Genomic DNA, 144,179 nt, shown 5'->3' with positions numbered 1-144,179 from the left:
TGCTTTTGCAGGCCAGATAGATTTCTACTGCCTCATGTTAGGCAGATTCACACTTCTTGAGGATCTGCTGGTGCAAGAAGTATGATTTCCTGTCCTTGTCCAATAATAAAAGAGTTCACTATTAACTTAACCTGTATATTTACATCAGAGTCACTCTCCCTGACTTTTTGGTTTTTTTAATTATTCCATAAGTTCCAAATATAGTTAATTATGTCAAAGAGTGATCATAGAATCCTAGAATCATAGAATGGTTAGGGTTGGAAGGGACCTTCAAAGGTCATCTAGTCCAACCCCCTTGCAAGGAGCAGGGACATCCCTGACTAGATCAGGTTGCTCAGAGCCTCATCCAGCCTGGCCTTGAACGTTTCCAGGGATGGGGCTTCCACCACCTTTCTGGGCAACCTGTTCCAGTGTTCTATAACTCGCATCGTAAAAAATTTTTTCCTAATTTCTAATCTAAATCTACCCCCCTCTATTTTAAAACCATTACCTCTCGTCCTATCGCAACAGGCCCTACTGAACAGCCTCTCCCCATCTTTCTTGTAGGCCCCCTTGAGGTACTGGAAGACCACTATCAGGTCTCCCCGGAGCCTCCTCTTCTCCAGGCTGAAAAGCCCCAACTCTCTCAGCCTGTCCTCACAGGAGAGGTGCTCCAGCCCTTTTATCATCTTTGTGGCCCTCCTCTGGACCTTCTCCAACTGGTCCATGTCCTTCTTGTGTTGGGGGCTCCAGAACTGGACACAGTACTCCAGGTGGGGTCTCACCAGGGCAGAGTAGAGGGGGAGAATCGCCTCCCTCGACCTGCTGGCCACACTCCTCTTGATGCAGCCCAGGATGCGGTTGGCCTTCTGGGCTGCAAGGGCGCATTGCCTGCTCATGTTGAGCTTCTTGTCCACCAGCACTCCCAAGTCCTTCTGCTCAGGGCTGCTCTCAATCCATTCCCCGCCCAGCCTGTATTTGTGCTTGGGATTGCCATGACCCAGGTGCAGGACCTTGCAGTTGGCCTGGTTGAACTTCATGAGGTTGGCACGGGCCCACCTCTCCAGCCTGTCAAGGTCCCTCTGGATGGCCTCCCTCCCTTCCAGCGTGTCGACAGCACCACACAGCTTGGTGTCGTCAGCGAACTTGCTGAGGGTGCACTCTATCCCACTGTCCATATTGCCGACAAAGATGTTGAACAGGGCCGGGCCCAACACGGACCCCTGAGGGACACCACTCGTGACTGGTCTCCACATGGACATTGAGCCGTTGACCACCACTCTCTGAGTGCGGCCATCCAGCCAACTCCTTATCCACCGAGTGGTCCGTCCATCAAACCCATGTCTCTCTCTACTTTAGAGAGAAGGATGTCGTGCGGGACAGTGTCAAAAGCTTTGCACAAGTCCAGGTAGATGATGGCAGTTGCTCGTCCCTTGTCCACCGATGCCGTCACCCCGTCATAGAAGGCCACCAAGTTGGTCAGGCACGATGTGCCCTTGGTGAAGCCATGTTGGCTGTCACCAACCACCTCCTTGCTCTCCATGTGCCTTAGCATGGTTTCCAGGAGAATCTGCTCCAAACCCCAAACAGACTCCCATGAAGGTTTTACTGGAGGAACTAGCTATTAAGCTGAGACTTTGCTCTTCATTTGAGCCAGCATCTGATTATCAATTCTTCTTCCAAGGATGCTTCTGCCAGCTTCCTTGTCATCTGTGTAACTATGTAAGGAATTTACATAGAAGCTCCTTCTGTAGCTAACAAAAAAGACAGACCCTCCAGACTCTAGGATTGTCAACACAGATATAGGCATAGGGCCAGGAAGGAAGTTTACAAACTGAACCTTTGAGCATCTATAACTTTCCTTACTCCTGGATATGTTTTTGATTGCTTCAACTAAGATTTCACCCATGTCCAGCCCAGATGACAGCAGAATAGCTCCCTCAAACAGATGTCTCACTTTAGGATATGTATCTTCCATCTCACTCTACGGAAACACCACTTTGATGGTCTAAAACACAGCCTTCCTGTTATCTTAGGCATGGAACTGGAAGCACACACAGAAGACCTTTGGGGCAGAGGAGCACCCACACGGGCACAGCAGGGCCGAGTGCTGTGCAGCTTACAGATCACCAATCTGCACTGACAGTGGGAGCAATACTGACAGGAGCCAGTCCACACCAGCTGGCCATGCAGCCAGGGAAAATCCTTGCCTGGCCTTGTAATTGGAAGGTTGTCTCCCCTTCTAGAGGCATCTTAGGACAATGAAGTCTTTAGTTTATGCACTGTGCACCCCACTGTGCACCCCAAAAAAAAGCTAATTGAAACCTGTATGTTGCTGGGTAATAGTGACTCCAGCAGATTTGTCAATCCCATCCAAAGCAGTGACAGGGAAGTTACAGACCTCATGGATTTTCCCTTTCCTGCTCCTGTTCTTATAAAAATGAGTCACAGAGAATTACTCCAGGCAGGCGAAGGGCGAGAAAATCCTCATTACACGTGTAACGGGAAGTCCCACTAACCAACCCTTTGAGATACCTCAGTGTAAACTGTAAGGAGAACAAGGGGGGATAATTTATCTCAGTGTTCCTTAGCAGTTACATGTTCTTTCATATCAAAGGAAAAGCATATAATTTCTCTCAGCACATAACCCAAAATATTTTTTATAATCTGTATGGTGAAAAAATACTTATTAACATGCAGAAATTGCCATGTATAAAAATTACAGCTTTTAATTGAAAACTGGCATTAATACAAGTATATTGCTGGAAAGGGAAATATGGTTTGTGACACTGGTAGTGTTGAGCCCCATAGTGGGGTGTTATTTACTGATGTTTTTATACATACAAAGCATACACCCACTAGCAAGCCACTTCTGTAAATAAGTAGGGCACAACTGTAGTTAAAACAACTATTGCAACTGAGCAAGTACTGAATAAAAGCTCTTCTCATCTACGCTCAGACATACAGGCTTTCCCCTTTAAGCTTGCTGCTTATGCTTACATGTGAAAAAAATGAGCTTTCTTTTTTATATGATTTGCCTTCCTACATTATCTGCAGAATACAAGAATAGTAGCAGGGCTGAAACCCTCCAGCATGACTCAGAAAGCTAAGAAAAGCCACCAGCCACCCTGCTAATGTGATGGGAACGCGCACGCAGAGCTGCTAACTGCTTCCCTGCAAAAAGCCTCCCCATGCTAATACATCTCTGCTCGCTGTCTTCATATCATCGCTTCCGTACATACATATATATACACACGGTGGGGGCGAGCATGGCGCAAAAAAAGTGGCCTCAGTGAAGTCAATCATAACACTCCTGGTGAGTTCAGCAGTTTGCCTCAAGTCTTGAAGTCAATGTGCCTGTGTAAAATTACATCTAAACTGCAGGCCTGAGCATAGCATGGGCCCTTTGCATTTTGGTTTACCCCAGGGGGAACCCCAGTTAGTGTGTCAAAAGTTTGACATAATCTCTATACATCACCAGTGCCCTGGCTGAGGCATGACAAAAGTGCCCCCACTGCTGTGATCCGTGGTCAGCCCGCATTCCCCAACTACTGCAACCCAGCCTTTAACCAGATTCGCTGTTCCAGTAGGCACAGGATACCCCAGCATCAGCTTCACCTTTTAACCCTGTTTGTTGCTAGACCCATCTTAAGGGAAAAGCAAAATCATGTTTATTGTCACGGAAGATAGGGGCAATGTAATTTATTTATGCAATTGGGAACAAAAAAAAATAAAAAAAAAGAAAAAAAGACAAGAAAACCTAATGATGACAGCCACCTGAAGTATTTCTCTGTCCTCATCTGCTCTGCAAGGACTTGCTTGCAGGTGTTGCTGAGCATATGCCACAGAGAAATTCTCACAATTCTCACCCATTGGAGTGTTATTTTTGAGACCCTGCATCTTCCTCTGCTCACAGTCCTCTGTTTATATGCTTTCTTAAAAAAAAAATAATAAATAAATCTGTAAATAGTAGCAAACTTTCAAAATTTGAGCCGTCTCCCCAGTATTCCCTTTTTCACCTATTAACGTCAGAGTTTGCAGTGCATTTCAGCTTAATTTCTTTTTTCCCTCTGTCAGTCTGTGCAGACAGATCTCTCAAGGTGGGTTTGGTGTGTGGCTAGTGCTGCTGTGCCTGCTGCCCGGAGCAGCTAGCCAGGTCCCAGCTGATGTTTAACCACTAAGGTATATGCTGCAAAGCAGGTCATTTTACTGAACATTTTCACCACTGGTTCAGCCAGTCTTATTGTAAAACTTCAAAAGTTATATATTTGCTGTTCCATAAATGCAGTAGCACTTCACTAACACCCAGTTCAGTGGGTTTCCCCCCCCAGATAACAGCACCCAAACATGCTCCATAACAGGGACAAACAGCAGAGCGGAAGCAAGAGCTACAAGTCTGTCGTCTCGGGCTCGGTGCGATCTGCTCTGGGTAAGCACTTTGCTCGGGGTGAGGCTGAAGAGGCTCAGAGCAGTGGAAACAAGGCCAGAAAAACCAGGCTGGCACTCAGCTTTGTGCATTCATGTTCACTGCCAGGGATGCTTGTGCCCTGCAGACCCCTGCATGCCCCCTGCAAAATCCAGCCCTGAAAATGGAGAGCTTTAGTGCAGAGAGGTTTAATCCCCGCTTCTTGGTGTGCTGGGTGAGATCTTGGCCTTAAGCATCCAGTGGAACCATGTGAGGTTGCATTGCCCCTCCATGCCCAGGGATAAATCACGGTGATTCTGATTCAGCAACCCTTCAGAGATGCTCGTGCAGCCCAGCCATGCAGCGGTACCCAGTGCCCTCCCCTCCACACTGGTTTTCTCTTCACAGCATGAAAACAAAAACCACTACTGCGCAGCAAAACACAGCAGATCAAAAGCCAACCCCTACTGCATGGAGCATGTGTTTCTCTAATTAGGACACCTTCCCAATATCTCTGCTTTTAACTGCTATGGCAACAGGCTGCATGAACATTAACAAATTGAATGGAATGGGAGGGGAGGCTCTGAAATAAACAGAAAGACCAGATCACACGAGTGAACTGTGCGAAATGATGCAAAAGCCAGCGAGTCTAGAATTGATTTAATAAGTGATATGCAACAGGTACAAATTTCTAGTGCCTAGCAAACAGGGTAAGAGGTATAAAGACTTAGCAGCTGAATCCTGCTAGGTTGTATCTCTTATAATTATCTTCGCATCTTGAAGTGCAGATGCATTGGTTGAAGTAACTGGCATTTGTTATCTAAAACAAACCCGAGCAATTACTCTTCAGTGTAAAAATGTCTTTAAAGCAAATTCAGAGCAGTGCAGCAGTGCTAAAGCGGCTTCTGTTTCTCACGGCCGCAGTGCTTTCCTGAAGGAGCTGCAATGTCGGGCTGTACTCATCCACCAGGACCAGCACCTCCTGCCCTCCAAAGACCAGGAAAGCCCTTCTAGAGCAGGAGTGGCGAGCAGAATCATAGAATCATAGAATGGTTAGGGTTGGAAGGGACCTTCAAAGGTCATCTAGTCCAACCCCCTTGCAAGGAGCAGGGACATCCCTGACTAGGTCAGGTTGCTCAGAGCCTCATCCAGCCTGGCCTTGAACGTTTCCAGGGATGGGGCCTCCACCACCTCTCTGGGCAACCTGTTCCAGTGTTCTATAACCCGCATCGTAAAAAATTTTTTCCTAATTTCTAATCTAAATCTACCCCCCTCTATTTTAAAACCATTACCTCTCGTCCTATCGCAACAGGCCCTACTAAACAGCGTCTTCCCATCTTTCTTGTAGGCCCCCTTGAGGTACTGGAAGACTGCTATCAGGTCTCCCCGGAGCCTCCTCTTCTGCAAGCTGAACAGCCCCAACTCTCTCAGCCTGTCCTCATAAGAGAGGTGCTCTAGCCCTTTTATCATCTTTGTGGCCCTCCTCTGGACCTTCTCCAACTGGTCCATGTCCTTCTTGTGTTGGGGGCTCCAGAATTTGACACAGTACTCCAGGTGGGGTCTCACCAGGGCAGAGTAGAGGGGGAGAATCACCTCCCTTGACCTGCTGGCCACACTTCTCTTGATGCAACCCAGGATGCAATTGGCCTTCTGGGCTGCAAGGACGCATTGCCTGCTCATGTTAAGCTTCTCATCCACCAGCACTCCCAAGTCCTTCTCCTCAGGGCTGCTCTCAATCCATTCCCCGCCCAGCCTGTATTTGTGCTTGGGATTGCCATGACCCAGGTGCAGGACCTTGCAGTTGGCCTGGTTGAACTTCATGAGGTTGGCACGGGCCCACCTCTCCAGCCTGTCAAGGTCCCTCTGGATGGCATCCCTCCCTTCCAGCGTGTCGACGGCACCACACAACTTGGTGTCGTCAGCGAACTTGCTGAGGGTGCACTCTATCCCACTGTCCATGTCGCCGACAAAGATGTTGAACAGGGCCGGGCCCAGCACGGACCCCTGAGGGACGCCACTCATGACCGGTCTCCACGTGGACATTGAGCCGTTGACCACCTCTGAGTGCGGCCATCCAGCCAACTCCTTATCCACCGAGTGGTCCGTCCATCAAACCCATGTCTCTCTAGTTTAGAGAGAAGGACGTCGTGCGGGACAGTGTCAAAAGCTTTGCACAAGTCCAGGTAGATGATGTCAGTTGCTCGTCCCTTGTCCACCGATGCCGTCACCCCGTCATAGAAGGCCACCAAATTGGTCAGGTATGAAGGAAATGAAACACAGCTTTTATTCTGCAGTTACAGATGAATGTAGATACAAAAATCAAAAGAATGCAAGGCAAGTGTATATCAGGAAAAAGGGACTACAATATGAGATAATATACTCAAACAATATACTTAAGGAATGACATGTGATTCTTATTCTGCTTACTTTTTCACATTTCTAGATGGGAATCCAGTTCACATCTATCCCTCTTTACAGGCAAGCCCCTATTTTTGCACGGTGTTGGGACTATGACAACACACACAGAAATAGGAGTTTGTGAGGTGACAAACCCAGTTATTTCTTACCTCACCCCACTGACTGCAGAGCCATTATTCTGACTTTCTCTTCTTAAGTTCTTTTTAACATATATGTACATTAAATTCATATGTATACAAAGCATGATGCAACCAAATAAAGAAAAGACAAAGTTGCTTTCTCCTGGAAAATCATCAAGAAAATAAACACAGAGTGATTACTACTGAGGAATCTTTAATGCTGGAGTGCTGCTCATTCACTATGGTTAGTTGCTATGTAGCTATTTAAAGTCACAGAAATATAGCTAACTAGTTGCACTAGTTACTAGAAGCCATAAAAACAGTCATTGTGTGAAATGGTATCAAACACCATCAGACTGTCTTTCCATCAAGCAATCTTCTAGGAAAACCTTCAGGGGTCAGACCACACTTATTCCTCAATAGGTGATATTCCTTCCTCTCAAACCTCGAAAAGAAAATACAGGCTCGCAAGGTCTCTGACACCAGTCTGTGTGCTCCTGAAGGAAACATCCCAAACCTGTGGGAAGAAACGGGACCAGTCTGTGGGAAAGGACTGCCCACAGCTCTGGGGTGGGGAGGAAGCTCTGGCACAGCACGGTGCCCCACGGGAGGGAAGCACAGGAACAAGAGCATCTGAGAACCAATGGGTTTGCTAAGTTTTCTTCCGGGTATGAAAAACCTTCATAAAATAGGCCTTTCACTGGAAGGAAGCTAAAAGGGACCTAGAGAATATTTTTTCCACTCTGTTAAATTCTGTATGCTTTATAGCAATTTCTGTTTAATTTTATTTTCCCTAGAGCTTTAAAAGTTATCCCCCTGAATTCTATAGTTAAAGCTTGTCTTTCTTTTAAAGAGATAAATTGGCTTGAAAATCCTTTTCATATATTATAATTTCCTATGAAGTTTATTTAGGGGCCACCCAGAAAATCCATATGCACAGGAACCTCAATTACATAAACAGCAGATATGGATGTTTTACAGGTGTCTATCCATAGTAACTCATATAATGCAAGTTTCCGAAATCAAACAATCCATAGGCATGAATGAAGATGTTAATTTCTTTTCCAACTGTATTTTTTTTCATTCCTTCTGGCAAATGGAAAGTGAACATCTTAACACACACCATTTGTTCTAACTAAATACAGAAATTGACTTATTTGCTACATCTTCAAAATACCATTCATTATCATCAAATCCTGTCACCTCATGCCAGTTTATTTATTTATTTATAAGCAGCCACGAGGAATGAGTTTAGTTAATAACTTACTGTATAATTGATCAGCTCAGTGTTGCAGATGCCTTTGAGTCAAACAGCTGGACCACGCTACTCCAGCCTGACTGAAGAGATATTCAGTGAAATGCCATGTTGTCACACACTGTATGTTTATTGGTCCACTAACTGAACAATGATGCATTGCCTGCAGCTGCTGCAAGTCCTCCTTAATTCCAGCTTTTAACATGGTGCAGTTTCTACAGGTGCTGATTTTCAATAGCTTACAGCGAATTACATTGTCCCAGCTCAGAAGTTTATGAAATCACAAAAAAAAATAATCTCTTGTTTCCATTATTAAGAAAGAGGTTGGGCTTTGTTACATTCATTGAATTTGTTGCCCAGCCTCATACCTAATGTTTTTTCCAAACTTTGTTTTCAAAAAATCCTAAAGGCCCTGACATTTTCTTGCACTCTTTAAAGGTATGAAGTCTCCCAGGTTTTTATTCTCAAAAGGAGAGCAAAGGGAAAGAACAGAGGAAAGAAAGCTTCTCTTCCTACCCCTTCCTCCCATTCCCCCAAGCCCTACCCATCTCCCCTGAAGTCTGAAAACCAAATGCAGCTGCTGCAGTGCTGGAGGTGGGTAGGGGCAGAGATGGTGTCTGAGGAGGCTTTGATGTCTTCTGACTCTTTATTCCACCAATACCTTTCAATATCCAGTAGAAGAGGGTGCTCATGCTCTGGCTTCTCCAGTGCAGCCAAGGAATGGCTCAGCATTCGCAGGTCCAGTTCGTGGCTCCTGCACCCTGTGGTGCTGTCTCTGAGGCAGCAGGACAGGGTAGAGATGCTCAGAGTTGCCAGCATGCTGGTCTTCACATGCGCGGAGGAATTCAGCGGCTTGCCTACTGGTCAAGATTTCCCCATCCTCTCCATTTCTGGGAGAAGGAAGAGAGAACTAACCCACCTGAGACATTTCTGATGTCACTGGCCAAGACTGTAAAGGGAATTATTTGCCCACTGGCAAATCCTGACTGCCTTTGTTACTACATAGCATGGCACAGAATAAAAAGTGTACTCCTAGATGGCCTTGAAGGGAAAATAAGGTGAAATTTCTGTGCGTGCTGCAATATATCTCTTGTGAAAATCAAGGCCATGACTGTGGATTCAAGTTGCACTGAAAAGACCTTTAGCTAGTACATTCAGAACATTTTCCTAACATCAGCAACCTCCTTTTCAATTCCTCTGCCCGTTTCTCTCCTATGGAACCTAAAATTTAGCTACTACAGTGCAACACAGAGGGTATCCCTCACAGCTACAAACTGGGAGGTTTTTTTATTTATACTTAGGCCTTACTGTCAGTAGTCATACAGAGAAAAAGGCAGATTTTCTGTTTCCAGGACAAGGACGCACTGCTGGCTGTGACACAGACCAGGCGCAGTCCCTTCATAGAGAAACAGATTCAGGCTGAATCAAATGGGATGAGGGAAAAATCGCGAGACACTCCACACCACTTAAGATTTGGTCACTTTTCTTGGGTAGGCTGAAGAGGGCACCAAGGGGAAGAGAAAGCTCTACCTTACCCCTGTTGGCTCAGTTTGTCTTGACTAGTGCCATCGAAAGCAATTGCTCCCTTTTAGCACAAGGAAAGTCCATTAAGGTCACCAGGAAATGGTGATTTCACAGTGTCATGGATCAGATCCACATTCATCAAGTTTCTGTGGTCTCCACTTACTCTGTCCTTTCCAAGCAATGTTTGCTCTCACCCTGCTCTGACTCCTAGCCTCCTGTGGTTACCCATCTTTAGGATGATGTTACATTTCTTTCACTTACACTGGCAGAATAAAATATCTGGGAGTTGTTTGCACTAATATCAGCGTGAAAAATGTGAATACATTTTGTCTGCAGCAGCATAGGAACAAACTCTGGCAATGACCTGGCTTTGATTTAGGGCAACGATGATGGTATCAGTAAGAGTAAGTAGATGTTTTAATTTTCATCTGTAGCAAGATTTATTCTGAAGAGTTACGATACATTCTGACATACGCACACACATACACGTGCATGTACACCCCTGCCCACAAAATTTGGTCAGCTTAATTGAAACCATATTTTGCTCTTGGGTCTATGAACAGTTCGTCCCTGAGGACATCAATATGCAGGATGTTGTATAGAGAATTAAGTGTAAAAATACCTGTACTGGCATTACACAAGAACAGGCACTGATACTGTAAACAGCTGAGCAAGAAACTAACTCTTCTTGTAGGAGCAGATAGGGATGTGATTTTTCTCTTGATGCCGTATCAGCCTCTTTTTAGGATCCTATACCTTCGATTCACTTGGAGCTGTTTCATTCCAGCACTGGGTGTCACACAACTTGCCACACAGCTGTTGTCAATTAATAACAATGGGATATTATGATAAAATGAATAGCCTATTAGTTCACATCCTGGTTTATTTGCACGCCTCACTCTCAAGAAAATCAACAGGCAGCTGCTCTGTGACTTTAAACTAGTCCCTATTCATTTCCTACAGATTGTGCCTGGACACCGAAATGTATGATGCATTATGCACAGCAAAACAAAGGAGCCTCGTTCTTGCTTCGAGCATGAGAAAATAATATATTGTATCTGATGGTTATATAAATAGTCGTAATTACGCAGAAAACAGCCCATGTTCCCTTGGTAATGGCACCTCATTAATTGTGCTGAAACCTCCCTAAATTACGGCAATAAATTCTGCTGTTAGGTTTTGGTTTGGGTTTGTTTGTTTGTTTGTTTTTCCCTTTCATGAGCAAATTGTGCCACAGAAGAATAAGATGGGAACGTTTCTGTTGGGTTGCAGTGGACAAATTGCCCATCAGTTAAAACAGTGATGGGAGCGAGGAAGAGCTGTGATGGATAGTATACACAAAAAATGTGCTTGCTAACAGCTGCAGAGAAAGTATTACTTTGACAAAAAAATTCAATAAGTAGTTCCGGAAGTGGTGGAGCCCAGTTTCCAATGGATTTGTGTCTTGCGGGTAGCTGAATTGCATGAAGGCTGCAGCATGAACTCATTATGCCCATAGATGTGAGAGACCCCTCTGGGGAGAAAGAAATAATATTAATTTTTAGAAAAATTGCAATTAGCCAGAGCGGAGTGGGGTGGGGCGAGGGGGTGGGTTATTAGTAAATGCCAGATGATCTCCTTAGGAGCCAATCGTTGACAGAAGAGAAGACTCTTCACTTGTTACTGACTCTGCATTGTGCAACTGAAAGTCAGCCATGAAACACAAATCACTGGAGGCCTTGAAGACAGCCAGAGCATCCCTTCAGTCTCTGTATGGATCCTCTGGCAACCAGTACCATTTGAGCTCAGGCTGGAATATCTTTCCCTTGGTAAGGAAATGAGTGGAAATGCAGTGTCATTAAGGTCTTCAGCAGTCTGTCAGATCTGGTCAGAACTGAACTGCAACTTTGAAAGTTACTGAGAAGGGAGCTGATGGTGGGCATATCTGTGCAGTAATGAAGAATGAGCTTAGTTTCTTCAGAAACCAGGCTAATAAAGAGATATGCTTTCATTATTGTTCCCTTTCTGGTTCCCAGGGCTAGCTGATAATAGTGTCACCAAGCTGATGGCCTCTACATAAAAGTCTAAATGTACTCCTCTCAACCTCTCTGTCTTTGGAGGTCCAGGCCTTTAATACATGTATCTCTTTTCAGTTGACAAACACTAGAGAAGTATCCTTCTGCTCTCTAAAATTAAGTATCACATAACTTTTCACCTGGAAAACTGCTCCAGCTCAATGGGTAAAAGGAGTGACTGATATCTGAACAAGACCTCGTTGGCAGATACATTGTTAGGGAACGATTTGCTTGTGTGCTGAAATAGTCAATGAAGTTGTAGCTCCATAGATGTGGCCAGTGTTCACGGTGCAGCCTGGGAGCAGGAGGTCGCAGAGACTCTTTTCTCCTCCTAGATGGAGTAAGCAGCTACTGCTCCAGTGATGTTGAAGTCAAAACAACATCAGCATTTTTCAAAACAAAATTATTTCAGAATATAAACATAATTATTTCAATCTTTATTCCCACTTTCAATAGACTATGAAGAGGCTTCTTCAAAGACTGAGAAGATACTCAAAGCTATTTTGATTCTGTTTACAATACATCAGCTAGATAACTAACTGCTAATAAATACTGCAGGAATCGCAAGACTGTGTGAAATGTTGTCCCTTATTGCTCTTCGTGAAGTCCTCAAAATAATTTCCTTTGGTTTGCATTTGGAAGTAGGGGAATTGTTATTGCAGACCCTCCTATGTAAACTAACATTGGTTGTAAAGTAAGGTGTTTTTAAGGCATTTAATTTTATTCTCTGTACTACCAGATGCAGTAGTAGGAATAACTAATTAGATTTATTTACCATTGTTGCCCTGCTGTACACATAGAAGCATACAGATTCAACTGCCATTTCTCAAGCTTACAACTTCAGTTAGATATCAATGTGTTTCTGATTGTTTTTTTTTTTCCCAGTCCTTTGCTAATTTTACCTCATCTAACCTTGTAACTGCCGGTGAGGAAAGTTCCCAAAGAGTCCCAAGAATCAGTTATTTCACGAGTTTCCCTCACTCCCAACTACGTCCCAGCTTTTACCCTGTCTGGTTCTCATAACTGAAAGCGTTGATGAATGCTTTTGTATGCATGTATGCCATGCCTTTCTGTTTCTTGTGGTCTGCAAGCTGCAGCTATACACTGTCACTGTTTTATTTCATCCTGGCTTATTCATTTATTTCACAAATTGCAGTCCTGTGGTATGTTTTCCCAAACACTTCTCAACAAATATGACTAAAGAATCTTGATACAGCAAACAGTTAATAAAAGTGTAAAAGCAAATATTAAAATATAATCTGAAAAAAAATGAAAACAAAATTTGTGTAGATGAAGTAATTAACATGAGTATGTGATATTTCTAAAAAGGCCAGTGAAAAGGTTGGAGAACACTAGGGAAATCCCTGGGCCAATTCTCCTTTCTATTGCACTGCTAGAAGTGTACTGGTTTTTATATCTGGCACACCTTTAGAGTCAGATCATTTCTTTCAAACTTAGTTAGTCTGACATTGAGAAATATTGAGTATATACAGACTGTTAACTAGAGGTAGGAGTTCTTAGTGACTGTAAAAAATAGTGTTTTCTAAATTAAATCCCCAAATGGGAAAAATATCAGTCAATGCCTTTCTTACTTGTTTCAAATTATTCTCCAATTTCATTGTGTTGGGTTTACGTGGCAAGGTGTTGTCAGGAGGCGGGCTGCAGGGGTGGCTCCTATAAGAAGACACCAGAAGCTGCCCCTATGTTGAACAGAGCCACTTTCAGCTGGCTCTAAAACAGACCTGCTGCTGGCCAAAGATGAGCCCATCAGCGACATTGGTGGTACCTCTGTGATAACATATTCAAGAAAGAGGAAAAAACACTCCAGGCATTGGAGCAGAGATTCCCCTGTAGCCCATGGTGAAGGCCGTGGTGATACAGATTGTCTCTGTGCAGCCTGTGGAGGTCCACAGTGGAGCAGATATCCACACGCAGCCCATGCTGAAGACCATGGTGACACAGGTTTTCTCCCTGCATTGCATGGAGGACCATGGAGGAGCAGATATTCACCCTGCAGCCCATGGAGGATCCCACATCAGAGCAGACAGAATCATAGAATCATAGAATGGTTAGAGTTGGAAGGGACCTTCAAAGGTCATCTAGTCCAACCCCCCTGCAAGGAGCAGGGACATCCCCAGCTAGATCAGGTTGCTCAGAGCCCCATCCAGCCTGGCCGTGAACATCTACAGGGATGGGGCATCCACCACCTCTCTGGGCAACCTGTTCCAGTGTTCTACAACTCGCATTGTAAAAATTTTTTCCTAATATCCAATCTAAATCTACCTCCCTCTGTTTTAAAACCATTACCCCCGGTCCTATCACAACAGGCCCTGCTAAAAAGCTTCTCCCCATCTTTCTTATAGGCCCCCTACTGGAAGACCACTATAATGTCTCCCCAGAGCCTCCTCTTCTCCAGGCTGAACAGCCCCAACTCTCTCAGCCTGACCTCATACGAGAGGTGCTCCAGCCCTCTCATCATCTTTGTGGCCCTCCTCTGGACCTACTCTGACTGGTCCATGTCCTTCTTATGTTGGGGGCTCCAGAATTTGACACAGTACTCCAGGTGGGGTCTCACCAGGGCAGAGTAGAGGGGGAGAATCACTTCCCTCGACCTGCTGGCCACGCTTCTCTTGATGCAGCCCAGGATGCGGTTGGCCTTCTGGGTCACAAGGGCGCATTGCCTGCTCATGTTAAGCTTCTCGTCCACCAGCACTCCCAAGTCCTTCTCCTCAGGGCTGCTCTCAATCCATTCCCCGCCCAGCCTGTATTTGTGCCTGGGATTGCCATGACCCAGGTGCAGGACCTTGCAGTTGGCCTGGTTGAACTTCATGAGGTTGGCACGGGCCCACCTCTCCAGCCTGTCAAGGTCCCTCTGGATGGCATCCCTCCCTTCCAGCGTGTCGACGGCACCACACAACTTGGTGTCGTCAGCGAACTTGCTGAGGGTGCACTCTATCCCACTGTCCATGTCGCTGACAAAGATGTTGAACAGGGCCGGGCCCAACACGGACCCCTGAGGGACGCCACTTGTGACCGGTCTCCACATGGACATTGAGCCGTTGACCACCACTCTCTGAGTGCGGCCATCCAGCCAACTCCTTATCCACCGAGTGGTCCGTCCATCAAACCCATGTCTCTCTAGTTTAGAGAGAAGGATGTCGTGCAGGACAGTGTCAAAAGCTTTGCACAAGTCCAGGTAGATGATGGCAGTTGCTCGTCCCTTATCCACCGATGCTGTCACCCCGTCATAGAAGGCCACCAAGTTGGTCAGGCACGATGTGCCCTTGGTGAAGCCATGTTGGCTGTCACCAACCACCTCCTTGCTCTCCGTGTGCCTTAGCATGGTTTCCAGGAGAATCTGCTCCATGACCTTGCCAGGCACAGAGGTGAGACTGACTGGCCTGTAGTTGCCCGCGTCCTCCTTGTTCCCCTTTTTAAAAATTGGGGTTATGTTCCCTCTCTTCCAGTCATCGGGGACCTCATCAGACTGCCAAAATTTCTCAAATATGAATGGCCAGTGGCTTGGCAACTTCATCCGCCAGTTCCCTCAGGACCCACGGATGGATCTCATCAGGTCCCATGGACTTGTGCACCTTCAAGTTCCTCAGATGTTCCCGAACCTGCTCTTCGAGTAGAGTGGACGTGCCCTGAAGGAAGCTCCAGCCTGTGGAGAAGAGCCCATGCAGGAGCAGGTTTTCTGGCAGGACCTGTGAGTCTATGGTAGGCACAGGTGACCCATGCTGGAGCAGTTCATTCCTGAAGGACTGCATCCCGTGGAAAGGACCTATACTGGAGAAGTTAGTGAAGGCTTGTATCCAATGGGAGGGACCCCACACTGGAGCCAAGGAAGAGCATTGGTTCATCACACGTTGCCTCTGCCACAACCCCCATTTCCTGTCCCGCTACCATTGCTCAGGAGCCAGGAGAATGAGGAGTGAAGCTGAACCTGGGAAGAAGGTTAGAGGGGGCAGAAAGTGGTTTTATTTTTTCTTTTATTTCTCAGTATGCTAGTCTGTTACAATTAATTGGCAATAAATTAAATTAATTTCCACAAGTTGAGTCTGTTTTGCCCATGACGTCAATTGGTAAGTGACCTCCCTTGTCCTTATCTCTACCCATGAGTTTTCTTCATATTTTCTCCCCCTGTCCTGTTGATGGAGGGGCTTGGTGGGCACCTTGCAGCCAGCCAAAATAAGACCACCACATTCATTTATATAATGTTTACTCTTTTTCAAAAGTCCTTCTGTGTCTATTTGTCTATTTACTCTGTTAATCTCCCTACCTGACACATCTTATTTTCTCTCTCTTCTGTTACAGTGTTTCTTATGTAAATACCTAATCACTCATGTTTTCACTAAGCTTTAGTTACAAAAATTACTTCATTTTTATTCACAAGTTATGCTACTTAATGATTTTATTTCATTTTACTTGACCTTTCCAAGTTCATATTTAGTCTTTACTAGTGCAACACATTATTCATTCAATTCCTGAGGTACGCATAGTACTTTTGACAAATGCAACAATAGTCTCTCCTCTAACAAGCTAACAGCTGAAATAGTAGATGACAGAAGAGGCCTGAGCTGGGGGACAATCAGGGAATGATAAGATTTGCATGGTATACACTTGAGAAAGAATTGACCACAGGGTATCTATAGATCATCACATCCTTGACAGCATTTAGCCGTGTAATCAGGGTCCAATAAAGGCTTCAAGACATCAAAGCAATGAGGTTTTAGAACAATCTTCTTGTTAGAGTTGTGGGGACAGAAAAACAAGTCATCCTTAAGCTGGAGCCTGGTGTGGTGCTGTTGCCTGCAGCAGTGGGAGAGTGGCTCCTTTTTATTATTATTTTACTTTTTTTCATAGTATTTTTGTATTTGCTGGTAGAGAAAAAAGAGGGAAAGGGCCTTGTTAGACTGTAGGTTTGCAGAAGGTGAATGTCAAAGCTGTATGCACAAGGGACAGCAGTCAGGGAACAGCATCTTCTGAAAGGATGAAGAAGTGGTAGCACAAGATCTAGCGAGAAAGCAGGTGCATTAAATGGCTTTCCAGTGGCTTTTCCATCTGCTCCTGTGCTAGCTCCTTTCCATGCTCAAGAGGTGAAAGTGTTGGGTTTATTGCACCTGAGATGGACATTGTGCATTAGACCAAGTATTGCTGCAGACCAGCTGATCGCGAACTAACCCAGCAGTGGCTGCCAGCGTGCCATGCAGAGCTGTTGGCACATGGCACCAACCCCGTTAACTTGCCAAACCACGTTAAAATAAACCATAAACTACTTTCCAAGTAAGCACTTGCTCTATCTTTTGGAGAAGGCAAGGAAGGAGAAGGAAGGTAGTCTGGTGGGTGGGGAAGAGAAGGGGGAGCATGGCCAGACAACGATCCTGCAATAGACTGCAATCTGTTTTTCAAAAATAGTTTGTACTCCATCTGCAAACAGTGTGTTTCATAGTAAGTGGCACTGCTGGTAGAGTGGCTAGACGTTTTAAGAAAAAATTAAATGGTTTATTTGATTATATGGGAATAAAGCATTTGCACAGGCAAAGCATAATTAAATGCCAAGTCCTTTACAGCCCTCAGAACATTGCTGCAAGGTTAAGGTTGTGTCTTTTTCCCTTGTGCACTGATTGCTTTTTGACTACACACATACACACACACACACACATCTTCCCCCAGATGTGTCAGCTTGCTGGATTTGCCATTTGTTTCCTGGTTTGAAAGTCTTTTCCTAGTGGGCAAAATACCTTTATACCACTACTAGTAGCTTCCCGATGCTGGTAGCATTCAGGAAGGAATGACAGGGAATGTCTTATCCAGCCTGTGTGTTTCTGTCCCTGATCATACCTAGAGACTGAATCCTGATTAAAATCCAGCTTTATTTCCTAACTGACTCTTTGCCTAGAAAAGCAGGTGCCTGAATGAAAAAGACTAACTTAAATGGAAGGTGGAGTGTGATTGCAGTCTTCTAATTTTTCTATCAGATTTCAAAGTAGGAAGAATTTCTCTATGATGCCCATGAGAGGGAAATCCAGGAGTTCCCGCACAGCACCTGCGTGGTGGCTCCAAAGCCCCCGGTGCCAGGAGCCACGCTGGCACGCAGTCAGGCTGCTTTGTTCCCAGTTTCTACCGTAGCCAGGCTATCTTCACTGAATGTTTCATTTTCTGTCACTCTGCAGAAGCCAGGCAACACTGTTTTGTTGGATTTTTTTTTTCAAGCACCTCTAGGCGCTCCAGCACATCATTATTTCTACAAAAACCTTCTTCAGCTCCTTCATTCGCTGCCTACTTCACCCTCCTCCGCAAGTCCCCTTTTGCTGGGTGACTGCTGAAACCTTGACACCGCAAAGGCACCTGCTGCTTCTGCAATCACTGCCTACCGCCCCACTCATCTGTCCGTGTCTACCCATGGGAGCTCGTCAGCTAATTATCTTGTCTGGTGGGGGGCAAGGATGGGCTTTGGCCTGCACACAGCACGCAGGGATCCCGCTCTATGCGAGCACTCCGACAGCAACACAAACATATCAACAAAACAGTGCTTGAAATAGAAGCGGTACTCTGCTGCAAAACACTCTCAAGAGCTCCTTTCCCCTCTGTGTTGTTGTGAGAACAGGAGTTTGATCTCTGTCCATGCACTGCCTTCTCCAGATGTCTTTTCCAGCACATCCAGAGAGTCAGAGGGCCTGGGTTATTTCAAACCAAAGCAGCTGTCTTTAAGAGCATTCCTCTCTGAATGTGTATTTAGCATGAATGCAGACACAAAAGTAACAGCTTCCCCTTTATTTTCTTGGAGAGTTTTGTTACTGCGTTTCATCCTGTTTTGACTTGCTCTCTGTTAGCTATTCTTACGTGTCTTTCTGGCACCAAAGATGTATTTTCCTCCATGAGACAGTGGAGAGTGTTTATTCCTCAGCTCTATAGATCTGCTTCACCTTACTCCATCTCTTTCAGGATAAGCCATCACCAGCAGGGATGGGAAAATATTGAACTTTCTGAAGCTACGCAGGAGCAAAAATATCTTGGGTGTGACGACTCAAGCACAGGGTGTCACAACACTTGTGCCATGGTCTTGGTGAGGGAAAGGAGAAGACTTCAGCAGTCCTCACTGCTGAGGCCTGCAGGGACACTTCTCACTCAAATCTGGGGGTGGCATCCACAACCTGTTCTCTGGAAGATGACTGATGGTTGCAGGCAGGGCAAGCTATGGCATATGCCACTTAATTCTTGAGGAAAAACATCCAAAAGCTCTTGTGTAGAGATGTAACACTCCAAATTCCCTGAAGGGGAGGAGACATGGGTCAAAACGCAGGAGAGGAAATTAAAGGACTGGATGGGACAGCCACCCTGCCAGCAAGAAGTATGGTCAGTGAAAGGCTCTCCAGAACATAGAGCTACACCATTGCCCTGGGCATCAAATGTCACCTTGCTGTTGACCAGATTTTTTGGTAGTCAATTCTGTGGGGAGGTTTTGCCCTGAGAGCTGTTTCCTCATTGCCTCACATCTGGAATAAAAGCAGAGAACTTGAGAGAAGTTTCAGGTTATAACCTGATGTCCTCAAAAGGCTTCTCAGAAAACACGATCATAGGTGCCATGAAACAAAGTTCTTCTTGTGCAGGTTTTGTCTGGAGATTCAGCTTCTCTCTTGGCATTCCAGTCAACTTCGTTTCAGTCCCCTAAGATAGATAATGCATTATTCCTTCATGGTCATATACAGATAATGGCCTAGAAGGTGCAGGCACTGTAATAGCTTAGATTTGTTTCCAGCTCAGCTTTGTTTTAAAAATAATTGCAGTTTCAGAGTAAGCCAAACTTTGCTCTTATCCTGAGCTGGGACTTCAAACCAAAGTTACCTGTAAGCTATTTGTAAGGCTGGTTTTGAAATTTCCTGTAAGAACAAGGCCTGTTTGGATACAGACATGCGTCACTGTATCTACCCTGATATGAACTGGAATGATCATCAGTATCTTGAATATAAAACATATTTTATGCTTCTTCAATTTAAAAACAACGGAACAAACAAAAGGTTTATTGATAGCTGTTGTTAGGCCAGAAGACACCAAAGCATGTGCTAAAACAGAGTTTCTTTAGCACTCTCCCAGAGCCTTTGAATCTATTTTCACTTAGTAAAAATTTGGGATATTAGAAAAAATTTATTCACACTATTACTGTAGGCAATTTAAGAAGTACTATCATGTTTTCACACTTTTAAAATTCCTGGCTTTCAGTTACTGAGTTACTACAGCATCTTAAACCACATGTCATTCACTGTCATTCTAACAACATCTGTAGTTGCCTTGGGAATGCTTCAGTTGTCAGAAATTAAAATTCATTATCACTAATGAGATATTCTGATATCAGATTGTCATTTCCGATTCTAAATAAAAAAGTAATTACCAGCACATACGACCCCCCCTAATGAAACAATTTTATCATCATTCCTGGAAGTAACATCAATACTTCTGTTGTTTCTTGTAAATGAAAAGCCTTTACCATAATGACCCCCTGATAGTCGGGTAGAAGACATTACACAGATACAAAGGAAAGAAATAATTCCATCAGTGATTTTGCAATATTTTCTTCTTACAAGAGCAAGAAATAAATACAAAAGTGCAGTTATTTAAGTTATTATGTACAGTTATATAATGTAGCTTTTGGTTTTGTTTCCAAATTCATGGGGAAAACTATCCAAAATATGCAGCAATGCCAGGCAGTGAAGAGAAGTTGGTGCTACTTGTAAATTGCAATAAATAAAATTTAATTTCATCATACCAATATCTCACTTTGTAAACTGTACAGGAGGCCTTTTAAAATACAAGCAGCAGACTCATAAACTAGCTGGATTTCAGGGATAATTTTGTCAAGTGCAAACCTGACGTCTATGTCTTGCAGCACCTCTCCTTTTTCAGCATACATTTTGTAGCAGGCAAATGTTTCTGTTAGCATCACCATCCCTCTCACAGTTTGGTTCTATCAGCCCTCCGTGCTCCACATTGGATTTCCTGTGTTTGATATAGAGTATCACAAGATGTCTAAAAAGGCAGTCACACAAATAAACAGACATTTACAGACTCTCCCTTTACTTAGCACTCATGGTTAAGGCAATATTATCTAATAATTGCTGCATTCTTATACAACCTGTTCCTATTCTGTAATTGCATTTAATATCCCTGTGCATGGCTATATATTATAATACACCTCTATACAGCCTCATCCATGCTTTACAAGTTAGATCTTTAGAATAGTAATACTGAATATATTAAGAACAGTGAATGACTACGTAAGGACATAACGAGCATTTCTTCATTACTTACTATTTGTTACTGAGGAACAGTATTCTGTACACACTGTTCTGGTTTATTTTAATTTGAATGTTTTTGGAAATAAAGAACCATACTGGATATTTGTTGAGATCAATACTTACACCGACATTAACTACATCCCCTTTTCTATTCCCGTTTCATGCCCATTTGAAAGACATGAGAACCTGGTGGATTTTTACCCAAATTCTTCTGCATCTCCTGAACAAAAGACCATGAGAAGAGATAGATGAAAAAAAAGAAGACTGTAAAGATCTTCTTGGATTTTCAGATTGAGTCTTCTGTCATCTCTATCAGTCATGTATACACATTTTTTCATAAAGAGACAAATCATAACTTTTTTTTTTTTTTTTACTCCCATTGTAAATCAGCTACTGGTTAGGAGCATTGGGTTCATTTCCACTTTTAAATTATTCTTGTCTGTGTTTATTTCTAGTCATTCCTGTATCAGCATTTAGGTCAGTTAAATACAGCACTGTGCTTCAGTTAACTGCCAGAAAACGGGCTTTCCTTTCTTCTGATCCTCTTTTCCCTCTTGCCCCATTCTTACTCCTCTTCAGAAAGGATGGATGATCACAACTGTGCAGGATGGTTTGGATGGGAACTTACCGGTGGTTCACACAGGGTAAATAAGACCTTTTTGGTCTCTGCTGGAAGTACTCCGTCTGATCCAGCCAAAGGCCCCTTGTTGGCATTCCCGCAGTTGCATCTCAACCTGTTCACCCAGCAGCTGCTCAGTGTAACAAGGCCTGTTCCTTCCTGCTTTGTTTCCAGCTGATGAATTCCAGGTTAAAGCAGGAATTTTTGCTACTTAGCAACCTTGTAATTTTGACTTTCACAATTTCATTATTTCTTTATGATGTCAAGATTTAAGGTCATCCTGTTGTTCCTGTACTGTTCCTACCTCCCAGCTGTTACTATCAGGAGTTCATCAGCACGTGCCTACTTTTCAGGTCAAACCTAGGACATTTCTGAATCCCACATCCAATCCTCGAGGAATTCAGGTCTTCTCTTTCCTCCTATTGATTAGCTCCCCTTCACTGCAAATCTCTTGCAGTCTGCTTATTGGCCATTTCCTTAGATATCATATACTAACTGACAAACAAAACTGCAGACTGATTAATCATTTCCAGTGAGGAAATGTTGTACTGAAGCCCACATGGACTGGAGCTATTTCACTTCCCCTGTATCAAAAATTAATTGACTCATGAGAGATAAGCATTAGGTTAGACTGGCACAATCTACTGTTGGGAGATCGTAAATCTATATTGTGTTTTATCCCATTCCCCATCTAGTTCATGCTATTAATTATCTTTTCAGACATCTGGGATGAATATTAGCTAACTTTCTAGTTTGACTGCATTTAACATTTTGAATTCAGATTTGGTTATGGGAATCAAGCATATTTTATCATCAAGCTCAGAATTACTGCGTTCAGTTGAAGATAAGGTAACATTTAATTATTTGTAAAAGGCTATCTTTCAATTACTTAATATGTCTATTTGGGCATCTATACTGCTGAAGAAACTTTTCTTTTTTTTGCTTTAAAGTGCATTACAAAGTCTAAATGGGTGTAATTTTTCTGCAGTTCTAACTTCAGCCATAATCTTCTTGATTTCCAAATTGTCTTTTTTTGTTGTTGATCTAACACTACTTTTTTGCTGATCAGCCTGACAAGTACCTTTCTCTCTGTACAAATTCTAAAGAGACTTTCAGTGGCTCAAATGCAGCAAGTCTTCATCAGCATTGCAGATGCCTGAAGCCAGGAAAAATGAAAACCAGCCTCGGAGTCTTTCAGATAAACTGTAACTAATTCAAACGTTACAGACATGATGTATAATCTAAGGCTCTGAGGCCTGTATTACAAAAATCACATATATGATGCTAATGGTCCTATTGGATTTTTTGTAGGTAATTAATGAGGAAGTTTGTCACTAACCACACCCAGGAAAATTGTGCCTCACTGTTACTACCATGGTTCTTCATCGTGCTCCTGAGAAGGTAGTTTCCTCATTCGTATTGCAATTCTTAATATTTTTTTAACTTGGAGAAGTACTCAAGTGTTAATGTACTGAAATGCATTCACACAAGCAAGCATGGAGATAACACTGGGGAAAAAAGTCCAAGACGTGTGTGAAATAATTCTGCAGCAGACAGTACCGTAGTACATTTGCTTTAGTAAAACTAGTAGAAAAAGCCCTTCTCATTGCCATTCTTACCAGCATCTCTGTAAGCACCTGAAGCGTTCGGCTTCACAGGTATTTCTAGTGTAGTATGAGAACTAGAGAATTTGACCTAGTTGCTAGGTTTGAGAGAAACAAGACAGACAAAGGCAGAAGCTGGAGGTTTTCAAGGCAGGATGTTGCCAGGGTTACAGGCATTTGCTCATGCAATGCTCTCCACCATACTCAAACAATCCCAGGGCTATTTCCTGGGCCCACACACTGAAATAAGTGCATATGCACAAGTGATGAGAATGTCATTTATAGACAGTGGGAAATGCAAGATGCTGTGTTCAGCATTGCTTTCAGCTCATTTTGTTCCTTATTCCTTACCAAATCAAATATTCTGTTCTCAAGTGAAGAGAATAAGGTGATCTTGGTTTGAGGAAGTTAATTGGATTGTCAAGATGTTTCAATACTATTCCCAGAACGGCATCATTTGAGTAGACTCTTAATATTTAATAATGGACTTTATGGTAGTGCTGAAGAGTTTCAGGGGAAAAAAAAATCTACTTTAAAAGTCTGTATTGACATGTATTTCACCTTACCAGCATCTGACCAAAATGTTTGTTACAAAACAGTATGCTATAAACACCCCGCCCCAGAAAAAGTCAAGTGTTAAGATTGAAAAATGTAAACCAGGAGCTTCCCCAGCCCCTGTCTCTGCCTGGGCTATGCCACAGATCCCTGTCCCCTGCGGCATTCCTTACCAACTGGGCATCCTGCTCATCATTGTATCCCCAGTCCTGCCTGGTCCTGCCTCCTGTATGAACCTCAAACTCACATCTGTCAGCTGGACTCCAGACCTGACTCACTACCTTGCTTCATCTGGGGCCATCAGTGTGTCCTGCCACTGTCACCAACCTGCCCCTACTCAGATCCTGTGGGGCAACACCTCATCAGAGAGGGCAAAGTAAACCCGAGCTCCAAAGGCAGCAGGGCTGACAACTCAGCGCATAGAAAGCACAAGCCCTGCGGGACTTCTGATGAGAATGAGCCTTCCTTACTCTTTGGTTCTTCTAGACTGCTCTGACTTTCCAGGCTGAGGATCAGTCCAATCAGGCACAGCCTGCCTACACTTCTGCTACAGGTCTTCTTTGGACTATCCTCTGTGCCAGAAGGATTACGGTAGCGTATGCAGTATTTAGCTTTGCATGCCAGTGGAGAGTTTTCTTCTGCCTGGGAAGGTCCTCCTCTCGCCGGATTGCACCCACCATCACATAGCAGCTACCAGCCACACTCTCCAAGGTCCCCTTCACATGCCAGCAGTAGGTGAAGCTGGATTTCATCTCAGAAATATCCAGGTAACTCTCTGAATGCAGACTGCTACAGATTCTTGCCACACCACAGGGTGTTAGAAACTAATCTCAGTTTCCATGAGTGCTCTATAAAGTGCTCCTTTCCTTCTCAGATTGTGTCACTCATTCTAGTCCTTGCTTTCTTTTTCATAGCTAGTCACTAATTATCCCATTGATTCATGCAGAAAGCTGTGAGAACAGTTTGCTTTTGACATCAAACTTTTTTTTTAAATCTTCATTAAGGAAAGCTGGAGATGTGGGTTTTTTTGAGGCCCATGTGGATAGAGCCAAAAGACCTATTAGACCCAGAAGTAAAGTTGAGACCAGAATGATTTCATGGGCTTTATTTTCATTAATAAAATGCACCTCAGCAAAGGGTTAGCATTACTTCAGCATGTCTTATCTGTCTTTTTGTGAGAACACTTTGCATACTTCCCAGCACATCTTAGGCTTTGAAGTACTCTGCTTTCACATGGAATGGGGGCAGGAATGGGTTCAGCCTGCTTAGCGGGCTGGTCTGCCATCCTGAGCGTGTTACGGTGTTACAGAAAAGTAATGCCAATAGTCCCAACGCTGTTCCGACACACACGCACACACAAAATGCAGTGTGTTCAGAACAGAGGCATTACGCCCTGCATTGCATCACAGTGCCCAGCACAGCCCAGCCCAGCCCAGCCCAGCTGCCTTTTGCGCAACCCAGCCCCAGAGCCTCTTAATTCCCAGCTCCACAAGCAACTCCGAACGCTCAGCAGCAGAGAAGAAGGGCAGAAGGCCAGCTGTGCTTCCCCCTCCTGCCCCTAAAGGCAGCTCTCCTGGCTCCCAGCTCTGCCTGAGGGAGGAGCAGCGTTCCAGTGGGGCGTAGAGGAGGGTCTCTCAATCTCAGGAGGACGTGGAGGAGGAGATGAGGGAAAAGATTTTGCTGGAGTGAAGAGCTGGGGCAGGAGAATAGAACTCGTCATATGACCTTGAATAGCAATATTCATTGTGGAGACGCATCCCAGGCTCGTCACCTCTCCTTTGTTCCTGTTCCAGCCGAGCACTCAGTGTACTGATTCTCCCCTAATCAGCATCACCCTTTGTGAGTAACACAGGAAGTTTCCCATTTTCTAGACACAGCAAAATAACGCCTTGATTGAATTTCATCCCTGGAGAGAGGCAGAGGGAGAAAGACCTTCTTCCATCTCTGCCCTTACACTAAGAGCCCCTTAGTGCAGCATTATCTACAATACTCAGAAACAAATTTAGCTCGCTGCCTCCAGAACTGAAAAACAGGGCAATCAAGGATAGTATAAAATCTCTGCTGGCGCTGATTTAAAACACCCTTTGACTGACTGACAGCTCTTAAACCCAGCATCAGAAAGGAGGCATGTCCAGGCAGTGAATGACTTAAGATATAGTGTGACAAGGTTACAAAACCTAGACTCCTCCATCTCATTTGTTCTAAAGCTTATCTCCATAGCCTTTGACTCACTAAGTCACTCTAAACACCCACTGCAGCTGGTTTGTCTTTTTAAAGTGAGAACCTAGCACCGTGTGAGCCTCAGCACTGGTAGTACCATGGCTCAAACACCCTAATTGGATAGGGGTGGTATACACCTGCAAAACAATAAATATATCTTTGCAAGCGGATCCCGTCAAGAGCCTTGGAAATGACGCAACGTGGTTACTTAAACAAATATTTGGCTTTGCTACCGCAAAGAGGTAGCATTCAGATGTAAAAAGACAATATCAGTTTGTGGGAACTTTATTCCGTGGTTTAATGGTCCTTGGGGCAGCATTAGTGAAGCTGTGCACAAAAAAAAAAAGAAAACAGGCAAGCAGGCAGTGGTCCTGGCAAATGGCATAGTCATTTATTCTAATTAACTGAATTAAATTACAGGAGTCAGACAAACTGTCTTTCTAAAACCAGCCAACAAAATCAATACCAAGGATTAGTCATAGCAAATTTAGCAGTGTTGCTTGTTACGAAGGTGGCTGGACATTTCCTATTAGAAGAACCACTTTTAAGCTAATTACTCCTTGCAAAACTTCATGTCTCTGGACTGAAATTTTCCATCTGCGATATCTAACTTTGACTGATCCTTCTGGAAAATCTTAGCAAGAAGAGTCCAACCATTTCCAAGAATGAAAATAGTGACTAGGATACTGCTTGGCCTTGCTGTTTCCAAGGCTCTTCTTTCCACCTTCTTGCCCGTTGCTTTGGAGGAGGGATTTGAAATGCAGTAGAAAGTGGAACCTAGCACCAGGAACCAGACTTGCACCTTCACACAGGGTCCAGCCACACAGATTAGCCAAGCTTCACAGTCCTCAGACATGCCACAGATGCCCTAGAGAGTTTGATAGTTGTGATGCCCAGAGGTCCATCCCTCCCTGAGGGCACTGCGCCCAGCTCCCTCCCGGACAAAATCCAGAAGACTGATCAACATAGAGGAGCAATGGGAAGCTCTCCTGAACAGCTGCTCTCAGCCTCTCAGCCACTCTGGACTGGAGAATTTGTATTTAATTGTACCTTTGGTGGCACTCAAGCAACCCAGAGGAGGGACCAGCCCCACTTCGAATAAGGAAGGGATGCAAATCAAAATAACAAGAAAGGAAAAGCCTGGCCAGGTACAGCGAAGTCAGACCTAGGCTTGGGACAGGAAGAGAAGGCGGGTGTGGCAAGAGGAATGAAAGGACCATGTTGAGGCAAGAACCCAGGTGATGGCCCAAGTCCATACTCTGTGGAGGCCCTGGCACCTATCAGCATCCTTTCCAAGGTGGTTTCCATGGGGAGAAAGATCCCTGGGTACAAGCTAGGCAGAAACTCCACTGCAGTCCAAGAGCTGCTGACTCAGTGTGGTGAGGAAAGCCAGGACAAGGGGAGGAAGGAGGACTGAAAGGAAGCAGAGGATATGGCATGTCACCAGGCAGGAGAGAATACTACTGTGAGTGAGAGAAAAAAAGATTAATGTTTCTTATAAAATCAAAGTTCTAATCAATAAATATTAAAAAGACAGAAAGGCAAAATTAACACATTAATTTTTATTAATCCTCTTGCTCTTCTAGCAGATGTGCTGACTATTCCTGGCCCAAAACACATGAGGTAACCAAGCATTTCCCAGCAATGCAACGGAGCCATCAATAACTCTGTCGCCAGGATGCCTAAGGGAATTCTCTTCTAACCTGTTTATGTCCCAATGAGCTTGGGAGTAGCTGTCAGAGCAGACTTTGATGATCTGTTCTAATCATCTTTTCAGGCCACTGGGGAAGAAATAAAACTGAACATTTTATTATCTGACTTGCCGTGGGTTTGAGCTTGGGCATTTTCCATTTCTTATCTGAGAAATTCAGCCTCCGAAAACTTTCTACTCACTTCCTCGGGTTGGGGCTTCAGAGGCTAATCTGGCTAATCTAACCGTGGTCAGATGTGCTCTACAGAACAACTGTCGATCCGTACGTTATCGCTTCCCTGCTGGAGGTGAGCACTTCTCCATACAAATCAGGAGAACCAGTTGCTGGAGTTCTTCTTAATCGGTCCTGTGCCAGCTGCTGGGATGATTTGACATTCACTAGAAGACAGTTTAAACTACCCCAGCTTACTTTGCCCTGAGGCAGACCATGAGACCTCAGGTTTCCTCCAGCTGGGGGAGCAATCACCTCTGAAATCATCACAGGTATTCCAGCAGGAATCATCTGCCTCCAACCCAAATGTATGCTGTGTAAATGCTTAGCACAAAGTTTATGTCCCAGAGCATCTGTTTGCTGCCACAAGTTAGCCCAAATGGATGCTGAAAAAAAAGAAAAGTGAGGACAACCCAGATGCTGCTGTATTTCAGCAGTTGACAAACATTTGGGTTGGAGATGTTGGCAGAGTGGCATATAAACATCTGAGATGAGCAAAGTAATCTCCACTCTTTATTCATATTAGGGTTTCCTGCGGTGTCTATCTGTCACAGGAGAAGGCTAGCCTATTCCCCATATCTCCTCTTCTGTGAATGTGAATTCTGCAAATTCATGAAGGAAAAAAAAGGGCAGTTCAAATATGCATTAGGTCACGTTTTGTTAAAAATGACATAAATTTGCATGGTTTTGACAAAAAAAAAAAGGCTGGACACAGGAAAAGCATCTGAATGTGGCACGCATGGCAAATCTCTCTCTAATTTTAATCTCAAAATAATCTGACTTCATTATTCTTAACAAGCAGATGTCATTGCATAATACTGAATCAGACATGCAGAGTTGTGACTGATGAGAAGATCAGCCAGCAGTCCAACCAGGCATTACAGTTCTGCTATTTCGCTTCATCAGACAGAGCTACTGATGCAACTGGTACCTGGTTGTAGCAGTGATGGAGACAGGCAGGGTGGCCGTGTAAGCATTAGGTCCTCTCCCTTCAGCTTCCCTATCTGCAGTGGTGGGAAAGAAGCTATGAAACTGGAAACACTCTTAACTCTCAGGATTGCAATTCTTTCTTCACAAAACAGGTTGAAAACCTGAAATCTTGTTTCAATCTACGCTAGCTATCAGGTATTCTGATTTTTTTTCAGGGCAGCTTTTGAACTGACCCACGTTTCATGGGAAAACCACAGTGCAAGGACCATTCCCCAGCTGCCTTTAGAAAGCTGTGGCTGTGGTTCCAGGCACAGGAAAGGACTAATCCCATTTCAGGAAAGGATAAGGAGAGGGAGAGAAGAACAGAAACACACTTTCCTCTCTTCATCTCAAGTCGCAGCATTTAACGGTGTCAGCAGTGCAGTGGTCAAGTCCGGCTGGGAACCCCTCCCATATGTTATTCCACAGAGAAGGAAACTCAGGAGGCAAAATCTCGGGCAGGCATCACAGCTGTGATCCTCTTCCCTCGGCAGGCACACCTGGCTTTAGAGAGTGTATGGGCCTCCCTAAGGAGACTATAGCAAGCAGTTTTAACTATTAATAACTCTTCTTCCTCTGCACTAATTCATTAGAGAATTGCTGCCAATTTTTTATTTGGGACATTGCCATAATACTTTGAGATAAGACTAATCACTGAAAGGAGCTGACAATTACCTGTTGCAGAGACAACAAGAAGAAAAGAAATAAAGAATAAAATGCTGGCTATGGTGCAGCCCATTAACTTTATACCTTCTGGTGCTCAAATTTTCCTCAGCCTTCATTTCTTTTTATTCTAGTTGCAGCAACTTATCTCTGTGCGGCCTTCTATGGTTCCTACTCCTTTGCATCCAAAAGGCAAATATTAAACCTCTGCACTGTGTTAGACTTTTGTCCCCATGAACAATTGCCAAAAAAGAGAAATAAAACACATCATTGCCAATTTTTTTAAGTCAGTGCATAACCTTAGCCGCCTCTCATACTTCCAGCCCCAAACTTCTATTCACATAAGGATCAAATAGATAATATTCTTGTATTCATACAACGTGTCTTCTGGTTTCATTCCAACATGTGTTTATTGTCATCCTTGCAGAAATAAAACATGCAGCTGTTCATAACAACAAGAACATGACATTTTAGCAGAAAAACAGCTCAGGGGGCTCAAATATCTCTGTTCCCTCCAGTCCTAGCCTCCTCCTTTCATCCTTAGTATGACAATACAGACAATTTGAACATTTGAAGGACATTACAACCATCTCTTTTCAAACCCCAGGTTGTTAAACTGCTTCCCAGTTGACATCTAAGAAGTTCTTCCTTGCAGCTGTCTCTACACTGACTCTCTCCATAGGACCGGTTCACTGGTGACAAAACAGTCCTGTGCTCTTCACCACCCCCTGGAAGCCAGCAAACAAAACCAGTGTGAGGATTTGGATATTTAAGCAGCACGTGCTATCTAACTCTGAACCCTGTGAACAATGAGGAAGCTTACATGCCAAAGCTCTCACAGCCTCATACCTACGGCATCACGAACTATTTCACTTTGATAAGCTGCATTCGTGCTTCTGCATCTCTCACGGCCAAAGCCAGATTTGATCTAAAGACCCAGCAACTGTTTTGGTGACACCCCTGCCCGGATTTTCACAGTGTGCTGAACTCTTTGAAATATCTGTCTCTATTTACATCAAAGAGGAGATCTGGCTGCTTAATGGGTGCATCATAGTGAGACTAGAGAAAGGCTAATGAAATCCATGCTGGGTTATTTCATTATCTTGCAGGCAATAAAGCCATCAAAACAAAGCCATTCATTATCTTTCTATTAGGGAAGAAAACAAGTGATCTATATCATTTAGATTCTCTTGTCCTCCCTTGTCAAAAACGATAGTGGCATAACAAACACTAAAGAAAGCAACATCTATTATTCACATGTTTGTTTCCACAGTAAGAAAGCAGTGCCTTAGAAGTAAGAATAAGCTTGAGGGCTCAGCTGCATAAAAATTATCTATTTCACAGCTCATTGCATTGTTAAGTAGCATTGCAGTGTAATTTGGGCTTTCGGATATAGTTTTACATAGAGTAGAGTAGCACTTGCAGATTTTTTTTTAATGTCCCATTCCCCCAAATACGTTACACATAAACAAATTCAATATTTGGATTTTTAAATCTGCACTAAATGGAAATTACTATAAGCATACATGACAGCAGGCAGCTTCTGGACTCCGATCCTGAAAACATAATTGTTTCTAAACTGATATATTAAGCACTTCAGAATTGTTTGTCTCTGTTGTCTATCTTGTTAAAACAGATTATAAGTTCTTTATGGTCTTTATGGTAAGAGCTCTGTCACATCAACATGCCAGAAGGCTGTGATTGTAATAAAGAGATTTGGAATATTAAAAAATACAATGATAATAATAATTTTTGTCCTATTTCATAAGAAAAAGAGACTTCTGTGACTGCACCATTTTTTTCTCCATCTCTTCCTCAGTCTCTCAGTGAGCTTCTCGCAACTTTTGGGAAATTTTCAATCAAGTGCAACAAAGAAACAGGGGTGTCAGAAATGTTAAGTTCCTCCAAACTTTGTGGAAACAGCCTAGAAATAGCCAGGTAAAAGGCAGTTATTACTGATTAAAAGCACCAGGGAGCTGGGCCAGTGCATCAGCCAGGTGCAGGCTGGGCTGGCCTGCACTACTACCAAGAGAAGTGGTAGCAGGAGATCTTCTGGCCAGGAGTCACCGGCAACTGCTCTGCAGCTAACTCCCTCATCTCTGACAGTAACAAGAATGCTCTCATACGGGCTCACACAGGGCACAGCTTGCTCCAAAATACACATTTTCCACAGCTGTCTAGAACACTCGGAAGAAATAAAATTAGTACCTCAGCTGTTGCAAAGTGTATTAGACGTGTTTTGCTTGAGCAGCAGAAGAAAATAAACCAGTGAAATATTCTCACAGGTTATACCTTCCTGCTTCTTTGCTTTCCTTGGTACTTACTGCAAGAAAAAAAAAAGATATATATGCAACTTTTATTCTTGCTTTATTCTTCCATATAAATACCTGATTAGATAACACTGTATTGTACCAATCAGCCATACCAGCATTACAAGGACTTGGTTTTTTCAGGTCACCCTCTACAAAGGCCTAGCCATGTCCAAGGGAGTACCTGTAGCCAACCATCAGATCTTAACATGCGAAATGTGTCCAGTCTGAGATAGATAGCTCTCAGCTTTCTAAGCCTAAAATGGAGGAGATGGTGATCTTTATCATGGCAGAATCCCCATACAGTTTCATATGGAAGAGACTCATTATAGACACTGTATTTAATGATTACACCAGAAGTAGACCAAGGCAATTGTGGAGTAGTTTTATCCAGTATTTGGATTCAGCAAGGCTAGGATTTTACATCTAGGAAATGCCTTTTCACAGTTTCCATGGCATTTTTATTTCAATTAAGCCAGAATGAGATTCTAGTCTCCGTGGCTCTGGGAAGTAATGTGAAGCCAAAATATATAGCTTAGAGGTACCAATTGAAATCAAATGAAAATTCAGAAGAATGTGTCATTATGACTAAAGAAAGCAGCATCTAAGAGAGAAGCAGTATATATTTTACTGTCTCACTAGAGTCTCCAACATATACAAATGGCAAAGAAAAACAACATTGGTAGTAAAGACAGTCAGACTGTGAAAGCAAGACTGTTCCAGGTGCCTCCTAATAAGGAATTTCCCTAAAAAAATGACTAGCACACATAGTTTTTAAAAAGATAATAGGATTTTTCTTTGTTTAGTAAAAGAAATTAAGACTAGGAAGAAAATAGTGAAATTTAATTTCATGAGAGTAGGGAAATTCTGGAATTTGCTTTGGAATTGGATTATTAATAAACAAACTCATTATTGAATAGCTATTCATTCAAGCAACTAAAATGGTTATCCTGTGGCAGCACTTCAGTCCTGTATTATTAAATATATGGAATAAGAAGACAGAAGGTCATTCTCCAAAGTTGGACTTTCATTTTCAGATTCACTGTAATGCACAAATCTTCAATTGCAGGTTGGCAGTAGAAGATCCTTTGTGGTAATTTAGCTTTAAAGCAATTAAGTTCTTAATGCCAATGTAACATAAATTTTCCCTACCATTTTCAGCTTAGCTGAAAGAAGAGGGCAAAATTAATGTAAATTACGCAGACAGATGAATGAACTTCATTTGGTATTTGAAGTTATAAATTCTCATTAGAATCCAGAATAGCTATATCTGACTCTGGATCTGTTATCTAAAATGTATCTCAGCTTAGGTCATAATGTATGCAAACATAATCCTTCTCAAATGAATTTTTCATTTCGACAAATACTTACACAGTACTTTTCATCCATGATGCTTTCCAAAGGACATCCATCTGGGTAAACTGAGGCATGCACTAACAAACTCATTCTCCTAAGGTCGTGCTGTGAGGAATAAAAATTCATCTCTCAATCTTCACTTTTGGACTCTAGCAAGAAGGTATCTTCTCCAGATCCTAAACCAGATATGATCATATAAGATCATATATCTATCCTAACTAACTACAACTTGGGTCAGAGATACTAAACCTACCTTTAAAAAAGGTATTTCAGAAACCATATAGTCATGGCAATAAGGAGCGAGACATACAGTGATACTGGGAAAGAATTACCAGTTAACTGGTACTTCTTTAAAGTATAAAAACAAGGTAACAGAACATCACAGACCACCCCAGACTAGAGAGAGGAAAATACAGCTGAAAAGTACTGCTAAGTTGTTACGGGATCCTTGTCACAGCAATGATGGACAAAGGGTAAAGTGAGGCATGATTCACGGAGAGAAGTTGTATATTTAATAGATCAAGTTATATATTTGGGAAAAATAAACTAAGTATCAGGTACACAAGCTCTCCTTCAGATGACCCAAAAGCTTGTCAAAACTCTTCCAGATAAATCTTCTCATTTCACAAAGATTGTTATATCTGCGTTCAAGTTTAAAGCTGGTGTGAAACTGAAAGAAGATGCTCACAAGAGTATTATCCTTGTGAGTCTGTATACACAGGTCTGGCAATAATAATGATGTTATCAGTAAGATAGTGCACACAGAAATAACTCTAAATTAGCAACCTGATCTGGTTGGCGATGTCCCTGCTCTTTGCAGGGCGGTTGGACTAGATGACCCTTGAGGTTCCCTTCCAACCCTAACCATTCTATGATTCTATAAATTGGGAACCTGCTTTATGCTCAACTATAAACTAGCACTGACCAAACTTTGGAGAAGATGTCAACGTCACATTATGCTGCCAAGACTAAACACAGGGAAAATACAGTAGCCAGCCACAAGCCTTAGAAGTTAATGTTTTGACTGTTCAAAATGTTGGATGCCTATTCTATTTCTCAAACCTTGAGACTCAACCAAGGCATATTATTAGGCAGGTATGTTAACAGGAGTTCAAGCTTTTCCAGGTAGTGCATGCATCGGAACTATGCTGAGAACAGTTTTCTTTTATGTTTACAAGCTTCCTTCTACCCTTTTTGGAATAAACTATATTCAAATCCTGGGTAGGACAGATGAATGAGTAGCACATCCAGCAGAGGAAAAGACAATAAGCACTCCCCAGCCGGAGGCTGGCACCAGGAGAAGCAGAAGCTGGCACAGGCTCTTATGAATCGGCAGGGATAATAACTGGATGGACAAAGCAGCGATGCAGCAAGTTCCAGCCATTAGAGAGAAAAAAGAGGTGCTGTCACTTCTCCCTGCTGAATCTGTGCCATGCCAAAGAATAGGGTTCAAGACTTATTTGGTCAAAAAGAGAAAGCAAGAGGGGTTCCTTAACCTATTTATTATGGCACTAGTTTAGCAAATGGGAGTCCTGTGCTGTGGCTCCTTTGCCAACGACTGTTTCTGTCTTTTGTTCAATAACTACTTAAAATACGCACACAGCCGAAAGACTTGGGCTCAGGCACTCTCCCTGCCTCCCTCCTTCCCAAAGAACCTCCTGTTGCCTCACCTACAGAATCATATACTTGCTGTTTCTCCAACACAGGACCACTGGGTTTTTTTGCAGATTGCCCTAAAGTTGTTAAGACAGCAATGAACATGGGCACTGAGATTGATTTTAACCTTGTTGAGCAGGCAGCCCCCAAAGGAGAGGGGGCCTGGCTGTCTCCGAAAATGAAGAGGAAATTGGCCATGTCTCCTATGTGCCGGAGGGGCACTCTAGGAAAGGGATTATTTTTTGGCAAGGGAAGGAAGTGTATAACACTATGTAGTAACACACAATGGCAGATGCTGCTGCTGTGTCTTGCATGGAGCTGGACCCCACAAGGACATTCTGGGAACACTTACCTGAGCACCCACGCTGGGGAGACACTGGCATAGGGTCCTGTCTGGGCTTAGGCAAGACAGAGTTGCTAAATTCGAGGCCTTGACTAACACAGAGATGGTTTGAGGCCCATGGGAAGGATGAATGTTGCACTTTTGGGAAGCTTAGGCTACCCAGGGGTGAGTCTGCTTACGTAATCCCCCAAAACAATGGAGCCAGTTAAATCCAGCTGATTAGAAAGCATGAGCCAATCTCCATTTGAGCACCTACACATCAGGAGTAGGATCATCCGACCAAACACAGATATCCGAGGCATTTGGGCCAGGCTCTTCTTTAAGGTTCATGACAAAAACAAAGCGATATCCATGGGTGATTCATCTGATCTGTGAAGGACAACTGAAAAGCACCTGGTTGTCTCAGCTGTTTATAAAAGGAGCCCGTGGTGAATAGCTCACACGTAGGCATCAATATTTAGCTAAACCAATACCGTGCAAGTGCTTAGATGAGCATGGTTCACCTATTTTAAAACAAGGAGTGTGGTGCTGCATTTTTCATAATGTCCCATCACTCAGGTAGGACAACTTACCAAGCTCAAAGAGGACCCAGATCAGGGCAGCCGGGGTGATTCAGGCACTGTGCTGCCTGGTTTCTGGTCTCACGTGGGAATACAGCCCCAGCAACTCAGAGCAGGATGTCTGTGTGGAAGTCTAAGGAAACTTTCAGCAAAAAAAAATGGCCAATAGGACGGTGAACACAACACTAATACAGGAGAGGAACCATTTTTAGGTGTCATGGGAACACTCAATGGTTTGAGAGCCTTTCTGTTGGCACACGCATGTTGGAGGCCCCCAGAGCAGTGTGCTTCCCCAGGGGAGTTCAGAAATTAATCACGCCAGCATTTGGAGTGGATCTTGAGTTTTATTTCTCCCAAAAAGAACAGAGGCCTGGTGCACAACAACTGCTGTGAGAAACCAATCACGAGTAGCAAATTGAGAGGGTTTGTTTCAGATTGGACTATTTCTCCAAATTGCTAATTAAGACTTGGACAACGGAGGGGTGTGTTCCAAAGCTAGCAAAAGTGATATTCAAACTAAAAGACACTTGATGTGATACTTTTAATTCCCAAATTGACTCTGTGAAATCAGGAATTTATTGAAGCTGTTATAGGGTGAGTTTATGTTATGCAGGAGCTCAGAGCAGACCATCCTAAATATTCCTTTAAATAGAGGGAGTTTGGGATTACGCTTTAATCCAAAATTTGAGTCAGTTCTTAGGTCATCCAAACTATGCTACTGTTAACTTCACTAGCAGCTTCCAACTGTCAAGTTTCTTAAATTATTAACCATACAGCCTACAGAGGTAGAAAAGATAGACACACCTTCCCAGGAGCACTCCTGAAACACAAAATGCTCTCTACATTTCAGGCAAAGCTGGATTTCTAGGCTCTGACCCAAATCTGTGAGAGCACGTTACCAGGAATCCAGTAAGGCAACCAATTTCCTCAACTGAACTAGGATGTTATGAGCAGAGAAAATATTTCATATACAAACAAACCATCAAAGTGTAAAGATTAAAGTTTTTACAAGATGAAAGACAGTTTAACAGCCATTATTCTAGCAGCAGGTCAGCTAGGTCAGACCAGGATGTTAGATCCTGCAATCCATGAGGAATTTTAAGGAGCAAGGAACTAGGCAGTACTGAAGATTACTCACCTGTATACGAATAAAGAACAACAGAACTGGTTCACCTCTGTGCTCCATGAAAATTAATTCACATTTTTTTTAAAAAAAAATAAAACTTACAGATAAAACCAAGAGTATCAACCAGAGATTGGAAAATCAGCATTTCTGGAATTGTTATTAAGAATGAACTTCCAACTAAGGCCACATAGATATTTTCTTTGGATATTTGATAGATGCTTATGTAAATATTCTAACTCATTTATGGGGAATTACACAAATATGAACCCCCTACATAATAGAAAATACGTAGACTACTTTCATATCCTTATTTTAAATGAGTCCTTAATTCATTTCATTCTGTCAGCACATGGTGGTTAACAATCCAGACACAGTTGAATACCTGCAAAATCTAGATAGCCTTGAGAACTTGGTAAGGGAGAAATATCTAAGACACTAAGCTCATTACCATCAAAAACATAAAGGCTGCTAATTGGGAAAATGAGTGAAATCCTTGAGCAAAGCACCGACCACGTCCACAGTGGGGACAGGGTGAACTGGTAAGAGGAAGAGTTTGTCTGGAAGTTATCACAGCTAACAGCTACCAACTCACTAGGATAGCAGGGAAAAACTAAGCACTATGTGGGATGAAATGCTGACGCACAGAAATTTATTACAGCCTTCATGCAGATCCCAAGTGAAGGAGTCTCCTCCTGCTTATACGCAAGGATGAGGTGTTACTCAGTCCCTGGTACAGAAAGAATTACATTGTTTGATTTCTCCCCTGTCCTGTTGGAATGAGTGAGCTTCCCCAGGATGCTGGAGGAGGCCATGTGTTCTGCCAAGGGCAACATTATTCTGATTCCCCCCTTGATCCACCTTACACCCTTTCTCAGCAAATTTTAGTCACCTCACATATGCAAACAGTGAAGTTGGAGGAAATGAGCTTCAGCCAGCCCCACACAGGTTTCCACAACCCCTGTTCACTTCTGTGCTGATCTGGCTTCACCGCCAGCTGTAGCCAAGCTGACTCAGAAGTCCTACATGCTGTAATTCCACTCCCTGCTGTCATCAAGACATGCAGAGTTTGGGCAGAACCTTTCATTTGCATTGCTATGGTAACTGTAACATCACTCCCATGCGGAGGTTAGCTCAGGTTTGTAAGTCACTTGTTGCTCTTACACTTGACTCTCCCTTAGCCTCCTCCACACTCTTTTGGGCAGCAAGCCCCTGCCTTTGCGGCCATTGCCAATCTGCCTTTTCTTTCCTGAAAAGGTCCTTTAACTTAGGGCTGCAATTCCTGCTTGCACAGGTTCTTGCAGAGAACTCAATCTTTACTTTCAAGCTGTTGCTCAAAACCTTCACTGTCCTCCTGGCAAGCTAGGAGGTAGATGCCTGCAGAGGAATTTAGCAGAACCACAAATCCCAGGTGACAGAAAGCCCTCTTTGGTGCCACTCTGTGATCAACAAAGTCACACTTTGTGTGATATGAATATGGCACCACTTCAGTGGCTTCAGAAAAACAGCAAGCTAGTGCAGGATCCGACCCTGCCTTCCAGAAGCACTCCTTACTGAGGAATAGGCCGGTTGGCCAAGCAAATCCTCCTCGGTGCCTCAGGAAAACTTAGACATATGTCTCTCCGTTAGATTCAACCTCTGCAGGCATCACGTTAGCACACGAAGACTTTCTCTCCAAGCTGCTAAATAAACTAGGAAAGAAACATCAGCTTCAAGGTAGCACACGTTAAAGTATGTCAAGCAGATGCTGAAGGAGTTCACACGTAAAGATCCCAGTGAAACGGGAACTCATGCTGCTGAGATGCAATACCTGACTACAGGTATTCAGTAAGATACAGCTCTGTCCACAGGATCAGTTAAATGCAATACCTACCCCACAGATCCAAACTTGGATGCTGTCCCCCTTGTTTACAAACAAGCACAGCCTCTGGTCTAACTGAATCAAGCTACTAAACTTTCTGTGAGGGAAAGCTTAAGTGTAGCTGGCATACCAGCACAGGACCACTTTCTGGATGAGCAGGCATAGATTTTAAGTGTCACCCTCCAACACACCCAACACATCTTCCCAACACCATCTTCAGCCTCCAACACCCATACCCAACAGTTCTTCAGTCAGGTTTCCCCAGAGAGCAGTTTAGCTGTCTCCAGGCTAGTAAACCACACAGGCTTACAGAACACGTACATCCATCTGGCAAAATGCAGCACAGCTGTGCCCCAGAATATCTAGCACTCTCCCCTAGGCATCTTTCTGACAGTTAGCATGCACCAGGAACCGTTCCTAGCAGGCAGCCCGAATGTGGCCCGCTTCTTTGGAGGTAAGCAACTTTCATGGAATCACACGATAGTTGAGGTCAGCAGGGACCTCTGGAGATTGTCCAGTCCAACTCCTGGCTCAGAGCAGGGTCCACTCCAGCAAGCTGTTCAGTGCAGTGTCCAACTGGGTTTTGAGTGTCCCCAGTGATGCAGACTCTATCACCTCTCTGGGCAATTTGTTCTAGTGTTCAACCACCTGCTCCATAAAAAAGTTCTCTAAGTAGAATTTCCTGTGTTTCAGTTCCTGTCCATTGCCTCTTCTTCTGTCACTGGGCATCACTAAGAAGAGTCTGGCTCCATCTTCTTTATTCCCCTTACATTAGGTATTTATAAACATTTATAAGATCCCCCTTAAGCCACCTCTTCTCCAGGCTAAACAAGGCTAGTTCTTTCAAAGCTAGTTGTCTCAGCCTCTCCTCATAAGATGGATGTTCCATCTCCCTGGTCCTTCACTGGACTCACTCCAGTATGACCATGGAAGTTTAGCTGTATGGAAGCAACCTCAGCCACTACAGTTGGGCTCAAAAGAGACTACTGTCACTGCCCTAATTTACTATTACAAATAGAGCCCTTAAGCCTACACATCAGTCAACTGAGCCTACACAGGATGGAAAACAGAGCTTGCTGTGCTCCAAGCATAAGCTAAAGAAGAGTTATAACCAGTGGTACTGACCTAGACAGTTTAGTGTATCAGATCATCTGTTCAACAGTTCATGCTTTCCAAAGAGGAAGAAAGGATCCAAGTCTATCAAGACATGATCACGCAACGTACAGATGCAGATCAATGCTCTCAGAGTAAATACATCTTTCTTTCTACATCTCTCTCAATACATACCCCATTGCTCTCTGCTAGATTGCTGTGTTAGGTGTAAACACAAAAATGGAAATAAATACATCTGAACTTAAGGTCCTTACTGGAACAGGATAAGAGGTCCAAAATAATGCAAAAAGCACACTTCACAAACATTTTGCTTCAGAAGGATGAGTCAGCCTTCAAACTTTGCACTCTATCAATGCTTAGGAATTATTTCTTCAGACTTTGGACTGTGTGTGTAAGGTTTGGCTTTTTCACATCCTCTGTCTTTAGGGAGAGAAGCGTAGCTATAGTTTGCTTGTGACAACCATGCTTCATTTCACAGAATGGTCAAGGTTGGAAGAGACCTCTATAGGTCATCTAGAACACCCCTGCTGTTCAAGCAGGGTCATCTAGAGCCAGTTGGCCAGGATCATTATCCAGGCAGCTTCTGGGTATCTCCAAGGATGGAAACTCCACAACTTCCCTGAGCAACCTGTGCTAGGTACATGGTCACCCCCACAGCGGAAAAAGTGTTTCCTGATGTTCAGATGGAGCCTTCTCTTTCAGTTTGTGCCCATGGCCTCTGGTCCTGTCACTGGGCACCTCTGAAAAAAGCCTGGCTCCATCCTCTTTGCACCCTCCCTTCAGGTATTCATACACATGGATGAGATTTCCCCCCTTCCCTCTCAAGCCTTCTCTTCTCTAGGCTGAACAGTCCCCAGCTCTGGCAGCCATCTCCAGGAAAGCAGGGCTTCACCATGTATAACAGTGAGCTGGGAAGACAAATGCTGAATCTTTAAACGTCCCCCCTTTCCTCCTGCTTCCTCCAGCTTTATATGCTGAGCATGACGTCGTATGGTATGGAACATCCCTTGGTCAGCTGGGGTCAGCTGTCCCAGCTGTATCCCCTCCCAGCTTCTTGTGCACCCTCAGTCTGCTTGCTGGTGGGGCAGCATGAGAAGCAGAAAAGGCCTTGACTCTGTGTGAGCACTGCTCAGCAGTAACTAAAACATCCCTGTGTTACCAAGGCTGTTTTCAGCACAAATCCAAAACACAGCCCCGTATAAGCTACTATGAAGAAAATTAACTCATCTCAGCCAAAAGCAGTACATTCTCAGCCTTTCCACACAGGAAGGATGCTCCAGTCCCTTAATCACTTTACTGGCCCTATGCTGGACTCCCTCCAGTATGCCCATGTCCCTCTTGTACTAGGCAGCCCAGAATGGGACACAACACTCCAGATGTGACCTCCTTCCACCTGTTGGTGACACTCCTAATGCAGGCCAGGATTTAGCTGGAAAAGGATCATTTGCCTTCTTCCATTTTGGAAATGGCATACTGCTGCTTCTGTCAGCTCAAGAGGGAGATAGATCCCTGTGACAGTGACACGTTTGACTCCAGCATACTGCTTTGTGCAATCCAAGAGGATTGGTAAGGGCACTAGAAGATCAAAGTGCTGTTTCCAGCTTCACTCCAGGTTGCGCATCTTTTTGTCCCCTCAGTTTTTTTTGCGTAAATCACACAGACAATACAACTGGGACATGACTAAATGGAAGATTCCTTCCTTGACACCACCTTTCACAGTTGACATCATGATTATTTAACACAGTAGCTAAGCACTTCTGAACAACACTATTTAATATATTTGAAAATACATTTGCACATTACAGACAATCTTAGGAAATGCTTCACCTTTGACAAACCAGTGACCAGTCTCTCACTGGGGAAGACATACAGTGACACCTCTTCTGTCAATACCTGCTATTTCTAAGGCACACATTTGCAAACCGCTTCAGAAAAACTGCCATAGGAACACATTTTATATTTCATGACCATTAAAGCCTCTCTTAGTGGAGATAAATTGGCTGTGTGACCTAAGATTTTCTAAAGCAATGCAAAGTTCTCAAACTTACTGTTTTACAAAGCTGCAATGGTGATTTTTGGTTTTGTACAGATATTTACCTTTTGATGAATTTTAAAAGTTACTTTGCCCAAAGCCGAAGTGAAACACTAAGGTCAAAATTCAGAGGTTTTCTTTATAGGAAAGGGTGCCTCAGGCATTTGCAGCCCAGCAGTTACATAGCTCAGGTCCAGCTTCTGTGACAGATCTGATGATGCCCCAGTGCTAACAGGATCTGGCCTTAAAAACAGTACAGCACCTCTCACCTTCCCCTTCCACCTCAGTGATTCAGGCTGCAGTCCAGGCTTTGCAGGGCTGCCTGCAACTGTCATGCAGTGGAGTAACTTGTGATTTCTAAATTAAAATACACTGTTCTATCCTGTTGGGGAATGAGCGACATGACCATGGAGCAGTCACTGGACGAGGGAAAACAAGGGTGAACCTTAATTCACCTTTATACTCATTTATAGAAATTAACCGAGTGTTGCACGGCTGGAACCCAGATAACGCTCCAGGTTTATGCCTGGTCCTTCTACAACTCTCATACAAGCATACAAATTACATTTTAACACATGGATGTATTTACCTTCTCTCTTACAAAATACAAATATAACACCACCTCCTAATATCACTTCTCTAATTTTGTCGGTCAGAATTATGTTTGGTATTGTCAGCCTTTCAGGAGAAATACAGCAAATGAACTTTTGTAAAGTGAAATCACTTGCTTACAAAAGCAAAGTGAAGAGATGTGTATCCAGCATCAATTACTATAATCACAAAGAGCTGAAATACAGTAACAAATTCTCATTTGTACATATTGAACAGGAGAAGAGTAAAAAAATATATATATACAATGAGCTTAAGAGGAAAACTAATCTGTAATAGTTCTCTACTGCTCATGGATAAGACAACTTTCCCTTAAATTTTTTAGTGCATTCCCTCTATCTTCCTGTTCTATGGCAAACTGAGAACAATCAAATCTTCCTTCAAATCAAGAACAGTTGTGAACTAGTGAATGAATATGTATTCACCTGAGATCATTCTGAAATATAGGACAAGATCAATAATGATTAACAGCTAAGGTGCACAATCATTTTGTAATTTTTAAAGAGAAACAGCATTTATACAAAACAGTTTTTGCTACAGGACAGTAAATCTGCCTTCTGTAAAGAGAATTCTTGAAAACAGTGTAGGAGGAGACACTATGAGGACCATAAGCAGTTTACTCTTCTAATTTCTTCTATTCAATATTGTCCTGTTCCCAGCTTTCTGTAAAAACAAAAGAAGAGAGAGGGGAAGGAAGAATAGTAAGAAAAAAAAATATTAAAAGTATTTCTTCTCTAAGTCATTTTATTTCATGCTTATGTCAGTTTGTCTCAAACCAGCTGACTGACTTCAAAGTACTCCTATGGTAAATACTCCAAGTAGATGCATTTCATCTAGGTCAAACAGCACAAAGCAAACCCACGAAGCTACACACAGTCTACATGTGTACCCAGCTCTGATTAATGGGGAGAATTAACCCTGAGATAAAAACAAACGAGCCAATACTTCCAGCCTTCTTTTATACCTGGAATTAGTTATTTAACCCTTTCTAGAGTAATTCTGTTGAATACAATTAGTATCCACTAGTGACATGTTCAAACAAAATCAGCGTGACTACTGACATCTGCTTAAAAGCATCACAAAAGTACCTTCATCCAAGCACTGAAAAAATCAGCTCTGCAATGGTAAACAGAGAATTACCATTCATAAATTCAACTGAGGAAAGCAAGGCCAAAGCTAAAGGGGCTGTCCTGTACCATGTGTTGGTCTCAAGAAGCCATAGTGGTATTTGGAGGTGGGAAAGATCTGGGCAAGAGTGAAAAGGAGCACTTTGTCACTCTAGGAGATCCATCAGTACTGTACCTGCATGCACCAGATCATGGAATCATATAGCATTCTGTTCTCCACTCTCATGATTTGGAGTTGTATTATTTATTACACGTGGTACAAGAGAGGGAAAAAGAAATAAAAGAAAAAATAAATTAAAAATCACAGAAGAAACTCATGCTGCAGCTAAGGACAAAACTCCAATTTCTAGCATCTCATGCCAGTATTTTAATCATGAAAGCATCAAGCAAAAATGCATCATTCATATGCAGCCTTAATCATCTGTTTGGCACAGCTGCTTAATGACTGCACCATGTGAGGGGAATAAAATCAGATGGGAAAGTTGTGTCCTGCTTACAGAAATGCTCAGAAATACTGAAAAGCATAAATGTACATACGTATCAGAGTACCACACCAGCCACAACTCCGATTAATCTGGCTAGGGAAAACAAAGACTAAGATTCAAGCCTAAATCCTGCAGAAGTCAGGTGGCACACAGGAAACACAAACTCCAAACTGAAAGGAAATCTATGGCTACCATGTTTACAAGTGAAAAACCAACCAACTCAACATCACTTTGGCAAAGTCTACAGCAAACAAAGCTGTGACTTTGTAAGACTTGTTTCTATCTCTATCACTCTGCAGATTAAATCAGAGTATTTATTGTGGGATGTCGTCGTATCAATATATTAAATGCAATTACAGATAAATATTAATGCAAAATAAAAAGTCACGTCAACATGGTGTACTCGTATTTTCATTGTATCTTCAAACACTAACAGAACTTGATTTTGTACAGCATCCTACATCTCAGTTGTACCCAAAACAGTTAGCAGACTTTAATAACTCAGAGTTAAGCAGCAGAAGAGGAAAACAAAGTGCTGTAGGCAAGAAAGAAAACATCAGCTCTCAGATGGGATTTGAAACAAAAGGGAGAATCAAGATAACTTTGTCTCCTGTTTTAAGTCTAAAGAGAAATAAATGTCATAAAGCGGTATCAAAATGATTCAGTTTACCTCAATAGCATTATCCGTTTCTGTGACCTCATACAATCATTTCAGCTTGTGTCTGAATTAGGAAACTCTTTCTCTGGAGAGCTGTCATCGCTGAGGTCACTGTAGCTGTCACTGTTAAAAGCAAAACAGAGTCAGAAGGATTTAAAGCAAAAATTTTATTTCAAACCCTTCCAACCCAGATGATGCATATGACAAACACTTTCCTCAAATGCAACCCATTTCCAGAAAACTACTTTAAGCTCATGCTCAGCTTTGGTATTTTAGAATGCCTTCCTCTACAGGAATGGGCTTGAATTTGGAGTCTAAGAACTGATGAGAAAAGATATTCTGCCATAAAAACAGAATGTTAAATTTCCTTTTCCTTGGCTCCTGTAGTACATTCATTCTGTAGTTTGCTGGTGCTCCGTGCAGCCATGAATAATTTAATATAGAGAAGAAGAGGTATTCAGAGCAAGACTAAAAGGAATTTCTCCTTTATGATAAAGAAAATTATTGTTTTGACCAAGGAAAAAGTTAAGACAACTTTATTTACTCAGAATGCTTCAATTTATACTTAAATTACAATTCTTGCTCTTCCAGACAGAACATAAGTCATTTCCATTGCACCAAGCACTATCCTGACAGTTTTTCCTGAGGTTTTATCCCCTTCTGCTATTTCCTGAGAGAAGTAGACTGGTTTTCACAGAACAGCCATGCAAGTGATCATTTTATAAGAGGCCAGAACAAGAAGATAGTGAAGGACAGGCATCACCACAGCAACTGAGAGAAAAGAGTGCCCACAAACCACATTTTCAGTCAGCTGTGATGTCTATCGGGTCTCCAGGTTTATCTTAACTCTACGGGCATAAACTGCACCTCTTCAGAAGAACCTCCAGCCTCACCCTCTCCCTACTACACTTCACTTCTACAGTCTGTTTTCCAGATACCTAAATTTCCCAAGAGAAGCAGCCCAGGGAACTAACAAGTACATTCGGGCAGCAATAATTCTGCTCAGTTCTGTGATACTTCAGAGAGCAGGTTACGGCTAACACAGTACAGGTGGGGATCTCAGACCCTGTTTGTGTGGGTACACCAGTGCCAGCCTTGGGCACCAACTCTGCTCCAGCCACTGCACACCTGTCTTGCCACATCTCACTTTTATCACGTACACCTTCGTCCGCCAGGCAACAGGACCTCAGTCACGTCACGCTCCCCACCTCTGGGCATGAACTCCCACTGAGACATCAAGCACATCATCAGCCCACCTAGACACAGCCTCACCAGCCGATCCGCGGTGACTGCCTGCTGTGTAATGTTTCAAGGGGAACTATGTAACCCCGCAGCTGGGGATCTTTGATCTAGACTGCAGCGCGGAACAGTGAACAAATTGCGCTCAGTTATACCGGTGCTTGTTACTGAGCACTGCTTTGTAACCTGAATTTCACCCCCTCCTCTTTGGAAAAAAAAAATAAAAATAAAAAATCAAAGATTAAGTAAAACCACAGCCATTTTAACAGAGCAGGCCAGGAGGAGTGGCACCAACAGGCATCTCATTTAATTTCTGCCTCTGACAGCTAGGAAAGCCTCCCACAGTCACAGCAAATCACGGTACCAAATTCCATACAAAACAGAGTCGATACTCTGACTGTTCTAAAAATTATTAAGACTTTGCCTAGAGCATTCTGCCCTTTCTTCGCACGACAAGCATGTTGTTGATGCCATTCTTGTAAAGAGTGTGTCACATCAGGCTAGCGAGAAATGCTCAATTGATCACTCCACCAGCTGGCAAACAATTACACAGTTCAAGTGAGGAAAGTGTTGTGAACAATGTGATCAAGCATGCCAGATGCACACAGACAAACACAACATCACCGACGCTGTACTTACTTCTTTCTGAAAGTACCCATGGAAACATGGAATAAAAATTCAGTATTAATAAAACAGTTTTGCATTTTCACATCACAGCAAAATAGCGAAAATTGTCCATAGAACAGAGGGTAAAACTGTGATTGCAGAGAGCTGCGTAACCTCATGACAGCCTTGGTTTAAGCCCAAAGTCTTCAGAGAACTTTTTTTTTTTTTAATGGGCTCTGCTACCCATTTTTTTAATGGGCAGTCACAGCCCAGAAACACACACCAGAGCTCCATATATGACACAGTCTGGGAGACAGATGCTTAAGTCAAGTGAGTGGAGAACCGTCCAGCCTGATCTCTTGAAGACAGTTAGGTGCTGATCCCCACCCAGCACTCTCATCATCGGTCCTCCCCCACTCAATGACATCGCCTTTAGAGGCATTTGCCCACAACGCTGAATGCTTCCATCATTTCATTGCTTACCACTCCAACTTCTCAAGCTTCTTTCCAGTTTGCAGATGCTAAGGGTCACTTGGCTAGCCACTAGCCCAGAGTCTCAAACACTTACTCAGCCAATGACAATTTTGTTCCTGTTCTCACACTTCCCAATTCAGTACAAGATTTTATTCCACATCCCAGAGAAGGGCTCTGGACATCACATTCTTGACTTTTGCAGTAGCGCCTCATGGTCTCCCCTGCTTTAGGGTTGTTCTGTTGGGTGTAAGTCAGTTTTATCTCTAACAGGCAGGCCACAGTAGCAAGAAAACAGGGGAAATACCCAGGTAAGGGTCAGTCCTTGGGCTTCAGACTCAGGTAACTGTCAGTCTCACAGTTTCAGCTGCTTGAATGACATCCCTAAGCACCCCCAGAAGCTGTGGTATCATGTTAAGAAGAATAACTTGGGCTCCAAGGAAACCTGAACATCTTCAACAGTTAAGCTGCCAGTGGACTTGAAAGCAAACAAGAACACATGAATCTTTGCACATCTGCACCTGGGTGCTACAGCTTCAAACCAACGCTGATATCTGGTTTGTAAGACTTACCGCAATACGAACTGTGTTCAACTGATAAGTAAACTGAAGAAAAATTCCAGGTGGTATTTACCACAAATAAGTCATCACCTCTCTTAGGAATAAGTATGTACTTCCTTCCAAATTACACTGAGTTGCTACACAGATATTAAACACGAAATCCAAATGGATATTTTGTGATCACAGTTGCTAATATTATGTAATCTTACTTAAATGTGCTGGCTATGAAAGTGGTGGCGGTGGGGAATCAAATAAACCAGATAAGCCCCACTTTTCCTTTACGAAATTCTTTTTCACACTGAGCCCTCAACTGAAAAAATACGCTTATATTTTCTTCAGCAAGTTTTCTCTCGTTTTGTGTACAAATTAATTAGTAATTATCTTGGGCAGGAACCTGACACTCACTTCATCTTGTTTGTAACCATTTCCACAACAGTGTACTCCAACAAAAAGAAGCCAGTGAGCAGATCTAAGGCCATGACAGCAGTTCTATTCCATCTTTTTTTTTTTTTTTAGCATGGGATTTGGAGTATAAAGATGTGGCCAAGAGAAAAATAGAATAAAACTCAGAGCATGCAATGTCACTGCATCTGGTCAGTCACTTCAGTCTTCAAGATGAATAACTTTAGTCACTTTGATCCTTACACCTAATCTACCTGTAGTTAATGGAAATACATTCATTACAAAGTGAAATTTCAACCAATACCTAGCTGGCATTTCAGTTTGAAGTTAATTGCAACATAAAATATCTACTAATACCTTGTGGGCATTTCACTTTGCAGTGAACTGCAACGTATTTCCCAACTAGAGCAAGGAAAATACCCTCTGTTGAGAAATTACATTACTGGGTTTTGTTTTGTTTTAAAGTTCACTCATCCTCAGACCTGCATCTTCTCAAGACGTACGCAATAAAAAGAGCTCCCAATGTCTGTGTTCAATTATAACCAAGTTCCTGCCCGTTTCAGATCTCTCTGATCTACTGACAGAGGTATCATCGTACCTCCGCTATGCACCAGTGAAAAACACAGAACCATGAGGCAAGATGAGAAAATTCCCTATCAGTATGGCACGGAAGGCAGCCGATAGCTGGGGCCACATAGCATTAAGCTGGAATGCATCACCTCAGCTGCTAAACCACTACAATTAAGACTCAAGACCAATTTTAAACATATAGTTCTGGAACAGCTGCTTAAAAGCATGAAACTGCCTGCTTTCAGTGCTTTTATTAAGAAACTCAGGCAACTGTAAAACAGGTATTCTTTGAACATTCCATTTGTTTCATTTGGAAAATCCAGATCTACATTCTTTAAAAATTAAGTATTTGACACAGTTTCAGAGGGGCTTTTTTTCATCTTTTTTAATGTTTAATTGATAAAAAAAAGTCCTTTTCCAGAAACGTAAGCAATTCAAACAATTGCTACAGTAATGTTATTCCCTGCAAAGGCAGGAGCCCAGCTAAGTGCATTTCTTCCTCAATGCAAATGAAAGATAAATGTAATTACATTTAGTACAGGCTGTGGCTGTTTAAAAAAAAAAACAATTGTTATAGCTTTAGAGAAGCTAGTGAAAAGAATGTGTCAATTATTATTACTTATTCCCCCCACAAAAAGCTGAACGACTAAAATTGTTACAGTCATCAAAATATTATTTGAAATAAATGTAGATATTATTGTGCAATGGTTATAATTGCAGTCACCCATATTTCTCAGTGTATATTTTTATGATCATTACATGATCATAAAAATCATTATGTATCATTTCTTATGATCACTATCATTATATGATCCTATGCTTCCATGAAACACCATTTCATTAAAGAATCCTCAGCACATACCAAAGTCTTCCCAGTTCCAACCTTCCAGACATCTGCACTCACACAACTGGACCGAGCATAACGGTTTTATTAGCACCTAGTATTTAAAAAATTACAGCCAAGATATCAGAACATATCTGGGTGTTACAAAAACTCTTAGTTGAGTCTCATGCATGGGATTCAATTAATTCAGCTTTAGACATCTTCATCTACGATAGTTACCAACAGGTTCTTACAGCCAATGGAGAGAAACAGGCACTTCTAGGGTATAATGCTTCTGACCCACTTAACCATTACGATGAGCTATTTGGCTCCTTTAAATTGGATGTTCACTCAGCAGCTACAGAAAAAGACTGAAGGTGACTAGCTCAGAAGTGTCTTGACTGTAAACATCTAACATTAAAATGACAAAGTAGTGGCCATAACCAACCATTACTAAGTCCATCACTAAGTACCACTATGGTTGAGAAGGGATTTCCTTTAAAACTTCTTCTATAGTTTTCTGTAAGAGCTCTGAGGATACCAACCCATCTTAGCTGCCCTGGCCATCCTCACCTGGGGCCTCCACCCATGGGCCCAGGAGCCTTGGCCCCCAATCCTTGCCTGAGCTATGTCACAGGTATGCCTGTACCCATTTCTGTAGTTCTGCAGTCATTTGTTGACTGGACTTCCTGGATTGACTTCAGATCTAACTCATCACTTTGCACTTCTGCACTGGACTGTCTGTAGGACATGGTGACTGTCACTGGAGCTAGTCCACTTGCCTTCTTTGGCGACTGTGGTACTGACTCCTGCTGGTGAGGACACTACCCCTACCAGTATAGCTGCAGCCCCCAGCTTCTGGATTGTCTTCTTTTACAGAGCAGCCCATCTCTTGCTGCTCTCTTGCCAGTCTTCAAGCCACAGAATTTCCTTAATTTTCCTAAGAAATGTCTGAATTTGGTCAATAGCAGAAACACAATGCTGTGCCAGATGAGATACTGGTTGGGGACAATGTAGAGGGGATATCAGAGACAACCTCGCCCATACCTCCTTCTCCTTCATACACCAGAACATGTCACGCAGGTTGTTGCCTGCTCTGTTTATAGGTGCTTGCCCAAACCTCCCCACACAGCTGGTTTGGGAGGCAGCTGCACCTGGCGAATGAAGTTGCCAAGCCACTGGCCATCATATTTGAGAAATCATGGCGGTCTGGTGAGGTCCTCAATGACTGGAAGAGAGGGAACATAACCCCAATTTTTAAAAAGGGGAATAAGGAAGACCCCGGTAACTACAGGCCGGTCAGCCTCACTTCTGTGCCTGGCAAGGTCATGGAGCAGATTCTCCTGGAAACCATGCTAAGGCACATGGAGAGCAAGGAGGTGGTTGGTGACAGCCAACATGGCTTCACCAAGGGCACATCGTGCCTGACCAACTTGGTGGCCTTCTATGACGGGGTGACGGCATCGGTGGACAAGGGACGAGCAACTGACATCATCTACCTGGACTTGTGCAAAGCTTTTGACACTGTCCCGCACGACATCCTTCTCTCTAAACTAGAGAGACATGGGTTTGATGGACAGACCACTCGGTGGATAAGGAGTTGGCTGGATGGCCGCACTCAGAGAGTGGTGGTCAACGGCTCAATGTCCATGTGGAGACCGGTCACAAGTGGCGTCCCTCAGGGGTCCGTGTTGGGCCCAGCCCTGTTCAACATCTTTGTCGGCGATATGGACAGTGGGATAGAGTGCACGCTCAGCAAGTTCGCCGATGACACCAAGTTGTGTGGTGCTGTCGACACGCTGGAAGGGAGGGATGCCATCCAGAGGGACCTTGACAGGCTGGAGAGGTGGGCCCATGCCAACCTCATGAAGTTCAACCAGGCCAAGTGCAAGGTCCTGCACCTGGGTCATGGCAATCCCAGGCACAAATACAGGCTGGGCGGGGAATGGATTGAGAGCAGCCCTGAGGAGAAGGACTTGGGAGTGCTGGTGGATGAGAAGCTTAACATGAGCAGGCAATGCGCCCTTGCAGCCCAGAAGGCCAACCGCATCCTGGGCTGCATCAAGAGGAGTGTGGCCAGCAGGTCGAGGGAGGCGATTCTCCCCCTCTACTCTGCCCTGGTGAGACCCCACCTGGAGTACTGTGTCCAGTTCTGGAGCCCCCAACATAAGAAGGACATGGACCAGTTGGAGAAGGTCCAGAGGAGGGCCACGAAGATGATAAAAGGGCTGGAGCACCTCTCTTATGAGGACAGGCTGAGAGAGTTGGGGCTGTTCAGCCTGGAGAAGAGGAGGCTCTGGGGAGACCTGATAGCAGTCTTCCAGTACCTCAAGGGGGCCTACAAGAAAGATGGGGAGAGGCTGTTTAGTAGGGCCTGTTGCGATAGGACGAGAGGTAATGGTTTTAAAATAGAGGGGGGTAGATTTAGATTGGAAATTAGGAAAAAATTTTTTACGATGCGAGTTATAGAACACTGGAACAGGTTGCCCAGAAAAGTGGTGGAGGCCCCATCCCTGGAAACGTTCAAGGCCAGGCTGGATGAGGCTCTGAGCAACCTGACCTAGTCAGGGATGTCCCTGCTCCTTGTAGGGGGGTTGGACTAGATGACCTTTGAAGGTCCCTTCCAACTCTAACCATTCTATGATTCTATGATTCTATGTTAGTGTAGTAAGCACCATACCAACAAGTCTTCTGAGGTTTTTTCTTTATGCATCACTTCTTCTGTCCTCTGGCCACTTTTGTTACTTGTCTCTGAATGCAACTCATAAGTCATCTTTTATTAATAACCTGGCTAGAATGTAACAGATCACTCTGTGACTAAATGACATTGGATTGGTGCCTCCCATTAGCATAATCACTGATGACTTGCATTAATTTATTTTGGTGGCAGTTCTAGTTGCCCACATTTTCTCACCTAGGAACATTTCTCACTTCCTACATTTCCTCCCATTCACTGGACGTTTGTGTTTAATTTTTTTATCTTTAGCCTGTTACTCTCTTCCTCCAAAGAAACACATAATTTCATTATTTTCAGCCCAGGTTTCTAAGTTCTTTATATCTTTTAATGTTATTTCTTTGTTCTGAATAGTGCTTTCTCCATGTTACAGCAGATTAACAGAATCATTTAGGTTGGAAAAGATCTTTAAGATCATCAAGTCCAACCACAACCTAACACTGCCAAGGCACTTATCCATGTCCCTAAGCACCACATCTACACATCTTTTGAATACCTCCAGGGATGGTGACTCCACCACTTCCCTGGGCAGCCTGTTCCAATGCTTGACAACCCTTTCAGCAAAGATTTTTTTCCTAATATTCAATCTAAACCTCCTCTGGCACAACTTGAGGCCTGATCTACTTGGGGACGTCCCTGCTCCTTGCAGGGGGGTTGGACTAGATGACCTTTGATGACCTTCCAACCCTAACCATTCTATGATTCTATGACTTCCTTTCGTCCTATCACTTGTTACTTGGGAGAACAGACTGACACCCACCTCACTACAACCTCCTTTCAGGTCGCTCTAGAGAGCAATAAGGTCTCCCCTCAGCCTCCTCTTCTCCAGACTAAACAACCGTATTTCCCTCAGCTGCTCCTCATAAGACTTGTTCTCCAGACCCTTTGCCAGCTTTGTTTGCCCTTCTCTGGATGCGCTCCAGCAACTCAATGTCCTTCTTGTACTAAGGGGCCCAAACTGAACACAGTAATCAAGGTGCGGTCTCACCAGTGCCAAGCACAAGGGCACAATAACTTCCCAACTCCTGCTGGCCACACTGTTCCTGATGTAAGCCAGAATGCTGCTGGCCTTCTTGGCCCCCTGCGCACACTGCTGGCTCACGTTCAGCTGGCTGTCAACCAGCATCCCCAGGTCCTTTTCTGCTGGGCAGCTCTCCAGCAACTTTTTCCCAAGCCTGTAGCATTGCATGGGGTTGTTGTGACCCAAGTGCAGGACCCAGCACTTGGCCTTATTAAATCTCATACAGTTCACCTCAGCCCATCAATCCAGCCTGTCCAGATACCTCTGCAGAGCCTTCCTACCCGCAAGCAGATCAATGCTCCCGCCCAACCTGGTGTCATCTGCAAATTTACTGAGGGAGGACTCAATCCCCTCATCCAGATCGTTGATAAAGATATTAAACAGAACTGGCCCCAGTACTGAGCCCCAGGGAACACCACTTGTGACCACCTGCCAAGTGGATTTAACTCCATTCACCAAAACTCTTTGGGCCCAGCCATCCAGCTACCTTTTTACCCAGCAAAGAGTACATCTGTCCAAGCCATGAACAGCCAGTTTCTCCAGGAGAATGCTGTGGGAAACGGCGTCAAACACTTAACTGAAGTCTAGGTAGACAACAGCCACAGCCTCTCCCTCATCCGCTAAGCGGGTCACCTTATCATAGAAGGAGATCAGGTTGGTCAAGCAGAACCTGCCTTTCATAAATCCACGCTGACTGGGCCTGATCACCTGGTTGTCCTGTACATGCCTGGTGAGCGTACTCAAGACGAACCGCTCCATAATCTTCCCCAGCATCATCAAGGTCAGGCTGACAGGCTTGTAGTTCCCCAGATCCTCCTTCTGGCCCTTCTTGTAGATGGACATCACATTTGCTAACCTCCAGTCAACTGGGACCTCTCCAGACAGCCAGAACTGCTGATAAATCATTGAAAATGCCTTGGCGAGAACTTCCGCCAGCTCCCTCAGTACCCTTGGGTGGATCCCTCTTTAAATTATATTATTTGCAAATATCATTAATGCACTGTGGCCTACTCTTGCAGGCCACTAATAAATACATTGGTTCAGAGGAAAAAATAAATAAAGCCTGCTGATGCTAAAAGTGCTATGGGAAAAAAAAAAGCAACGTAGCTTTACTGCACATCAGTGGTTTTGCAATCCGTATGACACTGTTCCTAATGGTAAGCCAGTTTTTATTACTTTTCCAAGTACAATTCTGTAAGACTCAATAAAAGCCAACATTACATCTGAAGTTCCACTCTTCATCCACTAGTTCTCTATTAAAAGCTTTTGGTTTCTCTTAAAAAAGCAGTATATTTGTGGGTATCGTACACTTTCTGAGTGTCTCCTGTGGTTCTAGTGCTCTCTGTCCTTTATAATGAAACATGTAGAACACTGGAACAGGTTGCCCAGAAAGGTGGTGGAGGCCCCATCCCTGGAAACATTCAAGGCCAGGCTGGATGAAGCTCTGAGCAACCTGATCTAGTCAGGGATGTCCCTGCTCCTTGCAGGGGGGTTGGACTAGACGACCTTTGAAGGTCCCTTCCAACCCTAACCATTCTATGATTCTATGTAAACTGGCAGCCTCTCAACTGCCTCAGCTCCTTATGAAATGGTGACTTCAGTATTTCCATGGAAAGATTTTTGAAAGGGTCATGATTTAAAAGCATTCACAAGGAAATGAAGTGCATGGCTTTGTCTGACGGTTAGGCACTCATGCCATAAAGCACGAGGCTGAAACCACAAAGGCAACTCAGATACCAAACTGCCACTTCAGGTAACTAAGCAGTAACTCATCACTGAGTTACTCCAATCCTTTGCTCAGTTCTTGACTGTCTCTGCACACACCAAAGCTCCTGGGAACTAAGTTTACCCCACAGGATGCATTCCAGTCTCAAACTTGGTATGCTCATGCCTATGTGTAAGCATTACTGTCTGCCAGACTAGAGCTGAGAAAAATTTAAGAGAAAGTTTATTCACTTTTATGTATTTAGGACACTCGCGTAGGAGTTGTGATGCATCTTTAAATTTATTATTTGCTTTGCAGAGAAACTAGGGCTTCTGTGCAGGTGTTAGACGTTCTAAAATAACGTACTAATTATGGGGCTGTTAAATGTTCTGGGGTAATGACTTCATGTTAAGAACCTCATGCTGAAATATGTAGTTCCTTTTCTTTCAGGACTTCACCATTAACTCTCTTTTTAGTGTTTTTAATAGCCTAGTTTAGGTAATCTGCTCAATTCGCTGGCCCCCACAAGTTCTCTTTCAGGTTACATCTTTGCTCTAGTCAACAGAATGACTATAATTCATGTACGTAGTGCTGGATGAAGAGTGCAGAAAATCCCCTCCTGAAATTACTTTCAGTCTTGTTACGACGTGCCTTAGCTTTAGTATTCAATGAAACCACTAGCGTTCTGGGGCTTAAAGGTTTAAACTGGAAATACTTTCCACTCAGCAGATAGATATGTTAATTAATATGAGTGGGTGTACTGTAATTAGCACTGAGATTCCCTCATGAATGTTGTTCCCTGCAAAATGCTCATCTTCTAGCTTCAAAATGTTTTTTCTATTCCAATGTTCTTTCTTGAGACAGAGGAGTTAGCTTGATTGCTCATTACTAGGTGAATGGTAAAATTTGTTTTAGGGTATGAATTTTTGTCTTTCCTAAGTGTTTAACTGTTGGTTGGAGTTTATTGTACAAACATGAAGTAAAAGAGTTGGGTATACTTTTTTATTGATTATATATTAATTCAAATAAATGTAAATATGGCACATTCGGTAACTGCTGAAACTTAAATTCAAGGTTAGAAAACATATTTGCTATATTGCTAAATGATTTAAATTTAAATTATATGAGGACATGCAGATCACTCATTCAAAACCAGTATTATTTTTTTTTCATCTCAGAGAGACTAATAGGTATACTTATGGGAGGAAGCAGTAAAAGAAAGGATATTGGGACGTGGGAAACAAGATGAACTGTCAGGCAGAAAGTGTCAACAAGAGGAAAAGCCTGAAGATCATTTGGCTTGAAGACTCCCCTCCTGCCAAGCACTACAAAAATGTGACCTGTGTAATGCACTAGCACAAATTTTTAAAGGTAAATAATGTTACGACTGCTAATAACAATGACAGGATAAGGTAACAGGAGTATTTCAATCAAACTGTAGTTCGCAGATCAGAAAGAAATTCTCTCCATATGTACATCATTGCACAATTGGCCAGGGTAAGAAAATACGAAGTGCATTTATGAAAGACAACTGATACTCAGAAGGAGCAGGGTACCAAAACAAATTGATCTGGACTGGCTTGGCTATTTTCCATTACTACTGAAACTTGAATAAAATTTCTATTTCTCGCTTAAGAAAAGGACCTCATTTTAAAACCAGGAAGTAACGCTCAAAAAAAAAAACCAAAAAAAAAAAAAAACCCCAACAAACCAACACCATAACCAAAAACTAGTAAGCTTGGTGCCTTGTTTAGAGAAAAAGCCAGTTATCCAAGGCTGAATCTGTTCTGTGTTATTGTTCAGTCATTTTGCGATTTCTTTTTTTTCATTTTTGTTATTGCACCCTAGGCTTCCCTCTGACCTCTTTATTATTGTTATTGTAATGAAATTGTAACTGTTATTAATATCATTCAAATAAACAAGAATGAATTAACATTGGCTAAAATCTATTGCTACATTCAACAAACCAAAAACTCTGTGTCCAAGGCAACTGGGACAAAGGATTTTCATTTATCTGAATCATATAGTTTTGATTTAGATCCATCTAGATCCATAAGTCTAAAGATATCCCAACTGTTCTGTTTCAGGCCTGTCTCTGTTTGATGGTATTAATTATTTAGCTACTGCAAAATAAAATTAGTGTTTTCTTTTTTGTTACTATCATCATTCAAATACAACTAGGTAAGAATTTCACTTAATTGCTTGGTCCTCTAGCAAATACCTTTCCCTGTGAAACTACCGTTAATGAAAGTTAACACAGGAGGCCATCAACTTCACAGGATTTTACTAAAGGTTTTTTACTTCTTTCTGGTTATAATGCATGGATCTGGCTTTAACCCTAATAGCCTCTGAAAAAGAGGAAGTCAGGAACTGCGATTACTGCTTACGGATACTCTTACACCAGAGTTTATGTCAGGCATGCACAGGAACAAGTAAATCAATACATGAAGAACTCCTTTTCCTCTTCTGGACTTTTGAACTGAAGGGCAAGATAGTCCCTCCAAAAATGTGGCTGTTAAACTGCAGGCAAGTACCTGAGAAAGATTACCTTGGAGACAATTTACATCCACGCTGCAAGTATGCATTGAGTGTCCCAGTTGCTGCTAGCAACAGTCCAAGGTATGGAGGTGAAGGTTTCATAGGTCTTGAGGAAAACTCTGGGTGGAACTGAACTCCCACAAAATACGGGTGATCTACAAAATAGATGCAAAAGAAAATTATAAGATGTAGGAAGAAGACAGTAGAACACCTGTTAGGAAAAAAGTTTATTGAAGATTTCACACAGGAGTCCAGAAGCCAGATCAGCATGTGTGAATTTAAGGGTAGGGCAGCAGGAACTTTAACGTCTTCCACGAAAAGCAACTGACAACAGAGGCAGAAAGTTTGTAAGGCAAATTAAGGAAAAATCACCCTGTGATTCAATCTTAACCTGCACAATGATGCAATTAAAAGTTGAATAATAAACCTGTGCCAACATGTAAGGGGCGGGGTGGAGAGAACAACCACAAAGTCTATATTTATCATGTTATTTTCATAGTATTTTGGTTTTCAACATATATTTCTGCATGTATATTCAGAACATGCGCCCATACATATCTGAGGGAAAAATAAAACAGTTCCTAAAAGACCAAGCATTACCATACAGCAACTATTTACACAGTAAGAGACAGATAAGAAAGCAATGTGCAGAGAAAACTGGGGAAAACAAGCTTAAAATAATTAGGCCTGGAAGGGATCTTCTGGGACATGAAGTCCAGCCTCCTGTTACTGAATGCAGCTACATCATGTAGTCTGACGAAGGGACAAAGGGTCAAGGCTCTGCCGTAACATCCCTAGGCTGTTTTGTTCCCACTAGAAAGCTGTTCCAATACTCTCTCTTTTTGCTCAGAAACCTTTTCCTAATTCACAGGCCATCTTTGTTACAGTCAACTTATATCCATTTCTTATGGTGCTGCTCTTTCCTACTGTTTGTCCTGAGTGATTACAGATGACAATATTACCATCATTCAACTCTGTCTGCTAAGCTAAACAAGGCATGCTGCTTCATCTTCTCTTAAATTGTCAGCTCTCCGTTTCCCAATCAAAGCACCTCTTTACTAGTGCTTCAGCTTCCCTTCTGTCTTCTTCAAAAGGATATGGAAGGAACAGTATTTTCGTACTCTTCCATGCTGTGCTCCTGTTCCTTCCTTCAATATTCTTTTAAAGGAGCTAACGTTAACCACTTCTAGTACCAGGACACTGGATGACATTAACCATAGATCTCTTCTGGTTCAACAATTTCCAGAACAATCTGAAACATTCAAGAAATTTCTCTGCAGTAGAGAATAAGTGATAACAAGAAAGCTGAGTTTTTCTTCTATGAAGATAAACTATATGGTCTAGTATACTGCTCTCCTCTCTGCTGCTATGTCTTAAAGAGAATTTGGATCCTAAATTTATCCCATAACCTCTTTTTCTCTACCATGCAATTTAGTTCCTTAAAGCTGTAAAACAAGACAATGACAAAGCATCAAATATTTCCAGTGGAATATTTTGTTTAAAAGCTTTGCCTAAGCTATCTAGTGTTACTGTTATTTCTGTGCTTCCGCTCCAACCCACCCTCCTCCCTGTGATGATTGTTTTTCTTTAGTAATCAGAGTCTCCTTGCAGCCCATTGTGAAATAATTCCAAGTTTTACTGCTGCTTTTATTCTTTTCACAGTAACATGCAATTTAAAAATCCTGCCTGATTTATTTCACAATGCTTTCTATAGTGGTTGTTTCATGCAGGGCAGACAAAATACCCTCCCCAACACCAGCATGTGTAAGAGAGGTAATCTATCAAGAACAAACTAAGCAAAGAACACCATGACAATTAGTAGTTTATGAATTTACATGTATTCTTTGCTCTCAGATTACTCTCCACGGTGCAATTGCTTGACGTTATAAGTAGATGTTTATATTCAAACACTGGTTCAAAATTACAGCACTGTTCTTCAACATATTGTGGAGTATAAAATGAATTCTCAGGAGCATCATGTCAAAAATAGCACTCACAGGATGACAATATATTCTTACGGTATATTTATGGTTCTGGGTACGGAGTTTATCTTAACAAGTGGCAATTAGTGGCCATATAAGAAAATAAAAAAAAAAAAAAAATCCTGTAAGGTAGCCTGCATCTTCAGGTACCTAATACTCATCTAGCTAACAGTGACTTAAGAGCAAGGAGTTAATCAAGCAATCAAGCAAAATCAAGGAGATTGTTTCTAAGAACTGCTCAGTGTAGCATTCAACAAACATACGCAGCATAACTCCTTTTTATTCCAGAACTTTTTCAAAAAGACATCAAGTCTTGGTAAAGGAGTCCAAATCTACCAGATTTCCACAGTATCAAACCTTCACCTATCTGAATCACTTCTGTGAAAGAAAGGAGCTTGCTTTCTATTTCATTTTCATACTTCTTTTCTATGATTCTAAACAGCGGGTAACACAAGGAGACACACATCGGCTTGAAGGCACTTTGAGAGGTCTCTAGTCCCACATCGTGCTCAAAGCAGGGTGGAGCTCCAAGTTAAATCAGGTTGCTGACAGCTTTGTCTGGTCTAGTTTTGAAGGTCTCTGTCTGCAAGGATGGAGATTTCAGTCCCTCTAGGTAATATACTCTAGTATGATGTTTCATACTTTGGCTACATTGCATGTATACATTTCATATGCTCAAGCAAACTGAACATATATTAGTTATTGGGACCTGAGGAAGAATATTTGAAGGTGCTTAGGGAGCAGGCCAATGTCATTGTGAAGCTGGTTTTTATCTTTAAAAGGCCCAGGTGATCATGAGAGGTGCCTAATGAGAGGAAAAAGGCAGTGAACATGCCCTTCTTCAAGAGAAACAAAAAGGACCAAGGAACTACAGGATGGTCAGCCTGACCTCAGTTTATGGCGAGATTATGAAACAAATCCTCCTTCAAGGCATTTTCAGACACATGAGGGACAGGAAGACAATTGGGCACAACAAGCTTGGGAACAATCAGTCTTTGGATGCCAGGAAAGCAGTAGCCTTCCTTTATCCTAACTTTAGCAAGGCTTTTGATACAGTTTCGTAGCATCCAAGTTGGGAGATATGGACTGTGGGTAGACTACAAAGTGTGTTAAAAACCGCTGGACTTCTGGGTTCAAAGAGTAGTGGTGAGTGGTTTGAAGTCCAACCTATAGCATACTTGGAGATACTCAAAACTTGACTGATATGACTCGCAACAACCTGATCTATATTAGAAGGTAGCCCTGTGTTGAAGAAGAGGGTTGGTCTAGATGATCCCACAAATCATTCTATGATTCTACATTGCCAAATGCCACTGAGCTAGAATTATGACCTTTTGGAAAAGAAGCATGTCTCCCCCTGATAATCAGATACACGCACAGTCCTCGAGAAGTGTAAGATACTGGCTCCTAATATCCTCTGAATCTTCACCCACTGTAATACACAGGTGGAATAAACAATATCCCCCAACATGACCTTGGCTGTTATGATAGATAAGTATTGTGCTTACATGCCATTTAACAACTATCGTTTACACAGTTTTAATAGTTGCAGAAAGTACTACAGACAAGTCAGACACTCACTCTCCAGTTCAATAATTTCCATTCTGTTTCCTTCTGTATCATGGCCAACAAATTTCAAACCTTTCTCTTCAAAGCAGTGAGTCAATTCTGGGTTCACCTGAAATATTGAAAGTAAAAATAATTGTAGTTCTATTTATTTTTGTATTTAACAAACAATAGTACTTAATTATAATGTTTTCAGTATGCATACAAGAATGAAAAGAATTGAGAAAAGAGTTGGGAACTTTTGCTTTCTTGTTTTAACAACTCTCTGGTATAAATTTGTAAAACTGAGCATGCTTATTTAGTAACAGATGAATCAGTAATTCTAAAACTTCCTACATAACATTCAAAAGACTAAAGCTAAGGTCCCTTCTGCTTGCTGTCCTCCTAATTCTGAGCAGCTTGCATTCCTAGTTTTTTCAAATGGCTCACTACAGCAGACTGACATCCTCTTTGAACACTGCCTTCCAGTGGTTATGACATAAGCTGTGGTTCAGCTCCTCCTTCAAAGTAAGGAGCTCTGCAGGGAACTGTTTCATTTCCTTGGTAGATGTTTTAACCACTCAGTTAATATTCAAACTCTGAGCATCTTTACCAACGTCATATTCTCCTCCCAGCTTTTTAAGGAAACTTAACGTTGTTTGAATCAGTTTGCAGCATGCACACATCTCATAGCTCAGGACCCTCTGGAGGTATTGATGGAGTCAGATCCTTTCTGAACTATGTCAGAGATAACTCTAGGAGTCCAGCTCTTGCCTGTCTCCTTGAATGTACACAGACACCTTTGCTCAGATGTTCTCAAACAGAGGACTGGACCTATACGAGGGGCCTACAGAGTTGGATGGTAGGAAGCAAGTGATCTGAATTAGCCTCTCAGTTGTAGATGCCTGAAGTCTGCCTACATTTAGACTATGAAAGAATGTGCACTACCTGAACATAATCTAAGCCTTTAAATAAGCCAAATCAAGCAAGGAGCAATGAATTTAAGGATTATAAGCCTTTACCTTTCAAATACTTCACAGGAAGTGAAGTCAGATAATCTCTCACATTACTCTCCAAGACCATTTTGCTAAGACCCTGCACCACCTCTGCCACAGAAACAGTAAACTATATTATTCTCCTCCATTGAACACTTGGAAGAACAGCTCTGCAATACTGCATCTAGTTTCAGGCTCCTCAGCACAAGAAACAGATTGACAAAACATTGCGAGTCCCTAGGAGGTCCAACCAGGATGGTTAGGGGAGTGGACAACATGCAGTATAGGAAGAGAGACTGGATGAGCTGGATTTGTTCAGCCTGGAGAAGAGAAGGCACAGGGTGGATCTCGTTGCTGACTTCAACTATCTAATGGGATGGTATAAAGACTGAGCCAGGCTCTTCTCAGAGATGCACAGCACAAGACTGACAGATAAAAGACAGACTGCCCAAAGAAATCTCCTATTAGATGTAAGGGAAAAAAGGGTTCACAGTGAAGTGGTTAATCATTGGAACAGATTGTTGAAAGACGTTGTGGAATCTCTCTCTTCAGAGAGATTCAAAACTAGATGGGACAAAACTCTGAATAGCCTGATCTGATTTTGAAGTTGGCTCAGCTTCAAACAAGGAGCTGGACTGGAAGACTGGCAAGGCTCTTTTCAATCTAAGTTATACTATCTAAGCATTATTAAATTTTGGTTTATGTTTGAAATTTTGGTTATGTAAGAAATCTCCCACTGGATTTAACGAGAATTGTGCCTACCAAGAAAAACACAATCTGCTTCAGCTTTAACTTTTGAGCACAAAATACGTTAGCAGTGCTTACCTCATATCGATGCCTATGTCGCTCCTCTACAAATGCTGCATCACCATAAAGTTTCCCTGAATATACAACAAAAAAGAAGTTAATGCTAATGTGTTGCTTTAATAGTTGTTAGAACTATTTCTTGTAATTTAAACTTCAAAAAAAAATTTCACACATAAACATAACAGGACACTATTCATCTCACTCCAGCTTTCTGTTTTTCTGAGTGATGACTAGTTTCTTTGAATTTACTGTTACTTGAGTTTATTCAGGATTTCTATTCAACATTCCTTGACCAGAAATAGCTTAGGTAGACTAGAGTCTGAAGGTCATGCTTAAACTAATTTAAATTGTAAAGCCCAAAATAAAATAAAAAATGCTTGAGTGAACAAGCAACACAAAATCCCTTCAGGGTTTTATAACAGTTGTACGCAAAAGGTGCAGTGAAGGAAGCTCCATAGCCTTTCAGTAGCATCTGTTCCTCTTTAATAGATTATGCATGGCAGCTGGCATAATACCTCAAACGACAAAAAGAGAATATTGTTTTTCTCTGTTTTCCTGATCTCATTACCCAAACGACTCTTGCAGTTCTCTTAGCCTAATCTAGACCACTCTACATTGCAGAGGAACACAGAGGGAGTTAGAGGTATGCAGTAAACCAGAATTTAATCATATCTCTCACTTACAGTCACGGCTCAAATTTTGCTCTCAATTTATCCTAGTATCATTAGGATTGCTAGCTCTTTTAGGGGTTGATACAAGAACTAGACTGCCAAGATCATCTCCAAAAACTGTAGAGTGATAGTATTGCAATTTTACAAAAAGTGGTATTATGTGTTAATTTTAAGGAACCACCTTTCAAAATCATTATTTCTATTCAAGTTGTAAAGCATTAGAAGCAGGAATCAGATTTCCTGAGTAAACTATGGTCATCTAAATGATAAATACGGTCATCTAAACAACTCATAACACTAGTCAAGAGTTACAACACATGTTAATTTTGAACTTTTCCAAGAAGTTTTTAGGCCACAGAACAACTTGTACATTGTGATATGCATATTTATAGCACACCTAGGCAAAGTATCACCCAAATCAGTCAGATCACTAGCACATGTATTCTCTAGAAAGGCAGATTTTTCATTAAATGTGCATATGTATTACACTTGGGTGTCCTGCTGAAGTAGATGTAATTTTTAAAAGCTCAGAAGGACACGTTCCGTAAGTTCAACATACCTAAATACAGTAATAGCTCAGATAAATGTCAGAGGCAGGGCAATACAAGAAATATTTATCGATGGACAAGAAACCACTTTTTACACATTTTCAGCATCACTTACATTACTACTGTATAATAGGTTGATTAATAGGAGACTTAAGTATTACATCAATTTAAAATACATATAGATCAAACTCAACAATTTGTTCTATATTCCGGTTGTTTTTATTCTGCCTTTTGAAGTATCTTGTTACCTGTAATTAGGACGCAAACTAGCAAACATTGTCAACACAAAGTAAGAACTAAGACAGCGAGGCCAGATGACATTTAAGGCTGAGATGTACTGGCAACTGGTGTAATGACAAGTAGTGGTTAGGCTTGGCAAGAGCCAGGTAGGAGTTTGGGTTAGTTCTACCAAAAAGCTTCAGTGGTAGAACAAGAAGTCCTGGTTGACACTCCATCATTTATAAGTCCTATCAACTCATAAAGAGATAGGAAGAAAACTTGAAAAGGGACATATTCCTTGCACTCTGATCTTCCCCCAAAAATAATGAATTAAACTACCATAAAATGCATTTCAATTATCTCAACAGTGTCCTCACTGTTTATTTAAAGCAGTGTAAAACATTGAACCCTAACTGACCTCTTCACTGGGACTTCTAGACGTCTGTCATTTTTTCCTTTTCATTCTGATCCTGGGCAAATGTTTATGGAAACAGGATCAGAGTGAATGAGCTGGGGGAAGCTGTCACTTAACTGCTTCCTTGAGACTGTAGTCCGTTAACCAAATGTACTTTGGCATTTTTGCTTTGCCATGTTACGAAGTTCCCATTCAAAAGGCAAGTCATAAGAGCAGAAATGTAACTTACTTAAAACAGAATTTTGTGTTTTGAAAACAGTTCTCCTCTTCCCCAGTCTCATTGTTCCACCCATATCCCCAGGATTGTGTTCTGGCATGTCAATAACCTGTAGAGAAAAAATGTTTAAATACTGTTTCATCCAACAAAGAAAAAAAAAATGCAACAATTGCATAATAGGTTGCACAGCTTTAGAAATGGTAACATTATCTATTTTTCCTCCAAGCATTCCCAGTTATGACTTCTCTTTGGTTTTCCTAACGCTTTGTTATCAGTATTGGGACTGTTAGCAACAGGATAATTCTGCCAAAATGTATTCTTTCTGCTACAAGAGTACATGTATTTTTAAAAACTGATAAATTCATAGACAAAAAAAAAATCCACCAAGTAATAAAGGCATCATCTCTGAAAAAGTGAGGCCCTGAACCACACCATGATAGAGGCTAAAAGATTATCCTGGGTAAATATTCCTGTACTCTAGGCTCTTTCTTACACTGTTCTTTATACACAAGGTTTGTTTTTATACTAAGAGGCAGAAATAGCTGTCTTAACAGGACAGCAGAAATCCTCTTTTTCAGGAAGTAGGGAGAAGAGGAGGGTATGGAGCAGCAGAGGGAAGAGAAAAGAGGGGACTTTTGTTACAAGACTGTAATATAACATTATAAAAGTGGTGTACTATAAGAGTGTGTGCTATTTCAGATTATATATGTAACTAATTTATCACAGGGAAAAAATGGAAAAACCTTCCCCCCTCTAATTCACCTTTACTAAAGGGTTTCTCGGATTGCCTAAGAATCCACAGAATACTGGGTTGTCTTGTATGAAGAATATGCTATTTAACATAACAGTTAAAGAACAGGATATACAAATACAGGTTTTGAGGACTGAAGTGCATGGATCAAATGTGTGGGTTCAGTGGAATCCAGGATGGTGAGATTCAGAGCATGTGAGAAACCATGGCTTAAGGGGAAGGGGTGCGTTTAGTTTTCCTCAGTTTGAAAAATCCAGCTGGGTCTCACAATCATGTTCAGAGGCACTCTGTCTCAGAGAGGTAAAACAGTTCAAAACTGCAGAAACTATGACTTATGTACTCAGATTCACATATATAGAGCCAGTGAGGAATGTAATTGACAAAGAAAGGTTCTAAAAATACAAATATTCACACATTTGGGTAATCCGGAATTGGATTTTTATTAACCTTAATTTGCCCTCTGGGAGTAATGAAAACAATTTCTGATTATACACTTCATAAAGTGAAGTTATTCAATTTAGAAGGGATGGTGGAAAGTGCTTAGCCTTTGGCCTTGTGCCAACGCATTTCAGCTGTGCAATTATCTCTGTCTAACCTTATACCTTCAGAATGTTATTTATAAGCTATACACTCATAATAAAATGTCACGAGGAGGAGTTGTGATCAAACAAGTAGGATATTACAAATTCTCTAATTACCCCTCAAATCATGAAAGTGAGGACTATGCAGCACATTCAGCTAAAAAAAAAAACAAACACAAACTCAAAAAAAAATTTCATTTAATCCTTAGTACTTAAAAAACCATGAGATTGTCTACTTTTACTTTATTTCCTTCCATTTACTTCCACTTTTTTTTCTGAAGTAGTGACCACAAAAAACCACAGGACATCAGAAGTGGTGAGAATGTATAAAGCAGACTGTGTCTATACGTCAAACACTCTGACCCTCTGAAATCAAACACAAGTTCTCCACAATGTATTATTTACTTAGCTACACCCATACTACAGAGAACTTCAAAGTTGTGCTCCTGACTCTTGTCAAATTGAGATGAAGTGGTAACAAGTATCAAGTACTTCAAGTATATGCTTCTCTTCCAATTAAAAAAAAAAAAAATCACTTTAATGACTGTTTAATGAATATTTGTAGTTGACAAAAAAAAACAGAGAGGGTATGTTTGTTTGATTGGATTTTTTTAAGCTTGGAGGCTAAAGTCAAGATTAGACATTCCTTCACTCTCAAAAGTGTATCAAGTACCTAAATACTGTCCCCTAACCTTAGCTTTAGATTTTTCTTCCTAAAAATTTGAGGCAAGATGTTTTGGTCTAACTTTGCTAACTGGATCACAGTAATACCCAGGTGTTTGAGATTCCACCTCGCTCCTGCTGCCCCAGAAAAATTAGATTTCTCTATTTTCACCTTTCAGTATTTGCTCTACTAAGATATTCTCTCTATCAAAACATTTCGAGCATAATGCCATAAATAGAAGGAAGCATGGGGAGGCAATGAGTAGAATGGCAACTTCTTGAAGAATATTGCTCATCTCAAACTCCTCAATTGAAACACTAGCTCCAAACAAAGCAGACCTGTCTACACAGACCATAGTAGATTTCACTAATTTACTGTGCCTACATGTGTTCTCCAGGAAGACTTAAAAATATCAGTTAGCAAATATAAGGTCTCCCATTCATTACACAGAGTATATCAGTTCAAACAGGTTATGGCCACACTCTCAGCTCTTCCTTCTTTCAGTAGACAAAAACCAAACACCAGATGCTCATAAGTCCCACTAAAGCTCTAGAGAACAGCCCGGACTGGAGCCAGGCTGTGAAAGGACAGCTTCATCTGCTCTGCTGAGGGCTTCTGCTGTCCTTTGGGTCAGAATCCAACATGGGGCTGCAAGCCCAACAAACATGCCACCAAAGAAATGGCCTCTCAGGAAAGATTCAGGCATTTTTCCACAACTAATCTTAGTCTTCTAAAAGGCCTCCTTCCGTGTCTCAACAGTTACATTAGTGTGGTAAGGGGCACATGTTCAGAAGAGGATGCAGCCCTTAAAACTTTCATTAATGTCTGCTAAGCCTTAATTGAGGTGTCTTTTAAGAAACACTGCATGATACAGCTGTTCAATTTTATTTCTATCTGTGGCAGCTTTTCCGCCAACCTGACAGCTGTATTGAGTTGCAACACAAAGCAGCTTCCTGTGTGTGTTCATGAACACTGGCACTGGTTGCCCAGAGAGGTGGTGGATGCCCCATCCCTGGAAACATTCAAGGCCAGGTTGGATGAGGCTCTGAGCAACCTGACCTGGTTGGAGATGTCCCTGCTCCTTGCAGGTGGGGGTTGGACTAGATGGCCTTTACAGGTCCCTTCCAACCCTAACCATTCTATGACTCTATGTTTTGTTATTGATATGAGCATTATAAACCACCTCTCCTCCTTCCCCAAGATTTTTTGCTTTATGATAGTAAGAAAATAGACAAGGCTTCAAATATACTAATTTTTGTAAAGGTGAGGAAAGGAGCAAGTATGAAGTAATACATGCAATTATGAGCAATTATGAAGTAATACATTAGAGCTACTCTGACTCTGGATCTTCCTTTTTGAGATGCTCTGTGGCTCTAATCAACTTTAGCAACTATCACAGCGCAACTCTCAATGTTTATATATTACATGAGTTTCTCTGCAACAAAGTTTGTGCAAGAAGCTTTCGAAAGCAAAGTGGCACTGCTGCCCTACCGCCCAACAACAGTAATAAGCACCAGAAAAGTAACTCATTTCATGAAAAATTTGGCCATATTTTACAGAATTTATTTGATCAAATACAAGACAAACCTTTGAGTGGTGGTTATTTTGAACAACTACACAACTGAATAAATTCCTGTTCTGGTTTTGTTAGTGAGGGGGGGCCTAAGGTGGTATCTTCTGTAGGAAACTGCTAGAAGTCGCTCCCCTTTGTTCAGTGGACTCGGCCGGGCCTAGGGCGGACCCGCTGCTGGCCAAGGCCGAGCCAATTGGTAGCAGAATGTCCCGTGATAATGCCTCCGCGATAACGTATTTAAGTAGGGGAAAACAGGAAAAAAGAGAGGAGAAGATGTGAAGCAGCTGAGCGGGGGGCAGAGAGGGGGAGGCGCGAGCCTCATGGGCCTTGCAGGCCTCACCCTCTGGCCTCCCGCCGGGCAGCCGACTGGGCCCAACTCGGCCTGGCCCGGCTGCAAGAAGTGGAGAGGAGATGAGAAGTGAATAAGTTGTAAAAAGGATCCTGAGAGACGTCTGCCAGCCTGTTGTGAGGAACGGCTGCAGACGCCAAGGTCAGTTCAGAAGGAGGGGGAGGAGTAATATGGCTCCTGGCCAAGATTCCTCTGCAACTCGTGGTGAAGACCATGGTGGAGCGGGTTGTCCCCCTGCAGCCCATGGAGGTCCACGGAGGGGCAGAGATCCACCTGCAGCCCGTGGAGGACCCACGCCAGAGCAGGTGGAGGCCTGAAGGAGGCTGTGGCCCGTGGAGGGCCCGCTGGGACAGCTGTTCTAGAGGGACTGCACCCCGTGGAAGAGATGACCCACGCCGGAGCAGTTTCACGAAGGACTGTGGCCCGTGGGAGGGACCCCATGCTGGAGCAGAGGAGGAATGCAAGGAGTTCTTCCCCCGACGATGATACAGCGGCGTAAAACAACGCGTGATTAACTGACCGCGACCCCCATTCCCTTTTCCCCCCCCGTGCCGCTCGGGAGGGGAAGGTAGTAGAGATAATGTTAAGCCCGGGAAGAGGGAGGGGTGGGGGGAGGTTATCTTGTTCCCTGTCTCATTCTCCTGCTAATTTTAGAAATAAATGAATAGTTTTCCCCAAGTCGAGTCTGTTTTGCCCGTGACGGTAACTTTAAGGATTTCTCCCTGTCCTTATCTCAAACCTTGAGCCGTTTTTCCTTATATCATCTCCCCCTATTCTCTCGGAGGGTGGGGGGAGCGAGAGAGAGACTGCGTAGTCTGGTCCCGATCGGGGCTGAACTACGACAATTCCTCAAAGAGCTCATGCTTCCTGCTACAGAATAAATCAGCTCTTACTATGCATTAGTTCTTTGAAGAGCGGAGAACAGCATCAAGCAACAGGCACCACAAGCTACAAGAAAGCATCAGTAGGGAGGGTGCAAGAAGAGATAAGGCATTAATTAAGTCTGTTTTACCCAAATCCCTGAAAACTGCCAACACTACAGGGGTTTTACAGAGATCACGTATTACATACCAGACAGTCAACATTAAATAAACAATGAATGACCCTGACATCACACAAAGCACATTCTAGATATAAAACAGTCTGATCATTATTACATCATGCTACTGATGAACAGTGACTTTAACTACCCATGAACTGCAATTTTCTTTCAGAAATCTACTGCTTGGATCGTTCCATTGTTGTTACGAAACATATAAAAGCTAATGAGAAAATCTCTCAAGCCCAGACACTCAACACAGAGCAACCAAGGCTCTGAAAACCGAACACCAATTGTTTTAGTAATCACCACAGGACCATAAAGTTTTGTTTTTGTTTTGTAACTTCGTTTTGAGAAATACACCTACCTTGGTTACCTTGGGGAGGTGGGGGTAGTGTCTGGGTTTTGCCTGAAGGGTTGGTTTTTTGGGGTGAAAGAGGGGAAAAGGTGGGGAGGGAGAGAGGGGAGCTTTATTTGATTTGAACACTCATTGGTAAGTCACTTTTGGAAGCAGGTTTTTAGATTTTTTTGCCTTTTTAGTCTGCCCTTGTCTGTTGAGCAAATTATTTGTCGCTGCTGAAATAAATTGCTTTACATGTAAGCACTGATCAAAGCACCAGGAGAAGCCCCGACCCTAAAGATTAACTGAACACCGAAAAGAGGCTCTAAGACACTCAGCACACAAGAGATGCGCAGAGGGAAAGCTGACTGGAGCAGGGAATACAGCAACAGGTACTGATTATATTAATCCCTGCTGAACACAGCTGTGAAAAACACCTAGCAACACAAACTGACAAGGACTCAACCGAAACCAGAGGAACCCATTCTTTTATTGACTCTTGCATCATTTCTCTACAGGATTAGTCAGTACTTGCCAGATTCAGTCTGATCTGTTTCAATCACAAGTTCACCACTAAACAGGCCTAGTCACCTACAAATGGGATGTTTATACCAGCATTTTAAAAGCAATAATACAGATATTTTAAAGAAAAAAAAAATGACAAATGCAACACTAAGATTGGTACTGACAGCTTCCAACTTGGCAAGTAAACCAAAAACACTCTTTCCTCATTCATTCAAAACAAGGGATTTAACATTTGCAATTACTGAAAGAAGGTGTAAGGATCATACATACACCAAAATCCTTTACTCCCTCGTCCCCCAAAGATATTCAAGTTAAAAGCAAACTCCATCATTGCTCACCTATCTAAAGCACTCAATCCTTTAGGATGTGACTAGCTGCCACAAAGCTGCTTGCAGATTTCAGACTACTCAGTGCTCCCTTACTCTGACTGAAGTAATGTGTTTTCAAAAAGATGACTGCCGTTATGTACAACATCAAAGCAGAAATCATCAACATAGTGATAAGAGTAACCATCTTGAAAAATCCTATCCTCTACTCTCTTCACTAAACTACAGCTCATCAGCCATACATTCCAACAAGTAATAGCTTAAATTTCTTAAACTCTTAAAATCCTGTGTATGTTACTGTCAGTCATTTTCCAGTTTGGGCAATCCTGTTTTCCAGGGATTTGCTGTTTCTTATTTTAGAATTAAGTAATAGCCCTAGAGGATTTATTTAATTAAAGCCTAAAAATTATCTAAGAAGGATTCTACCTGAATAAGTAGGAATTCTGGTACAGAATGTTTTGTAACTTTTTCTTCAGAAAAAGTCATAAAAGGTGTAACTCCTTTTTCAAACAGTGCTTACTCACTCATAAGTACAGTGTGGTGAACTAAGAAAGTTAATGGAGATGTTGGTATCAAAAATCCACATAGATATTGCTTAACTGTGTTTTAGAACTCGTTCTATTTATTCCAACCACATGTCCCAGAGTCAGTCTAAAGACTTAATCAAGCAGAAATTTTCAGACTGATAGTGTTAGGGAAAGGAGCAGGGTCAGAGAGTGCTGGCTATACAAATACACTGGAGTACCAGTCATGTCATGGCAGGAAGTACAGGTCTTGCCACAGACTTGAATAACTAAAAGAAAGTGGAAGAGTGTTCTCAGGCTTTGGACTGGTCCAGCTCACATTACAGTTAATGATCAAATACTAATTTAATTTCAGAAAGATTAGCATGTCTGTAGCTAGAAGAAATCCTTCCCTTCCTACTACATACAGCTATTAAAAAAAAATCAGAACTCTGTCACTGACTCTGAGGGAGACTTCTCCAACTGAAGTTGCTAGTAGGTGAAATTTTGCCCTTACCAAATTCACTTAAATCCACGTGCGATATATCAGAATGAAGAAGGTATGAACAAGTCTGAGCATTCTAAAGCAGAGGGAAGAACCTAGAGAGGGAGACAGAGCCTGATGCTCTCTTCATCAAACAACCCAGCCACAAAGATGAGACAGTGATAATCAAACAATTACAGCCCAAGATTGTTTAAATGATAGTATGCTTGATGGTCTCTGACTCAGAGAACTATAATATTTTACTGGCAACTGCCATGGAAGATGGGGCCACACACAAGCCCCCCTGGCTAAGCTATGCAAAGTAGCCAAGAAGATGGGAGATTGTCATGTTGTGGTTTTGCTTAGTGAGGGGGGCCCTAAGGTGGTAGCTTCTGTAGGAAACTACTAGAAGTCGCTTCCCCTTTGTTCAGTGGACTCGGCCGGGCCTAGGGCGGACCTGCTGCTGGCCAAGGCCGAGCCGATTGGTAGCAGAATCTTCCCTGATAATGCCTCTGCGATAACGTATTTAAGTAGGGGAAAACAGAAAAAAAAAAAAAAAAAAGAAGAGAAGATGTGAAGAAGCTGGGGGGGGGAAGGGGGGGGGCAGAGGCGCAGAGGGGGAGGCACAGGCCTCATGGGCCTTGCAGGCCTCACCCTCTGGCCTCTCGCCAGGCAGCCAACTGGGCCCAACTCGGCCCGGCCCGGCTGCAAGAAGTGGAGAGGAGATGAGCTGGATGATGTGAAGAGATCCTGAGAGGCATCTGCCAGCCTGTTGTGATGAACTTTTCTTGTGAGAGGAATGGCTGCAGACGCCAAGTCAGTGGAAAAGGAGGGGGAGGAGTAATGCGGCTCCTGGCCAAGATTCCCCTGCTGCCTGTGGTGACGACCATGGTGGAGCAGGTTGTCCCCCTGCAGCCCATGGAGGTCACAGAGGAGCAGAGATCCACCTGCAGCCTGTGGAGGACCCCACACCGGGGGAGGTGGATGCCTGAAGGCAGCTGTGGCCCGTGGAAGGCCCGCTGGGGCAGCCATTCTGGAAAGACTGCACTCCGTGGAAGAGATGACCCACGCCGGAGCAGTTTCACGAAGGACTGTGGCGTATGGGAGGGACCCCACAACAGAGCAGGGGAGGAATGTGAGGAGTTCTTCCCCTGACCATGAAGCACCGGCATAAAACAATGTGTGATGAACTGACTGCAACTCCCATTCCCTCTCACCTCTGTGCCGCTCAGGGGTAGGGAAGGTAGTAGAGATAATGTTAAGCTTGGGAAGAGGGAGGGGTGGAGGGAGGTTATCTTGTTCTCTGTCTCATTCTCCTGCTGTTTGTAGTAATAAATGAATCGTTTTCCCCAAGTCAAGTCTGCTTTGCCCGTAAAGGTAACTTTAAGGATTTTCTCCCTGTCCTCATCTCAAACCTCGAGCTGTTTTTTCTTATATTACCTCTTCCTATTCTCTCGAAGGGTGGGGCGAGTGAGAGAGAGGCTGTGTAGTCTGGTCCCGATTGGGGCTGAACTACGACATGTCCTTAGCAGGGACAAATCACAGCACAAGTTTTACTCTCAAAACTGTCCACTGTCTTCTGTGCTTCCTCTACCCTGAGTTATCATTCATGAGCAAGCATCCTTGCCACCTCTCATTCATTAACAAGCTAGCATTAATTAGGATCACTTCATTATCAGTTATCTCTGCCTTCAGCAAGCAACGCAGAGGGAAAACTGCTTACTTCAAGGAAAGGAAGCAAGAAAATTGCTTACTTCAAGTGCTCACTACTCCAGACCTTCACTGAGAGAAGAATTTCTGGTATCAGCTTCCAGGTAACGGTCAGTACTGTGATGTGCACTATCCTAGTATTTCTTGAAGAAATTCCATTCATCTGTTATAAAAATCAGTATCCTCACAGAGAACATGAGGAGAACTAGCAATTGTTTTACATCCTATTTCCCTAACGTAATCAGACCACATCCAGATTTGCAAGTAAGACTGCGTGGATTCCATCCACTGATTCTTCTTACAGAATGGTGTCACCAATCATCCTGATACTCTGTGCATCTTCCAGGTTTGCCCAGTGGTGATTTGCTACTCGACAATCACGGACACAGAAAATGAGTCATTTATTTTAGAAAGGAAGTGAGTAGGCAGCAAATAGAAAATTATAGATTGTCCTATTTTAATTTTTATTGTAGTGAGAAACTACTTCTGTTGTGGTATAAAACTTTCTAGCTAACTTCAGAGCTGAGAAGAAATCCCTGGAAAGGTCCAGCTTATAGATTTCTTTTGAGTAATCTCTCTCAAATGCTAATTAGAACAGCAAGCCACAGCCATCTGTTTCTAACTGGTTTTTGTAAGCCCTTATCCTTTTTCAGGCCTGCCAAGACAGGTGCAGATGCACATTTGCCACAAATACATTGAAATTGTGTGTCCACATGCTAAAATATAACAGTTGTTGCAATGGAAATAAAATATATCTGTGGACTACTTATTTTATTTATTGGAGATGGAAAAGTGTCCTATTGAAAGGATAGCTATTTGAATAGAAAAAAAAAAGTGAGGTAATAGTACAATACTGTACTTTGACACTGAAAAAGAGACTGGAAGTTTTCAAGTAAAAGCTCTGTTCCCAGAAGAAAGAAAGGAGTACAAATGCAATCTAGACTTTGAAATCCATGTCAATTATAAGAATACAAACCTAAACATATCTATATTTTTTTTTTGTGGTTTAACTTCTGTTTCAAGAGAAAAGACTTTATTCTGTCTGTGATTCAGCCTATTAAATCATTTTTATGTTACCTGACAACATATGCTTAACTAAGAGTAACAACTTAATGCAGTTTACAATTATTTCACCAACTAGCTTTAGTTACTGTGCATTTGATTAATATAACATTAAATTGATGATTTAAACTGAAGGGAAAAAACACACTATCACATTGCTTGATACTGCCATAAGAAAATGTCTTATTTAGAATTTGGAGTAAATGAATGAAAGAGAAATAAAGGATTCTAGCTCCATAAGGATTTCTGTCAGACAGATATGTAGGAAGTAGCCCAGTACCACTCCTTCCAATTAGGATATCATGCCCAAAGATCAGTGGCAGACCATGAGCTTTAATGATTAATCACCTTTCAAAATGGACACCAGAGTTTAAAACTTGATATTTCTACATTAAAAAAAAGAATTCTTTACTAGCTGAGCTAAATTAGTATCTCTGATAGGTAAGCATTTTATGAAGATCAGCTGAACAGAAGGAAATACACTTACTCAGAAAAAAATCCCTAATGTTTCATTCTTAACTTCTAAGAACCAAAAAAACACAATAACATCCAAGATCCCAAGTAGAAGTGAAGTAGCGAGAAAATACCTTGAAATGTTTTAAAGACACTGCTGAGCAAAAATGTCAAACTGCTAGAAGGTATTTTGCAGGTTATGTATCTTTGAAAAAAAAAAATCCCACTAAAGTTGAGACAAGTGCAGACAGTTGTGAAAATAAACATTAGTCTACTCCAGTGCCAAAATCCTGTGCCAATCTAATTCATTTAACAAGCAGCTCAGCTCAGTCCACTCTGCAAAACCACACAAACCAACCAGCTCATGCCAACCACGTAACCTTTAATTGACACAATTTGTTCTGATGAGCAACTCTATTTTCTTTTCAACTCTTCTTTTACATTTAAGCTGTAACTTTGTAGAAATAAAGACAGATGGAGATAATGAAGAAATGTAGATAATGAAGGGTAGAGCAGTAGTTCTCATACTAACTTACAATATAGTCATGCTTCTTCCTACCTTCCATTCCCTTCTTTTCTTTATTTTCATTTTTGCATTTTGAAATGGCATCTCACAAAGGATCACAACAGGAACAACACTGTGCAAGCTAACGTAACTATTTTTGGAAGGCAAACAGGATCACTTTTACTGTTTAAAGAGAGATTCGTATTTATTATGTAGATAGCTTGGAATATTCTAAATGCATTTTTTTTATTGCTCTCCTTCTCTCTTCCTCTTAGGAAGCTTTCAGTTTGGTTTAACTCCTATTTAAAATGTCATGCCACTTCCCTCACCTCTACTAGCCAGTAACATTCTGTTCCATGTAACAAAAGCATACAAAATGAAAGATGAAGTTGGCTACCTCATTACTTAGTGGTCCTCCCGCTTAATTTACTCGTTTTAGACATTCTAGTAATGATAATCTTAAGAACTAACAGCTGAACAGACACGCTACAACAGGGAATTTCTAGGCAGAAAGCCTCTGGCACAATCACCATAATTTTAACTACTACTACTTGCCTTCCATGGCATGCCCAAGACAATAAAAGTACCTTGGCCCATCTGGTCTTTCATGCCCATAACTCTTCCTAAATTACAGAGAACAATTTGAATGCTGGGTATCTCACTAGGCATACAGAATGGACACCTAGTCCTCTGGAAAGCTCTCCAGCAACAAATAATGGGATTTTTATTTCCTCCATGAAGCAAATAGCAGTAGTGGAGATCACTTCCGTAAGTTGTTATCCTCCCTCCCACACATACATCATAACATTTCTCATTCCAGCTGGAGAACTGGAAAAACTAAAGCAAGTGCTGGATATCATATAACGGTAATCAAGGCATTGACTTTTAATTCTAGGATTTCCTAACAACACTGTAAACTATATTAGAAATAATTACAATTATACAATTTTAACCACTTAGATTATCTTGCAAAAAGTACCTTGGAATTTTCATTACTGTCTATCCAACAACAGTAAACATCTCATCAGCTTCAGAAAATCCAAAATGAATGATATACATTAATATCATAGCAGAGATTAATTACCTTAATTACCTCTGCCAGCCATTTCAGGGATGCTTTGAGTCACATGCTCTACGTTACATTTAATAGCTTCCTGCTTCCACTTAGAAAAGCTTCAGCTGGCCTCACCTTGCCTGGAAGAATCTTAATTCTGGTAGAAGATTTATGACCTACACTCCAAATCCTTTTTATTTCAAGCAGAAACCATGATGTCTTCCTTCTGAGCAGGATCCTTCCTGTCTCGCTTTCCCTGTTCTCCGTTCTCCAAAAACCTGATAAATATCACTGTCCAGATTTTAATTTAATTCTGCACTCCTTGTCATCTTCCCCCTGGCACATTAACTCTATCCCCCTCAACATCAAACGACAAGAACTCTTTGGAATTTCCTTTCCTTAAGTGTGTTTACACAGGTATCAGGGGTCAAGTTCAGACTGTGCTTAAAAAGACAATGGCTTGACCAGTTGCATCTATGCCACCTACACCAGCAGAGCTCAAATGTTAATCGCTTCCTCCCCCAACAAGGCACCAGTGAGCACCACCAGGATGCTTGGATTCAACTACGAGGTTCAGAGTGAACACGACAGGGTACAGACATACCTGCTCTTGTTTGCTAACAGATCACAAAACCAGAATTTCAAATCTACCTATTCATTTTCAGAAATGAACATGGTATGCACTTTTAAAATACAACCAGACAGGAGGAGATATGTATGAGAAAGTAAGAAGAGTGAAGCAGAGATGTGTGCCTGCATGTGGAGAACCATTAGAAAAAAGGCCAGAGAGGAGGAGAAATGGATCTTCAGATCATTTCTCATTTAGCAACAAGATGGTGAAAACCTAGAGGAAGTATTTTACCAATACTGTTTGTAAGAAACTAACATCTATAGAACAATGTCATCTTTATAATACCACAAATCAAGTACACATTTAATTAGCATGACATCAGGTGAACACACCTAGCACAATTCAGACATCCTCTGTGAAAAGTGTGGGTGGCCGGGTACAGATCAATTCAACAGATAATGCAGCGATGCGCTCAAATGCTACAAATGTTTACCAAGCAACCAGCAAAAGATATTGCCACATAGCAAAATTTCTAGGCTGTGTCACCAGCCAGCACAGTATCACACAGCATGCAGCTAGCACAGCAGCCAGCTCTCATGCAAAGCAACACAGAACTGCTCCAACCTCACAAAGGCAAAGTATTCTGTTATTTAATGGTGCCCACACAAAAATCATTTTTATCCTTCACCTGCACCTCTAGTAGTTTGTGTCTCCAATGGCAGAATGAAGAGTCAGAGAGCACGAGAAATAACTTTTAGTTAAAAAGCACAGGTCTACAGTGAAACACTATCAAATCCATTGCAAATCCGCTTCTGTTGTTCAGTGCCTAGCTGCACAGTATTGAATACCTAATCACATACAAGTCAAGGATGGGAGGCAAATGAACACAGAATTAAGATAATAGAAAACTTCATTTAGTAAAAGAGTCTTCCTGTGGGGGGAATCTTTGTATTATTCTTCTATCTCATCTCCAACAGATAATTTGATGGAGGGGGACAGAGTATTTATTAAAAATAAAACTTTGGCTAACAGTTTTTCTTTATTTTTAACTAAAATTACATAGTTCAGAATATAATGAACAGACCACTCACATCTCATTAAATCCACCTCGTAATACAACTATGCAACTGATTTGAATTCTTCAGGTTTTTCTTGCCCATGCACACGTTCTATTCCAGTTCTCACTCCTGGATGTCTACAAGGCTGTTATGAAAGGAGTGGAAGTCCTCAGCTGCTGCACAGACCTTTTACTTGGACATATCAAGCCACTTTACACAGGGAAGTATGTTTCATTGCCTCCACTTGGTACAGGAAACATAAAACAGATTAAGCCATCTGTTTAACCTAGCAGAACCAGGCCTTCTGTGACACCTAATCCTGTTCCCAGACTTTAGACAGAAGACAGCTAATGATACAGAAACTCACATATTCCCAGGTGAGCTTCTAACAAGGCCAGTGTCTTAATGTAACTTGGTCAGTTATCTAGGTAGGAGAGACTTCCATGGAAGAGGTATTCGTAATATTGGAGGTGATTTCATGTAGTTTTCAACACAGGAACTGCAGCATACAGTCTATTTCACATTTCCTCACTTTTTCCTTTTTTTTTTTAATACACAATTTCTGCAAGCTTGTTTGCACAGGTGGTTTTCTGGGGCCAGTGGGGTGGAGAAGGTGTTTTGGAGGCATTATATTCAGCAATATAATAATTGTATTAAGGGATCTGGGCAATCCTCTTCTACATTTTCTTTATTTCATTGATCAGTACTGCATTTTTAACTTGTCAAACAGGACAACTGTGAGGAACTAGTTAATCACAGTTCTTCCAATATAGTCCCTGTGTGTGGGAATTACCTCACATAATTTTGGCTGCATAACTTTCAGATAAGTAGTTTAAGGGAGCCACCTGAGCACTCCTCTCTGTAGGCAGCGGAGCACATCCAGAGGCCAACACATTCCAGCTGGAGAATCACACCAAAACATGTGGCAGCCTGAAATCCTCATCTAATAAGGCAAGCAGTGCTGCTCTGCCCTAACACATACAACCTGCTTGCACAAGACGGTTTTGTGAATGGCCTTTCCACATCCATACTTTGTCAACACTATATATATACCACCACTGCAGCATCCATAGTTCATATTGAAGTGACACGCTATTCAAATATACTGCAGCATTTCCCAGACAGACTTGGGCATACAGCCCTCTGTAAAATAAATGTTCTCTGTTTGTTAAATCAGACACTGACAGATACTCACCTGTATCCACTTCACCCAGAAAATTGTTTCGTACATAGCATAAATTTCCCTATTAGTTACAAATAATTCCTTACGTAAGTATTGGAAAGGTCAAAGACTTTCTGAAAATGTTACATGAAATTCTATTTAGAAAAATCCTTCTTATGAAGAAAACCTTAAGACAGGAAAAAAGTGGAAGGTTACTAACAACAAGAAGGTATCCTTCACAAAAACTAAATATATGTCCAAATGTAGATAAAGAAACACAAATACTTTTAAGTTGAACACATAAGTTCCAAATCATTATTCCCTCCTCAAATACTCGAGAAGCAATTTGTAAGTGGCATTAATAACGAAAAGTAAATTATTTTTCATTCATTTTCATTTAAGGACAAAAATCTGGCATTGTAAAGCTAATCAATTATCAGGATTAAAAAAATAAAATAAAACTCATACTCAAAGAAGCTATGATCATGGCATTAAAAAAAATGAGCATTTTGCTTGTGTGCACTGTCAAGGAGTTTGAAAGACATTTCCCAACCTAAAAACCTTCTTAATGGGAGACTCTGATGCGCCCATCTCAAACTGAAGTGTTAAAAGAAGTGGTTACAAAACAAATAGAAAAAATAGAGAGTAAGAAATCACCAGAAATGGATGGTACTCACTCAATTTTGAAGCAACTGAAGAGTGAAATAGCTGATCTAGTAACTGTGGTGAATAACCTCTCACCAGCCTTGTCACCCAAAGACTCCAAAGTGGCAAATGCTTCAGAGGAGATACAGGGATCACGGGGCACCCGGGCAGCTATAACAGATTGGGATACTGCCAACAAAGACTTTGTAAAGGGAGTTGTCTGTCCATCACTTAGCTACTGAAGTTCTTCACAGAAAAAGTATGTGGATAATGGAGAGTTGGTTGATAAACAAAGCCCACTTTGATTTCTAACAGATGTCAGAAAGGCATGTAACACATATCATCAAAGCCTTACAAAAAACTAAGCAGCTATGGAATTAATACATACAAAATACAGTTAAAAATATAAAGTACAAGGGTAGAAGAAAATGCAATTTTTCACAGTGGAAGGAAGTCACTAGTAGAGCTGAACAAGGTTCTAGGAATAGTACCTTCAACTTATTTGACATAAAGAAAAAAGAATGCACAGTCGGTGACAGCCTGCTGATGACACCTAATTTACTGAAGGTAATAAAGATGAGGGCTTACTGCAAAGAATCATGAAAGGACTTTCTGAAACTTAGTGATCCAAGATTAAAATAACAGGTGAAATTCAGCAGAATCAAACATAAAGCCATGCACAAGGGATAAAACAAGCTTAATTTCACATCACAGTTATAGGCTTTGAGCTGATCACAGCCCCTTGGGAACGAGATCCTGAGACTACAATAGATAGTTCTATGAAGATGTCTGTTCAACACTCAGTGAAAGTCAAAAGCTATTTGACATTATTAGCAATTCCAAAAGGAACAAAGACCACAACAGAGCAGATCATTGTAACACTTGCTATGTCTGGGCTGGCCACAGTTTATACTGTGCAGTTTAGGTCTTCCAGTCTTCTCTGGCTTGAAAATATCTGAGCTATGAGTTATCGGAAACAAGCAAATACACTGGAGAAGCACCACTGTAACACCTGCTCTACTACATTTTTCCATCGATTATGATATTTTTCCACTCACAGGTGACAGTGGAGACAGGTGATGGGCCAAATGGGCCTTTGGCCTAGAAGGAGCTGTGGACTGATCTAGTGTGCTTTTCCTAAGTAAAGGTGATACCATAAAATGCAATGAAAAACATGAAATAGGTGGGCTTAGTTCACAAACACATTTCATCAGTTCAGTTGGGGTTCTAAGAGGAAAGCAAGGTTCTTTCCTTTTAATTCATTATCTCAGATAAAGGTACTCCTGGTGCTACTTATTATTCGAACTTCAGGTTTTGCCGAGTTTACAAGGACGTGGTGGAATGAAGAAGAAATTAAATAAATTCACTGATGAAACAATTTTTAGGAACATTTTCAGTTGTTTGCTTAAGTACTGGCTGCGTAATGCCCCCAAGAAGACAGAGACGATTAAACATGTCTTGTCACTTAAGTTCCCGTTCAGAAAATACAGGTAAAAAGCAGTCAAGTTGGGTGAAAAGGCGCTAATATAAATGTATCCACCACATAATGATGTTAATGATATTGAATTTCAAAAATGGTAATTTTTTTGGTGTTACAGAATTCATATTATTTCTGTATACCACTCACTTACCATTCCACATTCACAGTGAGAGAAACAGCAAGACAACACAAATCTTGCAAGAACTCTAATTATGTCTACTTAAAATGGATTATTTTGAGAAAGTTTAGAATATTTTTCTGCCACAAGACAAAAAGGTTTTGCAAAAAGTCAAGCTGTGCGAGAAAGCAATGGTTGCCCATCTGTGTTGTTTGCAGACACAGCATGTCTGCTGTGATCTGTCAAAACTTATTTTTCAGTTTACAGATTGAGCAATACTGAAGCTTCAGTATTTTTGCCAGACTCTTAGGCAATTGTTGGGCTTCCTTCTCCTCAGTGAAGACCAATGTTAACAGTTTCGTGGCAAGTTATGTCTCTGGTCAAAGATAATTAAATCTATGTTATCTTTTAGCGGCAATGCAATAATCACCAAGTGTTCTTACATATGTTTTTTCATTATTTTCACATGTATAATTCCAGACACTTCATAGCTAAGTAATAGGGCTCTTTAATCCTAGGATGCGATGGACAATAGAAAGTGAGGGCACAGAGACGATGGGAAAAATCAACTTTAATAATGTCTCAGATAAACCTATGTTTCTCCTTTTTTGACACCGTGGCAGTTCTGACATACAATGGCTACATAGCGTGCACAGGTATCTTAGAGTTACACAGGTCTGTTCCAGACTGATGCTAGTCTTAAGGCCAAGCTCCACATGGCACCTGGTGCACACCTTTGCAAGCTAAAGACACTTAAAACTTTCTTATAAAATCCTCTCCACTCTTGGTTCTGAACCCTAAGAAACTTGTTAAAGCTGCAATTTGTTACAGCTTTTGTGAACTTCTGTGTATTACAGGAAAGAAAGAAAAGAAAAGCCTTTCTGTGTTGAAGGCAAGACTAGTCACTAACCTACAACAAATGAAACTGGCTCTAAGGTTGAATCTTAAATTCAACTTAATTGATAGTCGGGTTCCTCCCTAGCACAACTGAGAAATAAGTGATGACTGGCATGGATAATTTGTTAATTTCAGTATATAACAAAATGCAAATCTACTTCTTTGAAGTTCTGGTTTACAGTTGTTTATAAACTGCTCATTTGATGCATTTGTGTAAACTGAGAACTTCCAAACTGCTACTGCTGTTACTTACTGAATTTATTATAATTTGGCTTTGATTTAGTAATCACTAGGTAACTAGAAAATCTAAAATTAAGCTAGGTACACAAGCACTATCCTTTATTGAGTTTCTTAAGTAGCAATAGATTCATTTCTTGCAATTGGTCATAATCACATAAAAAATATTTAGACAACTGATTGCTCTATACTCTTAGTTATACAATGGCTACTCTTCTTGTACGCCTGATTAGTTCTCTCTGATTTAGACTTTGGTTTTTCCTCACGTCTCAGGATAAATCTTGACTTGGTCAAAAGTGGGGTGGGGACAGGGGAGGCATCTCTAGCAACCTTTTGCTTCCCTTGTCCCAAATTCTCATATCAGAGAGAACCGAAACAAAGTTATTCATGGTAATTTACATAAAGAATATTTTGACAGTCTTCCTTTGGAAAGAATTTAGCATATATCTATTATATCTACAAATCAACACATCAAAGTGCTAACAGATGAAGGATTTGTATGCCAAAGGTAAAGCCGTTACCTCATAACATCATTTTTGTTATGTTTCACACTGATAATGAAATGTCAGAACGCCATCAGGAACCTGACTATACATGACACAGCACACTTGCAGACCTCTGACTGAGAATTAGCAACTACTGGAGCTCAGTCAGTGTATATAAGCGCCTCTTTCTCCGAATCAGAATGCTCCAAGGTTCTTACCACTATGCTATTTATTTCTCTGCCTCTGCATTTTGTGCTGCTGAGTCTGACCAGGCCAGCGAGGCTGATCTAGTTCTTCTTAAGAGTGCTGAAGGTAAATTGAACAGAAAGATTCAGAAGTTGCTACCAAAGAAGTCTTCCAAAATGACCTCCATTTCTTTCTCCCTAAGAGCACCTCTCATGGTCGCTGCTGTTTTCCCCAACCTTACCTGTTCCTGGAGGAAAGCAGGTGGTCATTTCCTAGCACAAGCACCTTTACTCAGCATTGTAGCACTGTCTCAGCATTTCCCTTTTACTTCAGTAGTAAAGCCAGCACAGCTGCAGCAGTTTCAGTGACCTAGGGGGTCACTGCAGCACAATTCTGATAAAAGACCTCAGTGCCCAATTTCTAGGTGGCTCAAGCATGGTAACTGTGCTGAGGTTCCCCTGTCCCTACCCAGCTTACAAAGGCATCCACACAAGAGTGCACATTGGCCCATGTGGTCAAAAATTCAGAATACTCATTCTCCTAGCTCCTCCTGTTTAATGTAAAAGGCAAAATTGTTTCAGAAAAAGAAGCCAGAAACCAGGATTCCCCATCATCCCCACACAAAGTAAATCAAGAGTATCGTACCACATCATCATACCATCTCAAGCTGTAGGCTTGCTTTACAAAGAAAGCGTCACTAACTCACACAGATAGAAAGATAAAGGCTTCTTTCTATTAAATAATATTAAATAAATTATAGGAATACATAATGGATTAGGCTGTTCCAGGATCAAGACAAGGAGATGTGTCATTTCTTATTCACTAGTAGGATTGTGCTGGATTATTACATTGACAGACAGTAGTCCTGGACTTGCATGAAAACAGATTACAGGTATTTCTAGGCAAGAAGAAAGCTGGGCAAAGGAGTTTTTTACTAGTATTTTCACACTTTAGGATTTATATATCTCAGTCCCAAGTCATTCCTACATGATGTGGTTTATTAGGTGCACTTCTAGACCTCTCTTGAACTCTTCATCAGGTTTGCATTGTTAAGAGCAACAACAGTGCTTCAAAAACAAACTACAGACCTTGGTTCTACCTCTCCTCATTGATTTTGTTTTCAGGATGAAGAAGGGTTCTTAGATACAGCTGAGATATCTAGAGAGTCCAAGCATCTCCAAGGTCAGAGGACAGCTGAGGGAAGACTTAATCTTACCAGGGAAATAACAAACCTGCTAGTGCCTCTTGTACAGCTTTGCCTTATTTATACTTACTTTGCCCTACCTGAAACTGAGCAAAACATCACTCCTCCATAAATCCATATGTGCCTTGCTGGAACACAGATTTATGCATTTTTGACCACTTGTAATAATTCCGAAAAACAAATCTGAGTTTAGGAAGGAACAAAAAGTTTTAGGGTTTTAGGAATTACACTAACTGTAAGTTTCAGCTGTGGCAATAACGACCTTATTGCATGGCCAAGGTTCATGGCATGAGCCAAGGTTCAGAAAGTGGAAGGATAAAACCTTTTCTTGAAATACTTTATCCCTCAAAACTGTCTTGTGTAACATAGAATATCTACCTCACAGGGAGTTTCAGCGATATAGTAGATTGTCTGCCAGATGTGTACACATGACAGCAAAAGCTGACACATCTAGCTACAACGAATAACACATCACCAATTTAAAACTGACTACAAACAACGCATCATATTAAATTATTCATCCTTGTAGCAGCCGCACCCAGTTCTGTTTAGGGAGACACCTTCAACATCTCATTAGGTCTATGTCATAGTATAATAAGGAAGGGCCTGGAAGAAACTCTTGTCAGGATAACCCATATAGTTCAAGTTTAATTTGTGAGACGAGACAACCCTTTTACACATCACCACTGGAGGTTTTACAAACAATGGCAATTTTAACATAAGGAATGTATCACCTGTGACACATAAAGGATTTTACAACTCATCCTCAACTTCCATCTAACATTTCCACACCTCAAAGCAATGCCAGGTTCTTTACAATGGCTGTAGTACAGTTTGCTCAACTTCTCACCCATAATTACTCCATCTTTTTCAGAAAATTTGTTAACTGCATGTTCCTTCCTCTCAGTCTGTCCTTTGTCTCCTCCTAGCCTGACAGTAAGAACACGTGGCACCAGCAACAATGAAAAGTTCGATCACAGCTCCCCTGTTTGCACTAGAGAGTTACTTCTCACATCTGCCAACATACACCTTGAAAAAGGTCCCATGTCATAGACTGACTATCTGTATCCGAACTTTAAAGCCTTTTCCTTTTTGCCAGATGGTGCAAGAATGTCTGAAAATGACTGCAGCTGCAGGATGGATTCTCTGCAGAACTCACCAAAGCCCTTATAGCCAAAATAAACATAGATTGTGGTAGCAGCAGACTCAATGGCTTTCTTTTTATTATTTGAAAATTATCTACACCGCAACTATTTCAACAAATTTATTCCTACTGATCTACGGTACGTATCCCATATTTAACTTCAGATGCAGCATGGGGACTGGTATTCTACAACAGGCATAGATACATGTACATCCTTTATACCAGCATGAGTTCTATACAAATACTGCTCTGCTTCTTCACTCAATAAGAAATCAAACTTATTTGACACCTGTGCCAGATTTCTTTGCAAATCAGATACGGAATCTTATGTTCCACAGAGTCCCTAATCCAGCCCAATTTACTTAAATTGTTCCACCATCTTTCTCCACTCCCACTCCAGAAAGTAACTGAAGTTAACAAAGGGCTTTGATCTAGTGACTGGTGTCTGAAAGCTACAGATGACACATAAGCACCATGCAAGCAGAAATAAGTGAATACCAAACACAAAACCACCTCCTGCTCTTTCTTTCCAAACATGCAACATCCACAAATATATGTTCTCAATTATAGCCAATTTCACCTTGACAGTAGATATTTCTATACTGCAGTCAGGCTGTAACATAAGCCTCACAGAGATTCCTCAACTAGTTTTAAAGTAGTTGGGCTCACACAAAAGTAACAGTGGTGCTGCTACAATAAAATACACCGAAGAAGGTGGAAAAATACTGGAGGGTTAGGACGTTAACCCATCAGCAGAAGATTAAATAGGATGACCGAGATAGTTGCTGCCCTCAGGTGACAGCCCCACCCCTGTGGAAGGTGCCCTGTCCCTTCCAACAGTGTCAGTGAATGGCATAGAAACCCACTTGTAGACCAATCCAATTTACAGTCCAGTGTGTTAAGGTAAACAAGGAGCACAGATTCACACACCATTCAGCCATCAAGGGTGGCAGGAAAGATGTGACAAGGGCAAGAGATAGCACCTGAGTTACCATCCCACTTAAATCCGTCATTAACAATGCATGAAGACCGATGCCGATGCCGTAGGCTTCACCACTCCTACCGCTAGCAGTGGTGCCCAAACATCAACCACCCCTGCAGCTTGGATTCTCTTACCCTCCAAAGTGATTGGAACTGCCTGCTCCAAATACACCTGCCAAACAGTTTACTAGGGCAATACTGAGCAATAGCCAATTTTGAGTGAATATTGAATCTGCAGACACCATCACTGAACAAAAATGATACACAATCACTACGGGGACATGTGTGTGATGTGAACCGCTAAACAGACTTAGAACACATCATCTACTTAGTTATTTCTTTGCTAATGGTTTTGTATCTAAGCTACAATAAAAATGTCAATTCCAAAAGGATACAGTGCTTACTAACATGATTTCTCTAGCCCAGGGCAAACTCAATTGAGTTATGTCATAAACTGCAGGAACAATACATATTCATACATCCAAGAAAGAGCAGCAAAACACTGCAGCCAAATCTGGACTGCTGCTTCTGGACTGGGAGCCAGCTTGCACAGACATCAAAGCTTGGTACCAAGTGCTGTTCTCCAGCATAGATAAATGCTGTTATCTGCTAGTCACACATCATCTTCCCCTAACTTTGTCAGAATTCTTTGTCAGTGAACAGAATTCCTTACCCCTGGATATCATTCTGCCACTGCTGGGTTGTGTTGGATAAACTGTCCCTATTTCTGAACAGCACTTACGTCCTATAAAGGAGTCTTCGCACAAAGGCAGTGTACTGGGGCCTGTGAAGCTGAGTTCTGTTGCTGATTCCAGTACAGAGTTCAGAGATGACACACAAATTACTGGAGGAGGGCACTGCGGTCTAAAGAGGACAAAGAGCTGGGAGATCAAACTACAAATCCCACTCTCTCATTCTGAAAGCCTCCTACAGATTACAGTGCCTTGGGAATAAAGCTGATGTGAGGAGACTGGATTCATCCCTACATTTGGCATGCAACGCTTGTGCAACTCTTGAGCAGGTCACCTAAATTTCCAGACATTGGTCTCTCACTTTCATAGGAAGATGTTTCAGTAAAACTGGTTATGCTATTTTGCAATTAGGTGGTGTTCTTTAATGAACCCTTAACAAATTAACAAGGCTAATGGGCTGAATTCCTTGAGTTGTGATCCCTCGAAATGCAGTTCTTCTTCCATACTACTAAGCATCTTACCACTACATCTTCGAGACAGGGAGGTACCTTTCGTACAAATAAAGACAAGTCATTTGAATACTTTTTTTTAAATTTGCCAAATACTGTAATGTCAACAACACACATCAGGCACACCAGTTTCCTGACACTGCTTCCAAAAGGGATAAAGCAGTAAATGTGGTAAGGCTGTCACAGGCATGAGCTGTAGGCAAGGATAATCAGCAGATGGGGAACAGAAGCCTTAACAGATCACCTGGTCATGCACTACTACTACAATTTCACCATCTACTAAAGGTGGAAAACAGAATGGAAGGAGAAAGAGACAGATGTTTGATCCTGGTTTTTGCTGGGACAGAGTTAATTTTCACAAGAAGCTGGGAGGGAACACAGCCAGAACAGCCGACCCAAACTGGCCAAAGAGACATTTCATACCATATGATGTCATGTTCAGTATATAAAGTTGGGATGTCAACGAGGGGGTAAGGTCACTACTCAGTATCAGGCTGGGCATTGGGTTCTGTGGTGAGCAATTGTACTGTGAATCATGTGCTTAGTATATTCTATTATTGTTATTGGTTTTTTCATTGTTTTCTCTTCCTTTGCTGTTCTGTTAAACTGTTTTTATCCCAGCCCACAAGTTTTGCCTTTCTTTTTCCTGATTCTCCTCCCCATTCCACTGAAGGAGGAAGAGTGAGCGAGCAGCCATGTGTATTTTAGCTGCTAAGTGAGGCTAAACCATGATAAAAAGGAAAAGTACTTATGATTACCTTATTGTCATGAACAGCCATTGAGTTCATGCCCCAGTTTGGTGCATGGAACTTGCCCTTACCCATACAATGCAAACTAGACCAGGGCTCCCAGACTTGCTTGCATTGCTACCACCATCTACCGTAGCAGCAGTAGAGGTTCTGCTAGTGATGATAGTAGCAACTCCTGCCTTTCTGTTGAGCCAAAAAAAAAAAAAAAAAACCAAAAACAGGAGAAAGTGCATTTCCAACTTCATTCCTCAGTTGGACTTGACAAAGATCTGGGGGATGCCTGACCCCAGTTCTCTGACCCTCAAGTTAATGCCAAGCTTTTGTGCTGAATTTGAAATCAGTGTATTTGTCTTCCCCACAATAAACCTGAAATAAAGTGGCAAGGAACTTGTCAAAGTCTTCCACTACTAAAGACCCGCGGCCTGCACCTCTCTGTAAAACAACAAACAGGTTCTCCTCATCAACAAAGTGCTTCAGGCACTATGTAAGTCTATAACACCGTGAGTGCCCAGACTGTTGAATAAGATGTACAGCTTTGGACATGGCGTCTCAAGCACGATGGGAGACAACTGGAGAAAGTAAAGAGAAGATTAGTAGACTTAAGAAGTAGGACTCTCAAAGGAGGATTAAACTACCAAGGATTTCTGAACCAAAAAAAAAAAAAAAGGAGGATAGGCGATTTCTCTGATATGAGAGGTCTGTTCTCCCTATCTGTGGAGACAGGAAAAGCAAAGGGCTTAACTGCAGCAAGGCATGCGGACATTAAGAATACTGTCTAATAGTAAGATAAGGAACCACAAGGAATGGACCTGATAAGGAGTGGAGTCCCCATTATTTAAGGCACTTAAGAATATACTAAGCAGACATCCAACATAAATACTGTCAATCTCACTTCAAGGCAAAGGGAAGAATGAATTATATGATCTCTAAAGGATCCTTCTAATACTCTTCTCTCTGACACTTTGGGAAGCGAGTATAAGCACATGCAAGCAGGCTGCTAACACAACGTGTACATCTAGATGATTTATCTAGCAAAGCCTGCCTAGTCTTCTCAGAAAACTTCCTATTTACCTATCATGGAACCTAAACCCATACACCCACAGTTCCAAAAAGACCCCTTCCAACCCATCCATCTCCTACAGACCCCACAAAGCTCTTGGCTTAAAGTTCTAAGTGATGTAATAACGATTGTTTCTCAGTAAGTGATGCACAGGGTGAAAGACGTGAAAGAAGTGAGCCTGGAGCTAAGCACCAAAGAAATGACAACAGTAGACACCAGGCAGATTAGAAAACACATGTAGAAACCAAAGCCAGAGCCCAGTAACTCAGCAGTTGCCGAACCAGCAGTGTGGAGTCATGTAGCATCAACCGTGGGCTGAATATCACTCAAAAATGCCCCACAGACCATCAACGGAACATGATTTCAGGACCTACAGAACACAATACTCAGTTATGAAGGTGTTCCCAAGAAGGAATCATTTTTCAGAACCTTAGATTAATCTTTCTCATTTAGAATGCTTCAGTCTTTTTCCATTCAAATCGTGAAGTGTTTTCATTCTTAATAGCAGCAACCAAAATTTTATCCCAGAGGAAATTCATCACTGTCAAGTGCTAAGACATAGCACAAAATCTGGAGAACTGGCTTTGGCATTGATGATTATCAACTCACATAAAGTGTGAGTAGCTTCTTCATATTTTATTTATTTATCTGGATCTTAAAAAAAAAAAAATATATATATATATATTTACAGTTTTCCAAAAGTCCATTACAATTACAAATGCTATACATATCCCCATAGGAGCCTTTTTCAGGCTTTTTTGGGTGTGGGACATCTTGAAGTGTAAAATACACAGATTTAAGAGAGAAAATCTCTCCAGGATGGCCTATAAAGACCGAGTATACCTACACCAACTGCAGTGGTGAATGTTGATGCCAATGCATTTCAGACATTTAAAAAAAAAAAAATCACTCATTTCTACTGCTAAAGTATCCTATTCCTTTGACTACTGAAAACACAATAAAACTAGTGCACTGACTCAATGACAAATGCTCGTTTCATAATTAGGGTGGAGCATGCAAGCAACTATAAAGGTTGCCCCAATCTGAGACTCTCACATGTGCGGGATACATCTGAAAGCTCTGGATTTTGAGTGAGGTAAGCATAATCTAAACATATTGGGTCTTTCAAATCGTTGAATCTAACTTAGATTATTTTTTTTCCTTGGGAGAGTTGATCCAGTTTTACGGAAGGAAAAAAAACACAAACCTCTTCTCAAGTAGGTTAAGTATTAATCATTTCAAATGGTTAGTAAAACAGTGAAAAAGGTGTCAGATATATTTCAAAATTCTGATGCACAGGATTGTTATTGTCTGCTTTGTTTGCAGTTATTCTTCAAGACAACATCTGAGAAACATGGAACATCTACTCAGTGATAACCTTCTGAAGTATTTTACCGAGTATGCTTTAAGGGAGGGTAGCACCAGTGCACTGTCCATTGGTGGGCTGAAAAATCTACTGCAGAATCAATTTGCACAGTACCTGAAGGTAAGTTTCACTCTTCTTACATTCACTGTGCTTCCAGCGAAATGGATAGGAAAAAGGAAATACAGGCAATGATGTGCAGATTATTGTGTCCAAATTGTTTCACTGACTCCACAAATAATCCTTAAATAAGGGGGCTTATAAACCTTCATTCACATTAATGAACAGTAGCTCCAAACAGGTATCTGAGTAGAGAGTTTATAACAAAGTCCTATGAAATAAAATGCAAAAATCTAAGAAGCTGTTTTGTTTGGGTTTTTTTATGTAAGCCAAATTTCACCTACAGTATTGCATCTGAGTCTTATAAAATATTTTTTGTTTCAGTCTAATAAATCTTGAATGTAGAAAATACATAGAAAAATCTACAAACAAAGTAAAACAGAAGGACAAATTTAGAAGTTAAGAGACATGAGCCAATTTCTATGTAGATTATGTTCCCATCATCACAAAATAAAAGAAGGTTTGCCATTCTAGAAATATTTTTTTAAAAAAAAAAGTAAAGAAAAGAGAAGCCACCAAGCTAGAGAGAGAAATATCCATTTCCTGCAGCTGGAAAAATATCTAGGTTCTGATTTCATATATATTCTCTGCCAGACCTTTCTTGAACTGGATTAGGACTCAATTTAGATTCTTATGTCAGACGAATCCTTAAATACTGTGTTTTAGATATCTGACAAAAGCAATTTTCACTAAAGGTCTGAAAGAAGGTGCACCTCAATAGAAAAATCCAGTATGTTGAGAACTACAGTAATCCCTTCTAGTCATTCCATTAATATAAAGTGGTTAATTAAAAAAAAAAAAAAACAAACCTAACAAAACACAAAGGTTTTTTCCCTTAAATAACATGTCAGAAAATAACTGCCAACAAATAATAGGAAATGTGATGGTAAATTCAGAAATATAATGCTTTTGATATTACTGTAGACAATTTAGCACCATACCCATTTTCCCAGATATGTGGAAATGGAACTGTTCAAGAAAAGCAAGACTGATGTTTTCTGTCTGGATATTAGACACTTTCAGTCATCTACTCTGTTTGCAGAAATATATGGCATCATAATAAATCAACATAAAAGCAGGACAGGACATTATAAAACATGCATAGTCACAAAGTATGAAGAAAGAAAGCATTTTAAAAGCATTTTTAAAGCATTTTAAAAATTTAAATTCTAAATCAGAACTGGTTTATATTATTTAACTAGCTAAAAGGGGGCTTACAAAAAAGACAAGGAGAAACTCTTTAGCAGGGCCTGTTGTGATAGGACATGAGGTAATGGTTTTAAAATAGGAGGAGGTAGATCCAGACTTGATATAAAGAAAATTTTTTTTACAATGAGGGTGGTGGAACACTGGAACAGGTTGCCCAGCGAGGTGGTGGATGCCCCGTCCCTGGAAACATTCAAGGCCAGGTTGGACGGGGCTCTGAGCAACCCGATCTGGTTGGAGATGTCCCTGCTCCTTGCAGAGGGATTGGACTAGATGGCCTTTAAAGGTCCCTTCCGACCCAAGCTATTCCATGATTGTATGATTCTATGTTGTCAGAATACTCACTGCATCAAGATGTTACACGCACTCTTACCAGACTGGATAAATAAAAGGAGTTAATAATCTAAACTAGATTTAACACATCAGCAAGAATTTCTCAACAGTGAATACGATATTCCTAGTAAAGAGGAGAAAAGGGGAGGGAAAGAGACTCTCAGGTCCTGGTCCAAAGCCTAATGAAAGTAGCAACACGTTTTCAAATAATGTATGCAAGGTCCAAATTATTATCTAATAAAGCAGTAGATGGTATGCATATTATTATATTTTTATTGGTGACTATGCCTATGCTGCAGCTATTCTACCTGCTCCGTTTCCTAAGTTCCAAATTTACTCACAAAACTGAAGTAACCCATCTGAATAATACTTGATCCTTCTCAGACAGTTATCTTATCTTTGTTAACATTTTTGACAGGCAATAGCAGGGATTGTATTTCTAGTTTAACCAGTAAAACTGGTAAACACAACACTACCAGTAACACCTTCAAGTAACACTGACTGTTATTGATTGCATCACTTCTTGGCAATATTCCTCATAGGAAAACAGTTGCGCCAATCTATTTATTTCTTTTTTTTTTTTTTTCTTTTTAATTCTTTTCCTATAAAAACAGGATTCATTCTCACTTGATAACATAATTAAATCGTTGGACAAAAATAACGATGGAAGTGTCAGCTTTGACGAGTTTGTGATGCTTATAAAAAAGATAACTGGTACAGGACAGTAAGGCACCTGCAAGAATGAGTATCACTGCTTTGAAGGAGAAGAGCCTGGCGTTTGTGTACATTGTACGTACACCTAAACCCACAGATTTTAAAATGTACTAAATAAAGATTTGACATAACAAAGTATGTCTTGTACTGTATTTCCTGCACACGTGCTAGCCACGCTTTCCAGCTAAGCTGCCTCACTAGTTCAGAACGACCTACTTCTGTTTCACTCTACATTTAAGAAAGTGTCAGTTGACAAACCTTGCTTTATTTGAGCTATTATTTTGACCTCTAGAGCAATTCAAAGCAAATGGTCTCTAAAACACACAAAAGGAAAGATCTATCATTCCATTTAAGGAGTGTCCTCTAGTGTATACTATCCAATACCCCTCCTAGTTCAGTTTCATCATTTACATAAGGCGACACTTCCATATGGTAAACAGTTCAAATTTTTTAAAAATAAAGTACTTATTTTCAATAACAATGTAATGATGATAAGTATGACGACTATAACTTTACATGTTACTTTTGTAAATATAATTTTAAATTACGTACTTTTTTCTTGCGGCTCTTGTAAATGGGAGTACATAAGTATATACAGGAACAGAGTGATTGCTGTTCCAATTAAAAGATTCATTATATTTATTTGGTGCAGTTTTAACCTTTTCATTGCATGATTCCCTGTGACATATGTATTTTCACACGTTATTCATGGGCATTATTATTTACTTTAAAAGGAAACTAGTGAAAAAGAAGAGAAATGAGAAGAATGGAAATTTTGCAGCCAGGTAATTCAGTGGATTAGACACTAATCCTACTAGACAACTTGGAATTTTGGACTGAATTTTAACATCAACATCATCCATTATCCTGATAAATCGGTTAGATCTCAGAGTTACTTAAGGACTTAGAGACTCAAATTAATTGCAAAGCCTATCAAGTACATTCAAGATCCCATACTACAGTGGTTCCTATCCCTGAATTTCCCCTCCATGAAATGAGGAATAAAGTACTCCACACCAGTGATGCATGAAGACAAGTCTCAAAAATTATTATATTTAAACATGATATTAATGTTCTAACGGGCTCCTGGGCCATTCATTTCAACAAACCCTTCAGTTGTTAAAATGCGTTATGTGTTCTTGTAAGAAAAGAAAAGAAAATAATAATATTTATTACTATTTTCTGGTTTATGAAAAAAAATATTCTAAATTTACTATATGCTTTGATTTCAGAACTAAATATACCCCATACACACTTCCTTACTAAGGTACATTAGCTACTTTACACTCGTAAGTAAAATCACAGAATTTTAAGAGGTGCTTTTGCAAGAATGAGGCATATGTTCCTTTTCATCTCTTAGGTTACTGGCATCATGAATAGATAAAGCGGGCATCAAGAAATAAACACGTTATAAGAGTGTCACCTACCGGCAAAATCTATTTCTGCACAATTTCCTGAGTTCACAGAAAATGCACTTATTTTACTCAGTGCAATATCTGAAGTTTCATGATACTACAAGATGCAATAGGTCACGAAGAACAACTGTCACAATTAAAATTAGCTTTTTTTAAAAAAGGGCGTTAGAATTATTTCCGGAAAGAGTATCCTTTTTTCCTAGAACAGTACTAGATGCCATTGCACCAAAATTAACAAAGAACATAATTAAAAGGCTCATCCGAAACAATAGAACTAAGTTTAGTAGTAGAGGAAGACGAGGGATATGGAACAAAAAAAAAAACCAAAACAAAACAAAACAAAAAAAAAACAAAAAAAACCCCACCTCTTCTGCCATCCACTGAATACAATTCATTAGTAGTTCACAGACTATACAATTTCCCTTTAAAGGAGTTAATTTTAAAATTATCATTTGCAACAGAAAACTCATACTAAGCTCTCAAGCAAATGCATTACTTTCCTGAACAGCTATCTTCCTGCAAAGAACAGTAACAACTTACCTATCACTATTATCCAAAAGGCTAGAACATAAAGCAGAAAGCTTAAAAGAATATATAATGGGAACATGACCTGCAAATAAGCAACCAAGATAAGATCAAGAACCTGAGGGAGTGTGATCACTGCTCACGTGGCTCCCCCATTTTCCCTGCTGAAATCAAACCTGTGTCAAAGAGGAATTGAAGTCAACTCTTAAGGTGGTATTTTGATAGTGTAAATGGTATGGTCTTCCATATCAGAGATCTTTTTTTTTTTTTCTTCAGCGTACACATTTTTAATTTAAGACTAAATGAAAATATCTAATAGCAACTTCAAATATCTCAAATACAGCTTATAAATCATAGCTTATTAATATTTTCAAATTCTAGGTCTCATGTCCTTTAAGTTTTCATCACATAGATACACAGCTTTAGGATTTTTTTTCCCCAAAACATTCTTAAAAACATGATTTTGCCTGTTCTACATTACTAAATCATTAATTTCCATTTTTTTGTGTACAGAGACTACTATTTTTTCCCCAGGTATTTGAAATCTTAACTCTACGATACTTGCAGTCATTTCCACGCCAATATAATTGGTATCAATATTCCCCAAAACAAGCAATACAGGTTTATATAGGGTTTCCCTCCTATATAAAGTTACTCATGGGTGCTTTTGCAGAACCTAGGTTGAGCAACATTGTTGTAATGACAGTAAGTAGAAATGGATTAACAGCTAAAATTAAACAGATATTCAGCATCACAGGCAACTCTATTTTTGCACATTCAGTTGTGCATTCATTATTGTTTAAAACAGAACAAGTCACAACTGCCTCATCACATAAAAACTTTTTACGACGCTCAAAACTTTTTACTAATGCAGACAATGCTCTTCTACAGTATAACAACTTGTGGTACTTTAATTGAAGGACAGTTGCTAGTAATATAATTTCTCAGTAGTTCAGCCACCTGGTTTTCCTTTGAAAGTGAGTTACACAATTACTTGACAATCTCAGTTTTTATTTCTAATAAAAAAGATTCAAATTTCCATGGATGCAGACACAAGGAAAACAAAGTAGATCAAGACGTTTTATATACACTTTAGAAGAAACTATCAACTTTGGTGAGTACCGTTCTAAGTATTTGAATGCTTAGCAAATTAAGAGGGGATATAAGTAGCTGCCTATTTTATGGCTGCCCCTGAGTTCCCCTGCCAGACTACATGTTTGAACATTTTTGGTTTTTTTTTCCCTTTTTCTCAAGAATAAAAGGAAACAGAACTACTGCCTCACCAGTGCCTTTCTTCTCCCTCTTCAGTTTACAAAGGAGCAGGAATTAAAATAAAAGTACACTGCTTTGGTCCTAAATTAGCACTCAATTGAACCATACAGTGGCATCACAAGGTATCAGTGTTGATATGGTGTTTCCAATTAACTGTCTTTGATAATGAAACATCTGCCATCACTTCAGTAGTTCACAAGCTTCACTAATCTGCTTCTCTTAGTTTTTATTGATTTGTTATTATATAGAATATCTGAACAGTTTTTAGCACAAGATGGACTCTGCCAAGACAGATTATGTAGCAGTTGTAATTATTGGTAGTGCAAACTTCCCCCTTGGAATGATTTACATCTGTTTCTTGCCCAGAACTGAGATGTCAAAGATCAAATTAAGATGCTGAAATATGACTGGCAATAACCAATTTCAGAACCTTAATGTAGCTCACAACAAAAGAATATCCATTATACGTACTGCAAGCTTAGTGATTCAATTGTAAACACTGTATTAATCTTCTACCACACATACATTCACCCCATTATTTTCTCTAATTTTATGTCCACATAGTTTTTTCTTTCACATACATACCTTACTCGCCCTTGGCTGCAAACTGCAAATCACTCAGTTAATTACTTCAGGAATACAATTTTGTCCTAGATACATTGTACTAACGCACACTACAGTTTCTGTAATAGAAGAAACTGTCGGTAAGGCTGCAGCAGACAAGCGTTCATGTTCTTGACTTCAGCTAAGTGTGGAGCTTTGCATCAAAGCCAGCTACTGTGAAGAACTCTTACAATAATGGAGAGAAACTGGTAGTTCCAAAGGGTGACTCATTCCCTCCTGATTTGACTACATCCTGAAAAGGCACCCAAGCCGACTGGCTGAAATGCAGCCATGAGAAGCTAAATAAAACCAGCAGTAAAAAGCCCTAGAAACAAAGATGCCCCAGAATCAGTCTTCTGTACTATCCTTCTTGCTTCCCAAAAAATTTACAGTGAGCTTTCAACATCTTCCACATTTTACAACATATTGTTATTATGAAATCGACCCCTCTAGATAAAGAGTATGTCTTCACATACATTCAAGAAGAGTGAAGGAAGAGACCTCTTACAATGGCAAATCCACAAATTTGATGCCAAATGCAATGGTTACCTTTGTTCACCTGAGGACATTTCCAAATGCCACCATGTTTTCACAGCAAGTCTCACATTGAAACTCTGAAGGTCTCTAACCTACCTTCAAAAGTTCAGACTAGATTGTCACTCCTATGCATACAAACAACCTTGACAAAGAGGTCAAATGCTTCAGAAACCTCCTATTTGCATGTTTCAGACTAAGTAGACGTGGAAAATTTATCTTTCACTTACAAATCCTAGCAAAACTCTTTTGAAGGAAACTGATACAGAAACAGTAGGTCACTATGAGCAATCAACTTAATTTATTACTAGAACAGATGTTTACATCTTACACCAAGATACTACTTTATTTCTCATATGTAGTTTTCTGCTATTTTTCATTTTCTTAAAAACCCTCTCTCACTGATTATTTCTAAGTTTTAGTATTATGACAATGTGATACCATACTCTCCTGAACTAGGAGATACCTGGAAGAACTCACTCTAAAATTCTACTATTGGTATATGATACAGAGAACCCTGTTACATCTACAGTATTGAAATTTTTCTCAAAAGGACAACTGTGACACGCATGGGGGAAGAGGGGTGTAGTGATTATTTACAGTATTTATATAAAGGAAAAACAATATTTTTTGACAGCTTTCCATATAATCCTTATCCTTTTATACAAATTTTGATTTTGATAATGGCTTTGTCCTACACTTTCCAGCTTCCCTTTATATTTTATTCTCTAGTAAAGCCAACCTAATCATTATTGTCTACTCCCAGCATCAGTCTACAGCCAAGGAAACTATTAGAAAAATTATAAAAATAAAGCTAAGGCAAACCACAGAAGCAAGCAGGTGAAGGCAAGGGACTATTAAAAGAAAATACCTTTTTAAACAATACTGGATAGGAACAGCAGACAGCTCTTCATGTCCTACCATGTACAAATATAGATAGACCTTAACTTACACAGAGGTAACTCCCTTTTTAACAAAAGATGTACGTTCACAAAACATATGCAGGAAGAAAAAAAAAATCAGTACTCACAACAGGGTTTTTTGTGTCTGGGTCAAATTCTGTAGAATTTGCATCTGAAACAAAAGTTCAGAACAAACATAGTACATTTCCATTGTTCTACATGCACAACAAACTCATCATAACAGCTCTGTGGCATTTTAGGGCTCGTTTGCCTTTAAGCTATGATCTTGTATGTTGAAACACATACTGCACCACTTTCAAAGCAACCACAGGAAGCATATCACCTCTGTCACACATACTCCCTTTCCTCTCAACTTTTAGTGGTAGAAATCCATTGGTGAGCTAAATCTCTTCATACTACTACTGCTACGGCTATGGTGTGGCTACTCCAACGAAAGCACGTGAGAAAATCACTTCTCACTTCATACTCCTCATCACTTGCACACTCCAGAAAGAGACTACAGAGGTGAATTGTAAGCACACTTTGTCCTACACTCCTTCGATCAAGAAGCAGATTTCAATCAATTCGCATAATAAGAATTCCTACTCACTTGTACAGAAAGGTAGCAGGGTGCTTAGATGAAAACTATCACGTCGCAAGAGCTAAGTGCCTAATGATCACAGGATCTATATAATAGTTTCAATAACAGATACACATTTCACAGTTAGAATAAAACTTCTTCTAAGCAAAACATATTCACATTAGCATACTGAGCTCACCTTCCCAATTCAAACAGTTTCTTGCAAATTCCACAACTGCTAACTGCATTCCAAGGCAAACTCCTGGAATAGAAAACAAAAAGAGAAAACAAAAACTCGAGAATTTAACAGGACAAAGAGCAGGACTGACAAAGTGCTTGCTGTTCTGTCTTAAATTTGACTGCTTAGAAATCTTAGTACCCAGTGTATATACACAGACTTACCAAAAAGCTAAAACAAAAAAGGTTGCTCAATGTAAAACTCACTCCTCAAACTTGGCACACTGTAAATACATGTGACACAACAATGTGCTTTAAGCCCTCTCAAAAGTATTTTTTTTTTGTTTGCATCTATTTTACCAATTAAAAAAAAATAAAGACAAACAGAAGCTGAAAGCCTGTGTGTATCCAGATTCAAATTTTGTTTTGGCAAATACTCAAAGTAGTCACTTATAAAATTGTAAGAAATGCGGAGTAGGAACCAAAGCTTCAGATGCATTCACACAAACAGCACTTAGCTTACACATCAGATGGCATCAGAGACTTTACCATAATAAAATATACCAGAAAATCAACAAAAATTATTTAATATAGCAAATGTGTACATAGACATCTATGTTTTCTGCACACTGATTAATATCTATAATGATGCTGATTTAATTACAATGAGAAGCAAAGACTTTTTCCACATAAAACATAAATACAGCAGATAAAGCCTTTTCAGTAGGGATAGTCTTTTTGTTCCCTCCTTATAAAGCAGATGTAGTACATGACTATGACCCTGGGCATTATTTTCAAGGCAAATAGCCACTATAGCACGTGTACTTCCCTCAGACAGGATTCTTTCCTAGTGCATGTTTGTTGGGGATTTTTTTTCATCAAATCAATTAGGTTGCTATCAGTTAGCTTGCTACACACCTCCAAAACACAATAATTTCTGACTCTAATGATCTTACCAAGAAAAGGTTTTTTCTTTGTTCTTGCCCAGGAGATAGCTTGGAGTTTGCCTTCTGTTCCCCTAATTCCAAACCCTCCTGGGACCAGAATGCCACTGTAATGACAGCCATATATAAAGCAACCAACATGTAGAATCAAGTCAGGAAAGGAAGTCCATACATATTGAAGAAAGACTTTTTAGCTTATAACAAAGCAGGCACAAAGTACAAAAGGCATGTTTTACATGACCATTCAGAATACACAGAATTAAACTCTAAATTCGGAGATTTGTCTCATCTACCCACCCCAGCTCTCACCTGACCAACCTCATGCTTCACCATGAAATTCCTACTGCTTAAGTACATACTGCTTAAACAAACTAGCTACATACATGCACTGAGAGATTATTTACTGAAGAAGTTTTCATCACACGAAATAAATATCACAGTCTGCATTTGGGATATAGAATATCCAATGCCACTTACTCTGCTTTGCACAGTTTGTGCCATGCCTGGTGATATTTCACTGAATTCTCCACTTCCGTAGAACGTTCAAGTTCTGTTGAATCTATGTACTAATAAAGAAAAATAAGCAATAAAACAGTAATTTCTTCCACAGACAGAGCAAGAAAACTTATCGTGGAGGAAAGCTTATCCTACAAATACATTTATTTTCCTTTTCTCCTCCATGATACCTCCTCTCCTTTCCCTTCAAGGGAAAAAGACAGCTTAAGTTTTAAAACATAAGCTATTTCTTCCCTAAGCTGAGTTTCTGGTGTTTTGTTTGTTTGTTTTAATATTTTCCAGGATATCTACCAATTGGATTCTTAGTCACATAAATGCATAAAGTTTACTTGAGTTCTACTTAGTCCTCATAATTTCAGAGTTACATTTCACTGCTGCTTTTTAGCAGTGAACACGATGCATAAGTTCCTTAGTATGCAGAAGAATATTTCCTCTTATTAACCATGAAGTTATTTTGTTTTCTTGAACAGTTCTCTAGCTGTTTTACACAATAGGTAGCAACCAGTTGTCTGTCTCTATGCTATTCATCATTCAGCATACCTTCCAGAGGACAAGAGGAGAAGGACACTAAGAGTTTCTGGTTTTTTTCCTTTTGTCTGGATAGGAAGGGCCTCTTCCCCCTCCTCAGAGAATAAATCAACCCACTTCTCTCAGTAAAGAAGTCCTACAGAAAAAATAGTTCAGATCTGCTTTTCTTTGTGCATCTCTGCTTGCCTCCCCTACTTGAAAAGTTTCTGAGATGGCATCAACAATGAGAAGCAAAAGATGAAGTATTTGCAGCTGACTGATGTACCTGACAAGCAGCAGAATGATACTGTGAGAAAACAACAGGGTGATCTCAGAGCCCACAACAGTGCAAGACACAGTGAAAAGTACATTCTGCGTTATAACAAGGTGCTGCAACTACTTCATCGTCTGATTAACAGTCCATGAGAACCAAGCAATGATGGGAAGGTACAAAACATAATTGCTTATCTTGATACAGGGCTAGTCACCTTCTCCACCAAGCCACTGAAAATAAAACATCTGAGGTAATAAACTCCTAGTGACCTCTGTTCTCAAGCAAACAGAAGGATGTTACCAAATTTCTCATATGAGAAATTCTTTCTTTAGTACTCAGTGTTCATGGTTTAGGGAAGTTATAATCTTCTCCCAAAGATACTGGAAATACCACTGTAAATAAGCATGTATTCATTACCCTGTGCTTCATCAAAGAAGTATATATGCACCCCTGGTTGTTCTAGGTGCTGCCATTGCTTCTTTCTCGGGGAGACAGACTAAGTCACAGAATGGTGGCTATGTCTTTGGCCTTCTGCCTCTAGCAACCTGTTAAGCCATCCTGGATATTAACAACCTTCCTCGCCAAAAAGTGATTAGTTCCAGGGAGAAACTTTATAGAGCTGAGTGGAAACACCTTGTACAAGCATTATCTAAGTAACTCATGCCTAGCTTTTGACACACTGAAATTGTCACTCTAATATCTTCTATTTTTATATCATGAAAAATGAAATTAACGAAGGTCACAGGGTTTAGCAATTTTCAGCAGTTACCAAACTGCATACACACACAAACTTGCCTCGATCAGACACAGGCAGAGACCAAAACCTACTGAGTGCAGTACAGCCTGCAACTGCCCACTTTGATCAATTTATCTTACATCCTTTAATGAATCACTCTAAAGCAGTGTGCCATTGCTGATACTTTGCGATCACTTATTACTGTTTTGCTACTGCAAGCTGCTTAAATGTCCTCTGTACCCATTAAGTGATAATAACACACACTTCCACACTGCTGCTCTGCCCCAGCCTTCCCATCCCTGGAAACAAAACTCAGCAATGGAAACTGACAGTTCCACCAGTGAGAAAGCAGCTAAGTTTTTCCCTTTGTAGTTCAAATTTCTAGTCTCATTAAAATGAGACAAGTTAGTTCCCTGAATAGTCCTTTAGCCAAGGAACTATCTTGCAGAAACTAAGTTTATGGTCCAATTCTGATATCATTAGAATCCTGCTGAAAATAAAATGGACAGCTCTCAGAATATTAACAGAAATGAGGAGTAACAGCTTCTGGCACCGGATTTTAAAAACAAACTGAACTGCTTTCCAATTTACCTATTTTCTCCTGTCTTTAAGCTAATCTCATTAACATGAGAACAAGTGAAACCTACCTTTGATAGTGAATATAAATTTGCAGGTGAAGTCTGCTTTTTCAGCAGATCCAGTTTTACGTAATTGCAGCATTCCTTTCAGATAAGTTTAGTTCCAAATAAAATAATTAAATCTGCAAACACTTCTTAAAAAAAAATGAGATGCTTAGCCAGTCTGTACTTATCTGCATGATTCATTTTCTAATTTCCACATGAATTAAAACTGCCCCATATGATGGGAACTAGTAGAGTATATTCAAACTATTCCTGAAAGCAAAATCCGGAAATATCCTCACCATCAAATCCAGTTTGTGATTAATTGCCAGCGCAGAGTGTTCCAAAGCCTTGAAAACAGATGCATAGCAATCACTTAGTTTTGTGTACTTGCCAACGAGAGCTATGGAACACACCTTCAGCAACCTTTCATATCTGACAAAAACAGATTTTTCAGTTATTACATCAACCTTCACAAAGAAAACATTTGAACAGCATTTACTTTTTCTCTAACTTCACAAAACATATTCTAAAATCTCAAGTTTGACAAGGTTTTTAAACCCAGAGCATTGACAAGTGTTGTTCAGCAGCATGCTACTGACCCCAGTCCACTTTGGTGATGTCACAGCAGATAAAAACCTAACGTGAATTAAAACACTTCTAGAAAAAGCAGCAGGAGTCAGCATACCTGTCAGCCATTTTCTTCCATTTCATTAGAAGATCACTTGGCTGGTCATCAATAGGTAAATTTAACCTCTGTTTAAAATACTTAATGATGCCTTGCTTCTCCAACAGGATTGGTACTCGATAAGTGGAAGAAACATCATGGATAAATATCACCTAACAAAAAAAAAAAAAGCATAACATAGAAGACAATCTAAAAATTTTTCATAGGAAATATACATTCTATTTTTTGTACAGCATATGCATTTTGTATTCTAGGTACATTTAAATTTTTAAAATTTCTCATAGGAAACACATTCTATTTTTTGTATACTGCACGTGTTTTGTATTCTACATACATTCAATTTTTTAAATACTTTGAACGAGCAGGCCAGCATAACCAATATTTAAAGTTCCAGTAAATCTACAAAGAAAAAGCTACCCAAAAGGTAAAAAAATGTGTTTCACTTCTGCATCGCACCATCATACAAAAATAGCTTGTCAAGCCTATCAATGCATCAGTTTTAATACAAACATCTGGCCCCACAAGCAGTCATGCTTGCTAACACTTCTTTCGCTCTCTCTTACAAACTTGAAGAATATTTAACTGAGAAAGAAAGAACAAAAATGAAACCTAACAAAACAGACCCAATTAGGTTGTAATGATGTCTCCTAAAATAATTTTGTTAGCAAATTAGGTTAGGTTATTAATTAACAAGTACGTTGAAGAGTAAAATGCTCTCACTTGCCAAGATATTAAAGAGCATTTGATTTATCAAAATTACTACTTGAATAGCAATTAATCACTGAAACTATTAAGGCCAAAATCACACATGAACTATAAAAGGATATATAACTACACAGTAGATGTTTTAAGCATGTTAAGGAGCATAAATAGCCTATTATGTATTATCACAGTAAGAGTGTTCACATGACTGTGATGATCGCTGGACATAAGCAAAACCCCCAGCTTTAACCACTCCTTGTTCATTCATTATTATAACCACCTGAGATGGTTGATGGATAATAACCAGCCATAGCTTGAAACCGCACAGTTTTCACAACTATGTATAGCAATTAACCAGGCTCTCAAAAATCTATTCTTTTTATTAACTTTTTATATAACATGCATTTAAGTTGTTAATGACTGTTTGACATGAAATTTAACATATAAACTCCCAATATTTTAAAGTGTTATAAGGTACATGACAGCAAAATAAAAATGGTAAAAACAATCACATATTAATGAAACTGTCTGAAGCTGAAAGGAGAAACGCACAGAAATGTTTGTATGCTTCCCCACATGTTTAAGTAATGATGAATAAAATATTAAAGTACTGACCTGCTCAGGCTCCACATGGCAAAACATGGAAATCTTTTCCTTCACTGCCATTTCTATAGGTTTTGCACTTCTGCAGACAATCTGTCATAACAGAAGGAAATATATTCAATATTTACTAGGCAAACCAACAGAAGATCCTCAATGCTGCTCATGGAGAAATTAATCTCCTTTGGAAGCACTTTTTTTCTTTCCCTCTTTTGGAGTTCCACTATATACCATAGCTCAGAAATATCTGCTAGCAAGGGAAAGGTAAAACAGTCACTTGCCCATACTGATGCAACTTTTATTAATCTTTCTTTGGCATTCTCTGCAATACTGCTTCCTCATGTTCCTCTTTCCTGTAGCTACTATTGTAATGCTCTTTAGATAAAGTCTAACAGCTCTCCAGGTATGAATAATATGATGAATCAAAAGAAATATTGAGATCTTATCAACTAAATTTAGAGCAATAATACTTAGCTTACATGCAGGTTTTCTACTACTTCAGTACTTCAGAATCTTTTTGTAATTCTTAATTTTCACATCATGATAAAAAGAAGGAGGCTGAAGAGCAGAAAACTGTTTCATAATTTAGTGGTTTTTTTCCTGGTGCAATTATTCTGCTATTATTTTGCGGATACATGTAATTCTCAAGGATTTTAGAAAATTGACAATTTTTACCAACAAATAAAATAATCATATGTTTTGGCGTTTGTTGGAAGGGTTTTTTTTGCATTATGCAACTTCAGGCAGATAACTCAAAGTGCAGAACTGCTCTCTCAACGTCCCTATTGATTACTTAGCCTATTACCTTAAGTTAATTTGAATATTAAAAGTACAACAGAAAGTAGCATAATCCTGTTAAAAAGATTAAAGCATTATTTTCCCCATCTTTCTAGCAAATGCAACTACTTAATACATTAACCCTTTTTTGTTCAAAAACTTGTAGCCGGTCTTTGATTATCTTGCTAGAACACAGCTTACCTACACTGATATCAATGAAGTCTAATTAACTTCCCCTACCCTTACAAGAAATTCTAGAAACAGAAAAACAATGCCAAGTATAAGGGAAAATTAGCACACATTCTAATAATCAAAAAAGAATTATGAAAAAAAATACATTCAATTCAATTAAGCACAACTTAAAAATTGGGTACTGTTTGAAGACATAACTCATAAATCTTGATAGCATGAGGACATGATTAGATCCACTTTGAAAGCTATCATCCATCTTTCTGAGACAAATTTAAAGTTAATGGAGTCACAGAAATCAAAAACATTAGAATCTGCATAAAAATATGAAGCAATAATAACAGTGGCAGAGATGCATCTCAAAGAAACATAATACAAAGAAGATGAGGAACAATTCAACTGAATAAAGCAGCACTGACACGCATATAACCAGTTTTCAAAATGCTGTGAGGGGGACATTGAATCTGCAGATACACTGTATTCATTAAGTGCTTAGAACACCCCGTGGAGAACACAAAGGCTCCCGTACATACACAGCTGAGACTGGCCCAGCATGCCACCTCGTGGAAGCCTGGGACCAGACAGGGAGGCAGCAGGTATTAAGAGGTCTAGCCAAATTCAGATTAGGCAGCCTGGCAGCACAGCTTTTGAAGGAAGCTCTCCTGACTGCTGTTCTAGGAGCTTCCCCATGTGCTGCCTTGGCCTGCAGCCCCTGCCCAAGAGAGAAACCATTTAAAGATTTTCTTGAAGCAGTGCCCAGGCAACTTAACAACAGTGCCAAGAGGCTTTGCTCAGAGTGTAACCTCTCTATGCTTTAGTAGTCAACAGCAGCAAGTTTTTTGGTTGTTTTGTTAAAAAAAAAAAAAAAAAAAGTACTGCGCTTCTGGCAGTCCCAGAACTGCCCCAGGCAAGAACTCAAGATGTGAGAAAGTGACTAGATAGCCTGTTTTCCTTTTACTACACACACTTAACAGGCTTTTAAAAATTAATTTGGGGAAAAAAAGAAAAAGAGGCAGGCACTGGCAATTATCTTAAAGGCCTTCAAAAATCATATGCAACTTTCCATATGCAATTAGCACCTCAAGAGGGATTTTGAAATTTAAGCCCTGAAGCTTGGAATGCAGAGCAGCACTGTGTTAATAAAAGTCTCTCCCTCCACAAGCTGATTACAGCTACCAGGTCACAACTTCACATTTGAAGCTACCTAACACATCCTTCACATATCGTATTTACAAAGCCATTCGTTTTGTAGTTATAAACATGCTTTTTAATAAATGCAAAATGTGAGAGTTAGAAAAAAATCAGAAAGAAGCACAACACAAAATTTAGTTGTTTGACTATCCTTTCAAGGATAATTATTCTTTTTTGAAGATACAAATGTTATACAGAACCAGTGACTATTCTCACTACTCTCTCATTTCTGAAAAGGGCTAGGAAGTCTTTTCACCCATTGGACTTTATTGGGAATGGAAAGTGCTCAACAACTTCCAGAATTAAGCATGGAAAATACCTTTTGACTTAAAAAAAAAAAAGCAGCCTTGCATGAAAGAGCAAAATTGTCCTTTTCTGTTACTGAAGTAGACCTAAAAACAGAGCGTGTCTTCAGCTGCACCAGTTGCAGCTCAGAAAGATAGCAGCGTAAGTGTGAACTGGGGTTGTACTGGCATTTGATGCTGCACTGCCCTGGCTTCAGTGATACCAGCAACTGACCAAGCAGATTAACATCTCCAATGGCAGACAGGTATCACAACAGGGAGCTGCAATCTACTTAAGTCTCCTCTCTGCTCCCAAGGAAAAGCACCAGGGAGGCAAATACTGCATCCAGGGAATAAACACATACTTAGTATTAGAGCACTGGGGAGAAAGAATGGAAGGAGTTGAGTATTTATCATCATTTGCCAACTGGCACGAGGTGAAACTTCTTGGCTTTAGGTTCACTATAGTATGTGGTGCAAGAAGGGATTGAGAGCAGCACTGCAGAGAAGGATCTGGGAGTACTGGTGGATAAAAAACTGCATGAGACAGCAATGTGAACTTGCAGCCCAGAAAGCCAATTGTATCCTGGGCTGCATAAAAAGAAAAGTGGCCAGCAGGTCAAGGGAGGTGATTCTGCCCTTCTACTCCACTCTGGTGAGACCCCACCTGGAGTACTGCATCCAGCGCTGAGGTGCCCACTGCAAGACAGACATAGACGTGTTGGAGCGAGTCCAGAGGAGGCCAAGAATATGATCAGAGGGCTGGAGCACCTCTCCTACAGGGAAGTGCTGAGAGAGTTGGCGCTGTTCAGCCTGGAGAAGAGAAAGCTCTGCAGAGACCTTATTGCATCCTTTCAATACTTAAAGGGGGCTTAAAAGAAAGATGGAGTAGACTTTTTAGTAGGGCCTGTTGCAATAGGACAAGGGGTAATGGTTTTAAACTAAAAGAGAGGAGATTCAGACTAGATATAAAGCAGAAATTTTTTACAGTGAGGGTGGTGGAACACTGGAACAGGTTGCCCAGAGAGGTGGTGGATGCCCCATCCCAGGAAACGTTCAATGCCAAGCTGGAGGGAGCTTTGAGCAACCTAATCTGGTTGGAGACGTCCCTGGTCCTTGCAGGGGGGTTGGACTAGATGATCTTTGTGCTGGGTTTTGGGGGGGGAGGGGTGGGGGGTGGCAGGGGGGCCACAGTGGCAGCTTCTGTGAGAAGCTGCTAGAAGTCTCCCCTTTGTCTGGTGGACCCTGACGGGTCTAGGGCAGACCTGCCATTGACCAGGGCCAAGCTCACTGGCAACAATGATAACACCTCTGTGACAACATATTTAAGAAGGGGAAAATTTAAAAAAAAATTAAAAAAAAATAAAATTAAAAAAAAGGAAAAAGGAGTGAAGAAGCAGAAGCAGGGAAAGCAAGGCGGAGGTGCAAGCCTTGTGAGCCTTGTGGGCCTCACCCTCTGGCCTCCCACTGAGCGGCTGTCTGGGCCCAACTCGGCCCCACCTGGTTGCAAGAAGTGCAGAGGAGATGAGATGTGAAGAGAACCCGAGGCGTCTGCCTGCCTGTTGTGAAGAATTTCTTGTGAGAGGAACAGCTGCAGACACAAAGGTCAATGAAGGCAGGGGAGGAGTAATGCCACTCCTGGCCAGAATTCCCCTGCAGCCCGTGGTGCAGCCCATGGTGGAGCAGGCTGTCCCCCTGCAGCCCATGGAGGCCCACAGAGAAGGAATGTGAGGAGTTCTTCCCCTGAGGAGGACATAGCAGTGGAAAACAACACGTGATGAACTGACCACAACTCCCATTCCCTATCCTCCTGTGCCACTTTGGGGGAGGAGGTAGAGATAATCTGGAATGAAGTTAAGCCCAGGAAGAGGGAGACATAGGGGGAAGTTGGTTTTTTTCCCCTTTCTCATTATCTTGCTTTGGTTTTATTATTAATAAATTTAAACAGTTTTCCCCAAGTCAAGTCTGTTTTGCCCGTAACGGTAATGTTAATGATCTCTCCCTGTCCTTATCTCAAACCTTGAGGGTTTTTTATATTCTCTCTCCCCCATCCCCTCAGAGGGTGGGGAGAATGACTGAGAAGCTGCATAGCTTGGTCCCAAGTGGGGCTAACCTACGACACCTTTAAACGTCCCTTCCAATCCAAACTATGCTATGATTCCATGAAAGAAATTCAGGAACTTTATTCTGAAGATTCATTCACACGTTTTGTATTTCCAAAGGATGTACTTCAAAGGTAGGATTGCTTCTTCTTAATCATGCATAAAAAGAAATTTCTGAGAGAATGTTAGAAGCCAGAAGCATTCTAGGTCTTCCCACAAAGTGAACTGAGACTTTAGATTATTTTCAGCAGTGCAGAAACATTTTTCTGCAAAGATCCCTTCAGAAGAAGAACATAGCTACAGTCCCAAGATATTGCAAGGAGTTAGTTGAATTAAGTGAACTTTGAGTGAATTTGAGTAATTTCTTTCCTGTGGCTTTAGTGAGGCAGTGCAGCATATATGTTGCATTTCTTCTAAAATTCTTGTCTCATGGGAGAATAAGGCTTACTCTTTGAACATAGGTTATGCAAGGACACTTCTGGATGACCTATAAATAAAAACCTGTACTTATTGACTCACCAAATCTGGAGACAAGCCTAGACCCCTCAGTGCTCGCACACTGTTCTGTGTTGGTTTTGTCTTCTGTTCGCCAGTGGCATTAGGCTGGAAAGACATATTTTGAAAGCTCAAATAGCAACTAACATCTACTAAAAGAGCAGTTACAGGTTAAAAGAGAAAAATCATTGAAAGTAATAATACTTGCAGGAAGCAAACATATCCAAACAGAGACATAATATGTCAGAAACAGAAATGGAACCACTGTTATTACTTATATAAGAAATTCTGTGAAGAAGCCACATGGTCTTAATTCAGGTAAAGTTTATTTTGCTTTTTTGTTCAGAGAAAAAGTTTCAATATAATTGACTCAGGTAGAAGAAGAAGAATATTCCAAAGGTCAGATTTTGCTGATAAATGGAAAATGTCAAACATAACACAAAGCCTTCAGCAACTATCCTTGGAAATAATCAGATGCAGTAAATAATTCTGTTCTCAAATACAAAGAATCAATCCTACCAATTGCTGATCAATCCTCTAATCCATAGCTGCAGTGGTTAATGATTCCTTTTTTTATCTGTACAAGGTGCAACCACATCATCATTACCAAACTTTGCTTACCAAAATCTCCCCAGTGAATACTTACCTCTTAAAATAATAAGAAAATCTATTTGTGAAGTAAAATTTACAGTTCAAATAGAAAAGTACTTTTAGCCCTGCACAAAAAGTTGCAGAGGTCTTGACTGGAAGACCATCGCAGATTGAGGAGTTAATGAGCCACATGAGAGTTCACCTGAGGAGACCCAGGCCTGTGCGGCACAAACCCCCTGGCCGCAAGACAAACTCAGCCAGCTCTCTGTAACAGAGGAGCCTGCAGGCAGCTCCCACTCAGCATCTGCAATTACCTCACCTGCGTGACTTTGCCCTTACCCAGGGATGCAGCAAGTTCCCCCGAGAACATCCTTTCTGTTTGACAGTAAAAGTGGTACAGTTGTTTCCTTGTAAGAAAATTCTTTATTAGCTCAAATGACTGAAAGAGAAGAATCTCTTGAACAGATGGGGTCTGCCCAGCATGCTGCATATCAGGGCCATTCATTGCTACACCACCTGGGGTTTCCATCACCTAAAGGGATGTAAGGTCATTTATACCATTCTTTTCTTACAGTGTCAGCTCTAACAAATAGAATTTCAAATGATACCTTAGAGAGTCTGAGTGCCTTTCTTACTGAGCTCATGATGTACCAGCACCTTCCAGTTCAAAGCATCACTATATTTAGCCTTCTAGAAAAATCAGGGTTGATAATGGGGGTTTTTGGTAACTTAGAACATTAAAACTGATTCTTACATCAAGAAAGTCATTAACAAGGCCTTTATTTACCCCAATGTGGCTGAGTTTCATATCTCTGTCTCTAAAACCCTCCAGCAAGGAGGAGTTAATGCAAGAAGTAAACAAATATAAAGGTCAATATAGAAGAAAATCTATTTTGTTAATTTTAATAACTTACCTGTGGTACTAGACTAACATGGATATTACAGAAGTTCTCTCTTTTTGCTTTGAACTGAAACTGTCTAAATGCTTCAATGAATGGCATTCCTTCAATATCTCCAATCGTTCCACCCAGCTGAAAAAGAAAGCTTGGATAGGTCAGAGTGGCAGAAAGCAAAAACAAAAGAAAAATAAAAAGTCTACCTCCTTCATACTGACCAAGTTTTCTGAAATTTTTATCCTATAAAAAAACCTGACAGTTGAAATTTGCAGGCATACTCAGCAAAGAGCCCTCCTCTATTCTGCGCATTTTGTTCCCAGTGGAAAACAAAACAATTTTCCAGTTTTGTTATATTCACTTTACACCAAACACATGAGCTTCCCATGGGAAGATGTGCAGTGCTACTGAATAAGACATGATTTCACATTGCCTTCAAAGTGGTGAAAAAGTAATCAATAGTTAAGCTGATGTGAAGGGTTGTTTTTTTTTTTAAAAAAAAAAATTAAAAGTTTTTTAAGCTTTTCTTTTTAAACTTCAAAAAGAAATTTATTTTAAAACTTTATTTTCCTGTTGGTCAGATTAATGAACAGTTGTGACCAATAAGATACACCCATTCAGCAATATCACCATAGCTGTCCAACATCAATAAATGCCATATGGACAACGTGAAATAATATTTGACATTATAAAAGATTTTAAATATTTATTACCAAACCAAAACCCAAGACTAAGTCCATCATAAAACTTATTTATACATCCAAAGAGCTACAAAGAGCTGTAGTAGGCTAACCACTAAATAAAGCAGTGTTTAATACATAAGTCTTATGAACCAGCTCTATTTCAGAATGATTTTTCAGTGCCACCACGTGGCTTTTGACAGAATTGCATATTTGTGTTCACTCAGTACCAGAAAAACTTCTGACAACTGCATCTGTATGTGACACATCCAGTCTAACTCCTTCAGGATTTTGCCATGGAAAAACATTACAATTATCCTTAAAGTTCTGAAAAAAATATTTTTATCAGGCTGGAGCTATTACAAAATAAAAACCTTTATACAGAGGAAACAAAAAATTAAACTTGAAGTTAAAGGACTGACAAGTCAATCACTTATTAATGTTCTAGTGAAACTTCTGTATTTACTGGTTTTACATTTGTTTTAAATGAAGTGTTTGACTCTCACTGTGCACATAATAAACATGATGTATAGCTATACCAATAAGTACATTTCAATCAAGGCAGATTCTTCTGGTAAGAAATACTGAGCAAATCTGCAGCCTGGGCCACAAAGTTTATCACACTATTGATTATGGTGCCCATTTCTGGCATTAAATCTATGACATATTCTTCTGTCAAATTCTCAGATGTAATCTTTTTCTGTGTTTTCTGCTGTAATAGTAATAGTAGCAATTACTGACTGCCTTCGGTCCAGTTGTCTCAATGCCCTCCTAAGGATGGGTAAAACTTACTGTTTCCATTGTGCAGAACATCAGTAGGTTAAGTGATTAACAAAGTTGCCTCCAAAGATCTTAAAAATAACACCAGAAAGTGGGATGATAACTTAGACAGTGTTTAAATATGTTCCTTTAAATGTGACCATGAGCAACAAGATGGACATTTGAAGTCATACAGAAAGCTAGAATGTTACAGGCTCTCCTTCAGACCATAGGAGATTTCAGGTATTACAGGAGTTCTCTCAATACTTTTAACAGTATAAAGCTTCAGTCAAATGTCTGTATCTTGGAACAGGTAACTTCACATTACAGTAACTGGCTGCTTTAATTTTATAAATTCATAAACTGTTAAGCAGCTCAGTTTCAGCAGTATTCTAGAAGGGACTTAGTCAAGCACACAGAAGCTGTAGGGATAAGACCACACCTATGATTCTCGGAACAAACCAAAGAATAGAAAATGTGTCTTGGCATTGCTGTTCTCTATAAAACTTCAGTCTGACCGTTTTACAGTAAGTAGCAAAGAGGAAGCAAGCTAGTTCTTTGTGTTCACTGTAGAACCTAAAAGGTTCCATACTTGCCTCAATTACACAAATTTGTGGCTCTTTTCTGTCATCATCCACTGGAACTTTTGCCTGATTCATTACCCATTCCTGAACTGCATCAGTGATGTGTGGAACAACTACAAGACAAAATCAAAGAAGGCAAGCACATCTTACTTCAGGCCCATATATCAGTTTCTGCACGCAAAAGGGGGAAAATGACCAGAAAGATAAATGAAAACTACTAGCTCCTTCTTCTGTTCCTCCCTTCCTTGAGCCCAGAAGCCCAGCATTACAGGAATATGCCCATATCTCGTGGGAAGGAAAAAGAAATAAGGTGATGTAGCAAGGAGCAGTTTATTCTAGCAGATCACTCTTTTGTGAATAGTGACTAGTATCCCACAGAATTAAAAATATCACCTTGAACGGTTTTTCCCAGGTAATCACCATGTCTTTCCTTATTAATGACATGCTGGTATATCTTTCCAGTGGTGATGTTGTTATCTTTATAGAGATTGATGTCCAAAAATCTCTCATAATTTCCCAAATCTAAGTCAACTTCTCCACCATCATTCAATACAAAAACTTCACCTGAAAAAAAAGAAAGTGAAAACAGACAGAAAAGCAACAAAATAATCAGAAATTATTTAAACACACAGCAGGAACACCACAAACTTATCTTAAAATTGAAGAAAAGTTTTTTAAAATGACATATCACAACAACATATCAATAAAGTACATGATCCAACTCAATCTGCGTTGTCATTCTGTGTGACTTACTATCGGAGTCATTACTTTTACATTGAATGCCTATCCCTCAGTCATGTATAGTTTTGCAAATACATGTAAGTATATTGCCAAAATATTTAAGTGACTTAAAAATATTTAACCAGCATTTCAACAGCATGCTACAACCCTTGATTAGAAGAAAACAATCTCCAGGAATCATAAATCAGCCACAAATAAAACATTAATTTCTATGTGGGAGCCAAATACTATGCTTTTCTAAGCACGAATTATTACGCATATTCAAAGTGTTTCACTATAAATTCTTGTTGCTTGGATCTATTTTAACAATTAAGGCTTGGATCAGAAGTAAAGTTATGATGAACATAAATGCTTCTTCAAATGTGATCACTGTTTCTTATTCACTTGTTTCACTTTGTGTATTTGGTTCACTGTGTTCACAGCGAGGATTATTTCTGACCCTGAAAAATCTAATGAAAATATCTTTCAGGTTCAGGTTTTTCTTAGACCTCTGAAGAGACTCTAAATTCTGAATCCAGTAAACTTCTGAAGAAACTAAAGTTGCTAGATCTTGAGGTAAGGCTGGAATGCTCTTCAGAAAAAAACATAAAATATTTTGCCATGACCCAATGAATCAATGGCTAAACAAGTTACAAGAATAATATACAAGAGAAAAAAAAAAAAGAAAAAAAAAAAAAGAAGAAGAAATCCCACTGAAGGTATAGTGTGGACTATAGAAATATATATCCCACTGTCCTCGTTTCAGCAGGGATGTAGTTAATTTTCCTCTCAGTAGCCAGTGTGTTTTGGATTTCATATGTGAAGAATGTTGATAAATACCCTGATGATATGAGTTGTTGTTAATGAGACCAAGGACAGTGTCTGGCTTTCCAGGTTTCACTAAAGTGCAGGAAGCTGGGAGAGAGACAGACCAAAGAGAGTATTCCATGCCATAAATGCCATGCTCAGTATAAGAGCAGGGGTTGTCCAGTGGGGGCATCTCACTCGCTGGCATCGCTCTCGGTCCCTTGCTCTCTCTCTCTCTCTCTCTCATTCCTTTGCTTGCTGCTTCGTTTCGTTTCCATGATCGCTGATCAGGACAGACTGTATTGGTCATTGGGACATCGGGTGGTGAGAAATCATGCATCGTTAATTTTGTATATTTTAGTATCCATATATTTTGTTATTATTGTAGTTTTCCTTTGCTTTTCTAGTAAAATGTCTTCATCTTAACCCATGAGTTTTCCTTTCTTCCCAATTTTCTCCCTCATTCTGCTGGGGATGGAGAGGGGGAGTGAGAAACTGTCTGGTGACTAGGGCAAAACCACAACACCCACCAAGATACAATACTCCCAGCAACAGTTTAACAAAAACACCACAATGCATATGACAGAGTGGAGGAGTTATGTCGGATTCCATGAGGCACTGAGTACCTCCTCTGTACTAAGTTATCATTTAAGCCAACAGAGGCAGAGTGGAACCAATACTTCTCATAACCAGACCCTGGAAGTGTAAAAAAAAATATTATTAAAAAACTCCTTAGTCAACTGGAAATCACCAAATTAAAATCCTTTGACTCAATCATATTTCTGCCAAAATGTTAACAAAAGAGGCTTGCCATTCTGGCATGTATCAATGTCTACTTACTATCCAGCAAGCCAATGTTTCTTCACAAGCAGTAAGGAACTCTTAAGTAAATAGAGGGAAAAAAAAAAAATTGTATGGGAATTAGATGCCATAGTATCCCCTCTCCTCTGTACCCGATCCCTGGGAGGAATACATTCTCACGATCTTAAGTCATCGCAGGAGTCTTGCCACTAAAGTCAAAGGCAGAATTTCCCTGGTCAACTGCCTAAGTAGCACCAGATGTGCTTCTGAAAGTGCAAGGCTACTGGATTAGTTAAATTTGGCTTTTTGAGAGAGATCTGATGTGCTGTACTCTTCCTCCACTTAAAAAGCAGCAAGATCTTTTTTTTGGTTCAGGAGATAAACACATTTATCTCCAGGTCCAAAAATTTTGGTCTAGACTAAAAGTAAGCAGAGAAAATCTGACAGATAAAAAGAATTAGAAATGTCTATTGGCTGAAAGTACTTTGGAACTTTAAAAACTGTTGTTTTTAATAAATGTACGAGTGACAGGCCAGACAGCTGAAGGAACATTCAACATTACAGATGCATGTCAGACTGTCTTGTAGCTCATCAGCAATGTAGTCAATACAACCAAGGTAGCTTAGAGAACTGACCAACCAAACTAAGCATCTACTTTAAAATTATATCATTAGTTGGCTCTCTAAGCTTCACTGATGGTTTTGACTCAATCCTCATTGACTAAAATGAGAACTTTATCTAACTCTCATGAAGACACTTACACTAGAGGCACTGACACCTGACACCCAGGTAACAGCAATCACAAGTAACTGTTGAGGACTTAAGTTTCAAGTAAGTTTTATAGCATTATTCCAATTTTTTTTTTATCAAGTTGAACTGAAGATAGCAGTAATCAAACAAGGCCTATAGCTAGGATTTTGCCAACAAAGTGGTATTTCATAGAAAGGAAGCATTTATTCATAAAAGTGTCTTCAACGAACAGGCTCCCTCTCTCCTTACCTACAGCAGACCACGCCATTGAGAACACATAGTAAGGAACAAACTTGCATTGTGAAATAGATTATAAAATTACTAACAACTACCATACTATTGGGGTTTTTTCAAAAAAAAAAAAAAAAAAAAGGAAACAGCTAAAATACCACATTACTGTGAATACAAATATTTATGCAAAAGGAAACAGCACTGCCCTTCATACCGTGCTCATATGGTGAAAAGGTTCCAGCATCTATGTTTATGTAAGGATCAATTTTGATTGCAGTGACACGTAGACCACATGATTTCAGTATGGTGCCAATGCTGCTTGCAATGATCCCTTTGCCAATGCCTGAGATGACACCACCAGTTACCAGGATGTACTTCATCGGAGAATCAGCACACGCACACTGATCTCAAGCTGGAAACCTAAAATGACAAAGATGTACATCTGTTGAACGCAAATTCATGTCAGGGAAGAACACAGCCTCAGTATGCCAAGAATCTAAGCTGAAACGACCTTCAGAAATGGACAACAAAAATTACCACTCTGGAATGTGGGAGTAGGATTCATCTCTCCCAGTTTATACACCAATATATAAACTAGGCACCTAAATCCATGCCAGAGTCAGTGGAAAAACAAGATACCATTTTGATATGCTGCTCTGTGGAAATACCAAAGAGCCACAGTTCATCGGCTGTATTCCTCTCCCATGACAGGAAAAACCAGATAACTTTTAGAACCACAAGTTAGGCAAGATGAATCTCACCTTGGATTCTTTCTAAACTAAAGTAGTTAATAATTTCACATGTGTTTCAAGAAGTTAGCTCAAAGATTGTTCATTGCTACATTAGTCAGAACACTCACATTCTCTGCCCAGTAGCTTTACCTTCAAAAATCGTAACTGTACCTTCAAATATCCATTAAAATCAGAACGTTATACCACCCACTCCATTTTTCAGCAGCTTTCACTTCTCCAACTCACAGTGTATCAAGTATTCACAAGCAGCAGCTAGTGAATGAACACTGTAACTCTTCCTCTTACTGTAAGTAACACAAATAAGGCCTGGATCTTCAGGAGACAGAGTTCAAGAACGTAACAATGCTTGTTATCAATGCTTTTATATTTCTTGGTAATAGAAATTAATAAACTATGATTTCTTTGTCAACATGGACAAAAGGAAGACCATAGCAATCAAAAGTATTTAACTCGGGAGAAAAGAATCATCAGGAATTAACTTTTCCCTGCCATTTAATTTTAAGATGTAATTTTTTTTTAACAGCAGATTTTAAGATTTGGAGCCCACCTCCTGTTTCAGACTCCTCCTTCATAAATCAGCTAATGCAGTCGTCAACATTAACATTTCATAATCATCTAAGCCATTTCGAAAGCTACATCCAGAAAAAGAAGGAGGGAGAAATTAATCCAACAGGTATCAATCTTGAGTATGTGCCACTTCAAAACTCTTAAACCCTGCCACCTTGCTTAAGGGAACCAAAATGAAAAGCTCGCCGGGATTTTAGCAAGAACGGTGATTTCCCAGCAGCTTACGGAAACGCAAAGTTTACCTGCAACAGAAACAAAGAGCTCCAGGTGGTCTGGGAAGCCCCTTGTGAAAGGAGAAGAAAATGGAGCTGAGGGAGGGAAAGCAAAAAGCGGATCCTAGAAGCAAGCACTTTGCTGGGAACTGGAAATCAGCAGGAGCAGAGAGGCACACGAATGACTCCGTTTTATCCGTACCGAGGGGGGCTTGCCGTCTGCAGAGCGGATTTCGGAGCCCTCCACCCCACAACCGCTCCGCTACCGCACGAAACCCGCTGCTGCCGAGCCCCGGAGAGGGGCTCCCGCTGCCCACCCCTCCCCTGCCCCACGGGTCACCTCAGGGCAGTGGCGGGAAGGGCCGTTGGAGGCGAGGCCAGGCCGGGCAGCAGAGGGGCAGAGAGGGACCACGGTGAGGGCTGGCGGGGGGTGGCTGCCCCTTCCTGAGCGACCGCAAGCCGCCGGCCCGTGACTTACCGCCCCGCTGTGTCTTTAACGGCGGTTACTCCAACCGGCAGCGCCCCTCGCCGCCGCCCGGCCCCGGCCCCGGCCCCGGCCCGCAGGTAAAAGCCCGAGGAGCCCAGGCCGCTGCTTCCCGCGCAGGCGACGGAGCCGGGGAGGGCGGGGCGCGGGCGCACGCCGGCGGCGGCCTCGTGGGACAGGTGCTCCGGTGCGGCTCCCCGCCCCGCCGCCAGCGGCGCTCTTCCCCCGCCTGCTCCCCACCCCCGGCGGCGGCGGCGGCGGCGCGAGTGGGAGGCTAGAGCGCCGCCCCTCCCCGCGGCAGCCCGGAAGTGGCGTATGCGGAAGAAGCGGGCAGCTTGGGTTTCCGCACACAGAGGTGCTGGCCCGTTGGCGTTAGGAGTGTCCGTTAACGGCTGAGCGCGGCCGCCGCCGCTCCTGCGCCATGTTGCGCGGCCTGGGCAGCTGGTTGGGGCTGGAGCGAGCAGGCGAGGAGAAGCTGTTGTCGGCCGAGGAGAGGAACAGCTCCGCGGAGGAGGAGGAGGAGGCAGCGGGCGTGGAGCCGGCCGTGGAGAGCTCAGAGGAAGGGGAGCTGCAGGTGGACTCGGAGGCGCTCCTCAGCCAGGCCAAAGGACTCGGCAGTGAGTGTCCTGCCCGCACTCGCCGGTGGGAGAGCGGGGCGGAGGGAGGCGGCCCGGCACCGCCAGCTGCGGGGCACACCTGCACCTGACCGGAAAGCGCCCCTTGCCCTGCCCCTGCCGCTCGCCGCGGCCGCACTGCCCTCCCCGCCGCCTCCCCCGCGGTCCCCAGGGCCTCTCCTCCCACTCACATCGCTGCTGGGGCCCTTCGTGCAAGGAGAAGGCTTGAGTGAAAAAAATAGCTTCGCTTGTTGGAGGGGTGTGTCGTGCCCAGCCACCTTCACGCGGGGGGTGCTGCTACGGGTCCGTTTGTAAAAAATAAAACTGCAGTCTTAGCAGCAAAATTCCCTTAGTGCGGCAAGAGCAGGGTAGCGACTGCAGAAGTGAAGGTAAACCAGTTTAATGTAGGTTTAGGGGTTAAAGAAGTTACTAGTACTTATTCTTGGCACATAAGCCAAAGCTTTAGTTGACCTAAACAGTTATAGATAAGTTTTAGGATGAGTTAAGCCTGTTTATTCTCAGTTCAACAAATGTAAAAGAAAAATCACTTTTCATTGAGATAGCTACAACTCCGGTGTACCTTGCATAGTGATGGAAAATGGGGAACACAAGTTTGAGGTGACTAGAATACTCTTTTAAAAAAAAAAAATAGCTTTGAGCATATTTTTCCGGATGTAAATGGTAATTCAGGTCAGTTTAGCTAGTATGAAAAATTATTTCAGTGAAGGAGTGTTAAAAGTCATTCTGCCCTACCCTTTTTTATCATATGTTTTCATATATCTTTGTTTTGCATCTCTTTTACATGATACTTGTTGACTGCAGTCTACGGTATACATCACTACCGTGTAGTTTTTCATGCAGCTCATCTAGTCTCTTCCACAGTTCCAAAACAATCTTATGCAATTGATGAAGCTGGAATATTGGTAGTGACCTAGTTCTCTAATTTCATCTTCATTTTTCTGCATTTCTGAAACTGTTTTTAAATAGCAGTTACTGACAGTGAGAAGTGTTTGGTTAAGTTGCTACCAATTCTGTGCACTGTTAAAGGATGTTACCTTGCTGGAGATAAAAAAAAAAAATTAAATCTGGATATTTAAAATATGAACCAAGTAAATGTCTGCAAATGTTCCTTTCAGTTATCATCTTTTTCAGAATTGTTACTAAATGAACAGCATTTCTTTAAGTATCTGTTCTGTTGTCAGTGTGGGAGAAGTGATGCATACGTATAGAATAATGTACTTCTTGGATTGGTGTGAGGTTTGTGTGTTTGTTTGATTTTTTTTTTAATGGGAAAGTAATGGGTTTTGACCATTTTGTTGAACTCATCTGTAATGAGGCAAGGCTGTAACTTGTGAATTCTTAGATAAAATTAGTCCAAAGTACAGCTCTGTACTCCTTGCTAAAGTGTTTTCTTACTGCTGCTCTGAAATGCCAGATCAGTATCAACTGCAAGGTTGGTCTCAGATGGTTCTTTACAGTGCTTTGCCTTGGGCTATCTTAGCTGCAGCAGATTATCTTTGTAGTTTGGACAAATACTTGTCTGGTTGTTTTAAATTCATCCTGATCTGGTAGTCACTCTGTTCAAGAAGGGAAAAAAGAATTTTCAGGGGAAGAATAAGTATTGACTGTTACAGATATAATTTGCCCTGGAAGTGAGAATTTGGTCTAGTGATCCATGGATTCATTGTTTGTGACACCAGAGAAGATTGTGGTGGTAGAAAGGCTTTTTTAAGGATTTGGACATCACTGTCTTGACACATGGTTACTCTACAAACATCTGCATGACTAACAACCAAGGTAGCTGTGTGGAAAGACTTCCCTAGCACATACAGAATTTTACTGGTAAAACTGAAGCCTTCGATACATTATTTTTTGCTCACTTTTACATCATTACAAAGGTTAGGAGAGTTTGTCAATGTAAACTAATATTAGAAATATTGTTACATACTTATTCTTAATACGGGCATAGATTTGTAAAATGGAGGGAAAGTTTCATGGTAATTTGAAGGTGGAAGTGTTGCTTTTCCAACCAATTCTATTTTTCTGAGGCTAAATACCACCGCTTACTGAGGTTTTAGAAGTACCTCAGTTCAGAAGAATATTTATCCTTAATGGAAATAAAAAGCATTTTGATCTCCAGACTGGTTCCAGAACTGCCCAAAACCACTTTGCCCAGCAATACCAAAATGTCACTGAACAGCAAATGTTTCAGCACCTTTTGCACCTAAAACAATTGCCTATAAGAAAGTTTCTAGGGTACATAAAATTACCAGTAAAAGCTGGTAGGGAGGAAGCAATCCAGCAGGCTGCTGGTTCCTCTGCTGTCATAAGTGGCACAGTATTATATGTATCTGTATCTAAAGTGTAGAAGATCGGCTTTCTTTTTTTTTTTTTATACAGTGTGAAGCATGTGATGGGTTGTAAAGCCTGATAAGAGATATGAAAGATGCTAGCAAGTACTTGAAAGAAATTTGGTTGCCACCATTCTGTGACTTATAAATGGAAGTTATATATTTCTAGTGAGACCCCACCTGGAGTACTGCGTCCAGCTGTGGAGCTCCCAACATAAGAAGGACGTGGACCGTTGGAGAGGGTCCAGAGGAGGCCACAAAGATGATCAGAGGGCTGGAGCACTTCTCCTATGAGGACAGGCTGAGAGAGTTGGGGCTGTTCAACCTGGAGAAGAGGAGGCTCCGGGGAGACCTTATAGTGGCCTTCCAGTACCTAAAGAGGGCTTACAGAAAAGATGAGGAGAAACCCTTTAGCAGGGCCTCTTGTCATATGACAAGGGGTAATGGCTTTAAACTAAAAGAGGGGAGATTCAGACCAGATACAAGGAAGACATTTTTTACAGTGAGGGTGGTGGAACACTGGAACAGGTTGCCCAGAGAGGTGGTGGATGCCCCATCCCTGGAAACGTTCAAGGCCAGGCTGGATGAGGCTCTGAGCAACCTGACCTAGTCAGGGATGTCCCTGCTCCTTGCAGGGGGTTTGGACTAGATGGCCTTTAAAGGTCCCTCAATCCAAACTAGTCTATGATTCTGTGATTTTAAAAAACAGGCTTGCTTGAGGGCTGGCTAGACTTCTCCATATTTAAGTATTGATTTGGTGATATAACAGAGAATATTTTATATGCCATCAAGAAGAGTCAGCTTTCCTAAAGGTGACATGAATGTTCCAAAGTAACTCATTCTGCCAGTGGCTAACAACTGCATGTTAAAACAACTAATTTTTTTTTTTCTTGGAAAGGTTACTTCTTACATTTCTAACCCATAAGGAAACTGGAATTTTTGTGAGGTCTTGAGAAAGAAGGTGGGGTTTTTGTTTGAAACAGAAGTGCTGAAGTTTTTGTTTTTTTTTTTTAAGTCCCTTATATAAAAGTTAAAGTTGATTTTCTAGAATAACTAAAATGTTCTTACCATCCCACGTGCTTTGCATTCTAAGGCCTCAAATATATCTTTGGTAATTGCTATGTGGTTTAGATCCACCATTACCTCTTCTAACCCTGTTAGTCTATTCTGTTCTATTTCAGTTGGAAGGGACCTACAATGATCATCTAGTCCAACTGCCTGACCAATTTAGGGCTGACCAAAAGTTAAAGCATGTTATTAAGGGCATTGTCAAAATGCTTCTTAAATGCTGATAGGTTTGGGGCATCGACCACCTCTCTAGCAAGCCTGTTCCAGTTTGACCACCCTCTCAGTAAAAAATGTTTCCTAGTCTCCAGTCTGAACCTCCCCTGATGCAGCATTGAATCATTCCCACACATGCTATCACTGGATACCAGGGAGAAGAGACCAGCACCTCCTTTTCCACTTCCCCCTCCTCAGGAAGCTGTGGAGAGCAATGAGGTCACCCTTCAGCCTCCTTTTCGCCAAAGCAGACAAGCCCAAAGTCCTCAGCTGCTCCTCACAGGACATGCCTTCCAGCCCTTTCACCACCTTTCTTGCCCTCCTCTGGGTGCATTTGAGGCCCTTCACATCCTTCTTACATTGTGGGCCTCTGAACTTCACACAGAACTCAAGGTGAGGCCGCAGCAGTGCTGAATACAGCAGGGTAATCACCTCTTTTGACTGGCTGGTTATGCTGTGTTTGGTAAATCCCAGGATGGGGTTTGCTCTTTTGGCTGCCAGGGCACACTGCTGACTCATATTGAGCCTGCTGTCAGCCAGCATCCCGGGATCCCTTTTTGCAGGGCTGCTTTCCAGCAACTCCTCTCCCAATCTGTACTTGTGCCTGGCATTACTCCATCCTAGGTGCGGAATCCAGCATTTATTCCTGTTAGATTTCGTGCTGTTGATGATTGTCCAATGCTCCAATCTACCTAGATCCCTCTGCCATTATTATATTTATTATGGCACTTAACAACGTTGTATCATTGTACATACTTTAACTCTGATATTACAGTTGTAATACAATTGTTCAAATGTAACAAAGTGCTTCTGACATCATTTCCTTATCTGAGAAATAAACAATACCCATGTTGTTTAAGATCCTTTGTCAATAAAGTGATATTTAAGGTTTCTGAAGGTTTGTGATATACATCTTGCTGCTTGCAAGTTTGTCCTTAAAAACAAACAATACAAGGCAACTGCCCATGCTACGTAGTCTTTCCCTGCCACCTTTCTTCACCTCAGCACTGCTAATATAAAAAATGCTAGTTAGTCTTTGGAAATATTTTATACTGCTGTTCTGACACTCTTTCAGCAAAATAAGCGAACAGGGCCACAGTGCTTCTCGTGGAGCTAGAAAGAGGAAGACAACGCAAAATAGAAAAGGGCAAACATCAAGAGAAAGCGTCTATCTTAAGACCTTTGAAGGAATCTCAAGTTATTGCTTGAATTTTTTCATGCATTTATTGCCTTGCTGCATGAGACTTTATTGTGCATGTTTTCTTTTAAAAAAATATAATTCTATTTTAATACAGTTGCTAAAGTTACTTTGTTGCTTAATGTCTCCAAAATACATAAATGAAAGTAGGTAAGACACGTTGCTTCAGAAAATTCATTGGAAAGCAGTATGTCAAGGACCATTAGGAATGTTTTGTTTAGTAAACAAGGTTCATGTATAAAAGCTTAGTTTACAAAGAGTTGTGAGCAAACATACAGCTTGATCATCATCACTAAAGAATATGAACTAGGAAATTATAAATAGGATTTTAGGAATTATTTGTTGGCTAGAAGCTGGGTTAAATGATTTTGAAAGAAGCTTTCAAGTATCCAAATATCTAAAGAGAAAGGAAAATAAATCTAGTAAGAGAACTGGATTTAAAGAGATCTTTTTTCAGGTCTTTCTTCTTGTCTGTGAAAGGTTACCTCTTCAATTTTGCCACTGCTGCTACAAAAAAGATATCTGAATCCGTTGCTGAAACAGCACAGACGATAAAGAAGTCTGTAGAAGAAGGAAAAATCGACAGTATCATTGATAAGGTATTTTATTTCTAGATACTTGATCTGAAAGATCTGTTTGCTTACTGTTGTTATAACATGTGGCAACTCTGGCATGTGATAACATTTCTTTAAGCTGGCTTTAGGAATTATGTATTTCAAGAACGGATATCTGCTGTCATGATAAATTATGTGACTGAAATGTAGACTTACCATGGGGTAGACATGCCAAAAAATGGTCAGTCAGCTTTACTCAGTACTGCATTTGTGTTCTGTTCCTTCAGATGTAGATACATTGGAGAAAGACCTGAAGAAAATATGAAAAATGCTGACATAGGAGGAAAGGCTGGAAGAATTAGGTAGAAACAGGCAGTTGGGGGATGTCTGGGAGATGTATGGGCTGGTTTTTTTCCCCCAGTTTATTTAGGTGGAAAGAGCTTGCGTGCTATAGCTTGCATCTTAAATGCATCTCAGAATTAGGTGAGCTTTGTGGATATTGTATACTTAGACCCTAGAGTTAGACAGGTATGGTTTCATAAGGCCCCATGAGTTATTGAAACAGCTTACTATTGTCCTATTCTTTCCCCCACCCTGACCCTACCACTTATCTCTTCCCCTCCCTGTTCCTGGCTGCCAGCTCCAGTTGCCTAACTACTGGTAGGAAGTGTTCTTCCAGTGCCTGAAATCATGAACTTGGCAGGGAAAAAAAAAAAAAGAAAAAAAAAAAGCAGCAGTAAGTGCTATGTAGTGTTTCGTATTTCTTACCAAGGGTAGCTTGGAAGCAGAAGGGAAAGGGAACTGGCTAAAACCAAGGCAAATGTAGCGGGACTGTGCAACCAGGCATGTCAGAGATGGGAGATGCAGCCAGACCCCCTCCACCTGCCCCTGTCTCTCAGACACCTCTTCAGAGGAACTAAACCGTTGCCTTTTTTTTTTTTTAAATTGCATTTCTTGATAGAATTAGTGTCCAAGTTAGTCATCGAATGACACTTAAAAATTTCTGTTATGATCAAATTTTGTCTCCAGATTTCCTTGACTTTTTAGTGACAACTGTCCATTCATAATAGCAGAGTTATATTTCCTACTACAGTATATTAGAGTCTAATGAAATTTTGATCCCCATCAAAAAGGAAAAATCAAGTAAGAAGGTTATTTGGTAATTTAATACACAAATAATAATGCTCATAAGAAATTGTAGCTGAGTACCTACAGCACATTTTATGTCTAAAATACAATTTTATTTTCTTCTGTGAATGCCTTAGAATAATACGAATTCCCTGTTTTGTCTACGAAGTTTACTTATGGGAGAAACAGGATTATATCATTGTAAAGCTTTTTTCTTACACCATATAAATTATTTTATTCCTTAAATACCAAGAATTCATATAACAACCAAGAGGAACCACAACGATCTGTTTGTATAATAGGCACTACAGTAGTTCTTTCACTGATGTTAATGTTTAACTGAAATACTGGGTTGTTGAAGGAAAAAAAAATAGGGATTTATCAGGATTTAGCTTGAAGACTTGCATGCTTTTTAGGAACTTGCTAAGTCAAAGCCCTCACTGCATAAAATTTGGATTTTGTGAGTGGTCTAAGTATTCATTGCTAGCTTCGTGGCTTTTTGCCTCTGCTTTCAACTATGGAATAAAATTTGCATTGTTACTTCTAGCTTATCGCATGCCAACTTCTGAGACCATTCTCCATTTTTTTAAATTCTAAATTCAATATAGGATATTTCTCTACATAATTTTTTAATTAAAATTTGTCAACAACATAAATGGACAAATGATTTTATAATTTCAGCTAAGAAGATATCCTGAAAATCATACTTAACAATTTTACAAGTCTGATTTATTGTAAGGGATATATTTCTTAGGCAACTCCTGAAACTTGTTGTAAGGCAAATGGTATCTTTAAGTGTTTAATGCTTTAAAAACATGTTTGAATAGGTCTCAACAGTTAGTTTGTGTTGTCTGTGCTGTTAGGCTGTACATGTATATGCATAGTATGCAGATATTCAACTTATCAGCTAGGATTTTCCTTCTTTTTTTTTTTTTCTTTTTTGTCTCCTGAACATGATAAAACTATAAATATAATTTTGAAAGCGTACACAGTAGTTTAAACTTTTAAAGGCAAGATTGAATATTTTGGTAAAAAAGAATGTATGATCTACATGAAACACCTTTAATTAACTTACAAAAAGGGCCACTAGGGATATAGGAATATGATCCTGCAGTGTATTTGAAAACACTTTCTGAGTGAACGTGAAACAAGAGGAGTGAATTTTTTTACATTCTGGTTCCCTAATTTTTATTTTAGACAATTATTGGAGATTTTCAGAAGGAACAGAAAAAATTTGTCCAAGAGCAGCAAACAAAAAAATCAGGTAATGTATGTTTTTTTTGATAATGCATAACATTGCATAAGCTAAAACTTTGTGGAAGCTGGATAATTGAGCTATATCTAAACCTAATATATCAAAACTCTGTTTAATGAAACACATTGTAGAGGAACTTAACATATATTCTGGAATAGGAAGATTACTTTTTTAAGTGATGTTAGTGTTACATTATCCAGTTGGTTTAGATTTGCTTTTTTAACCAAATTCGGCTTTATGAAGTTAACTCAAAGATCACTGTGCTAGCAGAGCTGATCTCTTATTGTTGTTTTGAATCTTAAGTCAGTGTATTTACTGAAAACAAGCATGCTAATTACCTTTCTTTTGAGCTTTAGCAATCATGTCACATTTTCATAATGACATGAAAAACATGGGTTAGGGTTTGCACTATAGTGTTTAATTAGTTTGGCTGTAGGAGTTGCTCTGCTTACATGAAAGGCATAATTGCTCTTTTGCTTTCCCGTAAGTCATTTGCTCTATAATTGTCTGTGATCTAAATCCTTTTGAGTTATCCACCCATGGACTACTGACATCACTTCAAAATAAGCACAGGGTTTTTTTCTACGTTGCATTTCATCATTGACTTTTCTCTCTTTTAATGTGTTACCTGAATGCAATAATTTCTGACAGTTTGAGTAATTAGTGGCTCTATTGTTAATCTTGAAAATGAGCTGGTTTTAAATGGATCATGCCGAATTTTTTCATAATCTCTGTAGTTAGTATGTTCGTCAAGTTTCTTCTTGCAAGACTGCTTCTATGACCACATTGTATTTCTGTTTGCATGTCTTTTCGTAAACTTTGGCTTCTGTTAAGATATTTCTACAAGTTTCATGAAAATAGAGGGAGCTAGATTGGTGAAAGGAGGAGAGAGACAGATGGCCTAACTGAAAGCAGCATTAGCATCAGGTGTGAATTTGTGTGGATGAAAGATCTTGCTGATGTCGGTTGCATAGGCAAATAAATGTTGTTAGTTTTAAGTGCACAAGAATTATTTGTTAGCTGTTACAGATGCATCATAATATCTCTGTAGGCTGAATTTGCATTGACAGTGAAGAGAATACTAGATTTCTATATATTTAAAATAGTTTATTTTCCTCTGTGTACAGCCTACAGAACTATTTTAGAAGTATCTGTGTAAATATATAAATCAGCTGAACTCGTGCATGCTTATTCAATGTATAACGTTGTAATTTATAACAAATTTATAACTTATTTTCTCCATCATTAAAGAATTGGTGTCTTCTGGGTGTTAGAAAATTAATACAATAATAAATAATTTTGAAAACTTAATTTAAACAACGTTTATATGTTTAAAGTGAATCTAGAAAATGCTTTTTGCAGGCAGCGTAACCAGTTACACAGCACTACTTCAGTAACTAAACTAAGAGGCACCAAGTTCTGACTGAACACACTGCAACTAAATCCCCGCAGTTTTAGTTTTACAATAACAGAAATCAGCAACTATTCTTTTTTTAATTTACCTCTGATAAGCAAAATCCATTCCTAGAGTTTCTCTCTTATGCCATGAGCTTAGTTTAGGAAAAAGGAAGGATGAATTGGCTTACTGATGCAAGTCTGCTTATTTCTGTGACAGTATATGTTACTTTATGTAAGGTGTTTTGTTTGTTTGTTTTCAAAAAAGTAATACAGATGCAATTATGTTCCTCCTTTCAATAACAGAAGTAGCAGTGCCTCCCTGGGTAGACAGCAATGAAGAAGAGACAATTCAACAACAAATACTGGCCTTATCAGCAGTAAGTATTTTGTTTCCTGTAAGATCTGATTTTTTTTTCTGTTGGAGAGGTTAAAACTTCCTTTTTCTTCAAAGTCATTTTTTCTGGCATTATTAAATTATGTATTTTCGGTATACTACTTTTAATGTGTCTATCACTGCACTGATCGTGTGCAAGAGTAAATAGTTCTTTCAGTATCAACTTGAGTCAAAGCAGATGCCCAATATAATTTTTTATTTTGATTAAGTCTTTACAGCTTTGTGGTGTGATGGAATTATGTGGGAAGTGAGATTTCTTTGCTAGTCTTGTGTGTGAAATATGATATCCTTTTTCTGATATCAGTTAATGACCGTAAATATGTTCTTCAAAGGATAAACGGAATTTTCTGCGGGATCCTCCAGCAGGTGTGCAGTTTAATTTTGACTTTGATCAAATGTACCCTGTTGCAATGGTGATGTTACAAGAAGATGAACTTCTCAATAGGATGAGGTTTGATCTTGTTCCCAAACAGTAAGTAATTTCTGCTGGTAACTATGTATGGTTGTACTTTCAATATGTCTGTAAATAGTCAAAAATTACTCCTTTTTCTTTTCACTTCCTTCAATTTTTTCTTTATGTAGTTCCTTTGTGTGTATTTTATATCTGCTAATTTCAAATGCATTCAGTGTTTCATGTGCATTGTGGTTTAGCACTTAGAGGAAAGAACAGAAGTAGATCTGTTAGAAATTCAGAACTAATAAGGACCTGTTGACTTAAGTATGGGAGAGGCCTTAAGTTTTACCGTGTCCACTGGAAACAAAGGTAAAAGCAGCAACAAAATTATTCAGGTCTATTGGTGTAACTGATACCCCAGAAAGGTTATTAGAGATAGTCAGAGGCCCCCTGGAGAAATTGTAAAAGAACACATCACAAAACAGCAGCAATGCAAGCCAGAAATACTGTTTTTGAGTGGGCGGTAGGAAGATCTCAGTGTTGTGACTGCCTTCCTTCTAGTGGATCTAACTAAAAGATCCACAAGGTCTTTGTCCCAGTAGTTCCACTACAGCTTCTTGATCCCAGCTTTGTTACAGTGCTGTTTTTCTTCATTGCCCAGTCCCAGACTTGTTTCATAGGTCAACATTCTTGCTAAGTAGAAGTTCCCAACATTAGTCTCTTGCCTTAGGATGGAAACAGGAAAGAAAACATATTTCTTTGTGCTCTTTTCTATCTTAAATCTCCTCCTTATAAGCCTTCCCAGCTGCTTATTTTATTTACCCCATTCCCTGCTATTCTTTGCTGCTGTCAGTCCTAAAGCTCTACCCAAATTCTAGGTCTTCATCAGATCTGTCTCTGACACTGTCCTCAGCCTCTGGTCATGCTATCCTTGCCTATATTACCCCATTGCTTAATAGGTTCTTTTTTTCCTGTTCTTAGTCTCAGTAGTCACTGTTTGCCTGGAAGGGGGAAAAGGTAACTTCACTCTCTTCTTTCTTTCTTGACCTACACGTCTTCCCCTCCATGGGCCTTGCCATTTCTGGCTTCTGTTCCCTCTGGGTTAAAGTTGGGTCTTTTCTTGTTTGCTGGAGGATTACCAGAGGGAAATGTTACCTATGAAATGAGAGAGTCTCCCGCTTATCAGAGCTGGTCGTTTCTGAGATGGCGGTTTCTAATTATTGAAGGTCCTGCGGACATGCTGAAATATGTGAAGATGGTGAAACAGTTCTGCAATCTAGGAATGGCTTCTGCCTATAGATCAAGGATGTTCCAGTTCCACCTGAGGCCTAGGGAAGACACAGATGAATACAGTTTCTAAAACTAACATCTTGTCATTGTGAAAGTGAAGAGAACAGGGTTATTTGGCTTGTTTAGTTTGTTCACGTAATTTAGCAAGAGAGATGGAACAGCATGATATTATTGCAAATTATAAATTGCTGCATGCTGTTAAACTTTTTCTAAAGAAATAACATTATTATATTATGTGTTCAAGTCCATCATAACTGTTTTGTAAGAGAGAACTTCTACAGTGATGTATTTTTCATACTGTGATAATCTCACAGATTTCTAAGTTTTTACTTAAAAGGCAGGTATATCTACTCCTTCCCTCTGCATATTTAATTTTGTTTCATTGCTAGATGGTAAAGGAACCATATTTCCAAGTGTAGTAATCAAAATCTGTTTGTTCTTTCTAGCATAAAGGAGGAAGTGTTCTGGAGAAATTATTTCTACAGGGTGTCCCTAATTAAACAGTCTGCACAACTCACCGCACTTGCAGCTCAACAGCAAGCAGTAGGAAAAGAAGAGAACAAAGGCAGAGAAGAGGATAGTCAACTGAAAGGTATGGAAAGGATTTGTTTTAGCACAGCTCGTTAAGTTAGTGTCATGCATACAGACTGTATACATCAGGTGATATCGAATTTTTATCCTGGATTTCCTATGAAATCAGAGTTTCTCTCATCATACTTGGTCTCTTTGTCCAAATGGAAGAAGAAGGGGCTCCTAGTGCTTTTAAGCCATTTTCCAGTTTCAGCCAACTCTCCAGTCAGAAGAGTGGAAATCTCAAGAGATTAAATGTTGTACTTGGCTTGTAACAGCTCAAGACCACTAGTGATCTCTGGTGTATTTTTTTGACTTGTCAGAAAGAAGTAGGAGGTACATTTGGCTCACATGATAAGACAAGAGGTACTAGCCAACCCAGCCAGCTGGCATATGGCTTTTGCTTAGGCCTCAGGCCAAACAAAGTTAGTGATATGGGGGTAGAATTACTGTGGTGGTGGAAGCAGACACACCTGCAGGATGTGGAAAGGCACACAGCGTATTATAGAAATGGAGGAAGATAGGGACCAAGAGACTACCTGGGATTTAGCCTTGAAATGAAAAAGCCACTTCAATGTAGGCGTCTTTAGTTACAATGATCAATTTATACAGATTATTCTTACTGACCCTCTTTTGAACCATTGGGCATCTTTATCCGCATGCAAGGAAATTCTGCAAGCAGGAATATATGCAGCTTAAAGAGTATAAAGCAGTTACAGGCTAAGACACAAAAGATAACTAGTAGCTCATTAAATCTTAGCTTAATCTAGATACGCTGACCACTTGCGGTAAGACACCTGAAGAGTCCTGGCAGACTGAGTAGGCATTAGGCAGAAGGAGAAAACCTTTGCTGCACCTTGGAAAAGATTCTCATATCCCCACATCAATAAATTGTCATCATCCATAAAAACCATTAATGCTGATATCCTGTTGACATTGTTGGCCTGAATGACAACCAACTGATCACTGCCAAGTTGACTTTCCCCCCTCTCAGATATATCTTTCCATATAGGTATTTTTACTTTTTAGTCCTTGCACTGCTAAAGATCCTATCTTTCTAATCCCACCTAAGTTTCTAATTTCACCTTTCTCATCTTGTTACAGACTTTCTCACAGCTCTTTTGCACAGTTTGGTAATTTTCTGCACAGTCTGAGCTAAGGTTACTCCTTCTTGGACACAGGCAGCTGAACTTTAGGGTGAAGGGGAGGTTACAAGCAGAATTGCAGAGCCAGGGCTGCATGTTGCATAGAAGATACCTTTTCAAAAACGACCGTTGTAGTTTCCTCAAGTGTTTTTTTTTTGTGTGTGCGCCTTTGCTGTCAGTTTGTCTTATTCTGTTTCTCATAGATTCTGTTCTGAGTGCATGTTAGCACAGGCAAGGTCCCCATCTGGAATGAACAAAGTTGTTTTGTCTGAGCTAAAATCTAAGCAATGCTGACAGGACAGGTCTGTTCAGAATCTACTCCAGACCAGGAGGCACCAATTCTGACTTCTTTTATCCAGGACAGTTGTCTGCTGTCCCAATGGGCTATGTACAAACATTGCAGCATGTCCTCATGTTGGACAGCATGCTGTCAATCATAGAAACAGTACTTATGGTATTTCAGGCTTTGTAAGCTTGAAAAAAAAATCATAGCCTCACTTGAGTATATTATATGGAACACAGAGGAGATCTAGTGACCGCAGGCCATGCAGCCGCTCTCCAGAGGATGCTAGCCTTTGAGGAGAGTAACTATTGCCAGCACGCCCCAGTGGGCTGTTGGGGACGAGGGTTCCCTTCCTAGAAGGAGTGACAAAGACAGTATAGAAATAGCCGAACATTATTTATGTGTTTACTATAATGATGTAGTTCTTTTGCTCAGTATAATTCAAAAGTTTGCTTCAAGCAAAGGAGTACAGAACTTGTGTTTGGGTTTGTTTATTTTTTCCTGTACCTTTAAGTTAAACTATGTGCAGGTTAAAAAATAGAGTTGAGAATTACATGATAGTGAATTTTCCTACTGTTTTTGTAGCTGTGTAAGCATGTTCTTTTCTCTCCATAGAAACAGAAGAGTAATAGAGGAAATGTGATTATATGGAGAAATAACTGATCAGTTTTGTGGAAGCTGAGACTTACTTTTTCTCCTCATGTAAAAAAACCCTGCTCTTAAATGTCCTACACTAACTCTTTCATGGCAATAAAAAGCTTTTGTCTTTACTTTTCAGTGCAGGCTGTATTTAGTCTCATATCACACTTACCTGTTCATATCTTACCTGTGTCATATCAGTTCTACACTCCCACCACATTCAGCTCCCACTTTTGTCATTTTCTGTAAGCAAATCATGTTTACTGTTACCCTGTGCAGATGCTATCACTCAGAAAATTGCTGGGATTCTCATGATTTCATACACCTTTGCAGCTAACTGACATCTAAATGCATCTTTCTTTCTGGGATTTCTTTCTTGTTGCGATTTTTTTGTATCTTTTTTTGGATTTCTGTTCCTCTGGATGTCTTATTCCACCAACTGCTAGGATTATATTATAGACTATTAAGAGTAGTGACTGCCTTCCCCTCTGGTTTCCGTAGTGCCTCACAACAGATCTTTGAGTATTGGATCCTTTCATTTGCTACTACATTTAGTCCTTTGTATAGAGGAAAAGGTTGCATTTGAAAGATTAGAAACATAAATTCTGCCAAAAAATACTTTCTTCACTCTTGCTTATAAACCTATTCTCTACGAAGTCTGTTTCCTATCAGTGTGCTTCCCCTTTCTACTGAGCTTTTTATTTGATTTCTTTTTCTGCATATCATTGCTTCAGTAAACCAATTTTGGAAAAAAAGCAAGCTGCTACTGTTGTGGCTGACTGGCTAGTGTTAATTACAGTGCTGAAGGGTTCCCTTATGCAAGTGTTGCTGTTTAACTCCCGTTGGGAATTGAATACCACACAGCCATTCTCTCACCCTTCCCCCTCCCCAGCGGGATGAAAGGAAGGAAAACTCGTGGGTTGAGATAAAGACAGCTTACTAGGATAGCAAAGAAAGATTATAGTAATAACAAAATATAGAGATACCAAAATATACAAAATGAATAATGCACAATTTCTCACCACCTGGCAAGCCGATGACTGATACAGCCCATTCTGAGCAGCGATCATAGAAACGAAACTTAAAAGCGATCCCGAGCAGCAAGAAAAGGAGTGAGAGAGCTGCCCACCGGCCACTCCCCCTTGTATAGTGAGCATGACATCTATGGTATGGAATATTCTCTGTGGCCAGTTTGGGTCCACTGCACTGGCTATACCCCTCCCAGCTTCCTGCACCTGCACATTAGCAAAACCTTCAAAGGGAGAGATGGCAACTGACCCTATTGAACAATAAAATTGTTATCTTTGAATCATCCAAACCCTTGGAAACTGCCAGTCAAGAAAAAGTTGCTGGATAATACCCCAGGAGTTATTCTAGTAAAATTATTGTGACTGAAAACAAAACATATCTTGTAGAATTCAGAAGACCAGTATAGGATATGCAGATAGATTTACTGTCCTAATGAAATGACCTTATATTCTGTAATGACAAAGATACATTTACCAGACTGCAGTAAATACATGCTTTGTTTGATTCGAAAATCACATAGGTTTGGGCAGCTCTGAATCATCTGTGTTATGTTTGCTTTAAATAACCTTTTTGAAGGGTGGATTCCCTAACTGGAGGCTAAAACTGGAAGTAACTGCCTGTTGGTAACTCTTCATAATGTTCTCTATAACATGGGTTTGATGGATGGACCACTCGGTGGATAAAGAATTGGCTGGATGGCTGCTCTCAGAGAGTGGTGGTCAACGGCTCAATGTCCATGTGGAGACCAGTCACGAGTGGCGTCCCTCAGGGGTCCGTGTTGGGCCCAGCCCTGTTCAACATCTTTGTCGGCAATATGGACAGTGGGACAGAGTGCACCCTCAGCAAGTTCGCCAATGACACCAAGCTGTGTGGTGCCGTGAACACGCTGGAAGGGAGGGATGCCATCCAGAGGGACCTTGACAGGCTGGAGATGTTGGGCCCGTGCCAACCTCATGAAGTTCAACCAGGCCAAGTGCGAGGTCCTGCACCTGGGTCATGGCAATCCCAGGTACAAATACAGGCTGGGCAGAGAATGGATTGAGAGCAGCCCTGAGGAGAAGGACTTGGGAGTGCTGGTGGACAAGAAGCTCAACATGAGCAGGCAATGTGCCCTTGCAGCCCAGAAGGCCAACCGCATCCTGGGCTGCATCAAGAGAAGCGTGGCCAGCAGGTCGAGGGAGGTGATTCCCCCCCTCTGCTCTGCCCTGGTGAGACCCCACCTGGAGTACTGCGTCCAGTTCTGGAGCCCCCAGCACAAGAAGGACATGGACCAGTTGGAGAAGGTCCAGAGGAGGGCCACGAAGATGGTAAAAGGGCTGGAGCACCTTTCCTATGAGGACAGGCTGAGAGAGTTGGGGCTGTTCAGCCTGGAGAAGAGGAGGCTCCGGGGAGACCTGATAGCGGTCTTCCAGTACCTCAAGGGGGCCTACAGGAAAGATGGGGAGAGACTGTTCAGTAGGGCCTGTTGCAACAGGACGAGGGGAAATGGTTTTACAATAGAGAGAGGTAGATTTAGATTAGATAATAGGAAAAAATTTTTTGCAATGAGTGTGGTGGAACACTGGAACAGGTTGCCCAGAGAGGTGGTGGATGCCCCATCCCTGGAAACGTTCAAGGCCAGGCTGGATGAGGCTCTGAGCAACCTGATCTGGTTGGGGATGTCCCTGCTCCTTGCAGGGGGGTTGGACTAGATGACCTTTGAAGGTCCCTTCCATCCCTAACCATTCTATGATTCTGTGATTCAGAGTTTCTTCTTAAAGCTGACTGATGTCTATAAAATAGAATTAATTGCCTTCCATTTTTATCTCTGTCTGTCTCCTTACCTGCTGTTTCTGCAAAGATAAATTAGCATGTTTGATGCGAAGGGACAAATGGAAGACATACCACATTCTGGCGTAGAGACTGTATAAGATCTGTAACAAAATGCCAACTTCTAGTCCTTCTCCAGGTATTAGTAAGTGTTTACTTGGGAATAAACTTACCTCATGGGTAGAGAGCACATCAGCGGTGGAGGAGATGACGCCAGGCCAGTATATCCAGAGCAGTGCTAATGGTATGTTCGTACCTCAGACTGGTGCACGGCCCAGTACAGAGCTGCTGTGCCGCTTCTCCGTGAGAGCAGCAGATGGAGCTCGAGGCACCTCTCTTGAGCCGTGCTTTGGGCACTGGGTGCTGAACAGTCACCTACAGCCTCCCCGAGCAGGGAGTGCTGGAGCCTCTTTGGCTGCGGTGTTGGGTGCAGTAACAGGTCCTCTGAAGCCTGGGAAGGGGAACAAAGAGAGTGGGTGGGGACAGAGCAGGGGGCATTGAGTAGATGAACTGTGTAAGCAGTGACACCTACCAATTAGGGAATTAATTTGATTAGAGCGGATCTTAATTTTAAAAATTAAACCTGAAAAAATTCCCCGCTTCAGAAATTGCTGAGTAAGCAGGAAGGGTCCACCTGGGCAGACTGCAGTAAGCAGAGCTGCAAGCTCAGAGCTGCTTTGCATGTTTAAACAAATAGAACTGCTAAGTAAGCACTCCATCACTACCACAACCTGCCCAGTATGTGAATTGTTCTTGCAGCCACCTGGCTCTTTATTGTGACTCCTCTACCCTGCTAGTTGCACGAGGAGGAAGGCTGGAGTATTCTTTTACTTGCCAAGGAAAAAGATCTGTCCTTGCTTCTAAACAATCATTGTCTTCCTAGCACCATGCTACTAAATACAGAATGCACAGCGAGTTTTCATAGAAAACTGCGACCATCTTCTAGGGTTTATGTTTTCCAGTGACTTCCTTTGCCTGTGTGAAAGAAGATAAAGCCATGGAGCGCTGTTCTCATGTGCGTTTAGAGGTGTGCATGCAGATATAGCCTGGTATAGCTAAGCACTAACTAGTGCCCATGTCAGTAATAGTACCCAACCAGGGGAGTTTGGGAACTTCTATGATAGGCAGTAACTGGATTTCGTGACCAAGTCTACACCTTTGTAACTTTAAAGGTCTTGTGACATGTGGTGCAACCTGTAAGTGTCTTATAGAAGACATTCTTTCAGATTCCCAACTGTTCCTGTTTATGTAGTTCTTTGGATCACTTTGAGGGGCAGAGGGGTTCCTGTGATTTAACGTTGGAGTCATAATGAGGCAATGGTTTGCTAAATTTGCCTCAATTAAGAATAGAAAATTCCTTTTCTTCTGTTTTGTTGTTGTAAATGCTTCACCTATGGCTGAATTCAGCTTTTAACCACCAGGATTTCTTCAAAGATAAAATACAATATTTCCTTGTACATTTAATAGCTATGCAGATTAAATGAACTCCTCATGTATTTAAATGTAATCTACCTTTTTTTCTCTCTCTTGATAGAAACAGTACGGCCAAAAACACCACCTGTTACAATAAAGCCTCAAATAAAATCTCAAGAGGTAAAAAAAATGCTGTTATATTTTATCTGCTACTTAGTATGTGAAACTGTTACTTAACAGGTAATTATGCATCCTTTTGAGTAAGTTGTGCTATGAAACCATAGTAATACAGTATCTGGCAGTCCTAACCTGCTGCTTTTCTGCTGTGATATTAATTTTAGTGCACACACTTTAAACTAATTTTCAGTAGAAAAACCCAGTAGTTTATCATTAGCATCCTGCACACTGTAATGAAACATGTTTTTACTCTGAAGAGTGACATTTCCAAAATGTTTGGAGTAGGTTTGCATTGCATTTAGACATGAGGGATGCCCTCATAAAGATACATGTCCCATGTTTGTCCAACTCTTCAGAAGTTGTCAGACTTAAATGATGCATTGCAATAGCAACATTCTTTTATTGCAACAGCAAGAAGAGTTTTGCCTGATTCTGCAAAAACCTTTACCAAAGACATGTAAAGACTCTTGTTGATTTCTGGATTGTAAAATCGGTGCCAGAGAACGCTCTTGGCAGAAGCAGAGCTGTGCATTCACTTGCCAATAATATGCAGTGGACTAAATTAAGCTAGAAAGATTTCCAGAGAACAGTCCTTTCTTGATCTTATTTGTGTGTGGAAAACTGTTACTGACTTGTTGTCAAAGTTTAATATTAGTCTTAGGTACTCCTACTTAGGAGTTTATTATTGTTTCTGAAGATTAAAACAATAAAAAGATTTAAAGCTGTTAGGAGAACACAAAAAGGAGGCTAGGGTGAAAAGCAGATAATTTTCAGTATAACTGTGTGACATTTTTGTTTGTACAAAAATAAAAGAAAAATAGCCCATAAAGAGAAATAGTTGTCAGAGTAATGCATTCGGTTTGTTTTTTCACTGATTCTATCTAAAAGGGAGTCACATGAGTGGAAGTATGTATTGGTTACCTGTTTCCCCCTTTTCGATAAGCTTATACAAAACTATTTTACTGCAGGATGAGGAAGAGATTTCCACAAGTCCAGGTGTATCAGAATTTGTGAGTGATGCTTTTGATTCTTGTAATCTGAATCACGAAGACCTAAGAAAAGAAATGGAACAACTGGTGCTAGACAAAAAGAGAGAAGAGACTTCAGTGGTAGAAGGTAAAGCTATTATTACCTTCTGTGTCTTAAATATGGTAATTCTAAGATAAATTGATTTTAAAAAAATTGTAATTCAATTTAGGAAAGTAGATTTGTGACTGTTTTTCAAAGTGTATGAAACAACCTGCAATGAAATATTGCGGAAATTAATGACAATTCTTACCACAGTCAAATGACGTCGTATACAGAATGTTAGCTGTGAGGATTTTAAATCCAAAGAACCTAACAGGTTTTAGGTGACTCTTTTATGAAAATGACAGTGAAGTGGTTTTTTTCTGTCTATCTCCTCCTTTCCCTGCTTTGTCTTTCATAGGTCCTTACGTGTATGAGTTTTTCTTTCTTTAATTTACATCCTTGTAGGTAAAGCACAGTATTTGGAAGTCAGGCTATGCTTTCTTCTTGTGACACCAGCTAAAAAGGCAATATTTGCACCAAACTGTGAGCTTGCAAATGCCTCCACTGTAAAAGGTTTATATGCATTTGGAAGAGTTAAAATTTAACAAATAGCTTTGAGAATGATGAGAACAAATAAAGTGGGCCTTATACTTGATTCAGAAGAACTAATGTCAGTGTAAAAAGCATAAAAACAATCTGTGATTATGTGACTGTGGCCATACACAATGAACTGTTTGTAGATGCTTATCATAATACAATTTTCAGAAGTCACCTTACAGTGTGTTTTGGATGTTGCTGAATCCTTTTCTGAAATTGTTATTTTTTTCCAATACATAGCCAAACTTGAGGCATTCCTAAAAGTAATATCAGTTCCTTACTTGCAGCTTTTTGATGGAAGTGTTTCAGTAAGTCAATAAGTTAATTGTAATTTGTTCAGAGAAATCTCAGCTGGCCTTACTGACTTGGACTATGGAATTACATACCTTCCTATCTATGCTGAAGTATTAACCAACGCTTCAAACATCCATCTCCTCCCCCATACTTCTGCATATGATACGCAGAGCTAATTAAACCAGAGATTAACAACACAGGAATGCCTTCTGACTCATTTTTTGCCCTGAAGTATGAAATATGATTACCTTTAACCCTGATTAAATGAGCTTGCCTAGCTACAAATGTTCGTGAGGAGAATACCTGCTTTTTTTTTTTTTAAATTATCCACAGTATTTGAACTTGATTTTTTTTTTTTTTTCCCCCATAACAGTATATCAACAAACTTAGGAACTTGATTCATTTTTTCCTGGAGATTTAAAAATACCAAGGGAGATTCAGTTGATAGTAGACCAAAACACTGTAGGAGATCAACTTGCAAAAGGAAGCTTGTTACAACTAAGCTGCATATTTGCTTTTTATATCTTTCTTACAGTACGCACATAGGAATATAGACTTGTATATTAATTAATTCCTACCAATAAGATTAAATGTCTGATCTTGAAGTTTTAGTTTTTAAGGAGTGTTGTCCATAAAGTTCAGGAGGGGTACAAGAGAGATTCAGTGCAAATTCATCTAGTTTTATATAAATAAGCAATATTCTATATTATCAATTTAATTCTTACACATCATTTATCTCTTGTAGAAGAAACTGCTGATTGGGAAAAGGAATTACAACAAGAGCTTCAAGAGTATGAGGTGGTGACGGAATCAGAAAAGCGAGATGAAAACTGGGATAAAGAAATAGAAGAAATGCTGCAAGAAGAAAATTAAGCATTTTCACAAAATCACTATAACCCTAAGCTTTTTCTGAGAACTGACATGGATTTCTGCTTTCATATTTTGCTTACGAAAGATCTTCAAAAGACATAAAAGAACCTAAAATCATTATAATTCCATATAGGGATACAAGAATTATTTCTGTTCTTTATATGAGCAGTTTCTGAACTTGTACATTCTTCAAAAGAAAAAAAGAGACAGACACTGCAGGTTATATGTCATAATTAAAAGCGATAACATTGTTACATGAAGCAGCAGTTTAGCTTGAGGCGTTTTTATGTGGTCAAGAAGCTCTACAAAAAGATTTCTAAATCTAAGAATCTCAGTTTGTTTGTCTACAGCCTTCTGTTTGGGATGTAAAAATGGATGTTGTAACTTAGTTCTTGAAAATAACTTTCTCAACACATTTGCACTCTAGTTCCTGTATAATCTGTAAATGCATACTGGTTTTGAGTTACTTGTAGCTAGTAGCTTTCATGTGTATTTAACTCCCTTAATGTACGTAGCCAAAGAATTTCTGGAAAACCCTATCAAAGAACTTCCAAGAATTTGTTATTAAAAAATACTAATTCAGACTCCAAAACAAGTACTGATGAATTGTTGATCATATATTATTAACTGGCAAACACTTAAGCATTAAATAAGAACAGAGTTATTAACTGCTTGAATTAAACTGTTGTTTTTGTTAAATCATCATATTATGATACTGCTTTTTCTGCACAGAGAGAAATTATTTAATACATTCTTTCTTCGGAAGACTTATGTCTCCATTTAATTTTGCTGGCTGAGTGAGAGCAAATTAAATGTGTCTCTTTATTTTAAGTGCTGAAACACTTATGTAAAAATTTTGGCTGGTTGGACATCTTTATTAAATACTGTAGATATGTATAAAATTGACTCATTTATTTGGAGGGAGGGCAGAGTGGGGGGCAAACATATTTCAAACTTATACAGATTTCGAAAATATGCTTTGGAATGAACATGGAATTTAAATAAAAAATAGCTTTCTTTAAAAGATTTTTTTTTTTAATTCTTCTTAGGCATCTGGATGTTTCCTGTAGTTCTACCATTAAGTCGGTATCTTTATATCTATATAAAAATTAAAATGTTAGGTTCTATTTCTCATCTATTTCATAAACTTCTGTGACAAAACATTCATGAAATTCCAAATATGAAGGAAAATGGGTAAAATGAAGTAGGTAGGAGCCATTAAGCACAATTGAATTATAGGCATGTTACATACAGTAAGCTCTGTCTTAATGACATAATTCTGCAGAAAACTTTTGCAAAGAGACTGAACAGATTATAGCTGTAATTATTCAGTCAGTACTCATCCAGTGGGAATTGAAAAGAGCTAAGTAGTTTTAACAGCTGCTACTGTAAGAAAGGACTATTTTAAATTGTCTCTATTAGCAACTTGGACAGAAAACCCTCCTGTATTTCTCATTATGGAAAATTAATTGTTTAAAACCTGCATACATTTGGCTTCTCAAATTAGTTTCTTTATTAGCATACACTTTATAAACTAAAATCATCTTAAGCACGATTTGTATTTTTATAGTGTTTTTCACTTTTAGTTAACAGATGCGAGATAAGTTGTGCTAAATAAGAGGTGCTTGAGGAGGTTTTTCTATCAGGGATTAATTAAAGACCACACAAGCTCTGGGGAGACCTTACTGTGGCCTTTCAGGACTTAAAGGGGGCCTGTAAGAAAGATGGGAACAGACTTTTTAGAAGGGCCTGTAGCTATAGGACAAGGGGTAATGGTTTTAAACTAGAAGGAGGTAGATTCAGATTAGACATCAGGAAGAAACCTTTTACACTGAGGGTGGTGGAACACTGGAACAGGTTGCCCAGAGAGGTGGTGGATGCCCCATCCCTGCAAACATTCAAGGCCAGGTTGGACGGCGCTCTGAGCAACCTGATCTGGTTGGAGATGTCCCTGCTCCTTGCAGGGGGGTTGGACTAGATGGCCTTTAAAGGTCCCTTCCAACCCAAACTATTCTATGATTCTATGAAAGTTAGATCTGTTACATGCATGAAAATCAGACTTTTCAAAGTTTAACATTTACTCTTGACAAACACAGCTACTTATAGATTTAAGCTGGAGACATTAGGCTCTGTCTACTATGCAGCTTGACATGACCTCTTCTAAAAAGATGGGTAGTTCTGTTCTGATAGTTGCAAATCTTACCTGGATGACTAAGAGCTCAAAATCACTGCTCCAAATTTCCACTTTCTTAAAAACAGCCTGATAAGTCCTAGTGTTTTCAGATATATGATGGGTTTATTTGCATGGGGTTTGTATATCAAGCCTCATCTTTCTTTTCATGTAAATCTAGCCTATATAATGGTTACAGACATAAAACTCGGCTCCTACATCTAAAACCTTAGTTTTGCAAGTCTAATGAAAAGCAAGTATGTCTTTATAAAACCCACACCACTATTTAAGTTTGCATTTTAAAAGGCAATAATGTAGCGTGGCCTAATCTGACTCAGCTCTCATATTTAAAGTCTCTTACCAAAAATCATCTTGATATTTTCATATCTGCCTATCTCTTTTTTAACATGGAAAGCTGAAATAAGTTTTATGTAATCCTGCAGAGTTTTCAGGACCGGCCCATGCCTTTCATTTAGGTTAGTGTCTCGCAGTTTTTCTTGTGCATGGTAAAAGGGAAAGTGTCTGCATTCCACTTGTCACACAAGATGAACATAGGTAGACTTCTTCATGTTCAAGGTGAATTTTGGAGGTCTTTGAAGCCCCAGTGTGTCCTAATGTGGTTTAAGCCCAGCTAGTAACTAAGCACCATCCAGCCGCTCGCTCACCCTGCCCCAGTGGGATGGGGGAGAGAATCAAAAGGGTAAAAGTGAGAAAACTTGTGAGTTGAGAAAAAGACAGTTTAAAAGCTGCAAGTGCAAGCAAAGGAAAACAAAGAATTAATTCACTACTTCCCATTGGTGGGCAGGTGTTCAGCCATCTCCAGGAAAGCAGGGCTCTGTCATGCATAATGGTTACTTGGAAAGACAAATGCCACAACTCCAAATGTCCCCTGCTTCTTTCTTCTTCTACCAGTTTTATACACTGAGCATGACATCACATGGTATGGGATATCCCTTTGGTCAGCTGGGGTCAGCTGTCCCAGCTGTGTCCCCTCCCAACATCTTGTTCAACACCAGCCTTCTCGCTGTTGGGGCAGTGTGAGAAGCAGAAAAGGCCTTGACTCTGTGTGAGCACTGCTCAGCAGGAACTAAAACATCCCTGTGTTACCAAGGCTGT

The 144,179-nt window shown here is 40.7% G+C and overlaps 2 protein-coding genes across 2 annotated transcripts; one reads left to right on the top strand and one right to left on the bottom strand.

Moving 5' to 3' along the window:
* Positions 1-42,906: 42,906 nt before the first annotated feature.
* On the bottom strand, positions 42,907-118,583 carry CTPS2 (CTP synthase 2). Its single transcript, XM_086740284.1, has 19 exons — positions 118,484-118,583; positions 117,399-117,604; positions 114,269-114,439; positions 113,888-113,988; positions 111,874-111,990; positions 110,393-110,476; positions 105,346-105,426; positions 104,029-104,180; positions 103,643-103,775; positions 101,165-101,253; positions 100,700-100,794; positions 99,766-99,828; positions 99,115-99,158; positions 64,915-65,011; positions 62,851-62,906; positions 61,067-61,163; positions 57,514-57,658; positions 44,847-44,957; positions 42,907-43,227 (listed from the first exon to the last, which is right to left on the bottom strand). The coding sequence occupies exons 2-18, from the start codon at positions 117,562-117,564 to the stop codon at positions 44,888-44,890; spliced, it is 1,761 nt and encodes a 586-aa protein (XP_086596410.1). The 5' UTR covers positions 117,565-117,604; positions 118,484-118,583; the 3' UTR covers positions 42,907-43,227; positions 44,847-44,887.
* Positions 118,584-119,534: 951 nt separating this feature from the next.
* On the top strand, positions 119,535-141,561 carry SYAP1 (synapse associated protein 1). Its single transcript, XM_086767666.1, has 9 exons — positions 119,535-119,816; positions 125,124-125,242; positions 127,523-127,589; positions 129,282-129,355; positions 129,705-129,844; positions 131,503-131,648; positions 138,066-138,124; positions 139,090-139,237; positions 140,769-141,561. Exons 1-9 carry the CDS (start codon positions 119,621-119,623, stop codon positions 140,894-140,896), a joined length of 1,077 nt encoding a protein of 358 aa, XP_086623792.1. The 5' UTR covers positions 119,535-119,620; the 3' UTR covers positions 140,897-141,561.
* Positions 141,562-144,179: the final 2,618 nt, after the last annotated feature.

Source organism: Chlamydotis macqueenii, chromosome 1 (genome assembly GCF_036417535.1).
Source record: "Chlamydotis macqueenii isolate bChlMac1 chromosome 1, bChlMac1.mat, whole genome shotgun sequence".
In the NCBI taxonomy this organism is placed as follows: domain Eukaryota; kingdom Metazoa; phylum Chordata; class Aves; order Otidiformes; family Otididae; genus Chlamydotis; species Chlamydotis macqueenii.
Note: the sequence above shows the minus strand (reverse complement) of the source record. Positions and strands in the feature narration are given on the sequence as shown.

Coding starts and splice junctions, on each gene's coding strand:
- SYAP1 (XM_086767666.1), top strand. CDS start 119,621: ATGTTGCGCGGCCTGGGCAGCTGGTTGGGGCTGGAGCGAGCAGGCGAG. Junction 131,649..138,065: donor AGAGGATAGTCAACTGAAAG/GTATGGAAAGGA, acceptor CTCTCTTGATAG/AAACAGTACGGCCAAAAACA. Junction 138,125..139,089: donor CTCAAATAAAATCTCAAGAG/GTAAAAAAAATG, acceptor ATTTTACTGCAG/GATGAGGAAGAGATTTCCAC.
- CTPS2 (XM_086740284.1), bottom strand. CDS start 117,564: ATGAAGTACATCCTGGTAACTGGTGGTGTCATCTCAGGCATTGGCAAA. Junction 105,427..110,392: donor TAGGCTTGTCTCCAGATTTG/GTGAGTCAATAA, acceptor CTGTTATGACAG/ATTGTCTGCAGAAGTGCAAA. Junction 99,159..99,765: donor AAACTGTTTGAATTGGGAAG/GTGAGCTCAGTA, acceptor CTTTTGTTTCAG/ATGCAAATTCTACAGAATTT.